Genomic DNA, 136113 nt, shown 5'->3' with positions numbered 1-136113 from the left:
AAGTCCCTCGTTTTTGTCAAGTGGAGTTCTCCCATCCAGACATTTTAAGGGCTGGAAGTCCAAGGTTTCTTTAGAGCCAAAATGTCTTGTTTATTATCCTGGAATGCGGTTCGTGTAAGTGCCATCAAAACGGGCTTTGTACCAGCAAATGTGATGGAAGGAAGCAAATCTGTAGGACACTCTAATACTGAATGCAAATTAAATACAAGATAGAGAGCCGAACCTAATGGAGAAATTGCAGTGACATGTGTTAGAGAAAGCAAACAATCAAATGAAACAGAGGGAGGCAGCGTCAGCATGTGTGGCGGTGTCAGTGTGGATTGAAGGCCCGTTGCAGGAGGAATCTGGTTTGGGCCCTGTAGGGCCAATTACTGAATGGGGTGGTGACACGAGAGGGGCAGTGCTGAGACAGGTCGGGCCTGAGCACGTTGGAAATCCAGTAATAACCAAAGATTTGACTGGTGGTGTCGTTGTAATGGAGTTTGCTGAAGAAATAGAAATTTTCTCTCTCGTACAGGACTGCTGCTTAGAGTCGTTAACCAGAGAGTCTTCACCACCAGAAGCAACTCTTGATTTAATCCTGCACAGGGGATGGGACACAGAACTTGGCTTAAGACGTGAAGGGGTCTGGTTGCTTTTTCGTTCTGAGGATTTCTCTTTAGTGGTGATTGTAATGTCATCTAACAGAGGAGAGGGAAGAGGTTACACGAGAAAATCTACATCAGTGTTTTATTAAGTGCCCTAAAATTGTGAAACGAGGAAAATAACGGAATCGTGTTTGTAGGTGTCCGGGAGGTAACTAAAGTTACTGTACTGTTGTACGATCATTGTACAGTGCCAACTGAGAAACACCTTGGAAAAAACTGGAGTCAAATATTGATTATTTTTTTCTTTAGAAAAAGACTTTAAAATAGAAGTGAAAGCTTATCCAAGTGAGGAAAATACAAAAGAAGATAAGCTCAGGGCAGTTAGGTGGAGACCACAAAACGAAATAGCACAATGAACTTTGGAAAAGAAACTCTTCCTGACCGTGAACTGCCGACGCAGATTAATGTGTCAGAGGCAAAAAGCCTCAACGCGCTGGCGGTGCCGGGCAGTAACGGGTGTACAGGAACAGCTCGGGGAGGCCGGGCCGCAGCACGACTGATGGGTTTTCATTGATACTCAGTTTTGGGAAGGGTAGGGAAGCTCTTCTGGTTCTTTCCCAAAGAACCTTCCATTGGGAAACCCCCGGTTTGTAAAATCTCCCCTTGGAAGGTTTTGCTCTGGGGAGCTCGCTCGGGGCAGAGCCGGGGTGAATCACTCGAGGGTGGCCGTGGAGTGCCGGTGCCGGGGCAGGTCTCTGCCCTGAGACTGCCCGGGGCTGCGCTCCTTCCCCGCGGGCGGGCCCCGCTCCCCCGCCTCGCTGTGCACGCTCTGTCCCATTTGCCGGGCGACTGTTCCAACCATCCAAACCTCTGTTTTCTGCCCTTTTGATTCGGTTAGGAGGAACCTTTGGATGAAAGTTCAGTGAAGAAGATGATTCTCACCTTTGAGAAGAGATCTTACAAAAACCAGGAGCTGCGGATCAAGTTTCCTGACAATCCAGAGAAGTAAGATTATGCTCAGTCCCTCTCTGTTATCTTTTTTATTTTTGGTTTTGGGTTTCAGCCCTAAATCAATTTCTTGAATATAGAGATGGTTTTGGTTACCTGAGGCTTGTGTAACAGCCAGTTATTGACATGTAGTTCTTCTAAATTGTATTTGAAACTAACTTTGTTAATTAAAACCAGCGTTACCGAGACTCTGGTGGTGGCCGGTATATGACTGGCAGCATGAAAAGAATAATTAGCAATGAAGGGCAAAGTCCTAGTTTATTAAATTCTCGCTGTTGTCGATATTCTAGATTGTGAAACTTCAGGCAATTGTGTTGTTTTATTTTGGGAACACACAAATTCAGTGAAGTTTCGTTAGTTTCGGTATCTGAGTAAGTGGCTCGGTTCTCAGAGAGAGAAAAACAGAGAAAATCGAGGGCAGAAGCTAAGGAGCTCTCCCAGCATCATCAGGGGTCGTCAGCCCCACCGCAGCTCGCTCGGTTTTGGGGGGCTCCTGCTCTGCGCCGGCCTCTTCACTGACCGGCAGGTGCGGGGGGTGTGTGGGGTGGCCTGAGAGATCGAGATCCTGGATTAGTGAGTTTTGCTTTCCAAATAATTAAAGATTTCCTGCCATCATTTTGTGGGAAGGCGTTGTGCTTGCGTGTGCAGTCAGCGGTCTGCGTGGGAAGAAAATAATTTCATATTGTGGAGGTTTGGATGCTGCGGGGAGCAGAAGGGCCGGGGGTGTCTGCAGGCAGACTGTGTGTGTGCTCCTCCACACCTGCGGCTCTGGGGGGCCTCTGCCGCCTTCCGTGGAGTTTTATTATTCACCGTAAATTAATTTCTTCCCCCACTTGAGTGCCATTATTTTTTGTCCAGTTTGCTGTTGCTTCCCTTACACAAATTCTTTTCTGGACTGCACTCCAGGCTGATACAACCCACGGCCTGTGTGGTAGCGAGGGAAGGTGCCTCGCTCTGGGGAACTGTTTATGTGCAGGGTTTTTCTGTGTAGCCACAACCTCTTGATTTTTTAAAATTATTTTTTTAACCGAGGTTCTGGAACTGATTTACAGAATAGGAACAAATCTGCTTGTTTATGTAAATCGTGCAGTAGGAAGCTTATCCTCCTCCGGGGTGGGGCCCAGGGTGCCGGGAGGAGGTGGGGGCCCGGCTCCGCCACCGGGGTGACGCGTCTTCCCTGGCGCCTCCCGCGAGGTGCTGGCCCCTGGTTTGAAAGGGCTCCGCTCCGAACACGACTGATGGACTTTTTGCCCTTTTGTTACCGCTTTTGTCTTGCGGCAGGTTCATGGAGTCGGAACTGGATCTGAATGACATCATTCAGGAGATGCACGTGATCGCCACCATGCCAGACCTGTACCACCTGCTGGTGGAGCTGAACGCGGTGCAGTCCCTCCTGGGGCTGCTGGGCCACGACAACACCGATATCCTTCGGCGGGGAAAGCAGCTCTCGGCGAGAGGCTCCCTGCAGACTTCCTGCTTTCACAGGCTCATATATGTGTTTTTCTCTTCTTTCCCACCTCACTGAATATGTCTTTGTCCAAGTGAAAACCTTCTTTGTTCACGTAATATTGATTCTGATTTTTTTCAGTGCTGTTATTCTCCTTTCTTGTTTTATGACCCTTTCATCTCACTTTGAGTGGCTGTGTTAGAGTGTGCACAGGTGAACAGCACGGGACAAGCCCTGTTGTGGGCTTAGCAGCACGTAGCCTTGAACTGTGTGCAAACTTTGGAACAGCCCCCAGTAAAAATGAAACCAATTTACCCCTTTTGGTTGAGAGCTGAGCTGTCGTGCTTTCAGCTACTTGCCATGGACTAGCTCACCACAGTGTGATAAATCCTTCACGTGTCCACACCTTTAACTGGGTGTGCTCAGAGCCTGCGGCTGCGGGTAGCCCCTCTGGTTCTGTAAATACCCAGAGACATTTCCATGCTCAGTTAGTTCTTGTGTCACTGAACCTGATCTCTGTGTGCATCTGTCTCTTGTTCTCTGAAGACATCTCAGAGAGAGTTTTCTGTCTATACTGTTAAAGCTTTTGGTAGTTTTGAACAAAAACAGTGTCATTTTTTTAATATCCTGGTGCTGTGATGCTTAGCCATCAGCTGATAAATAGAACTACGCCTGGCTTACCATTGTGTAGCCTTTAACAGCAGAGCTCAGCCTGCACTGCTTGTAAATATTCTACAGTAGATTAAGCTGAAAAATTGTGACATGATTTGAGAGATCGTGTATGTGTCCTGACAAACATCAGTGAATGGAGGGAAGGGCACTGGTCTTACTTGGGACCACAGCAGGCTTTTCTTTTTCTTTTTTACTGATTCATGACCTTACGAAAGTAATTTATTCTTTCCTTCTTTCCTTTATATGTAAAGAAGTAGATGATACTTACCAGCTCTTCTGAGGCGTTTTGAAATACGCAGTGTTAAAAGGACTGTTAGCGCTAAACGTTGTGGTCAGCTGCGCAGATCTTGGTTTTCTTTTTTAGCACTTTCCCTTATAGTACTGTGCGTTAAGAAATCATAATTCGCTCTTTCTAAGTGGGTGCAGTGATCAGCAGATAAAACCAAAACATGGGTGTTTGATTGCGTACCAGTTTATGTTGGAAAGCGCTGCTTACGTGTTTGGGTATTGTGACTCGTATCTGGCTGAACCTTGGCGTGGTGAATGCTGGGCCCTGCGCAGCAGTGAACACCACAGCTCTCCTTAGCTGGGACCTGAAATGGAAGTTGCTCTCAATAAGTGTTTGTTAACAATTTACTGTTGTCCGGTGGGAGCCACCTACCACGTATGAGCAGTGTCATGGCCACCATAGTTTCATGACTTTTTTTTTTGTTTTGCCAGACACCATCAGGCTTTTTGTGTGCTGTGTGCATGGCATTAAAGGCTTCTGCTGAATTTCTCATTCACAGGGAAAATACAAGCTATGGGGATTCTGCCCGGGATAGCAGAGCTGATTTGTAGCTGGAGCGTGCAGGAATAGAGTTTGCTTTGTCCTTTCAGCCGTGAAAGCTGTGTCCTGGGGTCACTGCTGCTGTCAGAGACTTGTCAGCATTTCCACTGTGAACTCTTTTTAATTGGTTTGCAACTTGCCTGCCAGTTAGTCTGCGGGTAGAAATTTGGCCTGTGAATTGCAATTTTGGGAAAAGTATATTTCTTGTTATAAAACTGCTGAAGTGTTTTCAGACCCGTTAGAAGAGGACACGGGCTGTAGTAATGCCTCTTCGCTGGGCTGCTGCTGCTGCTGATGTCAGGCATGTAGGCGTAAAACTCAATTGGTATAGCTCAAGTTTGCTAATGACTTTTTGTTAAAACAAGAGAAAAAAGATTTTTAAAATTAGCTCTTCAAGGAGAGAACTAAACAAATGGCTCTTCAGATGTGATTTAAATGTAGTGTCTTGAGGGAGCAATGCAAGGAGACAAAAGCAATGTCCAGGGGGAGCAAATAATCTGCTGAAAGATTCAGGCAGTTTTACACAAAAAATGTGAATGAAAGATGATCACTGACAAGATTTTATTAATGAAAGATAGGAAAGCTTCAAGTGAGGTTTGTTTTTTCTATCTCCTGAATTTTATAGGACAGCTGATACTCTCACTGTCAGCCTCCACAGGAGCCCCTAGACAGGAGAGCCCTGCCAGATGAGCTCCTCTGGCTGCAGGCTCTCTGCTGTGTTCTCTCAGAAAAATCTGGCTCCCTTGTCTTCACCGCACCCCGTGGGTAGCAGCAGTCTCCAGCGCCCGGGCCTGTTCCCTCCCAGGTACTGGGCTTCCCGTTTGTTGAACTCCGGGAGGTTCCTGTGGGCCCGTTCCTCCAGCTTTTGTTAATCAATACTTGGTTCCTTGCAGAAGAAATGTAAGGCACGTTATTTTCTGTGAACTTGCTTATTGAGTTGTGCTCCAACGTGCTTTTAAAAATTGTACCCTGGCGCCTTTGACCGTGTTTTTGTATGAGCACGGTGAGGAGTAACCACCCCTCCGGTTCCTGAGGGTGTGCAGACAGCTTTGGCTTGGTGAGGGGGTGCTGGAGAGGATAAGGAATGGAAGGGTCTCGGTGACACACACCTGCGGCGCTGAGACGTGGCTTAACCCGGGGCGGGGACAGGCAGCTCCCTGACCGCCCTCCCTGAGACCGCATAGGTCAGGACTGAAACCTCCCTCAGATACGTGAAAATGCTGCTGCTGCTGCTTGTGTGTGAGAGCACATGCACTAACAGGGGAACTGGGAGGCTGGATCGTTAGCCTGTGCATTTTAAAGAGATTCATCACAAAGTTGTTATATAGGACATGCAGTTTTCTACCCCGGTGGGACCGGGGCAAGATTGATCAGCATGTCTGAGAGCATAGGAGAGTGGCTCTAATGAGCTGGAATACGTCTCGTTGTGCAGGAGAGCCGTGTAGCAGCCGGGCGAACCCTGTGTTATGCAGCCCGGAGTTAATGAGTGAAAATTGGGCTGGCAGAAGCTGCGCTGCTCCTGCGAGGCCCACGGTCAGAGGAGCATGCTGGCCTAATTGGGCCGGGCAGGAGCGGGTGGTGGCTCCCGTGTCCGGCAGCGCCTTGTTAGCTGCGCGCCGTGTCGGGTTAGCGGGGTGTCACGGAGAGCAGAGTGCCCAAATCACATTATTATAACTCATTTCTCTTTGCTGATACTCAATTTTGGCGATGCAAGATGGTGCCGAGTTATACCAGCTGTAGCAGTTTTGATTTGAAAAAAATCAAAACTAGGTAACATCAAGCAACAGTAAAATTGCCTGATGGAGTAAGCCCACAGTCCCGTTTGGTTTTATCGTGTGTAATTGTTAGGATTCCCTGACTTTGGTGCTTATGAGACTCTGCTGAAGCAGCCCCTGCTCTCGGCTCCGGGGGTCTGTGCCCCGCTGCTGCAGGGTGACCCGACGTGGGCCGTCTCCGTGTTGGTTGTCCTTAACGCCTGGCACATGTTTCCATAGCCGTGGTGGACTTGCTCCAAGAGCTGACCGATATAGATACTCTCCATGAGAGTGAAGAAGGAGCTGAAGTCCTCATAGACGCTCTAGTAAGTAGCCACCTCCCCGTGCTGTCCGTGCCCGGACGTCTGCCTGAGGCAGGGCGGCAGCGACGCCCCGAACCGCCCTGCCCGCCGCAGCGACCCGGGCAGGAGCCTCCCTCTGCCTGGGGTGGCGCTGGGGGCTGCCGGGGGTGTTTGCAGTGCCATGTCAGAGCTTGGGGAGTGGGATCTTCTCACACCGGGAGTCCAAGTTGCGCTTTTTGGAAGGAACGTGCTCGTATTGCAAAATTTGTGCAGGTTGGGAGATTTTTTCATGCAGTGAGGGAGAACGAAGCAACACTTGTGACTCGGACAGTGTCGAATTGAAAATAGGAGGTTGATTTGTATTTTTCTTCCTTCTTGTGGCGGAGGGTGACCTCTGTTCATCCATGAAAAATTGATGTTTGAGGCAGGGCTCAGACTGTTTTCTGAAGAAGAGTAGGGCTGTTGTGATCTTTCAGACTGACCTTTCACATGGGAGATGAGTAGTCTTCTACCCAGTAACTCTTGTTTCCAACCCCAAAATCTGTGTTTGATGAACTGGAAGATCTGTTGTTATAGTGAGGGTACGCATTTTTCTTAACCAGGAGTAAAAGCTTGAAAGTTTCCATGTACCAGAGCTAATGCATTTTAAGGGCAGAGGAGCGTTTAGAGGTGATGATCCTTCTTGGCGCGGAGATTGAACAACCCCACAAAAATACCTACGTGCAGGAGAAGATGCATTGCTCAGTCTCAGGTGCCCCCTGCCTGGTTAACTCCCTCGGGTGCCTCTTGACCTCCGTGGTGCTGGACTTGCCCCTTCCCTGGCACTTGTGCTGGGTGCCCGCCGCTCCTCGGCCGTGGGAGGAGGATGCTGAGCCGAGCAGAAGCCCCCGGAGAAGTGATGCCCAGAACTTGAGATGTCCACGTCTCTCTACCTTTGGCAGCTTCTGCCGGTGAATTGCTGTGTTTGTGAAATGATGTGGCTGTGTCTTGTTCTGTAACTATTATGTTGAGATTGAAAGACGTGGAATTACGGGTTTTCTTTTGTTTGCTTTGTTTGGCTGCTCTGTTTTCTCCTACGATCCTTCTTGTCCAGTCACTATAATGTTGCCTTCCAAAGGTTAATGACAGTTGCCCGGAGCTGATTTCCTCCAGCTGGCCTCTGGGCTGTTCTTAATTACTCTGCCTTTGTGGAAAGATTGCTGGATGGCCAAAATGGTAGAGAGGAACTGCTAGCGAAGATGTTTTCTATAAAATGTGCAGAGAGGTAGTAAATCAAGTGAAGGTTTTTTTCTCTGTTTTCCTTGTCACCAGCCCATTGATAATAGCCAAGTTTTAGAGGTTTTATTGTCCTCTTTGAAAGAAACAGGTCAGGCATATCTTCAGAGATATGTTTAGATGTCTGCTTTTTTAGATTACTTTTTTTTTTTCCCCAAGCAAGTAGGTATAATGTAGGTATGTGTGAAGTTGTACTCCCTTCCTCAGCAGCTGGTACTTGTATTTTTTCCTGTGTTCCCTCAGCCCAAAGCTAGTTAGCGGTGTTTGAATTGGAAATGTTATTTTGTTTAACTTTTCCAAGCTCATGTCCTCAATGGAAAGTTAGCCAAAGTCAAGCTGGACTCTGTCCCACGGCAGCTTTGGAAGTGCTCCTTGCGTTAGCTTTTTGGTTGGGAGGCTCCGCCTGCAGGTGTGGGACCTGCTCCTGCCCTCGATTTGTCTGGTTTCCTTAGCGTGCTGAGCTCAGCTCCGTGCACTCGTCTTGCTGGGGGCTGAGTGCGAGGCGCCGGCGTTTGGGTTAGTGTCTGTGTGTGTGAGCTCCTCCAGCCCCGAGGGGGCAGGTGTGACAGGAGCGGGGCGGACGGGCAGGGAGCAGCTGCGCGTGGAGCTGCTGGCAGAGCTGGGCGCTGGCCCATCCGTGGGGGTTTGTGGTGCCTCGCACTTCAGAATTCCGAGGGATTATAAATCAATCAGGCTCGTTCAGGAAATAAGACTGTGACAAGGTGCATGTTTTCCTCCAGATGTTTTTCTGTTTAATCTGAACCACAAAAGTTGTTTAATTAATTAGGACAATAGTGACAGATTTACTTGGTGATTCCTTTGCTTCCTCTGAGATTTCAGAGCAAGATTGTTAACGTCTTCTGATCGTGTCTGGCAGGATGTTTCAGTAGGGCTTATTGATTTTTATTTATTAACCTGCCCGTTCTTTCTCCACCTTCCCTTTTTCAGTCCTCTTTCTTACCTTTTTATCTTTCGCATGACCCCGGTGATTTAGGTAGAGGGCCAGGTCGTGGCCTTGTTGGTCCAGAATTTAGAGCGCCTGGATGAAAGTGTGAAGGAGGAAGCTGATGGTGTCCACAACACGCTGGGTAAGTGGCTGTGCACAGCCTCCCGCTTCTTCCTGTGTTTTGTGGAGGCGGGTGGGTTGTCCCTCCCCTTCCCTTGGGCCCTCCTCTCCCCGCGAGCTGCCAGCGCTGCGGTGGGGGACCCGGGGCACCGGCAGCTCCACTGCCCCCGAGTTCCCTGCGCGCTTGCCTGACAGCTCTGCTTACCCCACCGAGGGCTCTTTGTGGCTTACGGTGTATTTAACTTGCAGGTGGTAGAACATCTGCGTTTCAGGTAGCCCCTCGTTACCTCTCTGTTCCCCAGTCTTTGCACAGCACCTTTGCAGCCTGTCGCCGTCATTAGCATCTAAACCATCCTCTGCCCCTTTCAGTCCTTCGGGACTGTGATCTCCCGAGGACTGAAAGAATGAGACACTGGAAACATGAGTTTTGGAATGTTTACTGCTGCTGGTGTTAGTTTAGTTTTGTGCAGTGAGTAAAGGGAAGGATCTCGGGCTTCTTCCAGCAGGAGCTGGCGTCACCGAGGATGGGCTGTGTGGGCAGTGTAAAAACTGAGAGGGCATCGTTCACCTGAGCTTGTCTCACTCAAAGGTAGTTTTGTGAGTAAGATGTAGCTTTGAGGAGTGCAGCCCTAGGGAGGACCTGGCAGAGCAGTGCTGATACAGGCCTGAGCTGAAGCGCAGGTGGGAAGAACCTCTGTTTTCTGTGTCTCCTCAGCAATCGTCGAGAACATGGCAGAGTTCCGCCCGGAGATGTGCACGGAAGCCGCGCAGCAGGGCCTGATGCAGTGGTTGCTCAAGAGGCTGAAGGTGAGCTTGTCCTCTGCTGTCCTCTGGGAGGTGTCGCAGGGAGAACTGTCAGGGCGCCGCTCTGGGACCCGTGGCGGGTGAGGCCGCGTTTGGCACGGCATGAAAGGCCCGAGGCTACTTACCATTGGCCCTTTCCGTTTGTATAGGTTATCCTTGTGCTGAATCCTAACATTTGTCAAAACAGTGAATTCAAAACGCGCCTCAAACTGGGAGGAATGTCCCTCTGACTTACTATAAGCTAGCAAAGCTGAAGGAGTTGGCGCTATGTGTAAGGAGCTCTACACAATGTGATGGAAGTCTGTGAGTAGAAGGGCTCTCCATTTCTGTACAGTTTGCCTGGAAAAGCATCTGTAATGTCGAGTCTTCATGAATGTCTTTGGGTTTACAGTTTAACTCTTGTGTGAACAGATGCTTGAACATGCCCTGGAAAACACTGTAGGAAAGGAATGGATAGTTCAGCACTCTTACAGAGCTGGTGGAGGAAATTTAGCAAACAGATTCTGGCTTTTTCCTAACCCTGTTAGTAAGGCACGAACACTTCCATACTTAAATGTCTTCATGGTTGGAAGGCCTCTGAATCACCAAAACACTCTGTCAGCTTTGTAAGTGTGCAGATACCCCCCTGTGCATCTCATATACTTGTTAGCAGAAGTGACCTATAATTTCTCACTACAGGTAGTAACATAATTATATTCCTTTTGCTTAAAAACAAAAAGTGAAGTTAATTTTATTCCAGGCAGGTATGTCCTGCTGCCTGCCTTGTAATTACTCTGGCAGCTGAGAGACCTAGAAACTGGGGAAAGCAAAATAATCACAACTTGCTTGGTGCCGCAGAAGATGGATGTTGAAGGTCTCAAACCTTGGTGCTGACTGTGTCCTTCCTTTGCCCTGGCGTGTGTTCGCTCTGGGTCTGGGGACGTGTGGTCGGGCAGCGCCGCCTCTCGCGCAGCCGCCGCCCGAGGAAACCCTCGGCTGGCGCTTTGCTGTGGCAGCGCTCGGCCGCGAGTCTCTCGCCCTGACAGATGTGGTTGGGATTAAACCAGGATCCCAGCACCTGGGCAGAGCGTCGCGCTGCCGGAGCGCGTCTGCGGGATGAGTTTAAAATCCGAGCTCTGCCTGGGCGTCGGCGGGGACGTCTGGCGCGCAGCACAGCGTGGATTCCTGTTCGCTGGCTGCGTCTCGGCTCGGGTCATCGTGTTCTGATGGTCAGAACGGCCTCGCCAAGCGGAGCCGCTCGCTGCTCCACACGCAGGCGGGGTCGATGGTGCTGTGCGCAGCCCCGAGGGGACGGAGCATCGCTCCTGGCACAGGCCGTGGGACAGGGCCCCGCCGGCCCCTGCGGGAGCTGCTGCCACCGCCCTCGTCTGCAGCGCGGCCGGGGAGCGCTGGCAGCAGAAAGCTTGGTGTAAATTCGGTAGTTGGTGGCGTTTGGGATCTCCCTGCTCCTCGTGTCTCTGTTGGGTGCTGCCCGTGCGGTGTGGCCTCCCCCGGGGTGACTGGCCCACGGCAGCCGGGCCGGGCGCTGGCTCAGCCCAGCCGCAGGAGCCGGGCCTGGCGGGGAGGAGGGCGCCTCACAGACGCCCTGTTTAACCCTAGTACTTGCTGCTTGCTTTTTTTTTCCCACTCTCGAATAGTGGAATACAAATAGCTGGTAACTGATGATTTTTAACATTTATTTTATTTTATTAATTCCTTCAGTAAACCAGTTTGCATTATTATCTGATCAGTTGACGTTTAGTCTGTGTAGATGAAGCTACTTTGGCAGCAGGATCCAGTTCAGAGTCCCACTTCGGAGATTTTATTTTTTTTTCTTCAAATTCAGCATTTTGGTTTCATTAAGTTTTTTGATTTTTAACGTATTTGAGTATGGAGAAAATGTACAAAATGAAAGTTATGTGACTGTGCAGGCTAAACCCATCTCACGTTCTTCTGCTTGTGATGTTGTGATCCTCACACAAAACTCTGGCAGTTACTGTTTGATGTTATTGTGATGTATTTTCTGAAATTCTGGTTTTGGTGACAGGTGCAGACTTCCAGAATAGGGATAAGCCTCATGCACTCGTATAACAACAGGGAAAATATATCACAGGAAAGAGATTTGGTGTTGCAGACAGCTGGAAACTCCTCAGGGGTTTTGAGCCAACTTGGTCAAACCTACTTACATAGGCCGGCGTGGAGGATCAGAGCTGAGTTTCTAACATGTGTGCATGAGCACACCCCCCTCCCCGAGACCCCTGAATCGGAGAGAATCGCCCCTGTTCTGTCCCTGCAGCGTACTGCGAAGTTACTGCTCTTGTATTTTGGTTTCAGTGTTGCTCATACGTTTGGTGATTTGATTAATGTGTTCCTTAAATCAGTGAATCCCGGGGCCGTGCCCTGATGGGTCTCTTGTTCCTTCCTCACCGACAGGCTAAGATGCCTTTTGACGCCAACAAGCTGTACTGCAGCGAGGTGCTGGCTATTCTGCTCCAGAACAACGACGGTGAGCCATGCCTCTGTTGTCGATGCTGTGTTAGGGTGGGATCCAGACCTCCTTCAGACCAGCAGCGCTCTTCTGCCTTCGGCTCCCCTTCGCCTCCGCTCTCCCCGCCGTGCGTGCTCTCTCGCGTGCGCATGCACCCTCTCTCTCTGCAGCCTTTGTATTCTGTCAAGCCGTATTGATTTTGTTCACTGATGTATCAGCGTTAGATGGCTGTAAAATCTGACAGTTAGCTTCATTTTTCTCTCTCTTTTCCCCCGTCCCCCCACCTCCGTCTAGACAACAGAGAATTGCTTGGGGAGCTGGATGGGATCGATGTGCTGCTTCAGCAGTTATCCGTGAGTAATTCACATCCGCCTGCTCTGCCGTCGGGAGGCTCGCGGGCGGGTGGAGGAGCTGGAGCAGTCTGGCTGTGGCGCTGGCCTGGCCGACTGCAGCTGCTGAAGGACAGCAGTGCCCCGTGTTTAGTGGCAGCATAGTCCCTGAACAGCTCCCACACGAGTGTGTCATCCATGGTAAACGAGGTTAATCCCCGTTTTAAAGATGTTAATGTGGAGGTACGCAGAAGTCAAATTATTTTGTTCTAGTTGCATGGCATGTAGGAGGCAGGCAGGGTTGGAATTTGGCCGTCTTCAGCCTCCTCCACTGCATGTGCCTGCCTCTGAGCTCCCCAAAGGTCGGGTGTGCGTAGCTCCCTTCTGTCCCTCGAGGTAGCACTGGCTGCAGCACCCTCAGGTGAGCGCCGTGCTGAGGACACTGGTGACAAGCTTATCCACGTGCTGTTGTGAATTGGGCAGTCGGGGAATTTGCCTTGCCCTTTGGGGCCCCGATTAAATCCCGCATTAGGCTGCGGCACGTTTGTTGGTAAATGGTCAGGGCAGTGGAGAGGGCACCAGAGTTGAGAGAGATGTGTGTGACTGTTGGCTTGTGCCTATCGGATGCTGAAGGCTTGTGATGTAAAATGTTTGTGTCTGCTCTACAGCAGCGTGGACTAAATTGGGCTCTTCATTTTGGGGTAATTTTGCTTTCTTTGTCCTGCAGGTGTTTAAACGACACAACCCTAGTACAGCAGAAGAGCAGGAAATGATGGAGAACCTCTTTGACTCCCTTTGCTCCTGCCTGATGCTCAGTTCCAATCGCGATCGCTTCCTGAAGGGCGAGGGGCTGCAGCTGATGAATCTGATGCTGAGGTACCCAGATAACTCTGATTTTTCTTGTCTGCTTTTGACGTACCAACACACCTTCTGGCTACGTGTTTGTGGTTTTCCATTATACTTGTCTGTCTGCTCTTTCTTTTGTTTCCCGGCATGTAAGTTGGACCTTCTCAGACACAGAAGCTCCACTCTTTGTCTTTAGCTTTGTTTCCCGAGAACTGGGGTTACTCCAGTAGCTGCTGGCCAGTAACAGCCACTGGTAACAGTAAACTGCTGCTGGTTTTTGCTGGTGCCTGGCTGGTTGGCAGACCCCAGGAGATGATGTATTCCTGCAGCGACGGCTGGGCGATGCGCAGCAGCAGGGAGCTGAATAAATAACCAAACGTGGATTATTCAGATAGGAACTCTGGGTTTTCTTGAGGCTAATTAAAGAAAAGCTCCAAAACTAAGAACGAGAGGGGAGCCTCCCTCTGCCTCGAGTACTAAGCTGCTGAGCTAGCCTTGCAGAACTAATTACTTGCACTTCTTGTGCCATGTGGGTGGGACTCAGTGTTTGGATTTTTAACAGCTTTTTCCCCATTTTTGGACTCTACTGTTTACTACTCTGTACCAGGATCCCAGCTGGAGAATGATGACAAGAGGAAAATTTCTCCCTGAATGTATTTCCTCCCCACCCTGTAGTTGTGAAGGGGTTAGGAGGGACAAAGCCTGACTTAGACACAGCTGCTGCTGATGGTTAATGGAAGGAGTTTCCAAGGCCTCAGTCTTCTGATGCTTAGGAACCAGCTTACTGTGCAGCCAGAATGGGATTGGTAAAGTGACAATGGGAAAAAACTAACAATTCATGGAATGTTTTCTAGATGCTTATAGCACTGCTCTCCATACACATGGACTATACTGACAGTTGATTTTTTTTTTTTTTTTAAACTCTCCTAATCTAGTTCAGGTGTGTAGAAAAGTTGTTCTTTCCTGGCTGTTGGAACAAATAATGTGAGTCGATAGTTGACTGAGTCTTTTCCCCAGACCAGCTCCCTTCTGGCCCCAACTTGTCCTACGCTGCACTACCTGGACAGAGAGAGTAAACTTCTTGCTTCTAATGGTGTCCTCAGACTAGAGTTGAAAGCGTTAAGCTGGTACTTTTGCTGCAGATTCATGTTTTTCCTCTTTTGAAGAGCTGCCAACAGCTTTCCTTTAGTATTTGACACTGTGTTGTTGACATGTTAGTTCATTCCTATACACAATATTCTGGTTTTGTCTCAACACCCCTAAGGAGTGACACTGCAGGGTTCTGACCCCGATGATCACGCAGGTGACCTAGAGCGTGTGGGATTGGTGACACTCAGCCCATGCTTCAGGCTGTGTGCACGTGTCAGGGTGGCTGCTGGGAGCCGCAGCGCTGCCCCGGAGCGGCTCCTGCTGGCCGCCTGCTGTTCCCTTCCCACGTGGGGAGCTTCCTTCCCAGGCCTGGCGAGACGTGGCCGTATATGTGTTATTTAAATGGTTAACACGGATCTTGGGAGCTGCTGGACCGCGGGGCTGCGCTCTGCGATCTCCGGGCACCTCGTGAAAACCAGCCTCCTGGGTTCTGAGTTCTGGCGCTTGGTCAGCAGTAAGGGAGCGAACGCTGCGGTCAGGTGCTCTGTGGAGATGGTCTGATCGAGCGAAAAGCCCTGGTTGTGGAGGTGAAAATCAGGGAGGGGGTGCTGGGAGGAGGCAGCTGCGTTGGGAGCAAAGCTCTGGGCGTGCTCAGCTGCTGCCGCGGGGGCTCCTTGCTTTGGTTGCAGTAGAACTCTCTGCTGGACTTGGCGCCTCGGTGAGGAAGATGGGGCACGTTTCTGTAGCTTGCAAACCACCAACGCAAAGCGTCCAAGAACTGATGCTGCAGGGTTTTGGTGTTTGTTTGCTTGTGGGGTTTTCACGTATTTTAATATGCAGAAGATATGAAATGGCTGTTAATTCTGTCAGCCTCTGTTATAATTGGCAGTTCTCTTGGTGTGTGCTTAAAAGCTCTTTCAGGTGCTCGGTTTTTCCGGGACAGAACTGCTTTGGTACCTGCAGGCTGGCACTGGAAATGGGGAGTGAGCCTTGGTAGCTGTGACCTGGAGCGCTGCAGAGTGTTGCCCTTCTTTGTGGTTTATCATGAAGGTATCAAGAAGACATAGAACAGAAATGCCATGCAGTCGTGATTGACCACCTCGCCCACAAACAAGGCAGAATATTTTTCTCTCCTGTCGGTGTTCTCTGAAGACTGGGGGGAGAGATCTGTTATTTTTTGTTTTCACTTTGAAGGTGGTTAATCATTGTACCATAGTCTGTGCGGATGAAAGGACAAATAAGCAAAGTTGAAAGTTTATTGACATGATGTGAGATAGATAAGCTGTGTGAGAATAAAGATATCAGGCTTGAATCTCCATTACTGTCTTGGAGAACGTAGCATTCTGTATCTAGTGCTGAGGTTGTTCTGGTAATAATGGTCGTGCACAGACCTGGAGGGGAGTACAGCAGCTTTCAGCTGAGCGTTTCACGTGCTGGAGAGGTCCTACAGTGATGGAAACGGGGCTCCTTTCGCTTATGCTGAGCCTTAAAGTGCCTGGCCAGCAGTGAGGGATGATGTGGTATTGGGGGAGCTGCTGCTGGTTCGTGGGGAGCTGGTGGTGGCACCTGGAAATGAGCACAGTGTGGCTGGTGGGCCGCATGTGCGTGTCCACGGCCAGTCCTGGGCTTGGGGCTCAGGTCTCGGGTTTGCAGTCGGCCACTCCACCGAGCCGAGGGGTCTGGGAGAGACCAGACAGGGAAGGAGGGAGCCTGTGACAGCAGAAGTGAGGTAGGAAGTTTTGAAGTAGGATGCAAGCACGGGCATATATAATTATTTGATTTGCATCTCTGCAGCAGTGGAGGCTCGTTTATTTTATGGCGCGTCTCTATCAAAATAAGATGGTTTATCAAGGTGGTAACCACTGGTGGAAAGTTTATGAATATCACACAGATTTACATTCAATTTTTTTTCTAGGTCAGGAAGCGCTTTTTAGTACCCAGTCCCTCAGCCTTGCCGTGGTAACCTAAATGCAGTTTACCTTAGAGCCAAAAAAGAGAAGAACAGGCTTGTAATGTCAGTTCCCTTGCGCACGCTGACAGGAAGCTTATTGCTTTTGCTGTAAAATTGTGTTAAGGTTTGGAGGAGATGCAGCCACTTGGTTCCCAGGGGATGTGTCAAGAAGATTCTCCGTTGCATAGGGAAAATGACGTGTGGCTTTCGCAGTTATTAACCGGAGGCGCGTGTGTGCACAGGGAGATGCAGCAGAGGGGCCTCACGGAAACGGGCATCGCTCGGGCAACGTGATTTTCTATTCTGCAGCTATGCCGTGGCTTTTCCTGACCCTCAGAAAAGCGCTTACTCCTGTACAGCGAAACCAACCCCCTACGGCTCCCCAAAGCTTGACTTACAGCTATTGCAGCGTGTATTTTTTACTATTATTAAAATCCTTGTGTTTTCTTGTCCTGCTGTTCCTAATGACCCTGTGGAAACTTAGACTGTCTCTTTGCTAAATCTTCTAGTTAATTAAACAGAGCCACTTTATGCAGCACTTTCCAGGAAATCTAGAATTGGGGTTTTGCTAGTATTTTGGGAAGTGAGATTGTGTTATGCTAATATGGAAAAGTCCAAATAATGTTAGCACTTCTTCTTTCTGAAATGATAAACGTGCCAAAAGAGTTTTCTCATGTGTAAGAGTACTAAAAGGAGGAAAGCGATGGTTAGCAAATAAATTTGTAACTCGGGGCTCCGTATGAAGGCTGAGGTCACTCCCTCTTTGGCGATACTCACGTATGCTTGTCTTTGAATTAGTGTTCAGCTAAAAGTTACCTCAATAAGCACAGATGAGACTAAGATAAACTGCTTGCCCTCTGGCAGAATAAATATTTCAAATAAAATCAACTCTAGACAGTCCAGTCAAGCAGCTATTGATCTCTAAAAGCCTGAACTTAAACCCAATGAATATTCCAGAGATCAGCTCTGTGCAACCTTCCTAAATGCTGATCAATATGCAATTACTTCCCCTGAAAACATTTCTTATATTGTCTGGCCTAAGAGGTACTTTATTTTTAGCTCCCCGCAGTGGGGGTGGGCGCTGAGCCCCCCTGCTCGGCTCTGCCCGCGGGTGCAGCTGGTGCTCGCCAGCTCCCAGCCCCCGCGGGGCTCTCGCCAGCCGCCTCGTGCCCGTCGGAAGCGCCCGCGCGGGGCCGGGGAACTTCCCGCTGGGCCGGGGGTTAATAGCCGGGTTTTTAGCTTCCATCTTCTCGGGGGTTCACAAAGTTTGCTCTCTGCAGGGAGGGCGTTTTCCGCGGCTCTCTGGAGCTTGGGCGGACAGAGGCAAGCCCCAGTGGCTACCTGCTGGGTGGCTCGGCGTGCCCTGTGCCACTGGGACGGCAGCTCCTGCGCCGCGGGGACAAGCGGGGGACTGACCCCCCCCCCAGCAAAGCTTTGCCCTCCGTACGTCCTTGTTCCAGGCCCACGGTACCGTTGGGGCACCCGTGGCAGCGCGGAGCAGGTAGCGGGTGTCCGAGGAGGATGGTCCTCCCCCCAGGCAGAGAGCACCGCGTGGGCCTGTTACACGTGCCTGTGGGTGTGTGTTAGAGAATCAATAGCACAGAATCATGGAATGGTTTGGGCGGGAAGGGACCTCAGAGCCCACCCAGTGCCACCCCCTGCCCCGGGCAGGGCCACCTTCCCCCAGCCCAGGTTGCCCAAAGCCCCGTCCAACCCGGCCTTGAGCCCTTCCAGGGAGGGGGCAGCCACAGCTGCTCTGGGCAGCCTGTGCCAGGGCCTCGCCCCCTCACAGGGGAGAATTTCTGCCTTAGATCTCGTCTAAATCTGCCCTCTTTCAGCTAAAAAACTATTATCTTAGGGAAGGGCAGATTGCCGTGCGCTTGGAGCGGGAGGTGGCGGGGCCTGTGACGCGCTGCCCTGGGCAATGTCCTCCTGGGCTGGCCGGGCCTTTGGGCACGTGGGGGCCCTTGTTCAGCCCGTGGCAGCTCCCGCCGACGTTACCTGGTCCGTTGGGTTTATGGGCTGTACCAGCGACCGCTTTTTCAGTTCGTGTTTCACAAGGTGTTTTAAGTTTTCCCCTGGATGAATTACAAGCTCCTCTGTCTCTGGTTTGAGAGGTACAGGGCTTCTGGAGGTTGTTTTCAGACCATCTCTGTGTTACTGGTGTGGTTACCAGCACCGGCATTCTGAGCTCTCATGAGAACAGAATAGCCCAGAGTCTGTCTGCATCCTTCCAGACATGCTTTCTGGGGATGGGTTTTCCTTCGTTATAGCTGACCACCAAACTTACTCCTTTACTAAACGGAATTATTGCTAGATCTAAATCCTGATCTTTTTGGTGTGACAGTATTTGCCTTGTGTACCCAGCCCAGTCTCCCTGCAGTTCTGTGCTAGTGTTTGTAAGGGGGTGAAGAAATAACTTCTTCAATAGCTGAGAAATAAAAAATGATAAAACCATAGCAATAAAATACATAAAATGAAATAAAAAGAAAATAGAAAATGAAAAAGAAATAAAAGACATTAAAAAGGAAATAACCAAGAGAATGTTCTCAGCCACAGTTTTGGAAAGAGTATTTGTCAATATAATGTTTTGTCTTCTTGAGGAGAATCTTGCTTAGAGCTTCTGCTCAGACTCTCATACTTTCCTTGTCACGCTCATTTCCCTTGTTCATGCTGTCTCTGCCAGGGAACATGGTCCAAAGTTCCTCATGTCCCTCAGAAGTTTGACTTGCCTCTTTCTTTTCACAGAGAGAAGAAGATTTCCCGCAGCAGTGCCCTGAAGGTGCTGGACCACGCCATGATTGGACCCGAGGGCACAGACAACTGTCACAAGTTCGTTGACATTCTTGGTCTGAGGACCATCTTTCCTCTCTTCATGAAATCGCCCAAGAAGATAAAGAAAGTTGGCACAACTGAAAAGGAACACGAAGGTAGGCGTGCTTCCAGCGCCTGCTGTGGCGGGCGGTCACTGGGAGGAAGGTGTCCGAGAGGCGCCTGCAGCCGGGGGGGTGGCACCTCGGCACTGCCCGGGGCTCCTGGGGCAGCTGTGGGGCCCGCCCCGCTGCCCGCCCCGCTGCTGCCTCGCCTTGCCCCCCTTGTTTCGGTATCAGCGCTGCCTGGCGATTCCATTTCATGTGCTGTTAATAAGTTATTTTACTCCTGTAGGGTCTCTTGTTTGAAGTTCTGACTCTTTGATGCAAAACTCTTTTGAAAAGAGTAATGAGGCAGCTACAAATGTCACCTCAAAAGCAGTGTTTTCATGGCTCTGAGCACTGGAGTGTGACTCGATGAACATCAGGCATTGCAGAAATAAACTGCATGCTTTTGAGGGTGCCTTTTTTTTTTTTTGTTTTTCCTATTTTTTTCCTCTTGGAAAACTGCTTTAACAGAAATCTACTGTGGAGTATTACTGCAGGATCTTCTGCTGGCCTGAACCTAGGGTCAGTCCCTCCTGCTTCTGACAGCATTACCTTTTCCATTTTGTTGATAATTGACTATGTCTTGGAAGAAACTTTAAATACTGCCAGTGATGCTTGAGGCTTTGTGCCAGTCCGTTACTCACCTCAGTTCTGTAGAGGGGGAATATTGTCGAAAGCTGAGGCGGTGTGAGCGGGTCCCAGGCTGGCCTAGTACCTGTCCTTAACTCGTCTGGCAAACCGAGGGAAAATGGAAGGAAACGCAGCAAAACGGGAGCTCTGAACCCAGATACCTGGCCTTGGTCCTGTCCTGGCAGCTGGGTGCAACGGGGCGGCCCCTCCCTCTGCCCGTTCCCGGGTCGGGGCGGTGAGGAAGAGGAGGGGCAGATTCAGCAAGCGGCTGTTTTCTCCTTGAAAACTCTGCTGGTGGTGAGCGGGTAAGGAGGCTTGTGTGGAGCTCCAGCGCTCCAAGGTGCCTTACGGAGGCAGTGGCCGGGCCGTGCTGGGCCGGGCCGTGCTGCTCCCACCCGAGCCCAGCGTGGGGTGACACACCCCGGCTGCCGTGTCCGTCTCGTATAGGTAACAGTGAGGAAGAAACGCTGCCGTGTGTTCTGGGGTTTGCACAACGAAATTGGAGAGTTGTGCTCAAACAGTGGATTTAGGGGGTGTTTTGAAATCTTCATTTGCAGTATGAAAATAAGGTTGTTTAATTCTTCCTACTGAGAGAAAGCTTGAGCTGGAATATGAGCTGCTGCGTAGAGATCTGGGTCTGCGGCTCATGTCATTGACTTAATTTTTCAGTTTGGAAAAGTGAGTTAATCTCTGTCTGATCTGCTTGGTTTTGAGACTGCAGATGACATCTGTGTGCAACCCTGGCTACTGTGAGGATTAGGTACCAGTCTGGGAAGCCCTGACGGGGTCACTTCCTAACTACCTGCGTGATAGGAAGAAAAGCAAATCTGCCCTCAGGAGAATGGAGTGATCTGTGCAAACAGTCTTGTATCGTACCGCCATCTCATTAGTATTCAGGAGAAACGGAGAACATTAAGATGAGTCCAGAAATCAGTTTTATTAAAATAAACTCTCCCTAAAACACTGTGGTACTAAGTCCAATTTTCTTTGTCTTGCATCACTGGGCAGGTGAGTTACTGAATTTCTAAGGATGGGAGTTAATTGAGATGTTTAACAGTGTTCCCCTGGAGCCTGTCACAGCCATTGTCCTGACACGTGTATAAGCAGCACGGTATATGTTTTTACTTTGCCAAATGTTGCGTGAGCGATGCAGCGATTGCTGTGTGCCCGGGGCACTGCTGGCTGAGGGGCAGCTCCTGCGGGGCGAGCGGGAGCGCTGCAGGGACTCCCTGGGGCGGCTGCTCGGGCAGGGAGCGCCGCAGGCCCGGCCCGACCCTCTGTGCTGAGCTGGCAACTCGCTCGGTCTGCACATCTCCTTGCTTGTTTATCAGAAGGGATGCGAGGATTCAGCCTTCCGTTGTCATCTTTTCTTGTAAAAACTTTATCCTGAGTTCAAACTGTTAAAAAAAAAAAAAAATAAAATAAATTAGAATGGTTCTCTTCTGCTGGGAGAGCTGCTGTGTGTGTCGGGGGAGGGACCCGTTCCTGTAAAGGGTTACCGGGTGGCTTTGCAGCAGAGGCGTCAGTATTTCAGTATTTATTAAAAAGCAGTGCTGAGGGGCTGCGCTGTGTAATGCCGCTGAGACCGCGTGCTGCAACACGGGAAATTCTCAATGGGCTGTTAACCCTGGAGCCTAATTGCAGGCTTAAAGGGCAGCCCTGTTAAAATGCTTCCGCACCAGGTGAGGTACCAAAGGGCTCTGCCAGAAGCGTTTGTGCGCCGGGGCTCTGCCCGCTCCGCCAGCGCCCCGCGGCCAGTCCCGGGCGTCCCTTCGCCCGCGGGGATGTCACAGCCGGTGCCGAGACGCTTCTCGGGACGCATCGGGGCTCCATCTTCAGAGCACAGAGTCTCGTGTGTGTCTGATGGTCGTAGGAGAATACGCCCTTGTCTTTAGTTTATAGCAGTGTTGCTCCCTGCAGAAGAGGTAGTCTATAAAATAATGTTTATTTTATTGTCCTGAAGGCGGGTTCTGAACGTGACAATATAATAAACACCCTGGCGAAAAAAACACCTCAGTGTGACTTAGCAAGCTTTTATTTATTACAGAAATTTATAATCCAAATTAAATTTGATAAAAATAACTTTTCTGTAATGTATTTCTCTCTGTTTTTAAAAGCTAGCATAAAGGTGGCAGTGCTGGTTAGCTACATTTTAAATACTGTCAGTGTTTGAAAATTATTTTACGCTAGGGAGCCTGTGAACAATTTAAATCCAAACTGCACATATTTATGCTTTATGTACACTATGTAATTAGGAAAAAAGAAAGGGAAAATTTCTTAACCATCCTCACGGGTGATCTGAGCCTGAAGATTGGGCTGGTGGTGTCTGACCGACTGCACATCATCTACACTTGTATTTTGATTTTGCCTGACTTTGTACAGATCGTGATATACTTCTGCGGGTATTAGGTTTGGGGGAAAAATTGAAGCAATTTCCGTTTTTCTGAGGCAGCGAAGCAACTCAAGCCAGATATATTTTGCAGCTGAAGACAGGAGCGGCTTAGAGTTCTCCTGTGTCTGTGGGGTCAGAGTACCGGTGAGTGCCCAGCCGGGCTGGGCAGCTGTAGGGAGCAGCAGCCCCGGGTGACGCAGCGCGGCCCGGCCCTGGCTTCTGTGGGCAGGTGACACCCGGCGGCGCGGCACAGCCTGCCTGCGGCGAGCCCTGGTGAAGGGCGAGGGCCCAGTCCTGCAGAAATGTGCTGTGGGCCCGGCCGGGGGCTGCGCGGCGCCCGTCAGCCGGCGAGATCTGCCGCGTCGGTGCGTCCTGGCGGGGGTGCCGGGGGGCTGGGGGGCAGAGGCAAGTGCCCGTGCGTGTGTGGCTGCGCGGAACCAACGGGAATTTGGCTCTGGGGGGTTCTTGGCACGGACCTAGGGTGAGGTTTGAAATAATGCTGCTGTATGGTGAATTTGGGAGCGCGGGGGGCGCTGTGCGAGTGGCTGGTGCCCAAATCTCTTCCGTCCCGAGCCGAGGGTCAGCGTGCCTGCGCTGCCGTGAGGGTGCAGCAGCTCTTGGTGCTGGACTTCCCCCAGCAGCACTCAGGCTGACGTGCTGGTGCTGACTGGAGATTCTTGAACAGTGTCGGGGAGCTAAAAATGGAGAAAACACAAATTCCTTCTGCAGCGAAGCGATCCTAACGGCCTTGGCAGGCTGCGGATTCTCCTGCTCTTTCTCAGGACGTCTGTTTGCAGTCTAGTTTTGCTCACTTGGAGAGTCTAATGAACTATAAAAGGATGTTTGTCCAATTCATCTTCATTTAAATGCCTTCCCTTGACTTAGATGTCAGTTTTACTTAGGAATCCTTAATTTGATAACCTGAGAATTAGTTCAGCCAATTTCCAAAAGAGAATTCCCATCACTGTGGCTTTTTGCCCTCGAACAGCAAGGAAGCCTCTTCTGGAGACACTCAGCTAAACACTTCCCTTAACAAACAGCGAGCAAAGCCCATTCCTTAGTAAATATGCTCTTACTCCTTTGTACCACACCCTGAAAGGCAGGAAAGCCCTTGGCATGAAAACCTCCTGCAGAGCTAAGTTCCCTGGGCATGGGAGAGCGAAAAGGCAGCAACAGAAAAATGGTCTGATAAAGAGTTATCTTTATCCACCGAACACCCTCTGCCAGCCAGCAGAAAATATTTTTCATTCGGTGGTCTTCTGAAGTGAATACCTAGGGAAGGCATCAGTCTGTTTAAACAGAACTTTATTATGCCAATTTGTTATTTTACCATCAACCCTCCAGAATGCGACAGGAATCTGTTATTTGAATGAGCCATGATGCTGAGTACCGAGTTAAATTTATCTCAATTAAAGTTAGCATTCTCTGTTACAAGAACGTCACAGAAATAAACTTGCCCTGTCGATAGAAAGACTTTGGGTTTACGTTCAGCATGACGGTTGGATTCCAGCTCACCAGGGGCTTTACGTGTGGAGCTTTTTCAACCTTTCCAGGCCCCGCTTTACCCATCAGTAAAATCAGTATTTCTTACTGTTGTCAGTATTTTAAGATTAGCTTTTTCTGGGCAAACTACTGGGATACTTGAGCTGGTTTCTCTTTTAAAATGCAGATTATCTGTGCGTGTGAAAGCGGGTGAGCTCCTCGGGCGCTGCCCCGTGGGAGTGGTGTGTCCCTCGTTCCGTCACGGACCCAAGCACCAGTGCAGCGCGGGAGCCGTGGGTCCGGGACGTCACAAGCTGCGTTGTAAAACCCCCAAAGGGCTTCAAGACATGTCGGGAAGCCGGGGGGGAGAAGGGCCCCTCGCAGCCCTCCCCGGCGGCGGGTCCCGGCCTGTCCTGGTGCAGTGGCCTCGCTGGGGGCGTCCTCCCTCCCGGGGCCGGGAAGCTGCTGCCCCGTAGGATCTGCCAGGGGCTTTCTCCAAGTTTCCCACCCAACAGGCGTGAACCTGCAGAGTTTTGTGCATGGGAAGGGGGGAAGTTTCTGAAAGAGGTGACTCTTTTTTTTTTTTTTTTTCCCCTAGTACTTTCCTGCTCCTAATTAGAAACCACAATTTACCTTAGGAGTTCTTTACAAGACAGAAGGATCTTAAACACGTGCTGCGGGGTTCCCCACAACACCCTGCTCGTGCCCCTGATGGCTGCTGTCCCCCTGCACCCAGAAGCACCCACCTTCCCCTTCCCCCCGAGGATGCTGCCTCCTCTGCATCAGCGTTGCAGGGGAGCGTGCTGGAGCCTCCTCCCTGCTAGGCAGATGTCCGTTATAATGAAATGTAAAAAAAAAAGGGGGGGGAGAATAATAAAGGCAGGGGAGTGTAATGTTACGGCTTGATTTGACAGGACCTCCTGCTGCTGCAGCTGCCAGTGCCAGCCATGGAATAGATTAATCTGTATTCCAACACGCCGCAGCTGAAGTCAAGATCGATCTAATTAGGGTGTTTTAAACACTGCTCGCATTCTGAAGTCTTCGTGCCTGTCTGGAGAGGGAAGGGCTCCCCAGAGCCCGGGGTGATGCTGGTCTGAGTGGGACACGGGCGCTGTGACCCGCCCGGAGCCGGGGGGGGCTGGCGGGGGGCAAACCAGCTGCTGGGGCGGGGAGCAGTGTTTTCTGCTAACGAAAGAAGCTGCTCTCTTCCCATATCCTTGAATTTGTGAGATTTTGGGATGTTCGTATGAAAAAAGTTGTTCTTGATGCATTCCAGCCGCACCTGAGAACCGTTGCCCTTCTGAAGGGATCTTTGGCGGTGCTGAGCGCGGCTCGTTCTGGTGTTCGCTTTTCAAAGGAATCACATTTAGTTGTTCTTAGAAACGGGGCCCAGGCAGCAACTTCTGCCTCTGGCCTTGTCTGTTGCCCTCCCTGAAAACGATGCTTTTTGTGCAGGCGCTGTGGGCGCTGGCTGAGCGCGGGCGGGTTATTGAGCAGATCCCCAGTACCCCGAGGCAGGCAGGCTGCCCGCGGCGGCGCCCCGGGGCGATGTGCAGCTCTGGCCTCTGCTGCCAGCCCACATCAAAGCTGGGCGGCTGCAGGTTTTGCTTTCTGAGGACTCTGAACAGCACCGGCTGCTCATCGCTTTCCAAAGATCCAACCTAAAGCAAATGCCGTGGTTGTGGACTTCAAAACCAGTGCGTGTGAGGGATGTGTTGGTGCGGTCTGTGCAGAAACCTCCCCCCAGGGCAGCAGGTCCCACGGCCGAGCCCCTGGAAATGCCCCCGGAGAAAGGCTTCGCCCCCTTCCCCGAGGTTCGCCCTCCCTTTGGTGTCCTTGCACACGATTGTTGGTGGTTTCGGGTCAGGAGTTGCATCACGGCATAACTGTGATTTCGGGGGGGGGGAGCATGAAACACACTAGTGTGTTTTTTCAGGAAGCTGATCAAAAAAAAAGGTTTAGGTAGTTCGAATATTTCTGTAAAATAATTTGTTTGAACAGTTTGACCTGTCAACTAAGTATTTCCTGGATTTTCTGGAGTGATATGTTGAAAGAATAACCTCATTCTTAAAAAACCTGTGTCAGCTCCTTTAGACTTCTCAGTAGTTTTAAAGATTTTATTGATAAAATGGATAAATATCTGTGTATGAGCACCAAAGCAGAACTGATGGCTAAAATGCGTTTCCTAGTAAAGAAATACTGAAAAAAAGCAATGAAGATCTATCACTGGTGAGAATATTACTACTAAAACACTGTGTCAACACTTCTAAACACTTCTAAAAAAAGAAGGTTGGGGAAAAAATAGTGTGAAATACAGAATGCTGTCTTCTTTCTAAATCAGCAGAGCATCTGCTGGGGTATATTTAAAAAAACAAGTCTTCATTTCTTTTGCACCTTAAGAAGATAGGATCTTGCAAGAACTTTGGAGGCTTTTACAATATTTTTTTACCGTGGACATTCAGTTTGGTGTGGGTTTGTGTGGAGGAGCTGCCTCTCTGCAGCGAGCGTGCGCTGATGTACCGGAGCCATCCTTCACCCCCGCGTTATCCTGTCGGAATGACAGAGCAGCCACACAGCCCGGCCACCGATAAACCTGTTATCTCCCCTGCTCCTCCTGCCAGCAGCTCTCCCAATCTCTTTGGTACATGAAAAATTGACACCACCTCGGGCAGAAATCTGTTTCTAAGGAAGCTACATTTATACGTAGCTAATGAAAGGGGGGTGCGTGCGTGCAGCCTCTCTCCGCTGCCCTGGCTGGGCGCGGGGGGGCTGAGCCCGGAGCAGCCCCTCTGTGGGTGAGCCGAGCTGCCCTCGTTCAGGCTCCCTGCAGACACGTCCTGCCGCTGGTTCTTCGTGTGCTGGTGCCACCCATCCCAGCTTCTCGTGCCTCCAGGCTCGGCAGCGCCGTGGAGGTGCCCGTTAAAAGCTCTGACGGCAGTGAGATGGTGATGATCCCTTTCCTCTGCGCGTTGCATTTTCCTCTCTGTACATAACAAATCTTGATGCCCCTTCTCCTCTCCTCCTGGGTGAGGAAATGTTTATGGCCGTTATTTTTCATCAGTCTTAACCAGCAAGGCTGCAGTGAGGACATCTTGGAGACGTTACAGTGTTGGATAGGTTGAGGTATCTGAGACAGAAGGTCTGTGTTAGTGCAGACCTGTGGGCAGGAAGCGATGCTGAGTGATTTGGCAAGGGAGAGAAACTCGTGCCTCTCTCATTTGCTTTGCGCCTTTGTGCTTGGTTTTATTTCCCCATATTAAAACCATATACTCTTTGATACTGCCAGCATCATTTCTGGTATTGGCATACATTCTGCAAATGATTTGCATCTCTGCCTCCCCTGTGGCACCGGGGGTGCAGAGTGTGGCCTGTGGCCACTCCGCTTCCCTCTCGCGAGCCGAGGAAGGCGGTGCCTGCCCCCAGGCTCCCTCCCCGCCTTGCGCTGGCTCCAGGGCTGCTTCCTCCCCGCTGGGAACTCTTCATGGGCAAAATGAGAAAGAGCCAGAGCATCAGGGTGGCAACTTGAGAGCTTGACTTGAAATGTTTCGAGCCCAGCATAATTTTATATTTGTATATATATAGTGAGAGTATGTAAATTACATATAAAACTGATGAAAAGATTGGTTTGGGTTGGGAGAGACCTTACAGCCCATCCAGTGCCACCCCCTGCCCCGGGCAGGGCCACCTTCCACCAGCCCAGGTTGCCCAAAGCCCCGTCCAACCCGGCCTTGAGCCCTTCCAGGGAGGGGGCAGCCACAGCTTCTCTGGGCAGCCTGTGCCAGGGCCTCACCCCCCTCACAGGGAACAATTTCTGCCTTAGATCTCATCTAAATCTGCCCTCTGTCAGTTCAAACCTGTAGGCCTCCTTTAAGTCCTGGGAGGCTGCTCTAAGGTCTGTGTCCTTCTGCTGTCCTGCAGGGGGGTCTCCCAGAGCGGAGCAGAGGGGGAGAATCCCCCCCTGGCCCTGCTGCCCACACTACTCCGGGTGCAGCCCAGCACACGGGGCCTTTCTGGGCTGCGAGCGCACATGGCTGGCTCACAGGCAGTTTTCCATCCGCCACCACCCCCAGGTCCTTCTCCTGGGGGCTGCTCTCCATCCCCCCCTGGCCCAGCCTGGGTTTGTGCCGGGGATTGCCCCGACCCGTGGGCAGGACCGTGCCCTTGGCCTTGTTGAACTCCGTGGGTTTGCCCGTCCCCCTCCCCAGCCTGCCCAGGCCCCTCTGGCTGGATCCTTCCCTCAGCGTGTCCCCGCGCCACAGAGCTCGGTGTCGGTGGGGAACGTGCTGAGGGTGCCTCCATCCCACTGTCACGCCCCCAACAGAGAATCCTTCTGAAGAAGCAAGGACACAGAGACACACTTGCTTTTGTTCTTTGCTGCAGTCTGGTACAGCCAAATATTAGTGGTTAAAGACGCGTGAGACCCCCTGTGTGCTTCTGGAGACGATCGTGGTGCTTTCTGCCCCTCGAGGCCCGTGTCCCACACGCCCTGGTTTCGGACCCCCCTTGCAGCTGGTTTGTGCGCGGGGACGGCGCGTGGCGGCGCTGGGGCCCTGCGGGAGGGTGCACAGGGCCAGCAGCAGCCGTGCCCCGCGCCCGGCCGGTACCTCCGGCCGCCCCCCGCCCAGGGCTGGCCCTGCTCCCGCGGGAGAGGTCCCGGGAGCCCGGTCCTGCTCCCCGGGGGAGGGCGGCGTGGCTGCGGGCTGGGGCACCGGCCGTGCTTGGGCCTGGGCACAGATGTCCTGTGTGTGCTCGCAGCGGTGACTCCGTACTTGGCTCCGAGGTTTGTGCTGTAGAATACGACCCCCAAGTGCAGTTGAGGAGACTGTAGAACGTGTTTATTTGGTTCTTTCTGGTTTGTTGTGGCACATTCATATTCATTCCACGGGATCTTCTGTAAATAGAAGCGGTTTGTTTGACGTTTTTTTTCCTGTAGCTAATACCAGTTAAGTCTCTGCAGGAGCTGCATGCTGGCACAGTTCTTCCTCTCTCCAGCGCTCCTGTTTCAGTAGCCCTCCTCTCTCTGGGAGCCGAGGGGTCACTTCAGCAGCAGTTGCTGCCTTCAGCCAGGGTTCACCTGAGCGCCGCGGGAGGCGGCGGCGTGGGATGGAGGGTGCCAAAAAGAGCGTGCGCTGCTCTGCAGGCTGGCCCGGGCAGGGAAACCAGAGCAGGATTTGTGCTTTTTCCAGGTCAGCGGGGACAGGCAGGATTGGTAGCAGGAGCAGCGAGCGGAGCCCGAGGCCCGGCGCCTGCGATGGGCGCAGAGGCGCCTGCGCCCCGGGTCAGCGCCGCCGCTGGCTGCTGCCTCTGCCCGCCGCTGGGAGGGAGCCGGGGTTCTGCTTATCGACAGCTACATGCGGGGGTGCTGGTAGTAAATTTAATGGTGTGTTACAGAGGAAGTAAGCTCCTTTTCCTAATCTCAGCATGCGGTTTTCATTTTGTATCTCTAGAACATGTCTGTTCCATCCTGGCCTCCCTTCTGCGAAACCTGAGAGGGCAGCAGAGGACGCGGTTGCTGAATAAATTCACAGAGAACGACAGTGAGAAGGTGGGTGCTGAATAGGTGTCTGTGGCCTCTGGGCTCGGATCCTCGCTCACGGCAGGTGTCTGCGCACCCGCGAGTTCCTGGGCAGGCGTGGCCGTACCCGGGGCTCCCCCGCCGCTGCTCTCATCCGTGTTGGCATCTACAAACCCGAGAGCTGGAAACGCCTTCAGAGCTCCCACATCACACGGGCTCTTTGTTTCCTGGTGCTTTTGCACATGGTAGGAGCGATTCCCAGCCCTGGGCTGTGTCTCCCTGCCGAAGCCTGGTCACGCAGCTCCGTCTGTGGTGTCACGTCGTGCTGGCGCCGAGGGACCGGCGGGGGCAGAGGTGCCGCTTGTTCTAGGGAAGCTCTTACAGAGAGTTTAGGAATTGCTGTAGTCGACATTTAACATTCCCCATTCCTCTGCTAGAATGTGTCACTTTAGTGGTGTTTACTCTGGATAATTCTTTCCAAAATATTTACATGGCGGCGGAGAGATCAAACAGCTGCAAAACAGAAACAGCAGCTTTTGCAAAACAGTAATTCCCAAGAGATTTGTAAATTTTGCCACTGGGGAAATACCAGTTCCTTAGCATTCCTCATTAGTGTGTTTTAAAGGTGTTTTTTGTAACCTGCTCTACCAATTGCAGAGAATTTCCTGTTACTAGACAGGCTTTCCGCTGCCCAGCAGAGCTCAGAGCAGGAGAGCCGTAAGGTGTCTGACACGGTTAACGTGGGCTTGGCTGCCTGCGGCGTGGCCGGGAGCATCCGCTGCAGGCCCGGGGGAGCCACAGCGGGGGGGCGAGGGGGGGCGGAGGAGACGGTGCTGGGGGTGTTACAGCCAGATGCCTGTGGCCTCAGCGGGCCTGTCCCACCAGCCTCCTGCCTAACGTATTCCTTCCTGCGAGTGGGAATTGCCTGTTGCTTCGTGAAGACTGCAGCTGGGAGGAAAACAAAAGTCGCACGAAGGATTAAAGATGATTGCGTTGTCCTTTTTCCTTGCTTAGGTCTCTCTCTTCTGCCCTTGCAGGTTGATAGGCTGATGGAACTGTATTTTAAGTACCTGGATGCAATGCAGGCAGCTGATAAGAAGATTGATGGAGAGAAACACGTATGTATTGCTTAAGTTTGGCCAGCTCGTGCCTGTAAAATACCTCTGCACAGGCTTGTCCTCTGCACAGGGCTTCTGGCTCGGCCAGGTCACTCTCCTGAGCCATGCCCTCACACCGGTGCTCTTACCTCTTCATTCGTGTTGCCCCGCTCCCCAGCTTCCAGTTAACCTCAGAGGAAACGGGCTGAGAACTTCTCTACAGCGAGTGCTCCTGGCTGGTTTTTAGAGTGAATTTTACTGGGAGGGTCTAAGTCTGTGCTTCAGTTTGCCTTCACTTTTACTTGGCTGCAATCTTGCTTGGTTTGGCAGATGGAGAGTAAGTGAAATGCAGAGAGACAATTACATGGTAATGTGTGAGGCCTCCTACCCTGGTCTTTAGAGTTCTGATCAGCTGCGAGAAAGCGTCTATTTTGATTAGTTAGATGAGGCTGCAGCCAAGGTCTGGTGTGCTCTCTGCACACCAACAGTGAATCGTTTTGAATGACATGAGCCTTGGTACCACACAGTACTTTCTTGGAACTGAAGCTGGAACAGACTTTTTGAAAGAGAGCGAGCTGTTGGAGTCAGGAAGCAGCTTGCAGAGCTGTTAGTGAGCTTGGCCAGCTTCCCACAAGATTATCTGTATCAGCACTGAAGAGGGTGTGAGATTGATTAGCACTGACGGAGAGCAACGGCTGCAGGGGCTGGCCCTGCACGCGGGCGAGCTCGGCGTGCCCCGGGCTGCAGCCCCCAGCCGCGCTCCGACAAGCAGCCGCCTGCCCTCAGCCAAGGCCGCTTCTCCGGGCGCTCCAGGCGCTGGGGGGGCACGGGGGTGGCCGAGGGATGGAGCTGCGTCTGCTGCCAGCGCTCAGGCTCCCCATGGACAGCCACAGCTTCACAAAGGAACGGTGGCTCGAAGGAAAACAGCCTTTACCCTTTCCTGCTAGCCCTCCGCCCCCCGTTCGTCCTCAGAACAGAGCAAGAAATTATTTCTTTACATTTGAGTGTTGGTGTGTGGGTTTGAGAACGCAGAAACAGAATGGATTTCTTTGGCTGAAGTCTTGCGGTGTGTTGGCAGCTGCTCTACAGAGCCCTGAAACGCACCAGCCAGTGCAGGTGCCCTTTATCCAAAAGGATCCTGAAGCAGCCTGCAAATGTTAACGCCTGTAGCAGTCAGCCAGCACAAAGCAGGGGCAAAGGGAATTTACGTGCAAAGAAGCTTGTGTAGAAACTCTTTAATTAATTATATTAACCCATTCCTGTCCAGTGATGCACAAGAGATGAGAAACCAAAGAACCCGAGGTTTCCCTTCTGTCTCCAGAAGGCCACTGTGCGTTCGCCCCACTGCAGGGCTCTGTGGGCTGGAGTGGCTGAATAAATGGATCTCGGTTCTTCACTCCCATTAGAGCTGATGGTAGGATTTGGTAGAAACATCTCCTATGTGCAATATGTTGGGCACAACGTGCATGAAACTACCTGACGACACAAGACTGTGTAGGACTGAGCTTTCAGACCAGGCTCGTGGTTTTTATACAGACATAGCACTGGGCTACTTGTGTTAGCTTGTAATATCCGAGCTGGGGCAGGGGAAGGTCAGGCTGGGCGTCAGGAGAAGGTTCCTCGCTGGGAGGCTGCTGGAACAGGCTCCCCAGGGAGGCGGTCACGGCACCCAGCCCGTCACACCTCAGCTCTGTTGTATGATTTAGTGTCAGGCAGTCCTGTGAGCAGCAGGGAGTTGGACTCAATGGTCCTGAGGGGTCCCTTCCAACTCGAGATATTCCATGATCCTATGAAATGGGATGTTGAGGTTCATTCCTACCTTTAATTCTTTCTGTAGGAAATAGTGCAAAATCCTGTGGCTTTTAGCTCCCCCTAAAATGGCGTATAATTACAGGTGGCAGCAATAGCCCTAGTGATCTTTGAAGATGGGAGGAAAAGACAGGAGACGGTTTAATATTTTTATAGTTCCACAGAAAATTGTGCTCAGCAGGTTTATTCGATAAAATATTCTCACCAGACACTTTGTGCTATAATGACTTACAAATTACATGCTAATTGTGCTACAGTTAAGTCATTCCATCCTTGAAAGGGAGAGGTGGAACTCCTGGCATGAGCAATACCCACAGACTGGGGTACCTGAAATAGGAGTTTCTGTCAGCCCAGCGTCTCAGTTCGGTTTGGGGAGACCGAGCTGCCCGGCGTCGTCCCGAGGGCGGGACCGTGTCGGTGCGGGCGAGGACGCGGCGTTCCCGGGGGGCCGGTGCCCCTGTGCCTGCGGCTGTGCCAGCAGACGGCCGGAGCCGAGGGGAGCTCTTGGCTTCCTCCCTAGGGCTGGTGGGTCCTTCTAGCTGACGGCCCTGACGTGGTTCCTGTTTCTTGCTGCTGAGGTTGAGCTCACACTCTTGCGGGAGCTGCTGCTCCGTCTCTCCTGGTTCAGAAGCGACCGTGTGCTGGGTCGCAGTGAGCTTGTCAGCTCAGTTTACAGAAATTGAAGCGTGTTTCTGCTTGTAAGGCAGAAATGAAGAAAGTCCTTCCCGCGGCAGAGGGCTCTGATGGCTTCTCCTGGGGACCTGAGAGGTTCTTGGCCACCCTGGTGCGACCTGGGTGCCTGGCGGCTGTGCGGCTGCTGCAGAGCCCGTGGCCGTGCTCAGTCCTAACCACTGCCTGAGGGCAGGCGAGGGTCCCCCTGCCCCGGGGCCCGTGTGCTCTGCAGCCGCTCAGAGCCCCTGGGAAACCGTCGTCCCAGCTGAGCCGAGGCAGATGGTCCTGGGCAGCCCTTGGTACGATGGTCTGATTTCACCCGGGGCTTCTGCTTCCTCCTGCGTCAGACGTCGGTCCCTGTCTCCTGACCATCCCTTTGGCCCACGGGCGTAGCCGTGGCCTTGGCTTTGGCTGCCAGCCCGTGGGGAAGGCCCCTCCCGAGCACGGCGTGCATCACCTGCCCCTCCCCAGTAACACAGACAGAAAGTGGGGAGGGGAGGGGCTCTGTCCTTGGGGCGGGGGACGAGCCGTGGCGGCTGTTGTCCTGCACGGCCTTCGGAGCCTTCTCGTCTCGGAGGACCCGGCGCGGCCGCGCTGTCCCGCCCGCTGAGGAGGCACACCCAGGGTCCTGGAGGGGTTTTGCTCTCGGTCAGTGCCCATCCCTTCTGCTCTGCCCAGCCTCGCCTGTGCGCTGGGGAAGGGCAGTGGTAGGTGAGGAAGCAGGGGGATGCGGAGAATCTTCTGGGCCCTGCGTGGAGCAGACGTGATCTTTTGTGTAGCATTGGCAGATCCATTGTGTCTTTAGGTTTTGAGTCTCTACTTGACACCTCGAGGCCTGTCAGTCCTGCCTCATTAGTGTGAGAGAAGCTCATTTTAGCTTCACAGAAGCCCATCTTATTGCTGTCTTCTCCCATCAGCAAGGGGCATCTCAGTACATATTGTTGGCAGATTAGAAATGGCATCTGAGTGCTCATTTGGAGGCTAGCGACTTGACAGCTTTGAAAGAGAGACAAAGTGGAAAGGTGGCTATTTGGTACTGTACTGGGAGGCAGATTAGCATTTAAAGGGTGGCTGTGGTTTAAAAAAAAAGACTGCAAAAAGGCACCTTAAAACTGTACTCGTCTTCTAATTCATATCTGCTTAATTTACTCGCACAAAATAATCTTGCTTCTCTGTCGAGAGGGGCTGTTATAACTGCTGCCTTCTCTGTGTAATCAAGGCAGCAGTTGCCTGGATTCGGCTCCTGTGATCGCCGTGCTTGGATCAGAATACAGAACAGACACGCTCGCTCTTTCCTGCTCTGGAGATTCAAAATCCTGGCCTGTTGATGTTTTTCTGTTCAGGAATTTAGCACCGTTGAGAAGAGCAGCCAGGAAGCCCGTGTGCAGGGAGGAGGTTCGGCAGCAGTTCGGGAACTGTCACCGTTCTGGAATGGGGTTTTCTGGTATTTCCGTCAATGGCTTCCCGTCTCTTGCTAGCCAGACTCAGCATTGTTTAGCTTTAGGGACCACGATTGATCAGATTCAAGCAATTTGGCATGGATGTAGGGTGAGGAAAGTCACTCCTTGCACAAAATCAGATTTTTCTTTTCACTGGCAAGAGCTTGTGTGCGAGTTTTGCCCAGTCATGCCTGTGCCCGTGATTCTGGAGAAAATGCTAAAGCATCCTGGAGCGTAGCCAAAACAGTTGACTTCATGGCACTGGCAACTAGGCATTGTTTTTTAAACTTAACTTGTTCTTTCGCTGGCAGGCTGGATATCCAGGAGGAGAGGAGTTTCCTTACCGGTGCTCTCCTCTCGCTCCCGGGGGGCTGTGCTGAGCAGCTGCGCTGAGTCACTTCATCGGGTTTTGGTGTGGCGAGCATCACTGCGCTCTCTGCGAGAAGTGCACAGCGTTAATTTTCCTTCTTGTGCTTAAAAGACTCTACCTACGATTACATGCGAGGCCTCGGCTTGATGGAACAGGGAGATTTGGTAGCCTAGGTCAGCTTTGGTGCCGGTGACCTTGCGTGTGTTTGCCTGGAGCTCGTGTGCCCCGAGGAAGCGGCTCGTGCCGAGGCTCGCAGGTACGGAGCTCTGGCTGGTGACGGCTCTAATGAGAAAATATTGCTCCGCTGGCGGGTGCCCACCTGCCAGGCGGCTGCATAATAAATCACACGAGCTGCAGCGAGCTAGCGGGGCCTGACAAGCTGCTTCCTTTATTTAAGAACTAAACCAAAAACCAACCCCCAAAATGCAAAAGGTCACACGTGACATCGGTTACTTTGGGCTGTCGGTCCCTGGGAAGGGGCGGCAGGGCCGCGGGGGCCCGGCCGCGCCGGGGGCTGCTCAGGCCGCGCTGCCCTCGCCCGTGTTCGCAGCAGCGGCCAGGGCCCGCGGTCTGTAACGGAGCCCGCCCGGGGCTCCCCCCGCAGGAGCCCGGCCCTTGGGCAGAATTTTCGGACCTGTTCTCTCCTTCATCAGTCGATAATGAAGGTGCAAGCCTGGTAGGTCTTTGAGTCTGCTGGAGTCGTGTTCTGCACTGCTTAACAGCACCCTCAAATGGCCAGTAAAAGCAGGTTTTTTTGTTCCATTTTGACAAAGAACTTATAAATAATAGATACACTGGTTTGTTCCATATTCACAGTCCCTAATCGCTCAATTTAGAAATGTAATTTGTATGTTTAAATTAAAATTTTAATTTGCAGATGGACACACTTCGCAACCAGCAAAAACAAAACCTTGTTCAAAACTGAATGAAATGTTTTTTGAATTTAAATGAATTATTAAAAGTACTTCTTCTTTGGCGAGGAATATATGGACGTTACTGTTTGGGGAACAACGCCTGTCTTAAGAAACCACAAATATCCCCAACATTTTGCCACTGCTAATGGGAAGTACTTTGAGAGACAGTCCTCACACCTTTTCTTTGTGTTGCTTTACAGGACATGGTGCGTCGGGGCGAGATAATAGACGATGACATGGAAGACGAATTCTATCTGCGTCGCCTGGATGCTGGTCTCTTTGTTCTACAGCTCATTTGTTACATCATGGCAGAGATCTGCAATGCCAATGTTCCCCAGGTAAAGCTATGTGCAAGGTTGGCAGATCATCTGTGTTTCCATCCGTGATACAAACAAGACTCTAAATCCTTGCAGATGCTTCCTCGTTGAATAATCTCTTTGATTCCTTTTTCTGGGAGGAAACCCTCCTGCTGAATTTGTGCCGGTACAGCCTCATGCCTTACAGCAGTTGGGGGGGCGTTAGTGACTGTTGTCACTGAATTCACAGTCTGCCACGACCGGGGTCACGGTGTGAAGTGGAACGGCCCGATTTACGCCGCTGCTGAGAGCGGTGGAAGGGAACCTCCTCTTGCAGGTCTCACAGAGGCACGGGCTGCAGCAGGTGACATCTCCTGAGCCGTGCAGAGCGCTGCCTCGCCGCGCTGTGGCTACCCCGGGGTCTGTGACCGTGGTCTGCGGCCACGTGCGCCCGAGCCACGTGCCCTCTGGGGGGCTGTGGGCTGGCGACGCTCACCTGGGGTTTGTGGTGTGCAGGGCTTCAGCTCTTCCCTCGGAGTGGGAAAACGGGGGCTTGTGCGTGGTTTTGTGGTGTACTGAAGATTATTTTCTTCCCTTTCACATCTCCCATCAGATTCGTCAGAGAGTCCATCAGATTCTGAACATGAGAGGCAGCTCCATTAAAATTGTTCGACACATCCTGAAGGGTGAGTTGAGATATTCTCGTGCCTCTGTCTCGTCTCTGCCGGGGACAGCTTGGTTGTTGCTTTGTGGGATGGGCCTTCCCGTGAGCTTCTCCTCAGCCTCTCGAGCACCCTCCCGCGGGCGCCGAGCGGGGCTCTGGGCACGGGCAGGGCTGGACCCCGCCGGGAGGAGACCCTTGGCCTCGGCCTCAGCCACGGGCTGTCGGCTGCTGCCGTGCAGTGACATCGCTTCGTGCTGCCACCAGCTACAGACTGGCTGGAACTCGCTGCCGACATTAACACTAGAGTAAATATTTAAGAGAAGTGTAGATGCATGCTAGAGGGAAGAATAGTGGAGTCTCATCTTTCATTAACATGGCCCTGCACTTTACCATCTGCACCATATTAGTATCCGTGGTGTATTTGTCTTGTTCTTAGTGTCAGATTAATATGGATTATTGCATTAAAGTATCCTCCGTAGCTTTAAAATGTAGCTGTTGTGATTTGCAATCCCAGTTTTAAAGTACTGCTTGTTATTTTTAATGCTTATGTTGAATTAGAGCAGTGCTGTTTGAGCTGTGCCTCTCGTCCATAGCCTGCTGTCCTTCAGCAGAAGCAGCTTGAACTGGGGAGGAGGAGGAGAGGCCTCGGGCTCCCTCCTTGCTTAGCAGAGGGTTGGGCGGCACGTGTCTGCTCCCGGGGGGGCTGCATTGCTTTCGGTGAGGGCTGAGGAGTCTTTTTCTCTTCTGAAGAGAAAGGAGGGTTGGCAGCATCTCCGGGGGGGACAGGGCTGTGGGCTGTTTCTGCTTGCTTTGGGAATAACAGTGACGTGCTCGTGGCCCGCCCTTCCCTTCCTCAGCACTGGCAGGTACAGGCAGCTTTTTTCTTGCAGATCCTGTTGGTTTTCTCCCTTCCCACATGCAGGAAAGGGGGATCGGGGGGCTTGCTGGTACGATGAAGCTGAGTGATTTTCTGACAGTGCGATTACCCGCAGCTGTGGGCTCTCTTTGGCCCCTGTCCGTTGCCAGCCAGAGCAATCAGTGCCCGCTGGTGAGCAGAGGGGGCTGGACAGGATGTCTTTTCCTCTTTTAATTATGATACTTGAAAATTCCTGCCTCCAATCTGTCCATTTCCAACTTAGCACGTGGCACACGTCCGCTTCCAGGTTCCCAGGCTTGACCCGGGCCGCAGGGATTTCTCTGCACACCTCGCTGGATTTACACCCTCACCTTCCTGCCTTCCGCTTGTTCATTTACCTACTGAGCTGAGTTGGAGGGCAGCTGCATAAAAATTCCATCCGATTCTTTCTTTCACAGACAGTGACTTGCACCATGAAACTTTTTTCCGTGGTTTTATCTCGTCCCCAGGCTGTGATTGTCCGGCAGGTTGGGTCCTCGGCGGTGACACGTTGTGCCTGGCGAGGCCCCGCGGGGTGTGGACACAGGACCTGGGGCGCTCTCTTCAGCTCTCCCTGGCTCTCACACTTGCCGGTTTTAGGGACTTTTGCCATCCCAAGTGTCGATGACCTTAGAAATGAATTTGTTGGTGGGCCCTTGTGAAATTCTGCAGCGGGGCCCGGCGGGTTCCTGCGGGGCAGGAGCAGCACTGAGCTTCTCTGCGGCCTGTGCTGGCGCCATTTTAAAGTTTCTCGGTAGTTACACACCCAAGCCGGGTGTGCTGTCAGTGTGGATTCAGCAGCTTTTACCAGCGGCAGCAGGGACAGGCGCCTGCCCTCGGGGGGCCGGTGGGTTGAACTCGCCTGTGGGGTGCGTCGGCTGTGCCGCGGGGCGCTGGGCCAGGGGACGTTTCCAGAGGTAACCGGGGCCTGAGCCGAGGGGCTCTCCCGGGTCCGGGGCGGCCGGGAGCCTCGAGCCTTGCCTCAGACGTCTCCAGGCCGCTTTCCAACTTGCGCTCAGGACAGATGAGGGCTGGTTTATTTTTACTTTTTGTTCAGTGTTTTGCTCTTGTTCAGTTTTTATTTTCTATTTTTGCATACTAATTAGGTGCTTAGTTTTTAGTTTGGTTTTTATGGCCTACATATTCTCCATGTTTCTCTGGCAACCTGACAGCTGATGGATCCCTTGGGGTTGCTCAGAATTACTTGTGATGCAGGCGAGGAAGCCAGGCTCTCTCCCTATGGTAGGGCTTTCAGGGGGGCCGGGACCAGCTGGCGGCTCACGAAGCGCGCCGGGGGCCGAGCCCCCCCGCAGGACCCCGCGGACCAGGCGCCGGGACAGGGAGCCCACCCTTCGGAAGGAAGCGGCGGGCCGTGCGCCCGGCCGCGGGGACGTGTGGGGATGGGGACGGGTCCCTGCGCCAGGCAGCGGGGGCCGTGAGCGGCAGCTCCTGGGCTCCATCCCCCCGGCGGGGACGGGCGGGCAGAGGCCCCCGGGCAGCGCTGCTGGGCCCGGCCCTGCGCCGCCACGGGACCAGCCCCGGGCACCGGCTGCTCTGGGCACCCAGGGCCCTCCCGGACGCACCCAGATGTGGCGCCTGGTTAAACATCTGGGCTGGGGGAAGGTGGTTGCGGAACCGGGAGGGTGACCTGCCCGTAGACAGTCACAAACCAAACCTGTGAGCAGGGGGAATCAAAGGCAGAGGCGGGGACGTTGTGAGGGGCCAGATCAGGGCTGTGGTCCCTCAGCATGCGCAGGCTTTATGGCTTCCAATATCCATTACAAGCTTCAATATTCCCCTATTGATTTTTACTGTTCCGTAACCATTGTATTTTGTCTAATGAAGCAGAAACCAATCTTAGGTCCTTTCTCTTTGTGTAGCTACAGCAATGTGTAAGCTCTGTTTAACTGTTGGCAGGGGGAGCTTACATTTGATTTTTTTGCTGTCTCACTGAAGTGGTGGAATTTTAAATAAAATAGTAAATACATAAAACCTCAGTGGGAGATATTCTATTTTTTTAAGCCTGGTTCTGGGAGTTTCCTCTGGTCTCTTCAAATTAGCATTAGCAACTGTTGGTAGCCCAGTGAAGAGTCTGCCTTGGGAGTTACTGGGATTTTAGTTTTATGAAGCCTAAATATTTAGAAGGGAAGAATGCTGAGCTTTTGGCCAAGATTAGAGGAATTTGCGGCTTGTTTTTGTCTGAGAGATCTCACTGGGACAATAGAAGGGCTGTGTCACGAGCGGCACTCAGCAGGTCCCTGCTTGAGCTGGGTGTTGGAGCGCTCTGGCGGTCCTCGGAGCCACGGCCGGGGAGGCCGGGACCCCGCTGCCTGCGGAGCTCTGCCCGCGGCTGGCACCGCCCGGGGCCCCGCTGCCCTCGCGCCAGCCCCGGAGCTGTGGTGGCGGCGGTGCCCTTGGGCCGCGGTAAACACGGGCAGTTGTGGTGGTGGCAGCTCTGTCAGAGGCACTTGGACGAAGCTCGGGGAGGGCTCGCTGGGGACGGAGTCCGCTGGGGACAGAGCCCGCTCCTCCGCCAGCAACCTGTGGGGCCGTGGCTGCTGGCAGGTGGCTCTGGTGCTGCGCGAAGGGGACGGGGCACCCGGGCTAAGCTCTGGCCTCAGCTCGGGCCGCAGCGGGCGCTTCCTCCAGGGAGGGTGATGCCGGCTGGGCCGCGCGGGGTTTGGCTCCTGCCAGGGCCGGTGGTGAGCCCCTTGCTGAGGAGCAAACGGCTGCCGGGGCCTTGCCCCGGGGCAGCTAGCCAGCGGTAGGGAGCGACAGCACATCCCTTACCCGGGAGGGCGGTGGAGAGCAGCTTCATCCGAGGGAAGAGTGCCCTGTGCTGGTCCCCCTCTCCAGGACAGCGAGGAGGTCGGGTTCACTTGCAGCAAACCTCAGCATTACCCGCCTGCTCTCGTTACAGGTACTGTAGCAGTTTATAAATATTAAAAGGATTTCTCCCGGAGGCCCTGGCAAAGAATGCTGCTTCTTGTATGTGGAGAGAGAGTGCATGCAGGAGGGAAGACTCCCACATCAGCTAACTTCTCCCTGTCCTCACTCTTTTCAGTGCTCTTATAATAAAGGCTTTGATGGAGCTCAGAAGCATGTAGCAGTGCTGAACGTATAAATATTAAAGCAAACTTTCTACAGCAACTTGCCATTCAGATGCTGAATACAAGCTGTTCTGTTTGTTTAGGAAGAAGGGGAAGAATGCGAGAAGGCGGAGGCTGGAAAACACTGTCTAACCAGGCAGTCTGCTCCTGATTTACTAAGATTTGTTCAGCTCCTTGCTTTCGCAGCTCAAATCCTGCTTTTCATTTTTTCTTTTTAAACCATCTTTGAATATGCAGGTTCTGGTGGCAGGAAGGAGGGAGCTGGGACGGGAAGGAGAGCTGCCAGCTGTCGGGGAGTGTCAGGAGGGAGAGCCGCAGAGGGAATTTCTGGTTCCACGGTGTCTGGCCATGTGCGTGGATGGGCCAGACCTTGCTCAGGGTCTGGTATCCTCTGCCTGAAGACAAGGAGTTGCTTTTGTAGTTAAATCTGGTGTGTTTTCTTCTGCATGGGTCAGAAGCACTTGTGGACTGAGGAATTGGTCTCTACTTGACAAAAATCCAACAGGCAGCTTAAAGCCAGGGCTGGGCATGTTAACCCGTTGTGTAACAGCCCCTGCCTGACTTCCCTGACGACACTCAGCGTTAACGGCCACCCCAGAAGCCCGCGTTGCCCAGGACTGCTCTGTGTCGTGGCTGCCCCGCCGGGCTAAGGGAGGAGCGTGGTGCCGGTGGTACCGGGGCTGTGAGGAGCCGGGTGTTCCTGCTCCGGGCTGTTTGCTACGGCAGCTGCTAATGAGGGGGCAGTAGATGTTTATTATGCAAAGCTTTAACCCTGGGGGTGGGGAGAAAAACCATCACTGCTCCTTGCATAAATTCCCCTTGAGTTGTTTGCAGTGGACACGGATTAGATTCTGCTGCAGTAGCTGCAAGAGGAGTTGCCCTTCGTTCATTAGTGTCTCGCTCAAAGCCTGTTGTCTGTCTGCTTCCCCCCCGCAGAGTACGCAGAGAACATCGGGGATGGGAAGAACCAGGAGTTTCGGGAGAGCGAGCAGAAGCGGATCCTGGATCTGCTGGAGAATTTCTGAGGACCCGGGGGCCAAATTCCGTGTCTGCCCACGAGGACGCGGCGCCCGGTTCTCCCTCCTCCTGCTGCCCTCCGGCCTCGATCGCACGATGAAAGTGATGTTTCTGTGAAACTGCTTCTAAACGGGGTTTTGGAGATATTAAAGATAGTTTGCTTTTTTTTTAATTCCTTGTTTCTTATTGAAGTAGTCTGCTGTGAATGGGATTGCAGCCACGTACCAAGCAGTAGGGCGGCTCAAGATTTTTCCTTTTTTCTTTTTCTTCTTTTTCTACCCCCCCAGTCAAGCTGCAGTGATGGGTGTGAAACAAGACACCAGTCTGTGCGTTAGAGGGAGGGTAAAGAGGAGCCCTGGTAGCTCAAGAGATTGTTTTTCAAGTTATTCCAGCCTGATACATTAATGAAAACATAAATCCACTGTACTGACGTAAACTGGGGAGGCTGAGGCGTCGCTGTGTGTCCAGCGCAGCCGTTCCTCCGTGGCAGAGGGTGAGCGTGATCAGCCACGTCAGCTGGTCCTGCTGAACCTTCCCAAAGGTGGGTCGGAGTGAGGGGCAGGTTCTGGCCGGGGCCAGTCAGCCCCCAGCCCTCCCGGCTGTGCTCCAAACTGGGAGGGAAGGTGAGGAAGCAGGCAAATGCCCAAATCCCCCTGACTTCCTCTCGAGCGAGGCCTCGGCTGTGCTCGTTCTGCGGGACATCGGGGTCCCGATTCCCGAGCGGGGGGTCTGGCTTCGTGTCACAGCAGTGACTGGGCCGCAGCGTGGGACAGCCCCGCCCGCGGGGACCTGGGGGGGCTGCGGGGGGCCCAGGGTTTGCCTCCGCCCGGCCAGGCAGTGGAACAGCCCCGCAGCTCCTGCTTCTGTTCCGCTCCCGCGCTCGCAGTTAATTCCCGATGTCAGCGGGCCAGGCCCGCGCTGCGCCGGGCGGCGACTCCCAACTGGGACAAGAAGTAGCTGAGAATATTTCCTCGCATCCTCTTTTCTTCTGCTAAAGTTAATGACTGCCATCGCCAAACATCACAGCTCCAGCAAGCTGGGCCTTGCCTAATTTAGAGAGATTTGCATGCTGGCAGCATTCATTTTTTATCTCCAAGAAAAATGCATTGTCAGGGAAGCTTAAAGGCTTCCTTCAGTCATGACTGTGTAGGCACTGCTGGCCTGGGTGCCATCAAACGCTGTTGTTCAGGGGATCAACATGGACGTCGTGGTTTCAGCAGCCACAAAAAGCTGCAAAACCACATTTTTGGTGCAGAACTCGTTTGAATTCCTAATTTATTTCTTCTGTTTTCAACCCGCTTCCTTAAAGGTGTTCTGCATCTTTCAGAAGCGTTTAGCTTTTTACTTCACTTGAGTCTGGGAATCGTTCCCTTTCCGCCCCACAGGCGAGGCCGGTCTCTGGTGTTGCCCCTGGAAGATGAGCTGCTGTTTAGGAGGGGGTTTGGGGCAGAACCCCCCCTCCCTTGGGGAGAGACTTAATGGGCGAGAAACGGCTTCGACTGGGAAGTCGGGGCCACACATCGGGAGGGAAAAAAGAGCAGGGAAGGTCTTGAAAATGGTGCTAGAAACCGCGTGAGTGCAAGGTAAGTTTTGACATGGCACCGCACCTTCTCTAACCTTCCGCTGTTGGCCCCGTGCGCGCGGGCGGCGCGGGATCGCTGCTCCCTCAGAGGGGCAGGAACCTCCTGGGCGACGGGCGGGAGCGGGACCCCCTCGCCCGTGTTGCTGCTTCAGCTGGAGTTTTGCTTTCGGGAGGTCACTGTCTCTCCTTTTACCGCTTCCATCCTCTGCTCGGTGACCGAACGCAGACACTGGGCTGGGAATCGTTTGGCTCGAGCGACCGGCCGCGGCGCTGCTGGAGGGAGCTCAGCCTGCTCCTAATGAACATTCCTCTTGTATAAGGCAGCTTTTCTTTGATTTTTTTTTTTTCCCTTTTGTAATTTGTTGGCTCTTCAAAGCACTTCACCAAATCCTTTAAGTCTCTGGGTAGTTGGCTGAAAGAATCGGTGCTGAAGCGGCGGTGATTTAACGTGGTGTGTGCCCTGCGACTTCGTGGGGAGCTGCAGCTCTGCCGGCTGAGAGCTGCTCGCAGAGCCCGTCCGCGGGGCCGCGACCGAGCCCGAGCTCCAGCGACTCTCCCCGGGTTCTTCCAGGGTTGCTCTCTTCTGGGGTTTTGCATTTGCTCAGTCGCTGCCACCGTGGGTTGTGCCAGTGAACGTGTGCTGGGAGTATTCGTGCTGACGGACAGGGTGAAGGAACCGAAAGTGGGGTGCCTGGGGGTGCCCTGGGGGTTCGCTGGACTCCCAGCACAGCAGAGAGGGGTCCCAGTGTCGCTCCGGGTGCCAGTGCTTGGTGCTGTCCCAGCTCAGGAGAAGGGTCACAACTTTCCCAGCTGGAATGGGGCGGCTGGTGCTGGGGACGGGCTCAGCATTGTCCTGGGGGCTGGTGCTGCCGGCGCCTGGCAGGGTAGGCTGCTCAGTGATGAACTGTTCTCTCCTCCTGAGTCCCAAACTCGCTCGGGAGGGAGGAACCCCCCTGCACACAAGTCAGGACCCCCTCCCGGGTCATCCCAGTGTACCGGAGGCCTGGAAACGGCCCCCGGCCCTGCCTGGCACAGGTGAAACCCGGGATCTTCCGCAAAACCCCGGCGAAGCACAAACCCCCCCGTTGGTGTCCCCAAGGCCTGATGATGGGTGTGGGTGACCCGCAGTGCTGCGCTGGGGTCCTGCTCTCCAGCACCCAGCACAGAGGGGTGGCCAGAGCCCCCCACCCCTGCCTACCCCAGGCTGGCCCCTGGGCCTGCGCGGCCGCTCCCGCCTGCATAAACCCCCGCTCCGTGAGCATTTGCAGCGGATAAATCATGAAATTTGGCGAGGGGAGGGAGGTGCGTTGGAAGAGGGTGATGACCAATAAATCAGGATCTCGGTCTGGGCCGGCGGGAGCTGAGCTGGGCTCTCCGAAGCAGATTTTGTCAGGGCGGTGCCCGGGGCAGGGAATCACTTCGTCCCTCTCCCGCGGCCGGGGGAGCCTCTGGCACCCGCTGGGCCCCGAGCACGAGCCCTGCTGCTGGGATGTGCCAGAGCCCTGCCTTGGTCTGTGGGATGGGCTGGATGCCCACCTGGGCCCGCTGTTATTAATTAAGATAATTATTCAGCTTAATGTGCTGCTGCAGGCCAGCTCATTTTTGCCGTAATGTTGAGCAGCACAGAAAAGCCTTGGAGGTACGAGGATGGGCACCACGAGCCTCAGCAGCTGTGGAGAATGTCGTTATTGTAATTGGGGGAGGATTAAAGGGTTGAGCTAATAACAGATTTTAACGAAGCATTTGGAGGTCGTGGTCGGTGGGGATTGCTCCCTGGTTTAACCCCTTCTGATTTTGTTGACCCTGTTGGCTCTTGGGCTAAATGTGGGGTTTGGGAGTGGGGGAGGGAGCGGCACGGCCCCCGGGCAGCAGGGGGGGTGATGGTTTTGGGCAGGACACGGGGTGATGCACCCGCTGCTGCCCGTGCGCTGCCCGCGCCGCAGGGACAGGCAGGGCTGCGGCACGGAGGCAGCGGAGCGTGCAGGGAGAGAGACCAGTCTTCACCACACCTCTCGTTGGGTCGTGTTTTCTTGTCTCTGATTGTAAACAGATTTGACTAAAGAGGTAAATTAGAAGTTAATTAGAGAGAACATGATTGATGAGGCTCTCTGGTGACGGGGAGGTAGGAAACCTGCACTCTCAGAGACAGGAGAGGCGAGGGTGTTGTGCGGCAGGAGCGTTGTCCTGTGCCCCCGCCTGCCCAGCGCTTCCCCCTCCCTCGGCAGCGGGACCCCGGGACCCGGCGCTGGGGCTCTGCTCCCCCGGGGGAGCCCCGGGCTGAGGGCGGCTGCTCCGGGGTAGGGGGTTGGGGGGGGATATGAGCCCATCACCTGGGCGTCGGGGCTGGGCGGGGGCACTGATCCAGTTGGGTACCGGGGGCACGAGGCTGCCGAGCCCCAGCGCGGGGTTTGGAGAGCAGGAGAGCGGCCGGGGAGGTGCAGCTTTGCGGGGCCATCGGGCTCCTCTGTGCCCCGGGCGGGCGCTCGCCCCACGGGGGTTTGCCCAGGCCGGGTCTTCTCCAGGCCAGGCCCAGCGCGGGCTCTGCTGGGCCGAGTCCTGGGGAGGGCAGTGCGGGGAGGAGGGGGCCGGGGGTGGTTACACCGGCGCGGCGGCGGGTGCTGGCACGCCGCAGGAGACGGGCACCGGCCTCGCCGCGTGTCGGGACCCGTCGCCAGCTCCGCGCCCGGCTGAGCCCCTCGGAACGGGGAGAGCAAATCCCGACCGAGGAATATTGCTTGGCGTCCCGGTGGAGACACCCAGGCTGCACTGAACACAACGAGACGCTGTCAGAACTGGGAAACAAACCTTCAGCAGCACAAATAAGTCACTTAAACTATTGATTATTTTTTTTAATAGTTTTTTTCTTTTCAGACCTGGGTTTCAGCGAAGGCTTTTTTCATGTGGCAGGAAATAATCTGCAGAGGGAAGGGGCGGTTGCTTTGCGGTTTTGGGGGGGGTTTGCTGTGGGTTTTTTTTTTTTTTACATTTGATTTTTTGGTCCTTAAAAGTGGTTTGGAAAGAAAGAACTGTTGCTGAAATGATTGACACCTCTGACAGCGCTTCCCTCCATCAGGAACCTGATGGTGGGTTCTGCAGAGGAGGAAGGAGTTAATGGTCTGGAAATAGGCATGAATTGTTCTCTGAAGAAATAATTCTTTTCAAGTCATTTTCTTCTGAATTTTATGCTGTGGCTAACCTTCCCCGCGCGGGGGCTGCTCTGGGCAGGGACCCGTGACTCCCAAAGCCCCTGTTCCCACTGCCGGGACCCCCGGGGTCCCCCTGGGTTGGGGGGTCGGGGGCGCGGGGCTGTGCCCGTCCCCGAGCCGGGCGGGGGACGGAGCCGCTGCCTGTCTGTGCCCCAGGACCCCCGGGCGCGGGGCCGGTGCCCTCCCGGCCGGGTCGTGCCTCTGGGAAGGGCCGAGCCGGCAGCAGCGTGAGGAGCCGGGGGTGGTGCTGGAGTGACTGGGGCAGGGTTCCCTCTCCCGGGCTTGTCTCCCTGCTTCATTTATTATTTTTCAAATAATTTTTTGTTTTAACGGCGTGGCTGGGTTGTGTTCGCTCACCCGAGCTCCCGCCCTGGCTGCTCCTCTACGTCGGGGGTTTTCAGATGGGCGCTGTCTTCGCGGCTTATTGCGCCCGGGATGATTTGTGGAGGAGCAGGTTGTAATGTTGGATGTCGGCAGCGTTGTTTTCCTGCAGCGCACGCAGACCTTTGCAAATAATCTAATAATGCAGGAATGTCAAACTTCAGCTGTGGAAGGAAATCCTTTTATACAGGGATTGTCAAGTCTCTAAACAAGTATCAGAAATGAGCTCGGTATCAATGTGGAGGGTGTTTATTCCGCCCGTCAGAGAGATGAACAACCCAATCCACCCTCCCAGGCAGCCGCGGCTTCGAGCGTTGGCTCATGGGCCCCAGGAGAGCTCCGGGCCCGGCCCCGCAGCTCGTGGGGATGCGGGACCGGCCACCCTGGGGCCGAGAGCGGCCGCAGGCACCAGGGACCCGGGAGCAAACCTGTGCTGTGCCGCAGAGCTGGGGGTGCTGAGCCTCGGGGTGCCCCCGGCAAACCCTTGGAAAGGGGAATTTCAAAATAACGGATGAGGCGACCCTCAGCGCTTCAGTGGCGGCGGGTTTTGGGTTTGGTTCTCTTCCTTGGGTGCCTTGAGCAGAAGGAGCTGTTGCTGGGCAGCTCTGCCAGCCAGAGAAAACTCGGGGTGTTGGTTGCGTCGGGGCGCAGGCGAGCGGCGCTCGGGTGCCAGCCGGAGGACTGACCCCTCTCGGTTTGGTTCTGGTGTCCTTGGGCGGTGCCGGGCCGGGGCCGTGTCCCCAGGGATGGTCCCTGTGCTCCGGCCGTGGCGAGCGGATCCTCTCGGCTGCCCCACAGGGTTTGGGTCCTCCTGGGGCCCCGGTCAGGGCAACCCCCAGGAGGTGCCACTGCTGTGGCCGGGCCCCCCCGACCCTTCCGACCTCTCATCCAGCTCTTCGGAGCTTCACTGTGACCTCCAGCTCCGCGGGCTCGTCTCTGCCGCCCGGCAGATCGGCATCCAGGGACAACCACGCACATGCCGAGCTCCGATCGCGGTGGCCACGGTGCCACCGGGGTCTCTGTGGTGTCACCGCCTGGAAACAGCCGCTGGATTCCCCCATCTTGCAGCTGCTCACCCTGAGCAGAACCAACGGCACACACAAAATTAAATGGTAGGTGGAAAACCTGGTGCTAACGGAGATAAGGAACGTTTCATCCTTGAGAGCGAGTCCCCGGGCACGTGCGGCTGGAACAGGAGCCCTGTGAGGGGGGAGCAGCCAGTCCAGGAGCAGATCGGGGACCTCGCTGCCAGCGGGCGCCGGCGTCTCTGCGATCCGGGAGCCGCTGGCTCGGCTCTCGCTCGTGTCTGCGAGCGACCTTCCCTCTCTCCCCGTCAGACACACGGGGGTTCATCGGGGCTGCGCGGCTGCAGCAGCCGACAGCATCTGCTCTGGGCCTTTTCGCCGATGAATTAAAATCGAGGAGGAAAATGAAACCATCCCCGTGCGCACGAGACGCGCGGACGCCTGGCGCTTCCCTGTCTGCTGGGCCCGTGCACAGACGCGCTGTCCGTTTGTCATCCTGCTGCGGTGGCAGAAAATCAGCTGGAAATGGGGCTTAATTCAGGCTCTGCATCTGGAGGTGTTCCCAGCTCCGAGAGGAATTTATGCTCTCTGCTTCCTCGGGGCGTGACTTAAATACCTCGGCTGATCCTGGCGGGTTTCAGCCGTTGAGGTGAAGTTGTGCAGCCCCAGCACCCCCGTCCCAGCCGGCTGGGGGGGGGTGTTACCCCTCATGTCGGGGTGCGGGAGCTGGGGGTCCTGCCTGTGGCCAGGACGCGCGGTCCCCGCTGGGCGATGTCCCCCCCTCCCACCCCGGCTGCACCCGGGTCTGAGGGTGCTTCATGAAGTGGGGGTGTCGGGTCTGAGGGGGCACCGTCTGCAGGTGCCGTTCCGGCGTGGGCTCACGCAGGGCCCCTCGCTGGCGGGGGGCAGAGGAGGGACCCCGGGGCTCGCAGCAGCCGCGGGACGGGGCTGCCCCCACCACGGGCTCGCTCGAGCTTGGCCTTTGCGGCTTTTTCCTGGGGCGCTGGACCCTGTGCCTGAACCCCGTGTTTGGGTCCGTGGGTGTTTTTCCTCCACGCGTGGCTCTGGGCGGTCTGAGGCGTTTGCTGTGCTCGGGATCCAGCCCAGCGCTGCTCCCCCGAGGGAGGGTATTTGCTCAGCAGCTCCCGGCCAGGGGGGCCGCGCTCCCCATCCCAGGGGGGCGGCTGGAGCCCGGCGCTGGCCCTGGGGAAGGGTCTCTCTGCTCCGAGCACGGAGCCGGTCCCCGGGACCCCGCCGTGACGGTTGGCACCGGGGCCGTTTCCCTCTGAGCGCAGCGGGTGGTGACTCCTCCAGCGCCCTCCCCCCGTGCCACCAGCTCCCGGGAGATTTCCCTGGGGACGGCTGAGCCCTTCGCCGTCCCGAAGCGGGACCCTCTGAGCCCACCCAGCTCACCCCTGAGCTCCCTCCTCCCCCCGGCGTTTAGCCCTGGAGGGGTCGTGAACTTGGGCAGAGGCCGATGCTCTCGGCTCTGCTCTGGGCTTTATTCTGAGATGCAGAAAACGCTGCAGCAGGTAGAACTTTTTTTAAGATTGTTGATCTGTAACGCAGGTGCGAGGCAGCACAGCTCCTGCCCTCGCACACAGGGCTCTCCCGGCCTTGCAGGGCGGTGATGGAAAAAATACTCCTGCTCTTTCTTGCTGGAGGAACCCTGCTGAGGGCAGGGCGAAGAAATACAGTTTGTATTTTCAAGTCCAATTTAAAGAATCTCTTTGTAGCAAGCATCTGTCATCTCATGGCAGAAAACACCTGAAATAATCTGATTTTTACTGTTTATCTAGAGAGCAAATATCCCTCAGATTGCTGCGCAGAGCACAGATCGTATCGCGTGAGTGAAGTCTGCGTCTGCCGGCCCTCCAGCACCCGAGCTCGTGTTCAGGGGGCGATAACGCTGCCCTCGGGCTCCTCTTCCATCTCCGGCTTTTCGGAGCGGGTGTATAAACCGCAGAGGCCGGGGTGCCGTGGCTCCGCTCGGCTGCTAGGCCAGGCCTGGGGAAAGGCTGGCGCTGGGGGCTTTGGCCTCCGGCTTTGTGCAGGATCGTACCCGTTGGTGGCCCTTTGGGGCAGGAGCAGGTTGCCCGGTGGCCACCGGCAGCCGGAGCAGCTCCTGCCCCGAAGGGGGGTCGGTTCCAGGAGCTCCCCCCTAGCTCGGCTGCCACCGGCCCCACTCCGGCCAGGCCCAGAGCCCGAGTCTGAGCCCAGGCTGAGCTCTGAGCCCGGCTTTGAGCCCACACCAACCCCCGGGCCCCGAGCCTGGCTTTGAGCCGACCCCAGCTCCAGGTTTGGCATTTTGAGACGAATCCTGTGCGGTCGGAGGCAGCGATCCCCGGTATCCCGGGGGGTTGTGTCTTTACTCTTCCTGTACAGCGTTAAAAAAAAGCATCGACCCCCCCCGCCCCAACACACCCCGGGCCTTGTCGGCACCGGGGGGAGCCCTGGGGGGAGCCCTGGGGGGAGCCGGGGAAGGGGCCGCGGGTGCAGGAGCCCCGTTGCTGCGCCCCGGCTGCCCGATCGCTTTATTTCTCGGTAAATTATTGATTTTCCCCGCGGGAGGGGCGAGGGGCCGCCACCGGCCGAGCTGCCCGGGGCGTGAAACCGGGGCGGGGGGGCACGGCACCCCCGGCAGCGCTTCCCTCAGGCGCCCGAGCCGGGCTGTCCGGGCTGTGCTGGGCTGTCCCGGGCTGTACTGGTCCGTACTGGGCTGCGCTGGTCTGTGCTGGGCCGCGCCGGGCGGAGCCGCGGGCGCTGTCCCGGGTGCTGGAGCCGCCCCGGCCGGTACCGGGGGGGGCAGCCCGGACGCCCCCTCCCCGCGCGGGCCCCGCGGCTGCGGGCGGTGCCGGGGTGCGGGGGGGTGCGGGGGGGTGGGGGGGTCTCTCGTGGGCGCGGCGGCCCCGGCCCCGCCCCTCGCAGTTTAAGAATGAACCGTGGGAAAAAACTTTGGGGGTGTGCGCGGGGCCGGGATCCCTCCGCCGGGCGGGGGGAGGCTCCGGGCGAGCCGCGGCACCGCCTCGGCGCCCTCCGCGCGAGGGAAGAGCTCCGCAGCGCGGCGGCGCCGGGACCGCGGCGCAGCCCCGGGGACAGGGCTCGGCCCGGCGGCGCCGCCGCCCCCGGGACGGACGCGCCCGCGGCAAAATGGGCGCCCTGGGCCTGGCCCTGGGGATTTTCCACTACCTGGGGCTCTACCTGCAGCTCGGCGCCGCCTCCCGGCACCCCCCGTGGGACGCCCCGGCGGCGGGCAGCGGTGAGCGCGGGCGGCGGGGCGGGGGGGGGAACCGGCCGCGCTCGGAGCGCTCCCGGGGCTCGGACCCCCGCGGTGCCGGTGCACGGCGCTGCCGGTCCCCGGCGGGTCGGGGCGGTCTCTCCGCGGGCGGCGGGACGGGTCGCCGGGAGGGGGGGAGGGGGGGTGGTCCCGGAACCCGCTGGGCTCCGCCGCTGCGGGCAGCACCGCGACGCGCTCGGTGGCGGCGGCGGCGGCTGCCGGGAGCGGGGGGGCGGCCCGGCCGAACGGGGGCTGGGCTCCGCCGCTCCCGTCGCTGCGGCCCCGGGGGGCGGCCTCTGCCTCCGCCGCCGGGCTGCCGAGCGCGGGGGGGGGGGGGGGGGCGGCTCTGCACGGTGCGTCCCCGGGCAAGCGGGCACCCCCGTGCCCACCGCCGCGCACCGCGAGCACGCCTGCACCCCCCTGCACATCACTAGATAAGCGCGCGCCCCCCCGCACCCCCCGGTAAGCGTGCACCCCCCCGCACCCCCCGCGCCGCTGGCAGCGGGAGCGAGTCCCCCCACGGGCGCAGCCAGGGTCCCCCCCCGGCCCCGTGAGGGGCTTCGGCGGCTCCGCGGGGCTGGGGGGGCCCGGCGGGGGCTGGGGCAGGGGAACCCCCTTCCGCGACCCCCCGGGAAACAGTCCGGCCTGGCGCGGGGGGGCAGTTCCCGGTGACGGGAGACAGACCCCCGCCCCTCGGAGGGGGGCGCCGAGACCCGCCCGGCTCTTTGCGGGGTCACCCGGGTGGGTTTAAGTCCCGGCCCCAGGAGTGGCCGCGGGGTGGGGGCTGGGACCCCCGCACGGCCTCGGAGCTGCTCTCTGCCCCGAGGAGCCTCCGGGCACGGGGCGGGGGGGCCCTGGGCCGGGGGGGCGCGCGGTGTCCCGCGGCGATGGGGTCCGTGGGCCGGGGGGTCCCCACCTGCGCGGGGAGGGGGTGACCCGCCTTCGCGCTGGGGGGGTGAAGGCGGGAGGGTCTCTGGGCCGCGGCGGCGGCGGGAGATGTGGGCGAGGAGCCTCCATTAGCCGCTGCTGCTCCCCTCGGAAATTTCAGCAATAGGCAAATAAATAGTGAAATGGTCGCTGTGAGGGAGCAGGGAGCGGAGGAGAAGAAATATTCTGGGAGGGCGAGCGCACTTCGGAGCCACATCACGGCTCGCTACTACGCGCAGTTCTGCAGCAACTCACTTAATCACAACAGAAACCTTTATTAACGGTACTGAAAAGCCGTGAGTAAGTGGGTCATGTATAATAAGCCATTTGCGTTCAGTAGGTGAATACCAATTTGATAAAAACTGTGTGTGCTGGAAACCCGTATAAATGACTCTTCAGCAGACGGGGGATGGATCCGTTCCTTCCGCCGTGGCTCAGCTTCCCCTGCGCACCGCGGGGCCGGGGCTGGGGGCCGGGGGGGCCGGGGGGGCCGGCAGGTGCTGCCCGACTCTGCGCGGCGCCATCTCCGCCCGGCGCCGGCGGCCTGGAGCATCCTCCGGCCCAGCCCGGGCGCCGCCGCCTTCAACTTCTCCACAGCGGGCGCACGGAGGGAAGGGAGCGGGGGCAGCGCGGGCTCGGCTGGCGGCGGGGGGGGCCGGGACCCCTCCCGGGCTGCGGGCGGCCCCCCCCGCGCTGCCAGCCCGCGGGCACGGGCGATGCGGCCCCGCTCGCATGGCAGCCGGGGCTGCTCGGGGAGGGAAAAAGTCTCCGTCAAAGAAAGTCCTTTCCCTGCCCCACAGCGAAGGCTCTGCCGGGAGCGAGGGTGGATGGAGCATGGAGCGAGGGTGGGCTCTCTCTGCCCTGGAGAGCGCCCGAGCCGCAGGATCCCTCCCCACAGCGCTGCCTCCCCCCTCCTCTCTCCTCTGCTCAGGCTGGTGCCTTCAATTATTCATCCCCCGGTTGCGGGCAGCCGGTGCCCGCTGCGCCGGTGCCATCCGGGCGCCGAGCTCCGGCCGCCTTCCAGCCCGCGGCCGCCGGAGCAGGGCAGGGCGAGCCGTGAGGAGGAGGAGGAGGAGACGCCTGGCTCCTTCCTCGCCTCCTGGGCGAGCGTCGGTGTCTGAGCGCCGGTGAAGCGGCTGCTGAGGGCTGAAGGCTGGAGGGAGCGGTGCCCCGGCTCCCCAGGGCGCTGCCCTTCTCCGTTCTCGCACACCCCGGTGATTATTCTATCAATTACTTTCATAAACACTTTGCATTCTGCCGGATTTTTTTCGTGCTTCCTGATGGGAATTCTCCACCCGATGTGTTTTTCCTGCTGCTGTTCGTGCAGTCATTCAACGCAATTACTTCTGACACCTCTCCTCATCAAATGTCTGTGCTTTCTTTTCCCTTGAAGAAGCTGACAGATGATGGGCCAGACACTGGGAATTATTACGTTAGGACAGTGACAGCTAATTTTAATCATAACGTTCCCCGTGAGCGAAGCAGCAAATCAAACAAACAGCCGGTGCGGCTGCGCGCGGTCCGGGAGCCGTGGGCAGCACAGCGGTGCCGGGGCGGGGAGCGGGGACCCGGGCGGGGGCTCCCCCCCTTCGCAGCTCCTCGGGATGTTGGTTCCCCGCGCAAGAAGGACCCGTGTGCCTCGGGACCGACACCCCTTCCCCGGCCCTCCGGGCTCCTCGCCCTGGTGGCCGTGTCCCCCGGCCGCGGGTCCATCCATCGCGGGGCCGAGCCCGGTGGCCCCGGGAGGGCAGAGCGGGGCCGGAGGGGGCTGCGCCCGCGAGCACCGGGCGGCGGGGGCAGCTCGCCAGTGCCGGCGGCCCGTGGTTTGGGCGCTGGGCGTGAGACCCGGGGGGCTGATCCCCGGCGGAGCGGAGCCCCCGTCCGCCCCGTCCCGGTTCCTGCCCGCCGGGAACCGTCCCCTGGCAGAGACCAGCCCCCGGTGGCTGAGGGGCGGCTGCTCGGCGCTGCCGGGCCCCCCCGGGAGCTCTAACAGGCCGTTCTAGTTTTTTGCTACTTACGCAATGGAATAACCGCTCTTCCTCGTCCCCTCGGGAGGGAGCTGTCTGGGAGCCAGCAGAGCAGCCAGCCCCCTTGCCGGGGGAAAGCTCCCCGCAGCCAGGGCCGGGCTGGGGAGGACGCTGCCCGCTGGCATCTCCTCTGCCGCGGCGGCAAAACCCGGGCAGGGGGAGGCTGCTGGGGGGCCGGAGCTGGGAACGCCCGGCCCTAACGGTTCGCTGTCGGCAACACCCGCGGGTTTCAAGGTTAATTCCAGCTCCCTGGCAGGGTCAACTCTGGTCACCGAATTAGCTGGATTTTTTTGGTTTTTTTGCAAATTTGAGCTAATTCTGCTGCTAATGTGGCAGTGAATAGGGGCAGAGAGCGGGCACTCCCATCCCCAGCGTGCTGGCGGAGCCCTCCCGGCCCGGCCGGCAGTCGCGGGGCTCCAGCCGTGGAAGGGGAAATGTTGGGATGGCGGGAGGAGACCAGCGGTGCTGGGGCCCGCTGCTGCCCGGATCCTCACCGGGCCCTGCCCCAGGGGGCCGTGGATGGGTCCATCCCGGGCTCCAGCCCCGACCGCTCGCTGCCGGAGTCGGAGCTGCCCACCCCGCTCTCGCCAGAGCCACCGTGTTTCCGTCCTGGTCCGTGGCCGCGATGTGCCTGTGGTGACCCAGGGTCAGCAGCCCCGCTCGCCGCCTTGTCCGGAGCAGATTCATTCACAGTTCATGGGCAGATGGGAGCAGGGGGGAGGTTTGAGCCCAACCTGCAGAGCATTCGCCAACAACCCCCGTGTCCCCGCTGCGGTGACGGCAGCACCGACCGGCCGGTGCCCTTGGCAGATCTGGGTGCCGGTGGGGACCAGCTCGCCGGGACGTGGCCGGGGGGGGGCGAGTGGTTGGCAGGACACGGCTGCTGGCACGGTGTGGGGCCGGGGACTCGCCGTTGGCCGGGGCTGGGTGCCCACGTCCAGAGTCGGTCCCTTCCCGCCGCATCTCGTGGCACGTTCGCGCTGCCGGAGTGTGGGGAGGGGGCTGCCGAGGGAGCGGCTGACGGGAGCGCGAGGCTGAGCCGACAATTAGTCCTCTGAGTGTCTTGACTCACCGAACCATAATAAACCGTGAATTATGACTGGGAGCTCTGTGAAGGGAGGAACAAGCCACACTCGACCGCAGCCCACGGCGTAAGAGCAGCCGCCGGAGGGAGGGATGAGGGGCGGCAGAGGCTGCTCCGGCAGCACCGTCCTGCGCCCCCTGCCCGGGGGCTTCCAGCCTCCCCCAGCACCCATCCCTGCCCGGCGCAGGACGGAGCCAGCCCTGGCCACCGCTGCCCCCCCGGCACGTGCCATCCCCCGGGCCCGGCTGCGGCTCTGGCGAGGGGCTCCCGCTCGGTCCGGCGGAGAAAAGAGGGTCTGAGCGAGCAGGGCTGAGGTGGTTCCGCGGGGTCAGGAGCGAGCGCTGACGAGGGGCCGAAGGGGCGTTTGCAAATGTCTGATGCATGCCTGCCGCCCTCCAGTACCTGGGGACACGGACGGTAACCGGCGCGCAGGCCTGCGTCGCCGTTGAAGCCGCGGCCGTCCCGGTAGCCGGCGGTTGGTGCCGTGGGGGGGCAGGAGAGGCAGCCGGTTCCCTGCAGGGCTCCGGCAGAGCTGGGGGCGGCGGGCAGGGTCCTGCCCAGGCTCCCGGGGGCTTGTGGCCTCGTGTGCTGGGGGGGGGACAGGGCAGGGGGACAGGCAGGGGTCTGGCACCTCATTTCCAGGTTCTCTGGGTGATGCACGACCTGGCCTTGCCCCTGGCATGGGGGGGCCACCTCTCCCTCGCTGCCCGCGCGCTGCCTGCAGCCCTCCTGCCTGTGCTGGGGCCGTGAGATGAATCCCGCCGGCTGCGGGGGGAGCGCGGCAGCCGGTATATCTCCGGTTTATGAGAGCACCAAGCTGTCCCAGCAGGCGTTTTCAATTCCGTTTATCTGTGTTTCCCCATTGAGTTCATTTTATTTCCCCTGATTTTTGTTTCCTGGAAGATTTATTGATCCTGATTTCCTCAGTTTATGACAGGTAGCAGGCCATAAAGCATGCGGAGCAGCCAGCCCGTCGCCAGCCCCCTCCCTCCCGCTGTGAGGACGTGGCACCAGTGCCAGCGGCGGGGAGAAGGATGGTGCTGGGCGGGTGGGGGCCGGGTGCTGGGCGGCTCTGGCACCTCCGGCAGTGCCGGTGGGAGCCAAGGCCGGGAGAGACGGGGAGCCGAGGCCTGGGAGGCGGCAGGCTGGGGGTCGGGGGGGCTCTGCGGACACGTGCTGCCCTCCCGCCCCGCCACGCTGCCATGGCCCCGTCTGACGGGCCCCAAACCACCGTCGCCCCCCGGGGCCGCAGCCCCGCTCAGAGCGATTCCCCGCGGTGGCTCTGCCCGCGGCTGCGGGTCCAACGCTCGGGCCCCGCGCGGCTGCCGCTCGGGGTGGGGGGTCGGTCCGGCCGCCGCCCCGGTGCCCTGTCACGGACGGTGCCCGGCGGCCGTGGTCGTGCCAGGGCTGAGCCGGGGCCGAGCCGGCTGCGGGGCCACGTGCCAGCTGGGCGGCTCTTGGGGTGCCCTGCGAGAGCCCAGTGCAGCCCTCGAGCTCGGCAGCTCCGCAGACGCCTGCGCTGCCCCGTGCCCCCGGCGGGGCCGCACCCACGGCCCCCCAGTACCGACACCGCGAGGCAGAAGAGGGGACGAATGGCCGGGATGTGCAGGGAGGGACTGGCCTCACCTTCCCTCCTGCTCTCAGACCTTACTGTCCGTCTGTCCGTCCCTCTTCCACGGGCTCTCTGTGAGGAGCTTCCAGCTTCTCCAGCCGCTGCGCCGGGGCGTGGGGAGGGGCCGGGGCCCTGGGGACAGCGGGGGGGTCTGTGCTGCCCAGGGATGCTGTGGGGTGGGGGGTCCTGGGGTGGGGGCTGCCCTCAGCGGGACCTGCCCTCCTTTGGCTTCGAGGCGGCCGAGCCCTGGGGTTAATTAATAATACACTTCCCAATTAAAATCTGAAAGAAAGAAGGCGCTTGATTCAATCAAGCCTTTTCTCCGTCGTCTGCCAAATTCCCGTCTGCGGGAGCGGATTTTAATTGTGTTCAGAGTAATTTGGACACGGCTGGAGCCCTCGGGCCCTCACCCCCGCCTCTGCTCCACACGGGTCCGGGGGGGTGGCGCAGGCCCTGCCGGGACCCTCTGGCTTCGGCCGCCGGGAATCCTGCGGAGCAAAGCCCGGTCCCGGGACCGGCCGGGCAGAACGGCCCCGGCACTGCCGGACGCTCCCGCAGCCCTCGGCCGCCGCCGCCGTCCCCCCGCCCGCGGTTCCCGCTGCTCTCGGGCCTGGAGCCGGGGTCCCGGGCGACGGGGGGTGCGGGAGCCGTGCGGGGAGCCCCACCAGGAGACCCCGGCTTGTTAAACCCTTGTGCTGCGCATTTCCCTCAGCTCCCCCGCTAAGATGGATTAAAGGAAAGTGATAAGTGTATGGGATTTCCTGGCGTCCAGAGGGACGGGGAGATATTAGAGGTATTAACTATTCCGTCTGGGCTGATAATAATTCGTTTTCAGCGGGGATCAGGGCTTGGCGAGGAGTCCCGGGGAGCTGCGTGCCGCTCCCGACGGGGTGCGTGTCCCGGGGGGCTCCGGTGGCACCGCAGGGACCTGCCCGTGGCTGTGAGCCAGCGGCATGAGGTGGCCACTGAGGCTGGGAGGGCACAGGCCACCCAGCGCAGGTACAGTGGGACCTCTGTGACCTGCCTGGGCTGGGTTGGGACGGGCAGGGACGGGCAGGGACAGGCAGGGATGGCTGACCCCACGCTGGAGCAGATTCCAGCTGGACGAGGTGTGAGCCACCAGCCCTGAAGTGACGCCACTTGACTGCTGGGCACAGGGCAGGTGGCCCCCACGGCCCCTGTCCGCGGCCACTGCCCGCGGCCCCTGCCTGCCTCTGTAGCCGAGACGGTGGCCAGGGGAGGGGGGAGCCTGGCAGCCCCGGGCCCGGCCGTGCCGGCACTGGGGGCTCAGCCCCCGTCCCCGTGCCGGGGAAAAGCCGCCGCAGATTGTGACAGTAACATTTGCTGGTGACCTGCACGCCGGGACCATCTTTACAGAGGAACAATAATCTCTCCAGAGGAGATGAAAAGAATTCTAATTACATCTCCGAACAATATTTGTTTTGAGCGAGGAAAGCAAACCATATGGCATGTGGGAGACTGTTTGGGGGCCGCATTAAACAAGGATTTGTTTTTCATTTATGCTCTGATCTAAGCGGAGAGGCGATCATGCTTTATTTATTTATTACACCTCGGAGGCCTGCGGGGTCCTGCGCTCACTTGCAGGTCTCGGGGGGTGGCGTGGGAGCGGGGGGGCCCTGAGGCTCCTGCTCCCCCCCCGTTCCTTCCTGCTGCTCTTTGCAAAGTTGGGAGGGGCGGGTGGCTCTGCTGGGGCTGGGGAGGGGGCGCTGGAGTGGGCAAGGGGCGGCTGGGGAGCGGGTCCGTGTGCGCAGCAGGGACCTGTCCCCTCCCTGAGGGGTCTGCGTCTGTGGCCGGGGAAGGATCCAGGCCCGGGGGTGACCCCGCTGGCATGGCCGGTGGCATCGTCCCTCGCCGGGGCGGTGGCGTGTCCCCGCAGGCGCCCGCAGCCCTCGCCCTGTCGCCTGCAGCGCTCTTCACCGAGACCCCCCACGACATGACAGCCCGGGCGGGCGAGGACGTGGAGATGGCGTGTTCCTTCCGCGGCAGCGGCTCCCCCTCCTACTCCCTTGAGATACAGTGGTGGTACGTCCGCAACCACAAGGACTGGACGGACAAACAGACGTGGGCTTCCAACCAGGTAATGCCCCTCGCCCTCCGGCTACGAGAGGCCGAGCCCTTCCCCGCGCTCGCCCAGGGGCTTCGCTTGCGGCTGTTGGGGCGCAGGGGGGGCCCCGTCCCGCAGCAGCGTCCCCAGCCCTCCCCGACCGCCCTCCGCTGGGCAGGGAGGAGCCCGGGGGCCGCAGGACCACGCGTGGGGGGCATCGGCTGCACCGAGGATGCTCCGGGGCACCGGGCCGGCGAGGCTGGGCTGCCCTGGCCACCCTTGCCAGTTAGCCCAGGGGCCACGTGCCCCATCCCCTGGGACTGACCCCGGGCAGAGGCTTTGTCTTTGTGCTTGTGCCTTCTCCCATCTCGTCCCCTTGGTCCGTCCCCGCATCCTCCACCCCCCAGCCCTCCCCTGTTTTCCCCATTTCCGCGTGTATCGGTCTCGGCAAACAGCTGTCTCTTTATTTCTCTTTCTGTTCACAGAGAGATAAGGGCCAAATAATGGGAAGGCAGCTTTAGGTATTTTAATGAGCCTTTATTATTGTGTCTTTGGCAGAGCTGCTGCTGGTATTACCATAAATTGAGAGAAGCATCGGGGAAGTGCTGCCGCTCAGGAGCACTGCTGGGGGGCCGAGGGGGCTGCGGGCCGCAGGCTGGGGGTGCCCGGGGAGGGGAGGGGGCTGCGTGGCGGGGAGGGGAGCCGGGACACTGGGGCCCCGGGGCTGCCGGGGGGGGGCCCAGGCTGCTGCCCAGCTCGCTGACAGGCTCAGGAGTGTTTGTGGTCAGAGGCCAGGGGTCACCGCCGCAGCGAGGGGGGCTCCAGCCCCGGCTCACGGGGAGCACCCGCTGATGGAGCTGGGTGCCCGGGTTTGCTGCGGACGAGCAGCCCCTTTCTCCCTTCTCCCTCCTCCTCCTCGCGCGGGGCAGCCATCCCGGGGTAGGCAGGGGTCTGGTGGGCCCCTGCCTCCCCCCAGCCGAGCTGACAGTGTCTCTCCCCTCTCTGGTCTCCCCCCACCCTGCTCTCCCCAACAGCTGAAAGCGTCGCCGCAGGAGGAGCCTGGGAAGGACGCGACAAAAATCAGCGTGAGTTTGAGTAACGGTGCTGGGGGGGCTCCGGCCCGGGGCTCGGCTGGAGCGTTTCCCCGCGACGCCGGCGCTCAGCCCTGCGCAGAGCTGGGGAGGGGTGGGGGTCTCCGGGGGTCTGTGTCTGTGCGAGGCCGGGTGCCCCGGACGAGGGGTCCCGGGGGGCGGGGAGGGGGTGCTGGTCCCGCCGGAGCTGCCAGCGCGGGGGGGGCTGGGCTGGGTCTGCCCCAGCCCGGCGAGGGGCGGCTCTCCCACCCCCCCGGCACTGGGGGTCGCAGCCTGGACCACGAGCCCCGTCCGGCTCCTGTCGGCATCTGAGGGACACACTTATGCTAAGGGGAAAATAATCTAATTTACTCACCAGATCAGCATCCCAAAGCCGTTTAGGCTCACGTGAACAGAATGAGCAGACACTCATCACGCAAATAAAATAGATGCTCTCGGCCTCCCGCTGTCAGGCATGTGCCCCCCGCCCCGCCCCGGGGGACTCTGCCTTTGGGGGTGCCACGGAACGGAGCAATGTCGGAAGGCGCTTCCCCCCCCCAGCAGCCTCCTCTGGCTCTTCCCTTCTCCCTCGCTCGGGGAGCCCGGGGGGACGGGGCTCCACGCGCCCGCGGCTCCTCGGGGCCGGGTGCCCCCGTGCTCAGGATCAGTCCCTCTGCCCTGAGTCATTGCAAGGGGTAAAATGCCAAAACACTTCACAGTGGAGGGGCCCTGGGGATCAGGTGTGAGGATTCTCGGTAACGAATCCCCCTCGGGGACCACAGCCCCTCGGACCTGCTCACGCTGTGGCTCCCTGAGGTTTCAGCCCCATTTGTCACCGTTCTGGGGACGGCGCCGGGATGCGCCCACAATCCACACCCAGAGCCCAGCAGGGGCCTTTGGGACCCGTCCCTCCCGGGGGGGGGGACACACGAGGGACAGTTTGCAGGGCAGGGGAGCGCAGGGGGTCCCCCCAGCCCAGCCCAGCCCCGCTGTGCCCTTCGCTCCCACCCGTGAGGATGTCGGGGTCCCGGTGCCGGTCGGGGGCCGTGGGCAGTTTGTCGCCAGGGAGGCCAAATCCTGCGCTGGGCAGGGACGCGCAGCTGGGGCTGGTGCCGTCGGGGCTGGGGGGGGCAGGACCCGCAGCACAGCCACACGGAGCCCCGCCGGGGCGGCCCAGAGGCTGCGGGGGCTGCGGAGCCGTCCCAGGGCCAGCGCTCCCGTCTGCTCGGCCATTGCATTTTTCAGCATAATTAGGCAGTTAATTGCACACCGGAATGTAATCGATGCGTGTGCAGGTGTCACCGGGATTTATTTTGAAGTGCTCGGGGTGAGACTCTTCTGCCATCTCCTCCAGATCAAGCCGTCAGGGAGAGGCTTGAGATTTAAACCTTTTTTTTGTTGTTGTTATTTTAAATGTCCTTGATTATTGTTTACGGAATGGAGGAGATAAATGAACCCGGGCGAGACACCCCCACGAGCGGTTCTGATAAAATGTCTGTTACAGCCACGGAGGCAATTGAGTGAGAACGAACGGCGGCGGCGAGCAATGCCAGACGATGTAACTCCCAGGCAGCACCCGCCGCGTCGGGCACCCCGCGGCCATTCCTCACCCACCAAACAGAACCGGCGCCGGCGGTGCCGGGCCTGGAGCCGCCGGGTGTTGTGGGGCCGCGGGGAGGGAAACCGCCGCATGCGGGAGCAAACACGATGGCTCGGGGTTTGTTTTTCCCCCTTGAATTCTGTCGAGGCGGAGGTTAACGCCCCGGCGCGTCAGGGCTGAGCTGGGGCACTGCCCGTGCCGGGGTCTCTCCCCCCGTGAGGGGGAACGTTAGGACCGGTCGGTCCATGGTCTCTCCCGCTCGTAACCGAGCCGAGCCGCGGGCTGAGGCTCCGCGACCTGCTGGGCAGCGGCCCCACAGCCACCGGCAGCACCAGCAAATCAGGGTTTTCTTTTATTAGTTCTAAGTTTCCCAGCCATTTATTTTGGTAGGTGACTCCTTGCTCTGCCGACACAAAGGACTTTTTTTGAAGCTTCTTTCCCGTGTTGGTCTCGGCGCCCTGGCACGCTCACACCGGGGCCGGCAACTCACCTCCCGACACCCTGCAGCCCCCCCGCGCAGCCCCCGCCTGCCCCCTGCCCCGTCCCGGGGGCAGCTCGGAGCCTGCCCTGGGGGCACGGCCCAGCCGCTGGAGCAGCCCCCCCGGCCCCGGCGCTGCCCCATCAGAGCTCAGGGTGGCCCAGAGCCGCCCTCCGGGGTGGCCCCGGCAGCCCTCAGGGCACAGGGCGGCCAGACATGTGTTCGCGTGTGCTGGTATGTGCATGCGTGTGCATGTGTGTGCGGCACTGGCTGTCCCCGGGGGGGCCCTGGTCCCTGTGCTGCCGCCGCGTTTCGGGGCAGCCTCCTTTGCCGTTTGGGCCGGGAGTTTGTGTCTCTGGTTGCGCCTCCCAGCCCCGTTTCTAAACACCATAAAATCTTCAGCTAACAAATGCAGCGGCAAGTAGAAAAATGGCCTTTGCCATCCAGTGTGATTATAGGGAACAGAGCCAGGGGCCTCGGGGCGGGTTATAAATTTGATTTATTGACCCAGCCCAACAGCAGCCCTGGCTCTGGCTAGTGAGTAAGTCTTAAATTTCATTGGATGATAAATACTGAGAGCGAATCAATTTGGTAGAAAAGCTAATTAGCCGGCGTGGTTCCGCATCGATCCCCGAGCCCCGCGCAGCCAGGCATGCGCCAGGGACCCCGTCACCCCGAGGGCCAGGGCCGGAGTCCCCCCGTGCCCACAGCCCGGCTTCACCCGCCTTCGCCACATTCCCCCAGCACGCGGCTGGGGCGCGGTGCGGTGACACGCAACTGGGGCCGGCACTGCTGCGGGTGCCTGGGGCCGTGGGGGTCCCGGGGGCCGCCTGACCCCCTGTCTGCCCCGCTGCAGGTGGTGAAGGTGGTCGGCAGCAACATCTCCCACAAGCTGCGGCTGTCGCGGGTGAAGCCGGAGGACGAGGGGACGTACGAGTGCCGGGTGATCGACTCCAGCGACGGCAAGGCGCGGCACCACAAGGTGAAGGCGTACCTGCGGGTGGAGGCGGCGGGGGGCGCGGGGCACCCCCAGGACACCCAGCTGCGGGGCGCCCCGCTGCCGGACCCCGCCGCGCCGGGCTCGGCCCATGCGCACCACCACCACCACCACCACAAAGCCGGGAAGGAGCTGAAGAAGCGCTCGGCAGATGCCTCCTGCGTGCTGTAGGCGGGCAGTGCTGGGGGGACGCCGCAGCCCCCCACCGCCCCGGACTCAGCGGAGCCGTCAAGGGTCCCGCAGCCCCTGCCAGAGACTGGCCCCACCGCCCCGTCCTGCCCACCGACCCCACCACCTCCTCCTCCCGCCGGCCACCGCCAGCTCAGTTTCTGCCTCGGCCACGTGGCGAGGCGGTGCCGGGTCTCGGTGTGGGGGCAGGACCGTGACTGCGCCGGGGGGGGGCGTCGCTGGGATGGTGCTGGGGGCCGGGCCGTGCGCCCGCACACGGTGGTCCCCATCCCCGCAGCCCTGTGCGGGCAGGTGCCCCACTGCTTGCTCTGCGTGCCCGGCGGAGGACCCCCTGCCCGCAGGACCCTCCCTGCCCTCCCTCGTGCTTTGCAGAACCAACCGCCGGTTCCCGTAGGCCCAGTTTAGTTGCTCTGTTCCAGCCCCGCAGTGCGTATATAAGTTCCAGCGTCCATCTCACAGACCGTGTGTATCGCCTCTCCCTGCCCCTGCCTGCCCCGAAGCACCTCAAGGCCTGAGCTCAGCAGAGGGAGGACGGCACGGCACAGCACGCTCCCACACGCTCCGGCACGCTCCCACACGCTCCGGCACAGCCACGGTGCTGCGGGCTGTGCCGCGGCATCGCCCAGCCAGGCAGTTGCCCGCGGCTGCGTGTGCCGGGGCAGCCGTGCCCGCAGAGCCGCCCGCTTCCACCCGCTGCTCCTCCTGGCCCTCGCAGAGGAAGGGGGGGCTCGGCCACGCGCCCCGTCTGCCCTCGCTGCATCCCCCTGCCCGTGCCGGCGTGACTCCCAGCCCCCCGCTGCCAGCCGAACCCCCCTCCCTCCCTCCCGCGCCGCAGCACCGCACCGCCCTGGGCAGGGTCCCGCTCCCGGGCGTCACCGTGCAGACGGCAGAGCCCGACCCGGTGCCCCCGCGGGTGAACGCCGCTGCCGGGGACAGAGCCACGGGGAGGGAGAGGGGGGTCCCCAGTCTCCCCACCCGGGCGCTGCTCCCCCCCACCGCTCCCCCGCGCCGCCCAGCCTGCCACCGCCAGACCCGCTGCAGCTAATAAAGCTCTTTAAACGAAGCCTCTGCGGGTCTGGGGTCTCTGTCCCTGGCACGGCGAGGGGACGCGGCTTTGGCCTTGTCTTGGCTAGAAAGGGGCACAGCTGGGGCTGATGGGGATGGGATGGGGCTGGGCATCGTCACCTGCAGCTGCGGGCTCGGAGTGTTTAAAAGCTGCAGCCGGGAGCTGGGAGGCTCTGCCCTGCCTGGGCGCTGCCCCTGGGTGCAGGATGCGGCTGGGTCCAGGTGAGCCGTGGCCGCTCCGTGCCGTGGGCTGGGTGGGCTGCTGGGGTCTGGCCCCTCTCCCTGCTGTTGAGTGCCTGGACAAAGGCCTCATCTCCAGCCAGGTGGGGGTCTGGGTCTGCAGGGGTGGGGTGGGGGGTTAGCTCTGCCCCCCCCCACCCTGTGGGAGAGGAGCGCCCTGCATTGGCAGCGCCCAGCTTGGCCCCAGCTGCCAGGAGCCCCCCGGCTGCTTTGCAGTTTATTAATCCCGGGGGCTCTGTAGCGCTCACCTCTCACTTTGCTGATACGGAGCGATTTGTCATGTATTAGAGTAACAAAAGCAAAAGCCGCTGGCCCGGTGTCAGCCAGCAGCAGGGCAAAGGCACAGCGCGGCCAGTGACCGCGGGAGGCCGTGAGAGCCGTGTCCCCTTGGCCACCCGCCGGGGGTGTCACCTGCTGAGCGCGGTCTCGGGGCAGCAAACGGCCCAGGAGCCTGTGAGCACCCGGGGTACGTCGTCAGGAGAAAAATATTAAGCAGCGGCAGGGCAAGGGGGCTGCTGCTGGAAATTCTGCTCTGCCACAAGCGCCGGGAGCCGCCGCGCCGGAGGCCCCGGCAGAGCCGGGGGGGTTTGTGCACTTGGATGCTCCATGTCGGGAACCGTATCGCTGGGGGAGGAGAGGGAGCGGGAGGCATCGGCCACCTGCAGTGAAAAACAGTCCACAAAGGAGGAAAAGGAAGAGCCGGAGCCGCTCTGGGGAGGGTGAGAGGCTGCAAATCACCTCAAATGGAGAGTAAACAAATTGCCGTGTGCTGTAGTAATTTGCAAAACCTAGAGGCGAGCTTTAGAAATAACGGGTTTTATTAGGAGAGATTAATTTTGCCGAGTTTCGGTGAAATCCTGGGCGCGGGAGGCGGAGGGGAGGGCCCTGGTGTCTGTGTGCGGGACCCGGCGGCAGAACCGCCCCGGGGGTGCGTGAGGGCCGCGTCCCCCCCCGGGGTGCGGGTCCCGCCGGGGTTTGCGCCGGAGGCAGCGGCTGGACGCGGGATCCCGGGGGGCGGCTGGAGCTGGCGGGTCCCCTCGGGAGGGCGAAGGTGCTCGGCGGGGGGACCTGGGACCCCCGCACCCCGGGGTGCTGCTCTCGGGTGCTGAGACCCCCGCCCGGGGAGGAGGGTGCGGGCAGGGCCGCGGAGGAGCCCCTGGGCTCGTTTGCAAACGGGCTGAGCTTAATATGCAAGTCACTGCTGGGGAGGAACCAGCCTCATGAAAATGCCATTTCCACACCGTCACTCCTCCGGCCATTATCCTGCTCCAGACAAAAGCAATTTACTCTGCCTGTAATAAAGCCGGGGTGATAACGAAGCTGAGAAGAGCCGTGACAGGCGGCGTGAGGCTGCGGCGGGGCGGCCGGGGGGCGAATCCCGGGTGGGCGCCGGCGCTGGGGCTCTGCGGGCGCCCCTCGGGGCAGTCGGTTGTGCCGGGCCCGGCCGGGGGATGCGGCCGGTTCCCGGGCCCAGCCCGTGACCGACGCCCCGACCCGCTCACGGGGCCGGGCGGGAGCGTGGCCTGGGGGAGCCCGCGGCAGCCCCCCGGCCCGGCCCAGTAACGCCCAGCAGAAGGGCGCGGCGTGGGGAGGGGGACACAGCACCTCTGTGCCGGGAAGGGGCGTCACGGCGGGGACAGAGCGGTGCCTCCCGCCCTCCTCCCGAGGGACGTGGCGGCCCCGTGCCCTCGCTGTCGGGGGGACCCGAGCACCCCAGTCCCTGCTCTGACCTGCTGTCCCAGTGCCACTGTGTGACGTGTGGCAGCACCCCCCGCACCCCGTCAGCATCCCTCAACCCCGAAACTGGGCGGCTGCACTGGGGGGCACTGGGAAGCCCATGCCGGAGCCCCCTTCCCAATGATGCAGCCAATTCCAGCCGCCCCCCCGCACCAGCTCCATTACCTGCGGACGATGATAATTAAGAGAACTAATCCCCTCGTCTGCCTGCCCCTGCTCGCCCGGCCTGCGGCCCGCTGTGGTGCCACAAGACCCCCGGCCACGGGCACATCCCGGCAGCTCGTGCCTGAGCCCGCGCTGGGGGCTGCAGCCCCCCGGTGCTGTAACCGCTTCCAGCCGCAGCTGCGGACACCCCGGGAGCGGGACACGGGGGGGCCGTGATGGGGTGGGAGCAAGGACTCGCATGGGAGTGAGTGAGGCCCCGGAGCCTCCCGCCCGCGGTGCTGTGCCGGGCCGTGGGCACGGGCGGGCTCAAAGGCATCGTGGGGTGTTTCGCTGCGGCTGCCGGTTGGTTTTATGCTTTTCCTTTCAGAAACGTCTCCAACTTTATTCTAAAGCAAGCTAGACCAAAGGTTACGGGTTTTTCTTTTAATCTTGCTTTGTCTCGGCAGAGGTGGATCCGGCAAGGCCGGGCTCCTCCAGCAGCAGGAGGAGCACGTGTGGTAAATCCCTTCACCGCGCCGCAGCCCGTGACCGGCCGGGGAAGGCGGTGGCCGAGCTGAGCTGCTGGCCAGGCTGGCCCGGGGGCTGGGAGGGGACCGGGGAGCAGCGAGTGCCAGCGCAGTGCCGCCGCTCGGTCACGGGTGAGCCCCAGCACCTGACGGATGAGGTTTATCAAGTGCTACAACAGTCCAGAAAATTCTGCACGTCCCCCGCCCCCCTTGATGGTGCTTTGGGGACCAAAGGTAATATTTCACCTTTCTGCCTCTCCTGTCCTCCCGTCAGAGCAGCTCCAAAGGGCTCCTCTGTGCAAAATCCAACCCGGCGTTACGCACTGAATATACATTAAAAAGGCATAAAAGGGTAAAAGCTGAACTGCAGCCCTGTCCTACCTGGTAGAAAGCCACTGACTTGTGCTTTTCCTGGAGAAGCAACCAGGAGTAAAGCCTGAGCCAAACCAGGGAGACAAGGTGGGGTAACCCCAGATGAGGGGGTGGGCGGCAGCAGCGGCCTCAGCGGGTGGTGGACGCTCGGCCGGGATCCCCCGTGGCGATGCACAGAGCCCGTTCCACGTAACAATGTCTTTATTGCTTTGGGTTTTGCATTTCTGAGCTTGCTTCCAACTTTAGTCAAGCTCTGTCCTGTTGCTTTACCAGCAGAGAGCTTTCCCGAGCGCCTGGAGGCTGCCGGAGACCCGGAAGGTGACGAGTCCCAGCGACGTGACAGCAGCCCCCAGGCGAGCGCCGAGCTGTGCTGTGCTCTGGAGGGGAGCCCCCCCCGCCCCCAGCAGACCCCAAAGACCCATCGCCCTCCCCCCTCACTGTGGCACCCGCTCCACAAACCCTGGTCCCGCCGCGGTGCCACCGCGCTCACCCCCGACGTCACCGTCCGAGCGCGTGTGGCCCCACCCGGGGCGGGTGCTTCCTCCAGTTCTCCTCGGGGTGGGCGCTCAACCTCTGAGAGGTCTGAGAACGGCGGCAGTCGGGGAGCCCGCAGGGCTCTTGCTCCACTTGTGACCCGTGGGCCGGGGGGGTGATTCTTCTGAGGAATGTCTCGCCCTCGGTGGGCAGTCGGGCAGCGCCGTGCGCCCGGCGGCCAGGCTTAGCGAACGGCCAGAACAGCCTCGGTGCTTGAGAGAATGCCAGTGATACTGGTGAGGAATTGATTGGAAATGCACTTTAACTTTTTCTGATATTAACCGGTTTTAAAGAGAAAAGGTTTTTAATGATCCCTAAGCTGGAATCTCTCCCTGGGAAGGGTTAAGGCCAGAAGAGCTTTTGTTTTGAGTTGGGGATCATTGTCCAGCTGAGAACAGGAGGGGATCTCTCTGCTGTGGGGAGGTCAGAGGGGCGGGGGGCGCTGAAGGGGCACCACCCGAGGACCGAGTGTTGGGAAATCATTTCTGGAAGATGACTCTCCCCGTACTGAAGAACTTGCAATAGATGTGCCACGACCCTTGGCCTTCTCTCCAGCACCACGAGCAGAGAAGTCTGGAGGAACCGGGGCAGTGTACCCCCCTCATCCTCTAACACTGTAAAAAAATAAAACCCCAAACTTCTGCCGATGGGGAGGGTGTCTCAGCCAGTGCCCCAGACCGGGCAGTCCCTCCCTTGCCCCCGGGCTGATCTGGGGCCCAAAGGGCAGCATTTACCCAGGTGAGCTCTACCTGGGTGGTTCCCCTTCGCCCTCCTGGCACTGTGCGGGTCTCTCAGGGAGGGGACGGTTCCCCTTCGCCCTCCCGGCGCTGTGCGGGTCTCTCAGGGAGGGGACGGTTCCCCTTCGCCCTCCCGGCGCTGTGCGGGTCTCTCAGGGAGGGGACGGTTCCCCTTCGCCCTCCCGGCGCTGTGCGGGTCTCTCAGGGAGGGGACGGTTCCCCTTCGCCCTCCCGGCGCTGCAGCCTCTCCAGCAGCAGCAGCACGTTGTCGGTGAACTCGTTGCGCTGCGTCCCCATCCCACGGAGCTTCACGGGCCGCAGGCTGGCGTGGGGGGGCTCGTACTGGTGAGGGCAGCAGACCTCGGTCAGGAGGAGCCAGGTGCTGTCAGGGTCCATGTGCATCAAGTGGAGGAAAACGCTTTGGAAAACAGCGGGAAGAAAGGAAAGAGTAAGGCAAAAGCCTTTCCACTGGCCCCCGGCAGGGGGAAAGCGCCGATGTCCGCAGCCTTGGCAGTGAACGGACCTGAGCTCATCAGAGAGCACCATTAAAATGGCTCCCGCGCCCAAGAGAGGAGTTCGGTGGTTTTACATCTACTGGAAGCGGGAGAAAAACAGTTGTTCTGCTACACGGGAAGTTGGTGACACCGAACAGGCAGCTGGTGAGTAACTGACCCGGGCTTTGGTCTGGCGTCGCGGGCGGCTGCTGGCAAACGCCTGCCTGCATCGGCCTGCCCGGCGCCGGAGGCGGCTGCAGTCCTGCCCCCCTGCACAGCTCCTAAGGGAGCTGGAGATGTTGCTCACACCCTCCCTGTGTTTGAGGGAGTGAAGGGGTCAACCCAGCCCCCCTGCTCCCCCTTTCCAGAGGTGGTAAACCCAGGGTGGTTCAGGAGAGCGGCCCAGGCTCACCACAGGTGAAGGGGAATGTTGCACTGAGGTACCTTAGTACCTGCCTCCAAATCCTCTTCCCTCTGCGCAGCACCTTGTGGTTCTTTTTTTTTAAACAAAACCCCCCAACCCACCAACCTTCATTAACAACAGAATGGAGGAAGGGAGGAATGACAGCTTCCTCCAGCAGCAGTAAAGCATTCGATGGTTCCCACTCTGAATCTCAATACCCCGGGTAAAGCCGGGGATTTGGCTTTGGCCGGTTTGTGTGACCCACACTTACTGTCCCCGCTGTAACCTTTGGGTTTAGCTGGGTCTGTGTCAGGGTTTGATGCACAGAAGGTGTATTTGGTTTAGCTGGTATTAAGTTCTCTGGCTGTGTCACATACAAAATTGAACCAGAATTTGCAGGCTGCCCTGACTGCACGGTGCCGAGTGTTCTGCTCCCGCAGCACCCCCCAGGCTTAGGGGTCAGCTTTGCAAGGCCTGGCCACGCTTCTCCAGATCTTGTTTTCCACTGAAATCGTGAGGCCATGGGTGAGGTAACGGGAGGAGAAACCAGAGGGCAGGTCCGTCCCCATCCCACCCCAGAAGCACAGGCCACAACTCCCCTCTCCAAAATCAGAGATCACCTGCAAAAAAGCCTCACAAAATCCAGACCTGATCGCTGCCCAAAGTTCTCCCTAAAGGACTTTTATCCCTGAAGCGAGCTTGCTTCCTACGGAAAGCGGCAGAAATCCCTTTTAGCGGCATTCTGGAAGGGCGCGCGGTGCCACGGGCCACCTGAAACCCCACAGAAATGGGAGGGAGGCACTAGAAAGCTCCTTCACCTCTTCACTACACTCCGGCTGCCGCTGCCGCTCGCCCGTCCCTCGGCACAGGGTCCCAGCGGGGTGACGGAAGGTGCCGCCACGTCCCCTCCTCGGCCGGGGCCGCCCGGGGAGATTCCCCTACTCCCACTGGAGCTCGCCCGGGGCTCGCCGGGCCGGCGATGGGCTACTGCTGGGGCGGCTGCTCCCGGTGGCCACGGGGGAGTGGAGCTGGCCCCCGGGAGCGCCGCTCGGCGCTGCCCCCCGGCTCCCCCCGCGGACTCTCGGGCCGGTCCCGAGCGCTCCGCTGCCTCCTGTGCCCGCAACGGCCCGAGGCTGCGATTATCTCCCGATAACCTGGCGTGCTCTGCAGCTTAAGGAACTTGACTTTTACATTTTCAAACTAACGCTGGGGTAGTTTCTAAGCAACCTGTTTCCATGGCAAAGAATCCTGGGGTTAATCCAGGTTTGTTTTCTGTTGTTGCCTTTTTTTTGACTTAAATATCATTTTATTGGATTTTGTCTTGGGCAGGTGGCTGCTTGTGTCCCTCAGCCCAGGCTGTGAATGACAGCTGTCAATGAGTACCCAATAAAGGACACAATCAAACCAGAAGTGGTACGCTGCTGCATAATCATCTCTGCTATCTAAAAAGGCACAAAAATAGCTCATATTTGTTCCAGTTGTGCTAAACGACTTATCCTACCAGCACAGAGCAGAGTTGGGCTATTCTGCTGCCTTATCTCTTCCCAGGCTCTAAGCAAAGCCACGGCACAGCAAACAGGCTGGCAAAAGGGCAAGTCTTTGTGGCTTCTGCATCTCTGCTGAATGTCTAACTAGGTCCAGTTCACTACAGGCTTCAGTAACAGCTGGGGAAATTATTTCTGCATCGTGGAAAAAAAAACCCCACATTCCTATCCAGACTGTTGACTGAAAGGTCGAATGGTAAACTTCACGGGCTGTAAACATTTATTAGGAATCAAGTGTAAATTTCAGAACAGTCACTTCAAACTGAAAAAAGGCAGAACTAGCTGTGAAGCCTTGGCAGGGGCCAGTGACAATTTCTTAATCTCTTTGCCTCCAAAGATTTTTTCCCCTGGAGTGAAAAGCTTCTCAGGGACGATGCAGTTTAACAAATTGAAGAGAAGCTCCGATTTACATACGGGACTTCCCTCTCCCCATGCCTGGGCCCCGCACCCCCCCAGCTGCTCCAGGGTTTCCACTTTACCTGCAGCTGCACTGGTTTATTTTCAATGAAAGGCAAGACACATCTGGTGTTCCCTGGCTTTCCCAAACTCTGCTTCAGTAGGTTTAGGTTTTTTGGTGATTTTTTTTTTTTTTTTTAAAGCTTTGGATATTCCTCTCCTGGAACACTCCCTGCAGTCATCTTATAATAAAAGCCTATTGTCCCATTTTCTCTTCCTCAGACACACTGGAGTTCTTTTCTCAGTGTCTATTTTTGCCTGTTGAGTATTGCATGAAGCCGCAGTTACAAAATTCACTTACTCCCACTGGTTCATCTCATAAAACTACAGGGTCCCATAAAAGGGATTACACAGCCTCCTTGGGGCAGGATGACATCCCTGGGTGACAGCCAAAACTTCCCTTTTTTTTTTTTTTTGTGGCTCTAGCACCTTGGCCAAAAATTCCTGCTTAGCCTATGGCATGCCTACAGAACCCTCACTTGGTTCAGGGAGTTACTGGAGCTCCAACTGACTTTGTAAGACCTGACCTTGTTCTTGGCAGGTCACAACTCATGCGTTGAGTAAGAATCCAAGAGGCTGAGGAAAGGCCAGTTAGCGTAAATCAATATGGCAAGCTGATTCCAAACATCTTGTTACCTTGTGTGATTTCTGCAGTGATAAAGCTGAGTTATGTGACGTATGTTGGCACTCGGGCTGTGGCTCAGATTAGTTCTGCTCTGTCTGGTTATAGAAGCATTTAAAATGCAGAATTTCTCGTGCGTTGGGCTGATGACACTGCCCTTGCCTAGATGGAAAGGGCCTTTCATGTGACAACCCGTGTCAGTTTGCAGGATTACTTTTGGGCACGTGGAGAGCAAGGAAGAGGACCGGAGCCGAGAGGAACGTGGTGGTGAAGCAGCTGAAGGAACCTGAGGCACGGCTGAGAGGTGTGATCCTTACCCTGGCGCCGGGCCCGACCGCTACAGGCCAAACTAATTCTGACTTTGCCAAGCCAAAGCCTCCTCTCGTGTGCACTACGGTTAAGAGTGACTGGGCTACGTTTCACTGATCCACCCAGGCTCCGAGATCAGGGATGAGACAGGACTAAACTGAAACCCCCACCAGACCCAAGAAAACAAGAAGCCGCGGGCCAGGCGAGGCGCGTGCCTCTGCAGAGATGTGTCCGGCCAACGGGGCTACGTGAGAGCTGGGCACAGGGACCTGCCTTTGCTCAGTGGAACGGGTCGTGTATGGTGCATCAAAGGCACCAGGGGAGCACTGCAACATGTAGCATTTTCCTCTTAAAATAGAATAAAAGTAATATACAGGAGAAAAATATTACTTGCCCTGAACTTTGCTGCTCTTTTCCTCCAACAGCAGTGAGCTCACTTCACAGTACAGCTGCTAATGACCCTATCACATCAGAGGGCTAATTCAGTATTTCCCCCCACCCCTGCTGTGGGGGGAAATTGCACAGCTTTTCAGACTGCTTTGTTAATGATTTAAAAGCTTAAGATTCCAAATACCTAGCTAAATCCTGGTGTTCTGCTTTCCATTCCAGCCTTGCTTACCCAGACCAAGGCTTTATTGTCTCGGGGTCTGTGAGCCTACAGGGAAGAACCCCTCCGCAGAACAAACGCTGCCGGAGCCTGCTGCGAGGCAATAAAAGCCACGAAGGTAAAAATAAACCTCCTCTCCCCAGTGCAGGAACGCAAACAAAGGTACGGCTCCGGCTTCCGAGCGCGGCCTCCCTCTCGCTGCTGCACGGCCACACAAAGCCCTGCTCAGCCCCTGCCCGGGAGGGGAGGGATCCGCAGCCCCGCTGACCCCGCCGCAGCCCCGGGGGCTCGAAGCCGTCCTTGGGCAGAGGCTCACAGCCCGTGGGAAGGGAGAGGCGGGCTCCTCCCGCCCGCTGACATCTCCGGCCTTGTTTCCAGGTGACACCGTGTGACAACAGCGATTTCTTATCCTGACAGCAGGAACATGCTGAGCAGGATTTCGAACACCGAGCAGCAAAGTGTGTCTGTCAACACTTCACAGAGCTGATGCGTGTTCACCTAAACTGTTTGTGCTCTTTTAACCTCCCCCAGGCTTCTCAGAGCAAGACTGGTGCCAAGACTGACAGCTTCCCAAACAAAGCCCGGTCGGCCCGGCAGGGCCTGGCTTGGCGTGATCGCAGGCGCCCAGGGAAAAGGGAAGGAGGGCAGAAGTAAATCCCCCAGCCCGCGGGAGGTACGCAGTGATAAAATACATGGGAATGTCTGGCATATCCTCTTGCACAGCTGTCAGCCCCTCTGCACTTTTATGCCACCAGCAGGCCAAGAGCCCCAAGTATTTTAGCACAGGCAGTGGTTGGAAAAAAGCACGGAGCACATCGTCCCCCTCTGCCTCCAAAGGCAGCACGAGGCAATCTGAAAGTCAACTGTGACTGTGGGCCAGGACCCTCTCTAGCTCGTTTTGGGTAGCAAATGATGCTTCACCAGAGAAAGGGGTTAACTTCCACGAGAGACCCTGCTCTGCGGGACTCAAACTTGCCAGAGGGAGGAATGGGAAAGGTGCTGAAGGAACGGGGTTGCCATGCTCCCTCCATCCCACGTTAGTTGTACACCTGACACATCTGCATTTAAGAGAAGTTACCTCTGGGCAGCTTCCTGCAATTTCACGGGTTGCTTGGCACTGAGGTAGATCAGGCAGGCATCTGCCACCTTATTCAGGTCACTCTCACCTGCAGAAATGGAACAGAAAAGGAGGGTAGGAGGTAACTTACTCAGCGGCTGCTGCCTAACAGAATCAGCTCTAAATTGGCAGCCAGAGGCTTCTGAGCCTTTGAACTGTCTGACCCAGAGCTCTTCTGACCTCACCTCGCCGCAAAGCTAGGAAAGCAATCAAGGGCATTGGGAGAGGAAAAGAGCAACTAGCCAGCAAACCCTCTCCCTCATCAAAGTCAGCTCCAGAAGCTTAACCCAGTAGAATTTCTGAGAGCTTCATTCAGTAGAAGAATGTGACGTGCTGCATTTAAAGGGTGACCCAGAGAGACACCCCAAAATGGAACCAGTGAAGTTAACCAGAAGTCTCATCTGGGCTCCAGTTCTTCAGTTAATTAAGAACCAAGCATGGCCCAACAGGCCTAGCTGCACCCACTGTGTACCCACTTCTCACGCACAGGGCAGACGAGCTGCCAGGTTCGGGAAGGGCTGGGCATCTTCTCTCCCATTTGTCTCCCGGGGAGTAAAGAGCGACCAGCCCCTCTTTAGAGCTCTCGGAGAGAAGAGACTAAGGCCCAGCAGGACCCGAGTGGGACGAGGCTGGAGAGGATCAGGAAATCAATCCCAAGGGGCAGCAGAAGGGTAAGGAGCAAGCGCAGGCCTGGTCAGTTGAAACGAAAGGAGAAGAGGGAAATCTGCCCGAGGCCTCACGCAGCCTGGGCCGGTACTCACCCATGTCCAGCTCCTCGCAGAGAGAACCCAGCCCCTGCAGCACAGCCAGCTGCAGCTTGAAGGCGAGCGTGTGGCTGTAGACGGGCCCGGCCCTGGCGCTGGCGGGGGCCTGGCTGAGCAGGGAGCGCGTCAGCTGCGGCAGCACGTCCCTGCAGAACCTCTGCCGCAGGAAGTCCCCGCACCTCCGGGCCAGCGTACACAGCACCTAGGGCACACGCGGCACTTACTGCAGGGTGAGCGCACCACGGGGCTGCGAGGGGCTCGGCGGCCCCGCCAGCCTGGGGGATAAGGCTCTGTCCTCCCTTGATGGGTTTTTTACGCAGTTGGGAGCGAGTGACCGCGCCTGCCGCAGCTTCCCCTACCGAGCGGCCGAGGGCCCCGCGCCCTGCGTGCCGGTTTCACCTCTCCTGCCAGCACCGGAAAGGTAAGAGGAGCTTCTGAGCTCGTACTCAGAAGAGCTGGAGGAGCCTCTGATGGAAAACGCCATTAAAATGTAAATCACCTTTGTGGGGGACTCTGTCCGTCTCTACAAGCACGCCAGCAAACAGAAAGGCCCGTCAGCTACAGCACAGGGCACCCAGCACTACCGGTGTGTGCCCGGGAGAAAAACCACAACGGCCTTAAATACACCTAAAACCAAAGGGGGGTCCCTGGGGCCGAAGCCCTGTTCTCTCTGCGACCTTCCCTCAGGGCGCGGGCTCGCTGTGCAGGGCAGAGACGCCCGTTATGTTGGTGTACGCTGACACCGCAGCTCCCGTCCCCAGATTCAGGAAAGCAGGACCAGGAGATTGCTCCTACCAATCCCCAAACTCAGCGCTAATTGCAACGATCCCTTGAACTTTTCAGGAGTTAATTAGTTTTGTGTAGCAATCTCTCCCTTCTTTCAGGGCAGGCAGGTGTGAGGCGTGGCTACTCTGAAACTCTAGCGTGTGGCTTCTTCAGTTTGGGGAATCAAAACTCCTTTTATTCACACTGCAGGATTCCAAAATGAATCTTGTTCCGCACAGCAGTGGAAGCCCCGTGAAACCCTGGGGCTGGCAACCTCTGGAAACACGCTTTGTTGCCCAACCTGTGAGTCGGGAAGAGGCCGCAGCTGACGTGGTCGGGAGCTCTTTAATAACGTTATTACGAGACTTAAGTCTTCGCTTTACCTCTCCCCTCCCTGCTGACGCCGCGGTGGTGAAACAATCCCTCCCCTCTTCAGTCTCAGGCTTCCAAAGGGGAGTGCTGAGACTGTGGCCCCAGCAAGGGCAAGCTGCACTCTACAGTGCTTCTGACAGCTGCTCAGGCTGTGACAGAACTGTTTCCTCCTTCCCTGCACCAACCACTCACACCCCTGCTCCCCAGGAAGGGCGACAAGGTTTTATCTCTGGACAAGCTGCAGTGGGAGTGGTCCAAGCCCACTGCCTGCAGGGTGGTGACCCCGTGTTCCGAACCATGCTTACAAATCCCCCCCGAGCTGAGTGCCTCTCCCCCGGGCCACAGCAATGCCCCCACTTGCCTTCTAAGCGCCAGCTTGAAGGCTGCTGGCAGAGACTCGCTGCTGTACCTTGAAGGCCCTGAGCACTGCCAGAGGGTCATCGCTCGTCAGGCGGGGGACGAGAGCTGGCCAGGCGCGGTGGGCCAGGGGAAGCAGGTGGTTTCCGTGGGGATGCAGCACAGTCACGCAGAGCTCCAGCACGTCCAGGACCTGGGCAGGAAGGGCAGGAACAGACCTTCAGAGCGGTGCAGCGCCGGGCGGTCAGGTGGGTCCCCAGGGTCACGCCGGGGAGCCAGGAGAAAGGAGGATTTAGTGCAGAAGGGATTGGTTTTACCTCAGCGTGACCTGGGAGAACCGGACAGGGCACAGGCCTGCTCGCAAAGGGACAAGTAGCACAGTGACAAAACTTGTGCTGGGCTGGAACCAGGGCATGGCTCCTGCCTGACCCCGCAGCTGGGCTGCACACTAGGACCCCACCAGTCCTGTGGCAGCAGGATCACCTGGGAGGGCTGGGGCCTCTGTGCTAAGAATCTGGGTTATGCCTCACTGCTGCATTTTCTGTCTTGCTTTGCAGTTTAAAAGGAGGCCACCTTCAAAGGATTTTCATAATTAAAGAAAACCCAGGCTTCTAGCCCTGCTTATCATCACCCCAGCAACTTCAAAAATGTTCATCAGCCTGTGTGCTACCATCTGGGGAAGGGGGATGGGAGACCTAGATGGCAGAAAGATGCTTCTGCTTCCTCCACCAAAGGCCGAGGCACAAGACTTGACTGTCACAAGCATCCATCTTAAGCCCCCCTTAAGATTCAGCTCAGCCCGGCTGCCGGTGCTAAACCCGATTACTCCAGAAGCGCATCCCCCCTCCCCTGCCACACCCAGGGGGTCTGTCCCGGTGAGCAGAGGCAGCGCCCAGCTCCTCAAGGCAGGAAGGCCAGTGCCCATCGTGCCGTGCTGCCGGGCTACCAGCCCCCTCCGCGGGGGCCACCTCTCCCCAGGGCCCGCAGTTACTGACCTTCAGGCGCACGCGGAGGCGCCCGTCGGACAGCAGGTGGATGCATCTCTCCATCACCTCCTTGGCCAGCTGAGCGTGGCTGGGCAGCGGGGCTTCTCCCCCCGTTTCAGAGTGGGTTTGCTCCGGTTTAGCAGGAGGGGGAACCTCATCTGGAAGACAAAACCGTTACTGAAGCCATGAACATGAGCTGAAGTTCTGGGAGATCACAATACCCACCCACAGCTGCTCTGCTAATTCCTGAGCGAGGCCTTTGGCGTTTTTTAACGTATTTAGATAGAATCGAGTCTATGCTTGAGTTATGTGAGTTAAGTGTCAGCTTCAGTTAAGAGTGTGGGACTAGGGAAGGTTTGCTTTCATTACTGGACAATGCAGTTGGTCTGACATTTGCAGTTTCTCCTCACCATGGACTTATTTCCCATTGATTTTTATTAAAAATGAAAAGCCTGGGTATTTAAAGATGAACTATTTAAAGGTCAGGATTGCAGCATAGCCCAGTAAAGACTAAAAAGTTTCCTACATGAATGTCTGCGGGGCCTGCCAGGGCCAAGTGAGACAGGAGTGGTGGCATCATTAGCCAGGAGAAAATGGTACAGGGAGGGTGAGAGAAAGGCAGTAGGATCCTGGAAAGAGGAAACTTTGGGTCCTGAACCCAAATAACCTGTTATGAAGTAAGGGAAAACATAAGTGTGCTTGTGTCTCGGAGCCAGACAAGCCTCAGCCTGTGAACGCCACTCCCCGCCTCAGCACAGAACTAAGCCAGAAGCCCCAGCAGCACCTTCCATGAGATAAGCTCAGCTCAAAGCCGGCCTGGGACGGTCTGGAGCAAGCGTGACTCCGGCCTGGTCCCACGTCCCTCGTCTAGCAAGAGGAAACCTCAGAGGTCACCGTCCTTCTCAAAGCTGAACACGCTCTCCCCCGTCCGCGCGCGGTACCGACCTGCCTCCTCAGCCCCTGCGTCAGGCAGATTGCCCTCTGCGATCTGCTTCTGCCTGACGTAGTCACGGAAGAATTGTTCCACCTCCTGCCGTGTCACCACCTGCTGCCCCTGGGACGAGGCCCCGCGCGGCCGCTCGCCTGTCTGCTCCTCTCCACCGCGGGAGGATCCGAACCACTGCGCTGCAAGAGAGGCACAGACACGTCACCGCGCGGGCACGAGCCCCCAGCAAGGCACCACGGATTCCCTGGGACAAACGTGACAACCAAGTCTCACGGGAGGGAACTACAGTGCCAGGCACCTGCAGTCACATCACTGCGACCTCCCCGAGGCCACGAGAATGTTAAAGCCCCGATATAAGAGGGAATACACTCCGTGTGCTTCTACAGAACATTTATGGGAGCAGCAAATCCACCCCTTCCCAACCATGAAGGGCCACGTTCCTGCAAGTCTGCAGGCCAAATGGAAACCAGTTGTGGAGACGGGAAGCTACGGGTGATCTTTGCTTCAGAGCTGGCCCACCACGCAGGGCGGAGCTGCCGTCACGCTGCAGTACCTCGGGTACTTGCAGTCTGCCCCGGCCAGTCAGAAGGTCAAGGACAAGTACCCTGTTACAGCAGGGCTGACCGACGCAAAGTAAAATCATGGAGATACCTAAAGCTGCCATAACGGAGTGGAGGACCCGGAGGAAAGTGGAGGCCTGGGTACTGTGAGACTGATCTAGCGCAGACAGGACGTCCTGGATCACATCTTCGACCAGTGGCAGCAAGCTGGCGTCGGAATGTCTCAGCATAGTGTCCAGGACCTGGGCAGCGCGGGGCTGATGTGCCAGCTGGCGCAAGTTCAGGGAAATCCCATTCACCAGATAGTCAGAATTCTCATTAATCAAACACTGCAAGGAGTCATAACTGCAGGCCTCGCATATGTCTCCCAGTGTCCCCAGTGCCGTCTCGCTGATGAGCAGAGTCTTGTCACCAGCCTTTTCCAACACTGGGTAGAGAGCTGACAGCAGCAGCAGCCGGAACTCCTTCCCGAGGACAGCGGCGAAGCAGCCGACGCCTTCCAGCTGGATGCAGATCTGCCAGATGTTGCTGTTCAGGGCGCGGGTCGTTACGTGGGGCTCCGGGGACGGAAGGAGAACGCTCCCGCACGCACCTCCCGGACGGGCAGCGAGCCCTGGACACAGCACAGGCTGCTCCTGGGGGATGTCTTCTGTATCGATGCTGGTGATCAAGTACCAGTTGGCCTGGTCTGTGTACTCGTCGAGAATGGACACTATAGACCCTCTGAGATCATCCACGGTCGGCGGAACTTCCCTTTCCTGAAGAACATCCACTCCCACCCCGGCAGCTCCGGCAACCAGCTCGTTGAGGACCATCGCCGCCTGCTTCCGGTACGCGCCGGACTCGCCGTACAGCCCCATGAAATGATCCACGAGCAGATAGAGGTTCCCGTAGTAGCCAAGAACACGACAGATTTGCTGAAGGAGCTGGAAAACTCTCTCCTCTGTGAAGAAGCGGAAGTATTTCTTCTGAGCTCGGCCTTTCTGCAGGCCACGCTGCAGGGAGCCCGAGGGCTGGCAGGCGCCCTGGCAGCCCCAGCGCCTGTCTTCCACCACCTTCACGTCTGCCACGTCCAGCTCCAGGACCTGCATCAGCGCCTTGGACAGACGCTGGAGGTGAGACACGGAGTTGAGGACGAGGTTAATCTTGGGGCCCAGCAGTTTCAGGTAGCCAAGCAACACGCTCAGCGTGGAAACCTTGCCCGCGTCGTCCTGAGAGTTCATCAGGCGAGGGAGAGCCGTGGCAAGGCAGTGGAGGTTCTCAGAGAGGACGTCGGCGAGAGCCCTGTTCTGTGCCACGATCCTCTGCTCCGCTATGCCCTGCAGGACCTCCTTACACCTGCTCTGGACTTCGCTGCTTTCATCGTTCACCAGCCCAACCGCGGCCTTTAAAAGGTGACTGAAGGAGGCCACCAGCGCCTGGCCGCAGCTCCTCAGTAAGTGGTGGACCAGTTCCACCACCTCCAGTCTCACCTTCCAGTGGGGGTGACCAGAAGAAAATTCAACTATTTTATGCAGGAGGAGAGAGAGTTTTTCAGCAGTACTCTTACTCCAGTCAGGCCCTCTATGGACCATTAGTTCTGATATTCTGCTTTGTTCCACTGGCAGCTTTTCTTTTTTCTTTGGGATTCTGGCTAGCTGTGCATCAGCCATTACGAAGCCAACAGTCAGATAAAAGAGTCTGATGGCAGAAACAGTGGTTTTATGACCTTGTTTGATGTCTCCAGTAATAACCCGAGACAGTGTAATAGAAATCCCAGGCAGAAAGGAAGCAAACAAATCCCCACACTGCTGTGCCTCGTCTTCACGTAGGTGTCGGTGCTCCTGGCAGTCACACTGCAGAACTAGGACCTGTAAGCACTTCAAAGCAGAGATCTTAATTTGCTTTGCTTTTTCTTGCTCCGCTAGGCCCAGAAGCAAAGATACAGCAAATCCTAAGAGAGGAAGGGTGGAAGGTTGATACAGAGACAAGATAACATCCCCGTAAGCTGAATGCATCAGGGTGTGGAGCGCCTGGATCACAGCCAGCTTCAGCTCCTCTGACAGCCAGGCGGGTTTGCCGGAGCTGGAAGGGGGGGACAGGCACGTGCAGAGCTCGGAGAACAGCTCCTGCAGGAGCTCCTGCTTCTTCACGCGCGTTGCTGCCAGGACGGAGGAGATGCACTGCACCACGCTCTGCACCAGCCGCTCCTGCTTGGGCCCCGGCACCTTCAGGGCGAAGCGCAGGGGGAAGAGGACGTACTCCTGCAGGTCCTGCAGGGCCGGGGCGCTGACGCCTGCCAGGCGGGCCCGCAGCCGCGCTACGTTCTCCAGGGTCTGCGCCCTCGTCAGCTGCACGCAGACGGGCCGCAGGGCCCCGAAGGCCTCCTGGGGGGTGTCGAAGACGGCCATGGCCGGCGGCGGGGGGCTGGCCCAGCGCGGGGCCGGGCGGCGGCGGCCCCTCAGGCCCCGGGGCGGCCCCTCAGGCCCCGGGACGGCCGCGCCTACCTGCGGGCGGAGCGGGCGGGCGGCACCGGGACTGCCCGGGAGCCGCGGGCGGAGCCTCGTGAGAAAAGTCGCGGGCGGGCGCAGTGCGCAGGCGCGAGGCGCGGCCCCGGCGGGCGCATGCGCCGTGCGTGTCCCGCGCGCGGCCCGTGCCGGGCGCAGCGGCGCGTCCCCCCCCCCCCCCTCCGGCGACCCGTCCGATGCCGCCCTTTGACCCGCCGGCGGGGTGAGAGGTCGGGCCGCCATCTTGTGGCGGAGGCTTGTTGTCGGTGAGGCTGCGTCGCGCCCTCCCCCGCGGGCGGAGCAGGCCCGGCGCGGGCCGGCCCGCCGCCATGTCCTCCTTCTCGGAGTCGGCGCTGGAGAAGAAGCTGTCGGAGCTGAGCAACTCCCAGCAGAGCGTGCAGACGCTCTCGCTGTGGCTCATCCACCACCGCAAGCACGCAGGGCCCATCGTCTCCGTCTGGCACCGGGAGCTCCGCAAAGGTACGCGGGGCGCGGGCCCGGCGGTCTCGCTCATCGGCCGCCGCCTTTCTGCTCCGCGGGCTCGGGCGCTGTCCCGGCCGGGGGCCGCCCCGGGCAGCTGCGCCCCGGCGGGGTGGGGGGGGAGCCCGCTCCGGCCGCCCCTTCTCCAGCGGGTAACGGCCGCTGAGGCAGAGCCTAGCGAGGGGCCGGTTCTTCCTCGCGGCGGCCTCCGGCCTCTCCGGGGCGGCACGGCGGAAACCTCGCAACCCGTGAAGGCGGGAGTCACCGTTTCGCGGGAGCCTGGCCGCCCTTTTCCTGCTGCTGGGATCATTTATCGAACTTCGCCGGGAATTCCGCGGGGGGCGTTCGCGGTGCTGCGAGGGGAGGCGACGAGGAGAGGGGGTGCCGGGCCCGGCAGCTCGGTTGTAAAACAAAGATGTTCTGAGCGCTCTCCCCAGGGAGTGCTCAAGTTAACTGCCAAGTGCTGTGCTGGCTGCTCAGCTTTTAGATCCTGCCTTTAAATTTTGTGTTTGGGTTCATGGTACTTATCTATTACAGAATGGCGCTGTGGGCTTAGGAGATAAGCAATGTAAAAGTGGTTGTAGCCCTAAGAACGGTTTGGTAGTATCATCCAGAAATATTCTGTGCTTTTTTTTTTCCTTGCAGATTAATGTAACTAAAGTTAACTTGTGGTAACTTCTCAAATTGCTTCGTAAGGAGTTCAGGGAGGCTGCCAGTGTCCGTGCTGGGGCCTGGTCCCCCGGGGCAGCGGCGGAACCGGCCCGTGGCACCTTCCCGCCCTGGGCAGCCTTGGCCCGGTGGGGCAGACAGTGCTGGCGAAGTCCTTGCTGGAGGAGCTTTCATGTGATCGCTGGAGTTGCCATTTATTGAGTATTAAGTATGAACTTTTGAAAGATCTGAGTTTGGCCTGCTGTGGAAACAAGTGATTTTGTTTTCTGCCTCGTGCGTGTTTGCAGCCAGCGCACTCAGGAGAACGGTGTCTCCCACCGATTCTGGCCGTGGGAGAGTAGAAACTGATGGTGTCAGGATGGGAAAAGTTACGGTATATTAAAGAAATTTAATGCTGCTTTGGCACAGCATTGTCTGGAAAATGTTTGATTCTCCGCAATAGCTTTCTCCTGCGGTTTCACTCTGTTCTGAATTAAGTGGTTCTATACCAAGTTTTTTTCCTGGTTAATTAATGAAAAAATGTCTGCTGTTATATTCATTTGCTGGTAGGATAGAACAGTGCGTTTTAATCTGTGCTTAAAATTTATTTCCTACACAGCTTTCTTCAGAGTTGAGGAGTCAGTGTGCACAAAAAGCATTAAGATCATGTTTGTTTCATAAATTAGAAAAAAGGCAGAAAGGATTGAGAACTGCTTGACTAGAAGGCCTCTGATTTGTCTTGGTAACATGGAAATATTTTGAACTTTGTTTTTAGACTGAAAAGCTGTAAGCACCTTTAAAAACATGTTAATGATTCCAGGTGAAAGAAGTGAGAAATAAATGCAAACTCTCTCTGTTTTGTTTTTTTCTTCCTCCTTTTTTTTTTTCTTTCCCAGCAAAATCGAGTAGGAAACTTACTTTCCTATATTTAGCAAACGATGTCATCCAGAACAGTAAGAGGAAAGGTCCTGAATTTACTAGGGAATTTGAATCTGTTCTTGTGGATGCTTTTTCTCATGTTGCCAGGTATGTTGCTGTATTATGTATGTATTCAACTTTTCTCTCTCGAGATTTGCATTCTTGTTATACAAGGTTGAATTCAATTGGATTTTGTTTTGCTTTTTGTTTTTGTAAGTCTCAGGGATGCTTGTACTCTCTCTGTAGTAGAGATTGGATTCTGGCTGCTCTGTGGCTAACAACTGTTGAGTGTTAATGTTTCTGTTTGGTCAAACTTGTCTCTCTGTGAATCGGCCCCTCGCAGCTTTACACATGTGTTCTGTGTGTGCAACTCCTGCAGACTTAATTGTTACCAAAAGATCTTGCAGATCTGTTTGTGGGCACTGAAACTGAGCAGTTGCATGTGCTCATCAGAGCCAGGTAACGAGTGGCTCTTCCCCATTGTCAGAAGGCTTTAAAAGAGCGGGTATTTTGGGTCACTGGGTTCTAGTCAGTCTCCTGGTCTGAGTGCAATTTCTTTTTGTATTGCTCGTTTTAGTGGTTATCTGATCGTTAGTCTCCTTGCTAAAGAAGGAGGAATTTTATATGTGAAAGGGAAGAAGTGATGCAGCTACCATCCTGTCAAAAATGGACTATCACTTAGTTAAGATTTTCTCTAAATAGCGCACTAATTCCAGTTACCTCAGCTAAGCAGCTCTAATGTTCTGTGTTAGTGGGATGCTGTTGGGGATGGCTGGCTGACTTTCAGTGCGCTATACGAGTACATTTAAGTGCCTAATGATCCAAACAACCTGCTTTTTAATTGGGATGTTATTGGCTGAAACAACTGTTTAAAGTTAATACTCTGAGTTGTAAACATGTCAACTTTAGGGTATTTTATAACCCTCCTCGCAAATTCTGAACTGATAGCAAGTTTCTTCCTTCAAAACTTTGCTGCCCTGACTTTGGAGTGGGAACATGGGGCCCTTTCAGACAATCTTTGGTTCCAGTAAAAGGGGAAAATTGGCCATAAATCTGTTTTGCATGGTCTGTCTCAGATTATATGAAAGAGATTCTCTCCAAACGTGCAAATATTGTGATGGATACAGCTGTTAGTTTGGAAGATGCTCTCTTAAAACATAAGGAATGTTTTTCAGCTGAACTATAACAATTTTCTAATCTTTGAACAGAGAAGCAGACGAGGGCTGCAAAAAGCCCTTGGAACGATTGCTTAACATCTGGCAAGAAAGGAGCGTGTATGGCAGTGAGTTCATACAGCAACTGAAACTCTCTATGGAAGACTCCAATAGCCCCCAAACTAAAGGTAAACACGTATTGCTTTAGTCATGTGCTTTATTTTGCTTTTTTTAAATTGGTACGTGTTTCACTGCAAGTACTGTGAGGAGTCGAGCTCTGGCTCCTGTAGTTGAGTGGCTGCCGGAGCTGGTCATGGAGATTCTTCAGGATTGTCTTGCAGAGTGATTTTTGTTTAACCCGCAGTTCTGGTTTGCCGGTGTGTTGCCTTGTGGCTAGCAGTAAGCTTAACTTAAGGTAATGTCGTCTTCTGCTCACGCAGACAGAACACTCCAGGGCTGCCTTTTGATGTGAAGACAGGTAGGGTGCAGGGAACTGCTGTGTCCACCCGGAGAGTTAAAATTGTCCCACTCCACAGCTCTGAGAGTGGTCAGCTGGGTTATTACGATGGTTTTTTTTCAAATGCTTTAATTCTCATACAAATTGTTTTATTTTGCATAGTTACTATATTTTATTATGATTCAGAGAGGACCTTTTAATTGAAGGCTGGAATATATGCCCAAAGTTTGTCTGGTCTCTCTTTTCTTATACCAGCTGACGGCGTTTGGGGAAAACAATAACTTTGCATCATTTTAACATAATTAGACCGTCACGGTTATAACCTTGTTACTGCATGAGACAGATGTGAGGAACTGAGTATTAAGCTTCTTGCGTTTACTGTGCTTTTCCACTGCTTTGGCAGATACTGCCTCTTCTGTAGCATCTGAAAGTATTTAACTGGTAGTGCAATAATGAAAAGTGGGGAGCAGTAGGGTGCCTAACCCGTGGAAGGTGAGGGTCGAAAATCAAGAGTGTTCTGGTCTGGGGAATATTTGTCCACTTCACAGCTAGAGGAAGTGTCAGTGTCTTCAAATTAGATAAAATCGCATGGATGCTTTGACCAGATTTTGCTCTGTTCCCCACAGACGTGCGATGCTTTGTGTGAGAGCTGGCTTAGTCATTAGTAAAGTGCTCTTTTGCTGTTCTTATGTGGTGAGAACAAGCAGGATGTGTTTACTGGAGTTGGTAATTATTACAGAATTAATGTGAAGACATGTTAATATCTACAGCAGGTCACAGGGAGGTCACAGAGATGCTCGGAGGGCTGGAGCACCTCCCTTATGGGGACAGGCTGGGAGAGTTGGGGGGTTCAGCTGGAGGAGAGAAGGCTCTGGGGAGACCTTAGAGCGGCCCCCCAGGGCTGAAAGGGGCTGCGGGAAAGGGGGGAGGGATAGGATGAGGGGTGACAGTTTTGAACTGACAGAGGGGAGATTTAGATGAGATCTAAGGCAGAAATTCTCCCTGTGAGGGGGTGAGGCCCTGGCACAGGCTGCCCAGAGAAGCTGTGGCTGCCCCCTCCCTGGAAGGGCTCAAGGCCGGGTTGGACGGGGTTTTGGGCAACCTGGGCTAGTGGAAGGTGGCCCTGCCCGGGGCAGGGGGTGGCACTGGATGGGCTTTAAGGTCCCTTCCACCCCAAACCGTTCCATGGCTCCGTGGTGAGCGTTAATACGAGGCATGACTCTGAAGACATATGTCTATGGCTGCAGTTTTGTGGTTTTTCACAGACTTCTTCAGCCAGAATGGCTGGGTGGTGCTTTAGCAGCTACAGCAGAGACCTTCCAACTTACTGTCATTGAAGTATGACATTCAGAAGGTCTTGGCATTTTTTCCCCAAGTGCTGGGAACCAGCTGACCTCAGCGAAGGGGTTGTCTCTTCTGTCTTGGCAGAGGGAGTCTCTGCTCTGGACGGGGGCAGAGGGGAAGGGTGCAGGGGTGCAGTCAGCACGGACTGCCCCGTGCAGTCCCGAATCTTCTGTTTGGGTGCGATGCTAAGACACCTGTTTGTCAGGAAAGGACAGAATTTACATGCCTGAATTCCTGTTGAACTGAGTATTTGAAACTGTTAATTTAAGGTACCTGAATACATGTTTCACAAGCGTTTAACTTTTAATCCTAACAAAATGATACCGAGTGTCCAAGAAAGAGCTGGGGTGTCCTGGTGAGTTGGGAACCAACTGCTGCTGAGTGTCGTCCTCCCTTTCGCTGGTGGTATCCATCAATCCTTGAGATTAACTTCTCAAACATGTTTATACAGAATGAAACCCATCCCAAATGTAACAGACCTTTGTCTGTGGGAAACAGAATGAAGAAATACAAACATTTTAAGAACTGCTGTGTGCACATCTTCGCTTGGCGAGCAACTTAGTTTTTGTCTGGGTGCTCGGAGATGTCATTGTAGTATCTTTTATTTGAGAGAACAGTTCAGCCCTTTTCGGGAGTGTGAGTACTTCTGCCTTATTGCCAATTTGTTGTAAAAAAGAAATGGAGATTTTTAAACTAAGAGAATAAATTTTAAACAGTCAGCAGAGTTCTCCTGAGATTTCCTCCTTGTTTTGACTGACTTATTTTCAAATGAGCTTCTTAATGGTAAGAGCTGGTTTCACATGGGGTTTTTATGGATTTCTAAGATAAACTGGCATTCGTCCAGTTTCTGGTGGGTGACTCTGTTGCAGGAGGCTTTGTTGTAGTTACTCTATTCTGTTTTCAGACAGGTGAACATAAGCAAGGTGGACAAGAATGTATCATGTTTACAGCTATAACGTTTATCATAAACATGGAAAGCCATAGCTCAGTGCTCCTCCAAACCCGTTCTGACTTGTGGCTTTGTGTACGCCCGAGGTAGACCCAGCTGAGAAATAGGTGGTGATAGTGTCTGTAGACTGGTGTGAGGCTGTGCCATTAAAACAAAATTTTGGAGCTCGTTAAGAGTATCCGGTGCCGCGGTAATGCGTGCTGGTTCCTTCAGCCTAAGGTATGGCAGCGGGCCTGTGCAGGTGGGTCTCTGCGGCTTTTCCATATCGCAGCGTCCTAAACCAGATGGGCTGGCAGGTGCCACTTGCTGAAGGGGGTGGCCCCGCTCGTGCTGCGGGGCACCACTTACAGGTGTGAAATGCCAAAATACCGCAGAGTCCTGCCTCAGCGGGGAGAGGCATGGTTAACGCTCCTCGGTCTGCGGTTCAGCTGCAGCTTGTTTCCTGTTCCATTAGCAGCAGGGCCCTGGGTGAGCCTGTGGCAGTTCGGCTGGCGGCACGTGCCGAGTTCCTGCCGTGGAGCAGAGCTGATTGCACAGAAAATGAAGCTTTGTCTTCAGAGCGGCGGAGGAGGCAGAGCACGGGCCCTTCCCAGGCATTGCGTTCCCTGGTGCCAACTTCCTCAGTGGTGCAGCTCACTACCACATCTCAGTCTTTGGGTTCCTTGAGCAGATACACGTCTACGTGGAAATGAGGTTTTGAGTATTGATATCGTATGTTCTTTTAACTCTAATTGTATTCATTAAGCTTGCATTTGCTTTCTCATTAACCTCATTTTTATTAGAATGTTTCTTTTGACACGCAATAGGGAAGAGAAGAACCACTCATTTATCTTAAAGCCTGAGAAAGCTGGGTCTGTAGAGGTTTGGTGTAAAATCCTTTAGGTAACGTAACCTATATAGCTGACATGTTTTCATTGTCTTTGTGCTAAGCAGCTGAAGGAAGCCCTTGGATGTGCTGTGATGTAGGAATGTCGCATAAGGCAGAACTGAACTGCTGCCCATCTGCTCTGGTTGTGTTTATATTGCAAATCCTGGCGCAGGAAGTCAGCCCCGTGTTAAAATGTGGAGAACAGCATCGGAGAGGAGAGCAGGCAGGGACACTTCCAGGAATTACGGAAATAAAGCACCTGGAGAAGGACTAGGAATCATTCCGGAGCAGATCAACTCCCGTTACGCTCGGCCTAGGAGGGGCTGCCAGGAAATCTGTGTGTAATGAGAACTTAATTGTGAATAGTCTACCTCAGAGAAACGAAGGGTCAGAGCAGTTGGGGGTACCTGGCGCCTTTGGGTTTCTCTTTATTTTGTTCTTCTCTGTCTTCTGGTGTTCCTTGATGGTCTTCTGTTTTCCTTTAGGAAGGCTGTCTATTTGTTGTTTTATTCAGTGTTTTGTCCTAAATCACTTTCCAAAAGTGTCTTTCATGTGAGTTTACTTGGATTCTGCACAAGTTGCTAAACCCCTGGTACTTGGAACCTAAAGCCCACATAAGTTGGTTTTTTTTAGTTACAGTTTTGGGAAGCTTATTTTTTTGTTATGCTGATTGAGGACGATAACCCTGCCAACACAAAACCCCACTTAAACTCAGCTGGTCTGCTTTTAAAGAAAGCTGCTACCTATAGAACTTCAGAGGTACAAACCCTGGTTCACAGGTTTGCTGTTGCTGTACGCTCTCAGTTAAACGGTGTTTCCTTGCAAGTCTCTGCTCATGCCACTTGTCATGTACCTGTATGCTTAACTCTCAGAAAAGGCACGTGATGTACCTGTGCCGAGACTAATAAATTCTCATGTGATTTAAGGACTATTTGGGGCTTTTTTTTCAAAAACACTGGAACCCTTTGCCTAGTTACGTCCAGTGAAAGTCATTGTCTGCCTGGGGGGTTCCTTGCCATGAGCTGTGGCTGCTTCTCGAACGAGGAGACGAACGTAACCAAGCCCTCATGAGAGAAGATAATTTTATATTGCCTTGAGATTAAAAAAACCCCCACACAAACCAACTGTTTTTAATGAACAGAGGGAAGATTTAAACTCCTAGTTACCTTTTTGGATGTGTGTGCACAGATTCCACAGTTGGTTTCTCTTTACTGTGTGTATGAGCCTCGAGTCAAATCAAAGAAGCCTGTTTCCCTCTGGAAAGAGTTGTCAAGAGGTGGGAACAAAAAGGTGAACAGCCTAGATGGGAAGATGTCCTGTGTTGCCAGGCTTTGTCACTGAGGTCTTTGACACACTAAGCTTCCTTGGGCCGCTGGAGATGGTTTGGAGACTGAAAAGTTGGTGGAGAAATCCCTTCTTGGGTCTCTCTGGACACTGCAACAACAAGATAACAACAGCCCTGAGTTTCACTGCAGAGCTGTTACGACAGCAATTGTCTGTCGTTTTGGAGAAACAAAGTGCTTTGCTCTTTGGAGGCTTTTAGGGAGTAGTTCACTTTCTGAGCTGTGAAACCGCTGAACGAAACGGGAAAGCTGGCTCCATCTCTAGTAGTGGCTTCTCTGTCTGTCTTCATGTCCGTGTCAAGAATGGGCTCTTGGTTTTCCTGGAAGCAGCTGTCCATGTTCTACAAGGATACCGTGATTGTTGCAGAGGATGTGTTATGTACCATTGCTGAGTTCTGGTCAGTTTTAGACACTCAGTGCTCGCTTTCCTCTTCTCTTGCTGGATTTGAGCTTTCTCACGGGTGTAGACTGCATGGTTAAATTACTTCTGGCTAGCAGATTTAGAGAGCTACCCAGGCAGGGGGTGTTAAAGTTTATGCCTTGCTTCCCGTTCTCTTTCAGGGGTCCTTTTCTACCATGTGCTCCTGAGTAAAAATAAGTGTGGGGTTGTTCATCTCTATTTCATCAAAATAGAAAAAGTGTTTCTAGGATTCTTCAGTGAGGTTGTCTGCTGCCCTTGTTTACCAGTGCAGAAGAAAAAAGTGCAGGAGTCCCCATTTATGTCATGCTACTCATGCCCAAAACGCTACTTCAGAGCTGGCTGCTCTGTGCTCCTTTGTCCGCTGGCCACCTTGTCCCTTCAGTGGCCGTTCGTGTGCTCGGGGAGTGGCCTCTCTCCAGACAGGCCAGCTGGTGCCTGGCGCTCAGGGCCGCGGGTGTCCGTGCGCCTGCCGCCTCCTGGCTGTTCCCAGTCAAACTCCCTGGTCTCGCTCAGACAGAAGATTCTCTGAATTCTGAATCCTCTGTTAGTCGTAAGCAGAGCGTGGTAGTGTGTCCCGTGGCGGGCCAGTTGGCCTCACAGCAGGAAGAGCTCTTCAGCAGTTGGAATCCCAGTTCTCGCTGTCGCTTGTGTGCGCGCTCTGGTCGCGCGTTCCTCTGTGGATTACCTTGTTTATGCTTTGTTGGTTAATTACTTTTAAGTGCACACAAGTGGTAAATGCCGATGGCACGTTGTATTGGGCTGGAGATGCTCTCCTTGGCTGTTTGTCACCCGCACGTCTCCTGTTCAGCTCGGCTCCTCTCTTGCGGGAGCAGCTGTTTGTCGTGTTGACCCTGCCTGTCACTCAGATTGTCAAGCGCTCTCTGACATCAGCTGTATACTTGCAATACTTAGACTGTACCTTTTTCTAGCCCGGGTAGCTTTGCTCTAACATACATCAAAAGTCCGTTTGGTTTAGGGTGACTTTTCTGTGCTCTTTCCTTTCCATTGAGTAAGACTCTTCCCTAACAGCAACATGTTTGTGTCTACCTGATAAAGATCCTTCGGCTTTTCTCTCACACGAGTGGGATGGACAGCACCTCTGACTTTCTCTCCACTGAAAGAAAATGTTTTCACTGGACAAGGAGGCAAAATTCTTCATTTAAAGACAGAGCTTTCTGTTTGCTTCCTCATTAGCATTGGGCAGACTGATTTAATTTTAAATCAAGAGTGATCTTGGATTTCCCTGTGAGTCAAAGGATATACAGACTCCCTTGAACTCCTTCATTATCTCGGCAAAACTCGATTCCATTGAAGATATGTTCTCAGGACTCTGTCCAAAGCTTTATTACAAATTATCCAGGCTCTTACTAATTTTGGTGGCAAGTCTGAAGAATGATCTGTCATCTTCTGAAGGTTCTGTAAGTGGCTCAAAGGCTGCATTAAGATTTCTGACTCATTAAATCAACTGTCTCTTCCCTTTCAAGCTAAGGAATGCTACGCTAAGGCTCATTTAACCAACGCTGTCTTGCTTTATGAAATCCTTATTTCTGAAGAATTCCAGGTTACCTGCTTGGAGATCGGTTCGTGCTCTGCCCGTCGCTGTTGTTGCTGTTGCATCTTAAAGAGTTTTGGTTTGACAGAGCTGTGCTGGAGTCTTTATTTTGGTGGAAGAATGGAAGGTTGTCCAGCCAGCAGTTGCCGAGTTGATTGTGGGACCGCAGTGAACATATGCTTGGTGCAGAGAGATAGCTTGAAATTCTTCTGCCCATAGGTATGGCAGCATCAGTGCTTCATTTCTGCTGGTAGAGATCCTCACCCGCATATGTGGTGTAAACCAGAGGATCTGAGCCGGGCTCAAGACCTGCCTTTTATTGACAAATCAGGCGTTAGCTCACCTTTCTTCCTTTCGGTGTAGGAGGCATAAATACGGATGGAGCGCACGCTGCGATGTGAGGCTCTACCCTTGTACTGGTGTGTGGGCAAAGTCAACCTTCTATTGCTGTTTGAGTGTTTGGAATATGATGCCAACGTTGGGGTTCCAACCATGGTCATCCTTCTCTTTAGAGAGCTTGAAGTAGAGATAGTTAAGGTGGGCAGATCTGGCATCCAAACGAGCTGCTTATGTGTGTCTTTAGTTGCAGAGGAGAAGAAGTCTTTAAAGCGGACTTTTCAGCAAATACAAGAGGAGGAGGATGATGACTACCCCGGGAGCTACTCGCCCCAAGACCCCAGCGCTGGGCCGCTGCTGGTAGGTGGGCTGGGCTGCGGGGGGGTGTTGCCGAGGCACCTCCCGCCTGGGTGCCACAAGGTGGAGCTGCCAACAAGAGAAAGGATGGAGTGGGGGAGAGGCAGCTGGGGTGCAGTGGAACAGCCTTTCCCTGATGAAGTAGGGTGCCAGTGCTGGGGGACTTCGGGTGGGCTCAGCCATGGTCTGAGTCGTGCTGCCAGCAACCAGCCTCAAAGGGCTGCTGGAAGAACAGACCATATTTTAGATTTTTGTACAACCAGCGTGTAATCTCCCAAAGCCAAACACAGTTAAGATTTTTTTTTTTTTTTGTAGGACATCTCCTTCCATGAGCTATTAAAAAGCTCAGCCTTTGATAGATTTGTATGGAGTTGGTTAGAAAAAACATCTCTGAAGACTTTGTTTTGAGCTGACACGTTAGTGGTGTGGAAATAGTGGGAATGAAATAGAGGATCATTCTGACCATTTGAGGCTACAAAATGAACATATGTTAAGCCATTGTCTATTTGAAAAGGATAAAAAAGCCCACCACCCATCTGGTAGACTGTAAACATTGAAAAATAAAAATAAATAACAGTTGTCAAGGAAGTAAGTGAGGTTTTTTTGTTGTTGTTTTCACCTCCAGATGCCTTGCAGCTTATGGTTTCTCTTGATGATAAGCATTGTCTTTGTTACTGTTGGAAGTAATTAGCAGTTTGTAAAGAAGTAGTAAATATTAGGTAATGGACTTCTTTTTCACATTAAACAAATATTTATTTAAATTTTCTCAGTGTTTTTATTAGTTTTCAAACTTTTTCAAACTAGTTTAAACATTCGTGGTTGTATACTGGGTGAGTGTTCCAGTTTCAAAATCCTCCCACTAAAACTTCAGTATTTTTTAAAACAAAAGAAACAACACTTTTTTTTCTTCATGGGCTGGGAGTCTCTGTTTCTCCTTTTTTTAGATTTATTTTTTTTTTTTTTTTTTTTTTTGAGCAGGGAAGAAATATGGTGTGTCAGGGGAGGTCCACTTAAGGCTGTCTTCATCCACATCCTTCTTAAGCTAGGATATGTCTTGAGTGTATTCATTTAAACTGACACATTTTTCCTCAGTGCACAAAAACCAGCTGTGAGATGAAGCTGAGGAGATACAGTGGAGTCTGGTTTAATTGCAATTGCAAATTAAACTGCAGAGAGCCAGCTGAGCGAAGTGGGGATAGCAATGGCAAAATCAGGACAATAGAAAGTTTGCTTTAACAGAGATAGCTCTCAGTCATCAAAGCTTATGGTAGGTAACCCGTTACAAAATCCTAAATCTCATAATGATGGAAATCCGATACAAGTTTGGTTTGGGGTTTTTTTTGCTGTGTCAGAATGCACCTTTGGAAGAGAACACAAAGGTGCAGGTACGCTCCTGCTGGGCGGGAGGAAGTGCCAGGGGTGCTCAGCTCGGAGCTCTCGTCCCAGCTTGGTGCGGCGCAGAGGGCTGATGGCTGTTTCTCAGACTGGTGTGGTCGTGTACTTTTCAGCTTTCTCTTAAATTCTCTTCATTGGAATAAGAAGTTTTCTGCTGCGGAGTCTTGAAAAAGATGATCCTACTGTAATTATGCGCAAGTTCCTGAACACTGGGATCTTGTAAACTTAGTGAATACTCCCTGTGTTGGGAAGCAACAGTTTAAAAATTACTTGAAGAAAATACTCCAAAAATGGTTGCTTTCAAAGGTGGGTGACCTCAGATGCAGTGGCCACATCCACGGGAAATGGGATTAGAGTTACCCAGTTGTAACGTTGGCTGACTTGTCTTGTAGACTGAGGATTTGATCAAAGCCCTACAAGACCTGGAAAATGCAGCATCAGGAGATGCAACAGTGCGGCAAAAAATTGCCTCCCTGCCTCAGGAAGTTCAAGATGTTTCATTACTGGAGAAAATTACAGGTATGAAACAGGAAGATGTATGAACATGGGCCCAAAGAATAACTTAGAAATCAAAGTGTTTTCTTCTTTAAATAATCACAACGTATGGCGGAGTGAACTCCTGCTTTTGTGTCCCTGCCTTGTAGCTCTCGGGTAATTGATAGGTACCAATCCTGTGATGTAAAATTGAAGGTGAAACTCGGGTAGCTGGTTCTACCTCTCTGGCTTTGTGCTTTGAGAATATCAACAGCATTTTGCAAGAATGTAAAGGAAATAGGGCCAGAGTTCTCAGATGGATGTGTTTGATTTTGACCACCTTGACTGTTAGATATTTTATCAGACTCTGCTGAGTACACACGCATTCCTTGATTGCTACGGAAAAGGAAACTCGCTACACCCATTAGTCTGCCAGCCTTTGTTTAAATGGGCTTTTGCAATTGTGTTTGAAAAATAATCTTAATAGAAGCATTTACAGGTTGAGCTGATTTGGCTCTTGTTCCTGGAAGTGGTTTTATTTTGGAAGTCATTAGGAAGTGTCACTTACTGAGTCCTTTATAATATGCTCTTACAGTGTCCAGCTGTGAAGACTGGTGTGCAGTTCGTATGTTTGCTTGTATTGATCCCTGAGGAGTTATTCGGAGAAAAGAGGAATTGAAAAGTGCACACCATGTTTAAATGGGGAAACCTACCTGATTCATTTAGCTGAAAGTACAGCCTGATGTTTTAGTTTAACCTGTTGATAGAGACTAACTTCACAGATTTATATATCCACCCCCCTGCCATTATTGATACTCTGTGAGAATAAAATGCCGTCAGTCACGTCAGTGCCCAGAACCCACCGTTCTGGGGTTGTTAGTCCTGCCTCTTTCCTCTCTATCCCCTGGGATAAGAACTCCTGTTTTCCGGGTGAGCCAGAAGTGTATTTCTGAATGAAATGTGTGTGTGCCTGGTGAATTGTAGCCCCTCTGTCAGGATGCAGAAGGTTGTAAACTTTGTCCTCTGACGTACCCAACGCCTTTGCCTGTAGACAAAGAGGCAGCAGAGCGTCTCTCGAAGACGGTGGACGAAGCCTGCCTGTTGCTGGCGGAGTACAATGGCCGGCTGGCGGCGGAGCTGGAGGACCGGCGGCAGCTGGCACGCATGCTGATCGAGTACACCCAGAACCAGAAGGATGTCCTGACGGAGAAGGAGAAGAAGCTGGAGGTGAGTACTGATTGCCACGGGGCCGGCAGCCCGTTGGCTCAGCCAGTGTGCCCGCGCGACCCTGATCTGTGTGCTCCTCTCGGGCGAGGTGACTCGGGGTGTTATCTTTACATTTGGAGTAAAACAGGGGTAAGAAAGTGGTGGAAAAGGTCTGGAGAAGGCAAATCTGTCCTGATGTTCAGTCTTGTATGTTTTAATACACCTGGACCTGGATGGCCCAGAACTCTGAGCTTCTTACAGCAAAATAGGCTCACCTAGCAGAGTGCCTTCAGATTTACCCTGTTGTTTTATGAAATCCCCCTTTCCAAAGTACCAGCCTCGCTTTGCCCTAAGTAGCTGGGGTGTTTGTTTATTGGTGGGGTTTCTTTATGGTTCTTTTCCTTATGGTCGGATGCCCTCATCTGCCTTCCCAGCCCCTGCTTGACAAGGGGATGCGGGTGAAACAAGATCTTGCGGTGCAGCCCCTCTAACCCGCAGCTTCGGTGATGGAGCGTAAACGGGGCTGAGGCGAGAGACCACGACTTGGGTTTCCTGCCACAGCTCCCTCAGACAAGGAGGGCAGGACACTGTGAAATGAGACTCAGCTGCCTGGACCTGAGCACCAGCTGCACGTCCTGGAGCGAGTGCAGAGGCTGCGGCAGCCAGCCATTTCTCTGAAATGTTCTTTCTCGAAGGAAGTTCTTCCACGCTAGTCCCAAGATGCGGTGCTGAAAGTTTAATTAATGATTGTGGTTGTATGTCACTCTGCCATCTGTTAAACTGGCCCTTGGCGGCACATTAAGGGCTTCCTCGGCGCTGTCGGCTGCCGGTTATTACGAGCAGCTGTTGCTGGGTGGGACGTGAGTTGCTGTAGAGGACAAAATCTTCTGGAAGGAGACACTGCTGGTGCAATGTGGGCTGTTTGCTGCCATGACAAACCTAATCCTCTGACAGCTAGGCAACATTGTTCTGAGGTACATTTTGAGTGTTTTCTTTGCCATGTGTGTTTATATTAGAGTTTCTCAACGTCTTGTGACTCTGAACATGTTGCTTTTCCAGAGCAACATGTTTTCCAAATCAGCCAGACAAGTGCTGATTCCGCGTTCAGAATTAGAGTGGGTAGTTAATAATTCTGCTAGATTGTTTAGCTTGAATTTCTTCAAGCATAGCGTCTGTCTTATGACTGAGTCATTAAAAGGCACTTTCAGACATGGATATGAAAGATGCCATAAAATGAATCCTGTTTGGCACCTGATCTATTTGCTGAATACTAGTGGAAGTCGTGTGTCAGGTGGGTTTTTTCCTTGCTGAAAGGACACCTGTCATTGTGTGTATACATAAAAATATATAAATGATAGACAAACTGCTCTTTACTTTTTTTTTAAAAAAGGCAAAAAATAGGTAGTAAAATGATACAAAGTAATGTTTTAAAAAGCCCAGAACAATCCATAAATTTGAGTTAGGAAATTAAGAAATTCATAGTGACAACATTAATTTAAAGTTTCAAATGCACTAGCTGAAATGCGACAATTGTGCTGGTTTTGATTTTGGAAAATATCATAGAATCATGGAATGGTTTGGGTTGAAAGGATGTTAAAGCCCGGGCAGGGCCACCTTCCCCCAGCCCAGGTTGCCCAAAGCCCCGTCCAACCCGGCCTTGAGCCCTTCCAGGGAGGGGGCAGCCACAGCTTCTCTGGGCAGCCTGTGCCAGGGCCTCACCCCCTCACAGGGAGGAATTTCTGCCTTAGATCTCGTCTAAATCTCCCCTCTGTCAGTTTAACCCCGTTCCCCCTCGTCCTATCCCACCCCTGATGATGAGTCCCCCCCCTTTCCCGCAGCCCCTTTCAGCCCTGGGGGGCCGCTCTAAGGTCTCCCCGGAGCCTTCTCTTCTCCAGCTGAACCCCCCAACTCTCCCAGCCTGTCCTCACAGGGGGGCTCCAGCCCCCCCAGCATCTCTGTGGCCTCCTCTGGGCTCTCTCCCAGCATGTCCAGTATCCTTTGGGTAAGGAATGTTACTTAAAAATTGTAACTCTGGCAGAGGCAGAAATGTAATCCTGAAAGAGAAGCGGTTCACTGGCTGAGCTGCTTCGTTAGTGGGAATAATCCTGCTGATGGCAACAGGACCGGGTGCTTGCCCGTGTTAAGTGTAAACACGTTCTTTAATACGTTGGAAACTAAAGAATGATGTTATAAAATATCTGTTCAGGTTAGCATCTTTGTCATTCTGCCAAAACAAGGTGGCCTGAGCACATTAGAAGCCTAGAACGAGCTGTGGGAAATGCCACTCTTTAATACTTGCTTAACATGAAGGCACAATTCATACTCGTGTCAAATCTCAAATCTTAGCTGAGGGATATTGCCTGATTAAAGCCTTCCATTGTTCTTGACTTGTAGGGGGTTAATAAATAGTGGGAGATGTTGGTTACAGATAGGGCAGGTCATATCTGCTCATCAGTTTTGTTTGAGTCTTTGATGTTCTCACAGCAACGTTGTTGAGAAGCCTGGATTTTTCTTTGTAGTGCTAATAAGCATTTTAATAGAAGGATCTGAAATTCTTGTAGCAATTAAGAATGTATTAAAAAACAAAACAGTTACTCAAGCAAAGACTGCAATAAGAAAATAACTTAAAACAATCTAATTTTACATGTCTTCTCATTGTATGCTTTGGTCTCTCAGGGTACCCTTTCCAGAATCTTTGGTGCTATTGACTGTGAGTTTTTTCTCCTGACTCTGGGATGAGATGGTGGTTTTAGATAGAGGACAGATTGTTTACTTTGCTCTTCTAATCTACCCAAGGCTGCTGGTTGGGGAAAGTTTCTGATTGCAACATGACTCAAGGCTTTATTTTAAAATATGGAAATGTCTAATTTGGAAATCACTCTCGATATTTTTTGTATTTTATTTACGCACAAAGCAAAGTCACTGAGATGGCAATGGAAGTAGCTAATCCACATCTTTTGAAAAGCAGCTTTTGTGGTCTAAAGAGCTACAGCTGTTTACTAATCCTATTAATACTATCCCTCATGAAACACAGCAAATTCTCAAAACATTTACATAAACTCAGCGTAGTTATGTCTAGTGGGCTAATGCTCAAAATACTTTGCAGTGTCAGAGCCCTGTGCCATAGAGCTCTTGTCATCGGTTGCAGAAGAGGTGTTCAGCGGAGGGCCGATACGCTGAGAACGGCGGCTGTGGGCGCTGCTCACCCCGGGGCTCACCCAGGGCTGGGTGAGCTGGGGCTGGAACAGCGGCCTGGGAGGAGGCGCTGGCAGTCGGAAGGGAGAAAGCTGGCCCAGAGCCTGGGGACTGTAACACGGACAAACTGCTTTTAGGGTACCGACTGCAAAAACTGGGAGTGTAATAATTAGGATTACTTTATCTGGAGGGGGGCAGATTGCGATCATTTGATTGTAGTCTCAAAGCACTTGGGAGGAGGAGGTGGAATTCCTTTAGTCCTGGTAATAGGCTGCAGAGCAAAATCAGCTGGACTAAAGCTGATGCTGAACAGCCTGTAACAAGGCACATGTTCCTGGGGGTAAATACTCCTCAGATTAACTTACTGAAAGGTATGGTGGATCCTGTCGTTCAACATCTGAACACTGAATTTCTTTTCAAATGGCGCTTCATCTCAGTCAGAAGTTGTGGGCTTGATACTGCAGCTGCTCTATGATCTTCCATGGCCTGGACTTTCATAATAGCTGTCAGGAAATAAAATCCATTTTCAGACAGGCATAGAAACAAGAACTGGTGTTCCTCTAAGAATGAGATAAGGTGTCTTCATATCTCACACGAGTATTTAACTTCCAGTGAAAGTTCTCTGATTTGTGTTATTTTTGGCCATTGCTGTACCGAGTACAATTGGCTGGGGAGGGTTTTTGTCCTTCAGCACCTGAGTCTGCAGAACTTCAAGGGGAAGGAGTGTCTTTGAAGTCGGTGTGCTCTTCCTGAGGGCACAGCAGGCAAGGGCAAAAAATCCAGGGAGTCAGTTTGTGTGAAACTGAAACACAGGGGAGATGCCCCGGAGAACGTTTCCGTTTTGGTCTGGCAGGTGACTGTAAAATGACGTCTCCTGAAGGGGTGGGACGAGAAGAACCTGGTGGAGATAGTGCTAGAAAATGGCAAATGGTGTGGAAGCTTTATGGGCGTCTGAAATAGCTGCTGACAGAGCAGATTAGGAGTAAGTGGAGGAGGGTTGTTTTAGTCTGATGGGGAAAGGGGGGGAAGAGAGGAGAGTGTGTGTTCAGATTTTTGTGTTGATTTGCAGCGATGCCGAGTTCTTCCCAGTGCCCTCCAGGTATCTTCTGCACCTGCGTTTGCAAAAGGTGACATGAGGAGCAGGCTCAGTACATGCAGTGTGTACAGGGGGTGCACACAGAAATACGTGTGTGTGTCTGTGTATAAAGAACAGACTGTATTTAAGGTCCAGTTTAGGGGAAATTTTCTGATTGTTGACTGCACCTGAAAATTTATAACTCAGAACCCTGCTGAGAGCTGTGGGGGTTTTCAGATGTTGGTGGGTTTTAATATTCATGGCTTCAAGGCACCTTTAATAAGGTGTTAAAGCTGTGTCCATATGAATTTGCAAACCCTCTTTGATAGTGCCTGTGAAGGATGAAGTACAGTCTCCGCTGAGGTTTCCTGGACTGCCCAGCACTACACATTTTCTTGAAATACGGTTTAGTTCAGTGGGTTAATGCGCAATTTATTGCTGTGTTGCTGCCACAGCTTAGGCTTTGTTGCATGTCACTGTTGGCACGCCCTTGTGGCTGCTCTTTTCCTCTCAGACGAGAATTCCCGGGCTGTGGTATATTCATTCAGTGGTTTAGGCAGGGAACAAGAGGTGAGGTTTCAGTTTTTCTGCCAGGAAAAATGTCAGTATTTTACATGCATGCAAGCAGCAGGAGACAACCCTGGGAACTGGGCAGTGGAGGGGTCTGCTCTGCACCCTGGGCAGAGCCCCCAGGCTGAGAGTCGTGCTCGGGGCTGTCGGACTCGGGTGGTGGTCGGCAGGGCAGAGGGCGCTGCCCGTTCCCAGCCCCGAGCCGCGCGCGGAGCCACGGCTCTGCCATGGCCGGAGGCTGCGGCCGGCCTGGCTCTGGGTGTGGAGTGTGGCTCCAGGCAGCACCTGGGTCTCTTCACACAACGCAGCGGTGTAATTTCTTCACTTTGTAGGCACTTTAGGCATTCACAATTGAAGTAGTACTGCAAATGCAATCATACTAAAAAATAAAAGCGAATAAAAATCATCCAATATTAACATACAACTTTTTTATGCATTTTACTGAAGTGAATCGGTGTATAGCTGCTCTTTTGCTTAAGATGCTTGAAGAGGTGAGTGTGGAGCTGTTTGCTTGTGCCCTGAGTGTTGATTTTTGTCATGAAGATCGTCTTTCCCCCAGTGTTTTTTGTGGAAGGATACGTTGCAGCAGAAGCCGGGTGGTGTTGCCATTGTACAGTGGCAGCCTGGGCCGGTTCTGAGAGCTGCTCACGGTGGCAGAGGCCAGCGGAGGAGGAGGAGGAGGCAGAGGAGGCATCTCCAGCAGCTGGAGAAACGTTCTGCAGAGGACTCTTCAGTTGGACAACTTCAAGTTGTCTGAAGCAGAGAGGAGAGGAAGGAGACAGGTAATGGTTTCAGAGCATGTAATTGTGCCAAGAGCAGAAATACCATCTCTGGTGAAGCGTGATGAACGATGCTGTGGAAGAAAGAAGCCTTGTCAGATTTAAAAGGGCAAGACTGTGAACAAGTTTAAGGTATGAAAATGAACTGAAGCTCTGTAAGGAGATACATCATTCAAGCTCTGATTCCTGGGCTGCATCTTTCAGAAGTGTTGTATAAAAATCTCAGGTTGGTCGGTTTAGTGCTGCTGCAAAATGAGAACTGGATTCAACATGAGCATTTGTTTTTCATGTGGCTTTTGAGGTGAGTTCTGCTGCGCTGAACTTACAAAACAGGAGACGTTTCCCTCGTATCTGACTTCTCGCAGGGGCAAACGGGCTGTGTGGCTGCTAAAACCCCTCCAGGGATTTGCCACGTTGCCGCGGTCGGGAGGCGAGGCCGCGCTGGGCAGCTGCGGGCCTTGTCGAGGCGGCATCCCTGTCCCGGTCCTATCTCCGAGGACTCTGGCTTCTGGATCAGGCCTGATGTGTCTGATCTCTCACTTGGGTTCTGTTGCATTTGCTTGGAAATAAGCAAGTTTATAGATCATTCTTTTGACCGACTACTTTTATTTCTAGGACACCGGGGTTTATTTACAAAGCAAATTCGTGTCTGTGTTGCAGACAGACTCTTTAAAATTTGCTTTCTGTGAGGTTTGGGTGGTTCTGACTGCTGTGAGAAAGCTGTTCCCCTGCCAGCTGAGCTGCTGGCAGTTCTGCCTGGCACACAGAGCAGCGCCTGCCCCGCCGGGTGGGGAGGGTGCTTTATAAAATCCAGGGTAGGGTACGGTTCTAAACCCGGGCTTATTCAGATGTGACACTTGAGAATGTGGAAGGAGGTGGGTTTGAAGGCAGGAGAAAAGTGCTGGGGTGTGTGGCACACTTCTGTTGGAGAAGGGGAATTTTGAGCTGGTTTTGAAGAGGCCGAAGGAGCGGCGGGGTGGGAGGTGGAGTGAGCTGAGCCGGCAGCTGCTGTGCGGCTCCTTCTGGAGCACGAAACCCAGAGCCAGCGGTAGGCCGTCTCGAGTGTTATCTAGCACATTATATCTGCTAAAAAACAACGACTTGGGTTGTCCTCTAGGTGTATGTACACTGAAAGTATTGATTAGTAATAATTCATGCTTTCTTAGATAATAAAGAACAACCTTGGGCTGGGGAAACCCCGAAAGCAGCAAACCAACCCCTTGCTGTTGTGACGTGTGATGGGTTTTGTCAGGGCTCGCATGTGCTGTTCACTTACTCGCCAAGCAGGAACTTCATTCTCCTTGCTTCAAAAAGCTGTTATTTTCGTTAATTTTCTCCCAGTGCCCCTCGTGTTGGTCATTTCTTACAGATACGCTGTCAAGCGTATAAACGTGCTTATTCTGACATGTTTTAATGAGCAAGTTGTAGAGTGCTCCGCGTAGGTTAAGTGGCAAGTGGCAAAAGCAAAGGAAAACCCGATCAACCTGCTGTACTAGTGTTGTATATTGAACGTTTTTAAATAGAGATTTTACACAACCATATAAACATATTGCTGTCAAACTCTCGCTTCACTGTGTACTGTTTGCAGATTTCTGCTGAGCCTTGGTGCATCTTCCCCTGACTCCTGTGGCGTTTTGCTGTCGTAGCTCTGGCTGATGCTCTTGCATACCAGAACCAGGGCTGACTGCCTGCTCTTCCTATTCACTTCCCAAATTCTCATTAATGCCTAACTAGATGTTTTTCAGTAGATGCAACTGCTGTGATGACTTACAGCATGTTACTGCTTGACCCAGCACAGGAATGGAAGTGTCCAGGGCAAATTCTGAGCTGGAATAAAACAAAGTCCGTGCTGCAGAGCTCGACAAGGTGAAGCAAGCTGTGCACAGTCCTCAGAATGAATGTCCTGTCACGCCGATCACAGTCGGGTTTATAATGTTCAAGCAAGGCTGCTTTTGAACGAAACACTTCTGTCAGGTTCGTTCAGTGGTGGTTAATTCTGATTTTGCATTTCTTTCCGGGCTGAGTATCCAATTCACTTGGCCGCCGTGGATGTAGAATGCCGCATACTGAAGGGAATGGTGATTAGCAAAAGCATTCCTGTGGCACAGCGCCAGTTTTTTCTGTATCATCCTGAAACTCCTGCTTACAGCAAAGATCTCATTATTTTGCCTAAAAAAAGCAAATAGCATCCAAATACTATTAATCTTAATGAAAGCCCACTATGCAGCGAGGCAATTAGCTAGACACATGAAGTACAAACTAAGACCTCAGACGGCAGCGGTTTCTTTCAAGTGCACTTCATATTTTTTTGGTTTTATAGCATGGAGGGACCTTATGCAAAAATGTGCAAGATGTGGTTTCAAAGCATGTCAGGGGCTACACGAAAAACATGGTTTCCCATGAAACCTGCTCCCAGAGTCCTGCGTTGCAGAATACGGCCACAACTCTGTGGAAAAAGAAAAGCCCCTGAGCCTGGAGGCTGTCAGTGGTTTTGGGGCTATTGCTTGCTGTCTTTTCCTTGTGAGTACTTTTTTCCTCTTTTTTTTTTTTTTTTTTCCCCCTAACAGATAGGACTTTGGCCTCACTGCTTTAACAAAAACTTTTGTGTGGACTAGTTGATGCCTGCATTAACCTACTAGTAAGTTGGAATTACTTAGAATTCTCCATGAGGCTCTCAGTGTGGAGTACCCCTGAAACTGGGGCTGTGTTAAGAGCAATATTTTCCTAAAAGTTTGAAGCTCTTAACTGGGGATCTGGGAACAGGTTGCTGCTGTTAATGTGTGGAGGAATTCCTCCTGTCTGTATATTTGCCACAGCATAAAAACCAGGACAGAAATACTGTTTGCATACATCTTAGCGGTTTTTCGTTTGTTGTTCTCAGAGCTGGGCTATCAAGAAAGGCTCTGCAAAGATTCTCAGTCCCCTAAATATCAGGAAACAGATATTGTTTGGATCTAATACAGTTGTGATAGTCAGGCAAATAGTCTTCAGCTGAAAAACCATTGTGTCCTCATCCCAAGTGCCCCCTAGAAGTAGCGTGTCCTGGTCCTCGTGTCAGCTTTGCCCTGGTGGTGGCAGGTCCTCGGTCTTCCCGTAAGGCAGACGTTGTGCTGTACCCGTTTTCACAGAATTCTTGTGTGTGGATCTTGGCAATTCAGGTAGTATTTGAGGTATTTTCTTGGCTTATGCTTGGAATTTGCACCTTCTACCCATTGATCAGACTTGGAGGACTTGCCAACTGCCTTGCCCTTCTTGATTTCTTTCCTATCTTTAGTAAAATTTATTAGAGAACAAAAAAGCCGATATTCACTCTTGACAGAGTTTGGCATTCTGGAGAAAGCACTGCCCTTTCTTTCCTGACTTGATATCTGTCACTCCCGGGCACTGTCCTGAATGATGATTTTTTCAAATTTTTTTTTTTAAGACAGTCTTCTGGGGGCATCAGAAATCAGTCTGAGTCCAGCCTCTTCCACCTTCTATCCGTGAGCGTTTGGAATACAATAATACAATAAATATTTTTGCTTCCTGTATCTGTGGGCAGGAGCTGGTGTTCTGCTGTCTCCCTGCCTCACGTTACCCGTGACGTGTCAGCCTTGAGCAGAGCTCCCCGTGTGCCACCTCCCCAGTCAGGATGTGGCACTGCCATGGCTTTCTTCTTTATCTGCTTTTGTTCTGTATCCCTGCTTAAAGCTCGGGGGGGTTTTCCTGGTTTTGTTCTCTGTCTTCATAACGTGACTTTCTTGACTTGCTTCCCTATTTATGTATCTCCCGACGTGGGATGACGAGGGATGATCCTGACTCTTTGTCTTCCATTAAAACAAAACAAATCCTCACAATGCTAAATTAATGGGGGCACCTTCTCCTGAGGTTTGTTGTTGTTGTTCTCCTCTAGGCTTGAGAACAGTACGCTTTGGTTTATGAAGCTGGTCGAGCTTTGTTTGAACTTGATCATTTCCGTTTATATCCTGTGTACGTTAACAGGAGTGTTTGGTTACGGTGGCACGTTAACTCACCGAGCCTCATAAAAGGATTTAAGTTTGAAATAGGCTGTTAGAGGACATTCTTATTTGGTGCTGGCAGGAAATTTATGGAATATATTTACATAGCCGTTCTGGCGTAGGGGTGCTCTGAGTTGTTGCAGCTGACTGCTGCCCTCGCCATTCTAATTCAGAGTAATGAAACACAGAGTGTAAACTCATTGCTTGTAAACCCGCAGGAGCTGCTGCGCTTTAGTATTTGGAGAAGGTGAAGAGAATTTTCGTTGTGGAGAAGGTTAGAAAGACTGGATTAAAGTTGTAAACTCTTCAGAAAGATGTTTAGATTAAACGTGTGTCTAGTTTTATTTGATCTTCAAAGATAAATTTCTGTTCTCGGGTAAACTGTTCTGTTGGCCCAGTAAGTTAATATTACAACTGAGTGTAGAAGACTCTTCTGTGTATGGCTCTTCTTACTTTTCTTTCTTTCTTGTTTCCTCCATTCTGGAGATTCCATGAAAAATATGCCATGCGTAGCTGGATAAAGACTGGTGCATTCCAAAAGAAATGATGTAATACTGGGGTTTATTACTTAAATAGCTGTCTTCTGTGACTGTTACATAACCATTTAGAATCACAAAGCTTTGAAAATTACACAAACGTCAATCTTCAATTGAGTTTCTATATTGGATAACTTGGATATGTGTTGTCTGCTCTCAAGTGGCCTCTAAACATAATTTAATAAGGTGCGATTCTTCCTTTCATTTCCAGGGTCCAGACTCTCCCTCTGTCCGCTCGTTATGAAACACTAATCACTGTTATCTGCTGTCTCTTAGACTGTGGAGGTTTCTGAAGGTGGATAGATGTTTCTTACTGGGCTTTTAATGCTCAATCTGGACCTCATTTGTGGAAAAACTACTTGCAAGTTTCCTCTTCATGGGTGTTTAACTTACTGTTTTTTTCCCTTTGTAATAAAATTCTGGAAATGTGTCTGTACTTGGCTTGGTTTCTCTCCAGCGGGGAAGTGTCTTTCTCCAGTTGCCACCTCGTGCTCCCACACGTTTCTGTGGTGGTTGTGAACGCGGCGGGCTCGTGGCACAGCTGGGGCTGCTGACGTGAGCTGTCCCACGGCTCCCGGGGGAGGGCCCATCTCACAACCAAAACTTGGGTTTGATTTAGCGACTTGAAAGGGAAAATTGGATTATCTGAATATTCAAAACTGATCAAGTTCGGAAAAAAACAAAAAAAAACACCCTCAAATGAGAACCCAAAGAGCGTTTTAGCAGCCTGGGGGTAGCAGCAGCCCTGGAGTGGCTCTGCCGGGGGGGCAGCACCCTGCCCGCGCTGCCTGGGGACACTTCTCAAAGACTCTGCCAGGCCCCGGGGGGCAGCTCCGGGGGCACTTTGCCCAGCGTCTGTGGAAGTGACCCCGGGCAGGGTCAGTGGTTTGGGGATGCCAAGGCCTGGGGACGGGCTGGGAATTGGGGTGCGGGTGAGTGGGGGTGTCCTCACCGGAGAGCCAGCGCCTCAGAACCCTCGCCTGGGAAACGCTCCGGGCTTCGCTGAGAGCACTGCTGGTTAGCGAGCACTGCTGGTTAACTCTGCTTAGTCTCCGTTCTCCTCTTCTCCCCTAGGAGTACAAACAGAAGCTCGCTCGGGTAACCCAGGTCCGCAAGGAGCTGAAGTCCCACATCCAGAGCCTGCCGGACCTGTCCCTGCTGCCCAACGTCACGGGAGGGCTGGCGCCGCTGCCGTCTGCTGGTGACCTCTTCTCAACAGACTAGAACCAGTGGTGTCCCCCCGTTTCCGTGATTACCAGCAGAAGGGAGAAGACTCTGGTGTTGACTGGAAAGCCAGTCTTCCACGATCTGCGGTAGGAAGGAACTCGCAGACCCTGCTTTCAACCTCTTGGCTGCTCGTGCTCACCCTCTCTCTGCGTACACTGGCTCACGGTGAGGGGAGGAAGAGGAGCGAGTTTTTGTGAGCTCTGAAGGGAGTGGGGGTAGTCCATATAGGCAAACTTTTCTCATATTTTTTCCATACTCTTTAGTTGCTGTTTGCTCTTAGCACTTGTTACCCCCACAAAAGTCATGAGAATCATGTACATACACACCTGGAATGTTTTCAAAGGAAGTTTGACCACACAACGTTTTTCCTCTGTAAAAGTATTGTATTATTTCTGAATGAGTCTGGTCCGTTGTAGCTGGGTTTCTGGACCTCATCTCTGAGAGCAGTAGGGGCTGGTGGGCGTCGCAGGGACCTGTGAGTGCAGGTGCTGCGCCACGGCAGCGTGAGGAGTGGCATCTACTGAGCAATGGTACAGAGAAATGCCTTTCTTCCAGCCGCGGTTCCTCGTGCTGCTGGGGACTGACACGGAGAGAGTTCCCATTTGGCATGTCCATAAATTGAAACTCACCACAGGCAATAAAAATAAGCAGCTTTTCTTTGTGAATTAGAGCGCGCTTCATAATTTACACTCTGCTGAGCAATGCAGAACTGGATATTACCTAAATGAGAGTGGAAGTAAATTTTGTTCTAGCTACCTTAGATTTATACCACATTTTTCCTCTTCATTATACAAATTGGGATGGCCACAGAGGCTGAGGCTTGGAGTGGTGCATTGCAACTGCTGAGATCCCTGTGACGGGCACTGTCAGATCTACGCTCAGGATGGTTACACTGAAAATACTGTTCTATAAATTCTCTCCATAGCTTTAGTGAAGTTATTTGATGCACAGAAGTTAAATGTGGTATAAATATTTATTTATATAGAAAATAGACCCATATATATGCACATATCCTGTATGCATATGTACCATGTCCATGCATGTAGATCGTAGAAGGATGTACTTAATTTTGTGTCACAGACTATTGTGAGTTGATTTTTATAATTGGAAGAAGTTTAAAAAAAAAAAAAAAAGGCCAATTTACAGTACTCTTAATTCCATTAGGTTGCTAGCTAACGTCTCGGCTGCCGTGGATGTAGTTACATTGCAGTTTTGTGTAGGCTCTGACAAGCTGGACTCTGATCACTGAAAACCATTCCAATTTGGGTAACAATTCTGTTTAAATTTAGCACCTCTCACTATAAAACGTTTCTGGAAACACTTGATCTGATAATGCAGGTTTTGTAACGCAGAGGCTGCAGTTAGTCGATGTGCTGTGTTTGTGCCTCCCTATAGTCTTAAGCTGCTGTTGTCAAAGACATGAGAGGAAACCTACAGAAATGCAACGCTTGGTCTGCGTCCTCGGTAATTTATTTTACAGGGTATTCAGTAGGCTATTCAGCATTCAGTTAAAACAAATAATACAGCTTTTTTTTTTTTTTTGGTCATTAGGTTGTCAAGAAGCTCACGTCCTTTTCTTACTGGCACTTCATTTTGTCCTTTTTTTAAAACACCCTTACTGCCCAGCCAAGAAATGTGTATTTTCTCTTTAGTTTACAGGAAGTTTTCCAGTGGCAGAACGCTGCTTTCCGTGAATTGGTTTGATTGTACAGCCTTTTATGGTCCAAACATTATTTAGAGAAAACACTGTATATTCTCTCTGCTTTTGCCAAAAATGAAAAACAAAAACCCCACCAAACCTCGCAAACCCAAACCAAAAGACTCATTTCTATCCTGTCCCAGCTCATGGAATTACCCAGAGGCTGTTTCAACCAATAATTGTTTTGACCATTGACTGAATGTGTATCCATTAGAGAACAAAAAAGCTGTCATAGAAAAAATTATGTAGACAAATGTGTTGACATCTTGTGCTGTTGTTTTGGGCAAATCTTCTGTGAGAGAGTGGTATGTTTTGTTTTGTTGGTTTTTTTTTTTAAATTGAAATGTTTTGATTTTTTTTTTTTTCAAATATATGTGTGTGGTTTATTTTGCTTAATTTAAATGAAGTCTTGTGGTTTTTAATTTTATTTGTTTTACTCTTTTGGGCAAAGGGCATCTGGTGAACTGGGTGACATTCTCTCAAGGTTAAACAGATTTCCCCAAGGTGTGTCTTTTTTTAACAAAAGCTTAAATCTGTATATGAATTGATTTAGGAATTAATTTAGACATATAGGCTGCCATTTGTGACAGCAGTATATTCTGAAATGTCTCATAGATATCTATTTTTGAATAAAGAGGGTGTCGTTGAATAGTGGTGGCTTTACTTTTCTTCCACAGTGCAGGCGTTGCTCTGGCACATCTGGGTTTTCCTTGGGGATTTTTGCCCTCGCAGTCGGGGGCCGCGGCTGCTCGTCGGCCGGGTCGGCGTCACCTTCCTGCTGCACGAGCAGAAATAAAATCTCTCCCCTGCAGCACCCTCTGGCTTGAGGGGCGCGGGGTTCAGGGGATGCTGCTTAGTCCCCAAGTTAATTTTGGCCGTGTGGGGGACACGTAAGTAATTACTCCTACAAAAATGGGAAGAAACAAACAGAAGCCAGACCTGGGAGCCGGGGGGGAAGTGGCTTTGCTGTGGGAGCCGCGGTGGCAGCGGGGTCTGTGCCCTCCCGCAGCCGCTGCCTGGGGCCGGGGGGGCTCGGGGGCTCTTCTCACCGGTTACTGCTCTGCAGGGGCCTCTCTGGGCCAGCTGAGTGATTGTTTCCTACCCCTTGGCGAGTATCTGTAAAGCTGCTTACATTTTTATACCAATTTACAAATCTTCCATTGGAGACTCTATTTAGCCCTGCTCTGCCCAGCTGGGGGGGTGCTGGGTGCCAGCGCGGAGCCGCCTCTGCCCGCGGGAGCCGGAGCGAGGGCTTCAGAGGCCTGAAACGTGGCTGGCACTGGATGTCCTTTCTTGCCTTCGGGAATCAGTTGGGCTTTTTCGGTTTTGTTGTTTTTTAAGAACTGAAACAAATTCCTCCAAGAGTATTTAACTGTGACGCAGCTTTCCGTACGGTTACGGGCTTCAGCGTGTGCCCCTCGCTCCCACGCTCACCTGGGGTTGGCTTATGCCCCTGGAGGGCTCCATCCCGCCGGTGGTGGTGGTGATGATGATGGTGATGAGGAGGGCCGGGCTGGCCCAGGCTCCCTGCGGGGGAGGGGGCGGCTGTGCTGCCTGGCGCCGGCCTCTCCCCGGGCCGAGGTTGCTGCCGGCTTAGCCCAGGTATCTATTTACTCGAGCCAAGCGCTGATACGTTCCCTGGTCAGTCCTCAACTTCGTGTACATTTATCTTTAGGATTAGACAGAAAAAGTATGGAATGCACTTCATGCTATCTGAAAAAAGAAATGACCTTGTAAAACATTTGAATGAAATGTCACCGCAGAGGCTGTGACGGGCCGCTGGAGCGCGGCCGGGGCGCGCGCTTGCCAGGGATCGATTTCAGGGAAGTGCCGCAGGCATCTGCTGCCTTTTTCTCTGTGAACTTGGCTGTGGTTTGTAAGGTTGGGGCCCACCAGGTTTCCTCGGGCTAGTTGTGTTGTGGAGTTTTTTGGATAAACAAGCAACGCAAGCGAGCCAGGAGAAGTGGGAAGCTTTGGAAGCCGTGGGGGTTCGGTATTCCTGCAGGAGTGTTTTTGTATCAGCGCTAAAAGTATTATTTTTGCACTGTCTTAAAAAGTAAATTCTTGCCTCCATCAGCCAGTAAAAGAAAGTGGAGTTTGAATCGGTGGTTTATGAAGCAGAGCAATAAAAATGCTTCTGTTAAATACGGCAAGTAAAGAGTCTCAGGTTGACAGCGCCGGCGCAGGAAATACCAGGGGTGGTTTCACAGCGTTTGGTGGACGATGGGCAGGGTTGGGGGTGGAGGAAGCTGCCTCGGTTGAGCAGCACCTGATTTGGAAAGGAAAAACCAAAGGGTGAGGTTTTACATACCTGCAGGCTCGGATTTCGCAGCTTTACGCTTGCCGAGAGCGGATCTAGGGCGGGCGGGGGGTCCCTGTGCCAGGCAGCGCCGAGCCCGCGGGGAGGCGCCCGGCTCGGAGCTGCTCTAGCACGTCCAAGAAGCAAATAAGCTTCTTTACGGGATTATATTGTGAAAAGTGAGGTCTTGTGGAATGAGGATTGAAGAGAAAGGGGTGGGAATTACAACGTAAATGCCTTTATGTCTTCTAGGGAGCTGCCGCAGCCTTCCCCTTCCCCTTCCTCCCCCTCTTTTACACTTGCAGAAATCGTGTGAAAACTCTGCTGGAAGGCAACAGGAGGTAGAAAATTGTTTCTTTATTTGTGTTTTCAGCAGGGGCTTCACGCAGCACCATTTAGCAAAAGTTCAATAATGGCTGGTGCCCTGCCAAGCCTCCGCATATGCTGGAGCAGATGAAGCTTCGCGGTTACGCTGGTCCAGAACGCGGGAGGCTGCTGGTGCCCGGCCCGGGGGGGGCCGAGCTCCCGGCTGTGCGCGGGGCCGAGGGGCCGGCAGCTCTGGGAACGGGCCCTGAACCCCCAGCTCGCTCCCCCTTGGCCCTGGAGTGCCCGGCCTCTGCCGCGTGCGTCAGGGCAGCGCCCGCCCCAGCGCGGTGTCGGGGCGTCTGCCGTGATGGCCCCGGCAGGTGACGGTCGCCCGCTGCTGCAGTTCTCAGCTGCGCTCTGAGACGTTGGGTGCTCCCAGGGAGGGGAGCTGAAGCGTGTATTAATGTGGGACACCCATTTGAGTTCTCCCTACATCTGCCTCGTGGATCTTCTGGCACAGAGTTAACGCAAACCCAGGACAACTAGGAAACATTTTTCTTCACCTAAAACCGTGTGTCTTCACAGCCCTCCGCATGCTCTGGGGCGAGGAATGCTTAATGTTTGTCTTGGGAGATGGAGTAGCTTCAGCCGGGCTTCTGTTCTCTTCTTAGCAGCAGTGGGGAAAATCCCAAATCTGCTCTCGGCTTCTCTTTGGCTGCTCCAGGGTTCTCGGAGGGACCTGGGGGTGAAGCGCTGGGGGTGCTGCTGCCCGCCCGTGGCACCGTGGGGGCAGCGAGGGGCCGGGGCCGCGTCCCTCCCGTCCCTGAGCAGGCAGGAACCGGCCGGGGAGGGGCCGGGCAGCGCCGGTGCCAGCAGAGCCGCCCCGGGCCGGGGAGGTTTGAGGTAAACGGGCACCTTGGGCACAGAAATACCCCCCAGCGGCCTGGGGCGGGCGTCCCGCGGCCCCACCGACCCCGCAGCCGGGCGGCAGATATGCACGTGCTGGCGCTTCCCTCGGGGGTTCGACGCGGTCGGACGCCGTGCTGCTGCTGAAATGAATCCGTGTGAGAACTAATAATAAATCATAAGCGCACTTAGGGTCTTGTCTTTCCAGGAAGATCCAAGCAGCTGATGGAAAGCAGACCCATCCACTGCAAGCACCTGGCTGCCTCTCCCCAGTCTCCTTACTGGTTTGTCTGGGAGTGCAGCCTGGGCAGGACGGGGGGCAGCCGGCAGAGCAGAGCCGGGACAGCAGCGGGGGGTGGGCTGGGGGCTGTTCCCCCCCCGGGGGCTGCCTGAAGGGCTCGGGCAGGCACGGGAGGGCTGTTGGAGTTGCAGCTCTTCGACGGCCACGCGGAGAGGAGCGCCTCGGTGTCCTGCACCTCCCGGGGCCCTGCAAAAGCGCGATGGCTCCCCGCGGCAGCTCCCGCCATCGGGGGGGGGGTTTAATGTGTTTTCTTCTCACTGCTTGCTGGTGCCTCGGGTGTCCCCTCGGTTCAGTGAGTGTAAAAACGTGTCTGTGTTGGCAGAGAAGGAGGGGGAGCTTCGGAGGGGTGGTGGGGTTTGAAAATCCGGCAGGATTGTGCTTGTGCACGCTGATTTATGGGGGTTTGTTCTAGTCTAGATCCATCAGTGAAGGTAAGTTAAAGGTCCTCAAGTCTAAAATGAGTTTACAGTCACTTCTTGGCAAGTCAGCATCTCTGGCGAGCTGAGATGTATTAATAACCTCTCCTCTGCGCGTAAACAGTCTCGCAGTGCTTTGGCACTCGGGCTAATGCTGAATTACAAACCCTCCTGTGCAATGGATGCCGTAAATATTTAACTTCTAACTTATCTCTTCCTTGGCAAGAGGGCCAAGGAGTCTGGTGGCTGTAGCACAGTCCAGCACTGGGGGACCCGGGGGTGGGCGCGGGGAAGCTGTCCCAGGCCGCGGGGGCCCCCTCTGCCCGGGGGGGCGGCAGTCAGGCGAGTCCCGTGGGCCTTAAAGGGCGACTGAGAGGGAGCGTGGGGCAAACACCCCTGGGCTTGGTGGAGGTGCCTTAAGTAACTCGATAGGCTTCTGCAAACACTCTGGAAGGGGGGGTGGCTGGATAATGGGGAGAAACCAGCCCGAGCGCCAGCCAAACCCTAAATGCACCATTTGGAGTCTCTTACGAGCTCGTTTCTCGTCCGAGCAGCCTTGCTCTGCCGAGCCTCAGATGGATGGGAGTGACCTTCAGAAATAGCTGCGCTAATGTTTATTTTATCAGGACCCAGCTTCGAACCAGAGGAGCTGCCGGTTATTTTTAAACCAGGCATTGAGCAGCTTGCAGCCTGGCTCAGCAGAGCTGTGTGTAACAAATGCTCTTTAAAGTAGGGCTGTGCATCATCGCTGGCTCTGAGGAATGTTCCTGACAAGGGAAGGCAGCGCTGGGTTCCTGCTGTTAACTCCTTCGGGCCCCGCTGCTCCTTTGGGGCTCCCTGCTCCTGTCTGGGGGGTTGACGCTGCCCGAGCCTGGGGCTGGCGTGGGCCCGGCTGCAGGAGCGGGAGCGGGTCCCTGTCCCCGTCCCCCCCGCGCTCCGCGGGGTGGACGCTCTGTTTCTGCCCCTCGCAGAGCTGCTCCCGGCGCCTCCTCAGCCATCGCGGCCCCTTCCTCCCCGCCAGCGTCCCCCCTGCAGCCCCGCCGCCTGCTCTGGTTGCGTTCGCCAAAAGCAGGGGGGGGATGTGGTGGTTAAACCCCCCGAGGTGGGGGCGAAGGGTCTCGTGGCCGCGCTGGAGCGTTGTGAAAGATGTTGTCGGCCAAGGAGCCCCCTGCCCCGCGCCAGCGCCCCCCCAGCCCCTGGCCCCAGCCCCGGCAGCTCCTGCCCGTCCTCCCGGGGGGAGCGGGGCTGGGACACGGGGCCGTGGGGCCCCCCCAGGCTGGGGCGGGGTGAGCAGCTGCACCTCAAGCACTGCACGTGGAGATGGGATCTCGTCCGAGAGAAACAGAAAGGGCAGCGGGAGGACGGGTTGTCCTGGGCGGGGGAGGCTCCCAGCCGCTCGCCAGCCCCGACCCTCAGGGGCCTGGGACCGACCCGGGGAGGGCGCAGCCAGCGGGGTCCCCCCCTGCCACGGACGGTCCCCTAGTTCGGGCGGGTGATCCCCTCTGCCCGGGGCTGCCGTGGATGTGGGAACCCTGGGCCGCAGCAGGAGACAGCGGTTCCGGAATGGTCCTTCTGGTGTGTCACAGGGGCAGGAAGGCTCCGTCTGTGTGGGGGGAGAGCAGGGGGTTGTGTTCGGGCGTGGGAATTGCTTTGCGGCGCCTTGACCCCTCTTCAGGCTTGAGACAAGCCCCTGCCCTCCCCCCCATCCCTGCCACCCCTTTTCCCTCGCTCCCGGGTGCGTTTCTCCTGCCTCGGCCTTGCCCGTTCTCTGCCTGCGCTGGCACCTGCCCGCGGGCAGCCCCGATGAAGCCTGGGCCTGCAAAATCTCTGCGTTTAATTTTCTGTGCGGGTTGTCCCTGTTCTTCGTGTGCAGTTACGCTCGGTGCCATTCCTGCTCCAGGGCCCCGGGGACGTGTGGCATCTGCGTCACCCTCCGGGGCTGCGGGGGTCACCGTGGGGGTCACCGCTCCTCCTGGCTACGGCAGAACTTTTCATCTCGGGATAAGACGCTCAGCCCCGAGGAGGCCGGGCTGTGCCGGCTCTGCGGCTCGGGCACAGGGAGGTGGCAGCGTGGCTTTAGCGTGGTAACCTCCGGCCACAGCAGCAAACCCACAGCTTGGGCTGGGGGTGAACTCACGCCCCACCCGCTCAGGCGCTGGGCGAGGAGCTGCCGGGGGCCCCTCTTTGGAGAGGGAGCTCAAGAAGGGCCAGGTCTGGCTTTAAAAGTGAAAAAGAGTTTTTATTCAGTGCTCGCATGGTTAATTCATGTCAAGGTACCATCCCATCCCTCACTGCACAGTGTTTGGAGTGACAGAAACAGTTATTAAAGCTTTACCTACGCAGTAGGGTTATATGCAATATATATTTATATAGCTATAAATAATTTGTTATATATGTATATAGCGTATAAACAGCTCTGAGCTCACAGTACACAATCTTTTCTCTGCCGAGTTGCGTTCAGGGAATGGCAGGGGCACGCGGGAGCCTGGCCCAGCGCAGCCGGGGCCGGAGCAGGTCGCTCTCTGAAATCTGCTCCGTGGGCCGGGGCTGTCGGCGCTGCGGGGAGAGGGGGGCAGCTGCTGCCCAGCTGTGCGGGGCTGGGGGGTCGGGGGGTCCCTGCTGCGCCCAACCTGGGACGGGCAGACGGGGACACTTCCACCCCGCGGGGCGAAGCGAGCGGCTGCTGCAGGGAGCCCCGAAATGCCCCCGGCCCCTCTCTCCTGTCCCCACTCCCGTCGATTCTCTCCCCCCAGCACCGAGCGCTCCGGGGGGGGAATGCGGTGTCAGGGCCAGGCTGGGCTTTGGTGGTTTCCTTCCCCAGGCCGCTGGGACCGCTGGGCTAAAGCGAGGGGGGCTGGCGAGCCCCGCCGCGGGAGGGGAGGCAGGGTCTCTGCGGCGGGGGGCACCGCGGCCGCTCACTGGGGCTGGGGCGCGATGATGACGTTGCGGTAGCCCTTCACCCCCGTCAGCTTGTCGCTCTCGAAGTCCACCATCAGCTTGCGCAGCCCCGCCTGGCGCGGCACGAAATCCAGCCTGACCTTGACCTCCGCCTGCGGCTCCACGGGCTCCTCGCTGGGGGAGGGCAGGGGGTCAGCGGGGTGGCCCCTCTCCCTCCCGGCAACTCAGCCCCCCCCGCAGGACGGTGCTGGGGAGGGGGAGACCCCCACGGCGCGGCCGATCCCCCCCCCCAGCGAGCTGTGGGGCAGCGACGCTCTGACCAGCACAGCCCCGGCACCCGCTGTGCCCACAGTGGAGCCCTGGGGGGGTTCCAGGCACAAAAATCCACCCCCACCCCCTTCCCAAGGGCCCGGCCGGGCGAAGGGAGGAAAAGCTCTTACAGCTCCTTGATCTGCTGCCCGTCGGTGAGGCCGGCGCCCTCCACCACGAACAGGCCGTTGCTCAGGGGGTCTGCGAGGGGGTTCACCAGGCTGATCTCTGCCACCAGCTTCCGATTCTGCATCGGCTCCCCTAAAATCTGCAACCGGGGGGGTTGGAGCCGCAGTGCTCCCGCTGCCCATCCCCACCATGGTGGGCTTGCCCAAGCCCCGGGGCACGGGTCACTGGGACCAACCCCCGGGGTGACTGCAGTGGGAAATGTCCCCCCCAGCCCCCTCGGGATGGGGCACTGGGTCCTTACCCTAATCTTGATCTCGGGGTTCTGGATGTAGACATCCCTGACGGCCACAATGACGTCGCCGGTCTGGTACTCGGTCAGGAGAGCCACCACCTTGATGAGGTTGTCCTGGGTCAGGCTCTCCCGGTACTTCTCGTACAGGACGTGCAGTGGCACCCGCTTTTCTGGAAGGGGAAGCAGAGGGGGGTCAGGGCTCGCCCCCCTCCCCAACCCAGCACCCCCAGCCCTGCTGCCGGGCTGGCTGGGGCTCCCCAGGAGTTCTCCAGGCACCTTGTGAGGACGGGAAGGTCTTGGGAGGGATGGGGTTCCCCCAGAACTGCGGGAGCCCCCGAACAAGCCTGTGCTGGGAGTGTCAGTCCTAATCACTTCCCAAAGAAAACGTTATATTTAGCTGTCATCCCCCCCCCCCGGGTCACTGGCGTTTCCCAAAGGAGCCGCCGGCACCCGCAGCCGCTCACCCCGTGCCCAGCCGGGGCCTCGGGGCGCTGCGGGGGTCCGGTGGCGGGAGGCAGCCCAGCCCCCCGCAGCTGCCCTGGCTCAGCTCCGAGCCGCGTTCGTCCCAGAGCCCGTGGGGACTGGGCGGTGCGGGGAGGGGGAGGCAGCAGCTGCAGAGCTGCCCCGGGGAAGGAGCCCCGCGAGGCCCTGACCGCTGGCAGCGGGGGACGCGGAGGGCTGGAGCATGGGCCGAGGCTGCGGGGAGAGGGACGGGTCCGGCCCCGCTCCATCTGGGCCCCCGTGTCGGGGGTCCCTAAGGGCGGCAACGGGGGGAGCCCCGGAGTCCGTATTCCCAGGCAGGAGCTGGGGGGAAGAAGCTTCAGGAGCTCGTAATTAAAGTCTCAGAGGAAGCGCGGGTGGATTGGCTTGTGGAGGGGAACGTTAAAGACCCTGAAGGCAGCGGGGCTCCGACCCCCCGTTCCGTCCGACCCCGTAGCAGAGGGTTCCAGAGCAGCCCCGCGGGCACCGGGACCTGCCGCGGCGGCGAGGGGGGGCACATTCCTTATTCCCTTAATGCAGCTCCGCAGAGCCCAGCGCTGCGCTTGCTACGGGCCCGTTAGCAGAGCAGATCTTGGCGTAGATTAAAAATTAGTCAGTTCCAGATGCATTATGTTTTCAGGCTCTGAAGGGCCTGTGGAAAACTGACATAAATCAAAACTCTTGTTTAATTACCAGGCGGTAACGCTAATTTGTAACAAAGCAAACGAAGGTTCAGCCATCCCGCGCCGGGAGAGCTCTGCGGGAAGCGCTGCGAGACGCCGTGGCCGCCCAGGGAGACGCCGAGAGCCGCAGCGCTGCCGTGCCCAGTCCGGCCAGAGCCCGGTGCCCTCTGCTCCCCCCGGCTGCGGCCGGGGCCGGCCCCGCTCCCCCTGCCCGGGGAAATCCCGCCGGAGCCGCCAGCCCAGCCCAGCTCGGCCCCGCGCAGCGGAGGGGATGGCGGAGCCCTGCGCCGCTCGCTCCCTCGGCACCAACTTCTGTCCGGCTCTGAACACCCTCCCAGCCCCTGCCCCAGCCCCGCTCCTTGCCCCGTCATCCCAGGCTGAACTTCCGCAGGGGTCGGGAACTAAGGACGAAGCCCCCAGCACCGAGCAGCCTCGTGACGGAGCAGCCGCTCGCATGAGCCCCCACCAGCCCGGGGCTTCGCCCCTGCGGCCGTCGCTGGGGAAGGGGGTGACACGGGGCTGGCGGGTGGGTAAACGCCCGGTACCAGCTCTGGGAGTGGGCTCAGCTTTAAGGCCGTGCTTAATGCTGCCATTATTCCACAGGATTAGCCAGAAACCTCCAGCTGCTGCCCCTCGCCGGGCTGGAGCGTTCTGACCCGACGAGCTGGCGGCAGGGGTACAACTGGTGGGGGTGCAACAGCCCCTGGGGTGCTGGGATGGGGAAGGCCGAGAGCGAGGCCTTGGCTCACACCGTGTTTGCAGGGAGGTTGGTGCTGACCCCAGGTCCTGAGCGAGACGTGGTGCTCTGCCAGGGGGACTCATCCCTGGCCCCAGCACCGGCCCCGTGTCCTCACCACAGACGCCGGGGATGCAGCCGAATGCGGGAAAACGGCTGACCCACCCCTGGCCCTCAGCCAAGCACCCTGTCCTCGCTGCCAGCCCGGCTCTTACCTTCGCGGGGCTCGAGGGTGACGTTCAGCAGGTCCTTCATGCCGCACTGGGGCCCGACGGCGCCGTTGTAGCCGGCAGTTCGAGCGCAGAGCATGAGCCTGCAGACCCGCTCCACGTCCGTGTTGTTGCTGATGACCGCGAGGACATCGAAGTCGCAGCCGTTGTTTGCACCCTCCGTCAGCTTGATCTTGAGGTGCAGCCCCTCGTCCTCCTCCCTGAGGGAGCGCGTCTCGAGCTCTGCCTTCGCAAACACCTCCCTCTCCTTTTCAGACCCTGCGGTGCGTGGAAAAATCTCGTGGTTCCCCAGGGGGTACCGGGAGGGCAGGGTCCGGGCTGCTTTGCCCCGATCCCTAGCTGCTGCATCAATTCATCATTTCCCCACTCTGCCAACAGTCACCCCCCCCTCCCAGGGCACCTCTGCCCCCGCTGCCGCCCCGTACCCTCCGGGTACTTGTAGGTGTGGGTGATGTCCTCCCTGCTGTCCTTGCCCACGCTCTTGGTGCTGATGTTCTTCCCCACGACCGAGGAGTGGATGCTCTTCTTCTGCGACCCGTCGCGCTGCACCACCCAGTACACCACGTCGGCGTTCACCTCCGCGAAGACGAAGGGGATGTCGTACTTCAGCTGCAGGTCACCCTCCCTGATTGCTCTGACGGGGGCCGGCCCGCAGCAGAAAACCCCTGCGGGGAGCGGGGCCACCGTCACCACCCGGGGCTCGGCCACCGCGGGGGCAAGACGCCGGGGGGGGACCGAGCAGCCGCGCTGGGCTCGCCGTACCTTCGCTCTTCTCCTGGGGCGTCGGGTCCAGCGCCTGCCACCCATCGTAGCTGCCTGCCAGGTCTGGACGGGCCATCCAGGACTCCACCCAGCAGTGGAAGTTCCTGCAAGGCAAGGCGGGACGTAGGGGCCTTGGGCTCCCCGGGGAGGGGGGGGCAGGCTGGGGACCCGCGTGCCACTCACCAGATCATGTCCCTGGAGCGCCGGTCCTCCACCCCCAGCTCGCTGAGGTAGCGGTCGATGACCAGGTTACCGTTGGTGTCGTGGGCCGAGTTGTAGTTGGTCACCACCCGGCTGGGGACCCCCAGGCACCGCATGACTGCGGGGAGACAGGGCAGGCTGGGACGGGGGCCCGGCCCCGGGGCTCGGGGTTACGGGGCTCCTGCCCCCCCGCCCCCCTCACAGGGCTGCCCCGGGACTCAGCCCCGGGACGAGCCGGTTCCCGCAGTCGCCGCGGGCGAGATGGGTGGCACGAGGCACCGACAGCCCGCCGGGTCTGATGTGGCAGCGGAAAAAAGGCACAAAAGCGGCTGCGAGTGCTTTTGAGGGAGTCCACGGGCAGCAGCGTGCTGCAACCTCTTATTTAATCTCACAGCTGCCTTGTACTGCGAGCGGAGCTCCCCGGGGAACGGGGAGGTAGTTACAGCGCTTCAAAGGGAGGCTATAAACTTCTGTGAGTGCGGAAAATCCACTTTAGTTTGCTGCTATTTCTCTCCTCTAAAAAGGGTCTCGTGTATCTGTGATAGATAAATGCACACGCACACAAGGGCAGCGTTTTTCTCAGGGTGAAACTGTGCGAGTGTGTGTGTGTGTCTGTGTGTGTGTCCGTGTGTCTGTGTGTGTGTCCGTGTGTCTGTGTGTGTGTCCGTGTGTGCACTTCTCGACAGAAGCGACCCTGGAATTTTTCCCCCTTTTTGCCCCAGCCCGACTGCCCCGGTGACAGGGAAATTGTTTTGATCTCAGTGGCTCCGTGACTTCACTGCAAACCGACCCTACAGCCCCCTTCCCTCTCCTGCGCTGGGCATCCAGCCCCGCCGCGAGGAATCGCCAGGTGAGATCCCAGAGCCCTGTTCTGTCGGGTTTTCCCTCCATTTCCTGGCAGATTAGAGGAACAGAGACTTTAATTGCCAAGCAATCACTGCGGGCTGACTGTAATCAAACTGCTCCCTCCTGCTGCAGCCCAGGGAGGGGTGGGGGGCAGGGGGCCGGGGTGGGCGATGGGGGCCGCGGGTGTCCCCGTCCTGCGGGAGGGGCACAGGGCAGACGCCCGCTCTCACCGGTGCACGCCACGGCAGCAAAGACCCAGCACTGGCCGTACTTGACTGGCTGACACCCAAACTTCTTCCACCGCTTGAGAATATCCACGCTCCCGATCCAGGCCATGGGGCTCATCCCGTCTTCGTAACGGTCGTCCCACCGCCCCGCCAGCACCCCCCGGTCCTCGTCGTTACAATTCACCTGCGGGGACAAGAGGGATGGACGGCGGGTGGGGAGGGGCAGGAGCAGCCTGGAGGGGGGGGAAGGACCTTCCCCCAGCTCCCACGTCCTGTCACCCCCATCAGCCACCCTGGAGCTGTGCAAGAGCTCGCGGGAGGTGGGTGGGCAGAGAGGCTGTCATTAGGATGTGCTAACTGGGGAGGCCCGGGAGCTGGGGTTGGGGTTGGATCGCCTGCAGCGAGGAGCAAAGGCTGCCCTGCCCCCGGGGCGGCGCGCGCCCGCTCTCTCCTCAGAAAAGGATCAGTTATGTGATACAAAAGCAACAGCAGGGAAGGTTGTAAAGGGGATGTGAAACACCCCAGGGAAGGAAACTGGGGGGAACGGCAAATGCCACCTTGGTGTCACAGCTGTCGCTGGGGGGACACAGGGTCCTGGGGAGCCCCGCAGGACTCACCATGGCGCTCACCACCCTGCCGATGTACACGGGGTCGTTGCGGCGGGAGCAATCCCGGTCCTGGTCCCTCAGGAATTTGGGGTTTGTGTCCAGCAGCTTGAGGCAGATGGACAAGATGTCCTCCTCGAACTGGTGCGGAGCAGGGAGGGGTGTGAGGTCCCCACGGTGCACGGGGGCTCCCCCGTTCCCAGCTCACCCCACATCGGAGCTGCCGGGCACGGGGGGCTCACGCAGCCCCGGGGTCCCCTCCCCAAGCCAGCACCCGCCAAGCAACGTCCCCGCTCTGTGCCACCGCGACGAGGGGCCGGCAGAGGCTCGGGGGCCGGATCCTGCTGCCACAGCCGCCACCGCATCGGGGTCAGGCGCGGACCCGACCTCCGGGAAAACCACCGAGTTCCCGTCGCCGGCTGAGTCGCAGCCCTCGCCCGCATGGAGGCCCGGATCTGGCGGGGACCAGGGGCACCCCCGCTCCCGCAGCCCCTCCGGGAGAGCCCGGAGCCCGCGGGGGGGCAGCCGGAGGCGGGGGGCTGCAGCGCGGGCGCTGCCTTATCGGCGCAGCCGGCGCAGGGCCGGGAGCGTGTTATCGGGTCCCGGCTCCCACCGCAGTGTGGGGCCACCCCGATTAGGGGCGTCCAGCCCCGGGGCCCCCGGAGCCGCGCAGGAACGCTCCCCTCGCTCCCCCCGCTTCAAAATCAGCACGTTCCCCTGGTGGAAATGCCCTTTTTTGTCTCATGGTCCTCATCCTCCCTGCGATGGCTGCTGGTGTTGGGGTGCACGTTCAGGGGGGCACACGGGGTGCCAGCCCCCACGCCCTGCATTGCCAGGGCTGCACGGGCTGGGCTCAGCCGGGGGTCCCGGAGGGTTTGGGGGTCCTGGGGGGCTGTGCCCTGCTCACCTGGCCGAAGTTCCAGGGGGTGGAGGTGATGTAGTCGCGGGTGCCCTGGTAGATGAGCCCTTGCTGGCACAACACGTACTCACAGCGCTCGTCCTCGTCTCGGAGGAAAACCGAGTCCTCTGCGGGGAGAGCGAGAGGTGGGGACGGGGCTCTGCCCTGTGGCCCCCATCCCTCTCGGGGCTCCCCAGTCCCTGGGATGTGCTGGGCAGGGACTGGGGACGGATCCGGTGGGAAATGAGGCAACGGGGGCTGGAACTGCTCCCATCTGAAACAGCTGCTGGAGAATTTTGACCCAAGTTGATTTGCGCTGATGAGAAATTTTCAGTGGGCTTGTGGTTTTCTTTTCTATCCTAGTCTCTCTTTCTTTCCTCCCTTTTGTTTTATGGAGTCGGGTCTTTTCCCAGGAGGGGGAACCTTCCTGGTGGGAAAAGCCAGCAGTGGGAACTGGGAGCACTGGCTGAGATCGCAGCTGGAGCCATTTTGCTCACACAGCAGTTACTGATGGAAAAATCACCATTTACTGGAAATGTTTTCAGAAAAAAAAAGGACACAGAGCTGGGCCAGCGAAGCTTCCTAAAGGTCCTTATCTCAGCAGAGCCAGCCTGGAGCGTTTGGGATTCAGGAAACGGGCTGTTTCAGCCCAGGCCTGGCCCGAGCAGCGGGACGGGACGGCCCGGGGGTGTCAGGGCAGAGGAAGGACGTGGACAGACGAACATCCCGGCTGTTGTTTGCCTGGGGTTGTTACACCCTGCGCGGAGCAGGCAGCCCCGATCCCAGCGGGATGGTCACGGCCCGGGAGCACCCCGAGCCCCGCAGGGGTGGGAGGGTGGGCAAGGCCAGGTGGGGGCAATAATTAGGGGTAATTAGGGGTTATAAGGGGCTTTTCCTTTGCCTGTCACCTAGTTGGGAGCTGCTGCTGGGGGTTGCTCAGGACTTCACACCAGCACCACAGAGGGGAGCACCCGTGGGCAGCCTGGACTGGGAAAGGGGCTGCACGGTCCTGGGGTGGGGTATGGGGCTTGTGGCCCCAACCTGCTGTGGGGACGGTGTGGGAGTCAAAGCAAAGTGGGGATTTCTGCTTAGGCCTGAGCTCGGGGCAGGGCTTGGGGCACCTGGAGTCTGCAGTGGTGTGAGACTCTTGGCCCCTCACCCCAAAAAGGCCATTGAATGACTCGAGCGTGGCCAGAGAAGGGCAACGGAGCTGGGGCAGGGTCTGGAGCACAGGTCTGCTGGGGAGCGGCTGGGGGAACTGGGGGGGTTCAGTCTGGAGCAGAGGAGGCTGAGGGGAGACCTCCTGGCCCTCTGCAACTCCCTGCCAGGAGGGGGCAGAGAGGGGGGGTGAGTCTCTGGAGCCAAGGCCCCAGCGCCAGGCCCCGAGGGAATGGCCTCAAGCTGCCCAGGGCAGGGTCAGGCTGGCTCTGAGGAAGGATTTCTGTGCAGAAGGGGCTGTTGGGCGTTGGAATGGGCTGCCCAGGGCAGGGGGGAGTCCCCGGGATCCCTGGAGGGGTTGAAGAGTCGGGCTGAGCCAGCGCTGAGGGATCTGGGGGAGTTGGGAAGGGTCAGGGGGAGGGTCATGGTTGGGCTGGAGGAGCTTCAGGGGCTTTTCCAATCGAGGTGATTCTGGGATTGTGTGAGACCCTCAGGGATGTGCTGGCAGAGCTGGGGGGTGGCTCGTGCTCACCTTACCTGGGAAGCTGCAGTCTCGGGAAGGTGAAAGCCTCACCTGGGTGCCAGGCGTTAAAGAGCAGAACGAAGTCCCCGATGTGGCAGCTGCTGCCCTGGTAGCCCGTGGACATCTCCAGTGTCAGGCTGTAGCGGCCGATGCGGGCGCTGGGGGGGGAGCAGAGCGACACGGAGAGGGAGTCCCCGTCCTGCTGCTGGACCACGGCGCTCCAGCCCGACTCCTCCGGGAAGTCGGTCACGGCGAAGTGGGACCTGGTTCCTGATGTCTCGACGGGGCAGGGCCCTGCCGAGGAGGAGCACATCAGCTCTCCCGGGGGCTCTGGGAGCCCCCGCCGCAGGGACCTTCCCCCCGTGCACCCCACAGGGTTCCAGTGCTCCCCACCCTGTGGCAGCCGCCTGGCCCTTGGCTCGTGTTCGCTGCCTGGTTTATGGGGTCCTGGGGGCGCGGGGCGGCTCAGGCACGTCCCTTGCTGTTTGGGAAGGGGCAGGAGGGTGCTCACCCCAGGGCCCTGCGCCCCCTCCTCTTTCCGCTTGCAGCAGCACCACCGTGTCCCTGTGCCCGCGGCGGGGGGGCCCCGGCACGGCCCAGGTACGGGCCCCGGGGTGTGTGTGTGCGGGCTCAGGCGTTGCTGCAAACATCCCACAGTCGGTGATTACATCAGCGGCCCCAGCCCGGGACGGCGCGATCCCCGCGGCTGTGGCCAGGCCACCTGCGCCGAGCTGCTCCCAGCGCCGCTGCACCGGGCAGAGCGAGCCAAGCGTGGCTCCGGGGCCTGCGTGGGGCTGGCGGGCAGCTGGGGCTGTGGTGCCGCCACGTTCCGCTGGTCCCCCGCCAGCCCTCGCCCGCAGCGTGGGCAGGGCGCCAGGCGAGTCACCAAAAATACTCATAAACTCATGAGAGTGACACGGTTTCTCCTCTCTGGCCTTTCGGGGAGGATGGGTTGAGCTAACCCTGTCCTTTTGGCAGAGGATGGGCAGCCATGGGAGCCTGCTGCTTCCTCCTCCTCCTCCTCCTCCCCCCTGCCTGCAGAGCCGGCAGCATCCCCGCAGGGCCCCGTGCGCCTGAGCAGGACGCTTCAAATGCAGCTGCTTTAAAAATACAGCCGGTATTTTTGCACGGAGCCGTTTCCCCCCTTTCCCACGGGAAGTGACACGCAGCCTCGGTGGTTTCACTGTCATGGGGGGCAGGTGTGGCAGCCCCCACCCCGACGGGGCTGTGGGTCCAGCCCCCGTGAGGGGTCGTGGCTGTGGGCCTTGGCGAGAGCTGCAGCACCTTTGCTCCTTTCCCGCAAGCACCGGGGCCGCGCTCCAGCCCGATGGCAGCCACCACCAGCCTGTGCCTTCGGTGCCGTGGGGTTTCTCCTCGCTGGCAAAACCAGCCAGGGATGGCCCAGGATGCGGCACCCCCCCCCAAAAACCCGGGGGGTGGGTGAGCCCCTGCCTTGGGGCGGGAGGGCAGCGCGGGAGCCGCCAGCTTAGGGTGAAGCTGGGGGGTGCTGGGTTCATGTCTGTCACCCCACGGTGGGATCGGAGCTTTTGGAGGCTAAGAAAGAGTGTTTTACACTGTGAGGAAACCCGGGTGCAGTTTCAATTTGAATTGTAGCCTGGCTGACTCAGCAGGACACTGCAGCCCCAGAATAACTCTTGCCCAAGAAAGTTTCCTCTCCCTTTGCTCCGAGCTGGCGGGGCTGAGCCCCTGCCCGGTGCCTGTGCCCAGCTCTGGCTACAGGAGCGACATCCCCGTCCCTGCCCCTCCCTGTGGGCTCTGGCAGCAGCGGGAGAAGCCCCCGGAACCCCCCAGATGCTGCGCCCGGGCATTGCTGGGGGGGCTCAACGGGAGCGAACGTTTCCTGTCTGCAGGGTCTGGGCAAACCCGGCTCTGGGGATGTTTGCGTGATGGGGGTCAGGGGTGGCTGGGTGAAAAGACCATCAGCAAGAGCCCTGTGAAAGCCCCCGGCTGAGAAGATTCGCTTTTGCCGGTGTTTCTCGGAAGGGCAGGAGACTCGGGTGGGTTCCCCTGCGCAGCCGAGGCGCTTCCCACTGCACTGGCAGCTCCGGGGTGGCCCTGAGCCTGGCTCGGCCCCAGGAGGAGGAGGAGGAGGCAGCACTGGCTTTTTGGTTTAGTTCTTTTATCGCTTCCCTTCAGCTTCTGTTATGGAGCTGAGTTTCTACCTTTTCTCTCCATCTTGCTATAAAAGCTGCCCAGCACCAACCTCTGCCGGGAGGGGACGGGGATGGGGACGGGGTCTGTGTGCGATGGGGCGAGCGTGGGGCAGGGGCTCGGCCGCACTCACCCGTCTCGACGTTGAAGGCGAGTTTGTCCACCCCGTCCTCGTAGGCCCTGCCCGAGAAGCTCAGGGTGATGGTGAAGGGCTGCCCCCGCCGCACCACCAGCTGCCCGCAGCCCATCTCCGCCGTCCGGTGCTCCCGCCCGTTGCGCTCGCACTGCAGGTCCCACGTCTCCAGCACCAGCTCTGCGAAGGCAGCGGCTGCACAGCCTCTCCCCTCTGCGTGCGCTCCCCCACCCTCAGCCCGGGGCGTGCGGCTCTGGGCATCGCCGGGGCAGAGGCCGGCAGCCGAGCGCTGCCCTCCCCACCCCGCTCCGGGCCCTGTTCCGCACCGGGCCGGCCGGGGTTCCTGTCCGTGTGCCCCCACCCCGAACGAGCGCAGCTGAGCCCGGGGGACACCAGGGATGCTTTTGTGCCTGAGTCATGCCGAGGGCAGCTCCCCGGCCGCTTTACTGCTCCACGACTGCTGACAAATCGGCGAGGCTGACCGTAAACTCAGTGACAAAGGGCTGTCTGATCCCTGGTCTCCCTCCCAGCCCAGGCCGGGCTGTGCCCGTGTCCCCTCCCCGGCGCTGGGGCGATGCGATATCATTCATCACCCCTCAAGGCCAGTGACCCTTGAATGCTCTCGCCGTGTGCTCTGGCGGTTGCCAGAATAAACAAAAGTGCTCAGTGCAGGGGAGCTCAGCGCCAGCCAGGGACCGGGGCGGCTCGGAGGGGGGGTGCTTGGCTCTTTGTCCCCCTGCCACAGCTCTCTGCGGCTGTGCCTGCCCGGTGCCAGCAGTGCTGGTCACTGAGCCCTCCCCGGGCCAGTGCTGGATGGAAACCGCCGGCCCCGAGGTAAATGGGAACGCGGTTCCCAGCTCCCCGGGGGGGGCCCACGGGGCACAGCCCGGGGAGGCGGTTGGGCTCATCGCCGCTGGACGGCCGCAGCTGAGGGCAAGGTCCGCGGGGCCCGGGAGCGGGGCCGGGGCACAGAAAGGCCCTTTCCCTCCTCACCCCCCCGGGAGCAGGAACAGGGCTCCGTGTGAACGCGCGTTCGCCCAGCCAGGCTTAGTGCGAGTGGGTTCAGAGAGCGGGGCGGGGGCTCTGCATCCCCGTCACCCAGGGTCATCGGCCGCAGGGGATTTAACAGCAAGCGGATTGTTCCCCAAAGCACAGGTGCTGCCCGAAGTGGTCAGTGCCAAGGCACAAGCGGGGAGGGGGCAGCGGGGTCCCGGTGCCACCGCCCAGGGGTGAGAGCCGGGGGCAGCCCGGGCCACCCAGCGGGGCGATGCCGCCCCCCCCGCGGTTCTGCCCCCCCCGCTCCGCACAGACCCCTTTCCTGGGCGTTGGAAGGCAGCGCTGGGGCAGGCGGGGGGTGTCTCTGTCCCGTGTGGAGGGTCCCTAAGGCCGGAGCGTCACTTCTGACAGAAATCCTCCCCGCGCCAGGGTGGGCCCTGGGCACACGTTCCCCGTCCGGGTGCCAACGCTCTTCTCCGACACCAGCAAAGGCTTTAAATAGCCCCAAACTTCATCCTGCCACTCGCTCCGGCCAGCCGAGAGCTTTGCAGCTGCGGGGGGAGCAGCAGGAGGGGGCCCGGGAGAACTCGGTGCTCTCCTCATCGCCGTCCCGTTTCACCCTTTTCCCATTCCCTGTCGCCCAGTTTGACTCTGGCACCGGCTCCCAGTAGCTGGAGCTGCCGCAGGTGCTGGGAGGGTTGGGGGGGGGGGGTCCGGAACGGCGCGGGGGGGGGATCCGGGGGGTGCCAGAAACCCCGAGCACCTGCTGGGGGGGGATCGTCCTGCGGTCTTACCCTCGGCCATGGTGTCGGTGTCGGTGTCCCGGTCCCGGTGCCCCTCAGCACCCGCCGCCCGGCCCCGCCGCTCGCTCCATTTATACCGCGCCCGCCGCCGCGCACACCCCCGCCGGGGATGGCGGAGGGGAAGAAAGGGAAAACAATTTTTCCAGGAAACGGCGTGGTTTTGGTCCCACCTATTTAAAACAACCGCCCAAAAAAAAAAAAAAAAAAAAAAAGAAAAGCCGATGGGGGTTCAGCTCCCGCTCGGGAGCGCCGGCCCCGGCTGTCCCTCGCCGCCGGCCCCCGGACCCCCCCCCCCCCCGCCCCGGGCAGGGCTGGAAGCGGCGCCGGTTAAGAGGAGGGGAGAGAAAAAAAAAAGTGGGGGGAGGAGAGGGGCTGTGCCATCCACACCGAGGTGCCAGAAGCTTGGGGAATGTTTTCTCCTTATAAAGTTCTCTTCCCCCCGCGCTGCGAGCCCGGGCGCCCTGGCCAACCCCCCCCGTCCCCCCCCGCCGCCTTCCCGTAACCGCATCCCTGAGGGACGCGGCGGCCGGAGGGAAAATGTGCTGGAAACCGGGGGGGGGGGGAGCGGCGCAGGGGCCGGTAGCCCCCACCGGCCGCCCCCAACCGCCCGGGGGTCTCTGGCCCCACGGGGCTGCGGCGACGCTGCCAGCCCCGGCCCGGGCCCCGCACCCCGGGGGGACCCCAGGGGCCGGGACACGGGGCGGGGGGCAGAGAGCCCGCACCCCCTCGGGGTCCCGCGGTTTGGGGGGGGGCCTCGGGGCCCGAGCAGCAGCATGGCTTGTGATGAGCGAGGTCCCGGGCAGTTTCACCCCTGGAGCAGCCTGTGGTTAGTTGCCGGTTATTCTCCAGGTGATTTAAACTGACCAGGACCAAGGGGGGGGTTGTTCCTGGGGCAGCCCCTCTTTTGCCCTCGTCGGGGTGCGGCAGCCCCCACGCTGGAAACCCTCCTCAGCCCCACGGGTCCCCCCACAGGTCCCCTCCCGCTCCCCAGGACCCCTCACCCCGTTCTGCTCCCAGCCGGGGGGGTTGGTGGCTGGGGTGTCACCCCAGGGCTGCAGCTGGTGCCGAGGACCTTGGGGACGGCAACATCCTGAAAGCAATTGGGGTCTGTCACTTGGTGTACGGGGGGGGTCACCCCACAGGCCCCACGCACGGGCTGTCCCGGTGTGCCCCGGCCCAGTGGCACAGCTGGATCCGCTCCCCCGGCGCTCGGGGGGGTCCTGGCGAGGGGATGGTTTGCAGAGAGGGGCAGCTCCTCCCGCAACGCCGAGGGCTTTTTGGTACAGACGGTGTCACGGCGAGGCCTGAGCGTGCCAAGAGTCTGGTACGGAGGGTGTCGCGGCGAGGCCTGCACCCACCACGAGCAGATACCCAGGAGAAGCCCCGAGGGCGGGCGCCCCTGGTGATGCTGGGCCCCATTTTGCAGCAGCGCAGCCCCGTGTCACCCGGCGTGGCGGCGGGCAGAGGGGCCCCGGGAAGGAGTGGAGCTGGTGCCGGCGCTGCGGCCATGGCGGGGGAGCCCCCTCCTCCATCACCACCTGCGAGGGAGGGGGGTTCGAGTGAGCGCAGCAAATCCTCGAGGAGGGAGAGTTCGGGGCAGCTGGATTTAAGGAAGCCAACCTCGCACCGCCCCGCTGACGCGTGCAGGGGCTGGGGGTGCGCAGGCCGGGGGGTGGCACGGCCCCTCTCACCACCCGGACCAGTGCCCGCCTCATTGCGGCACGAACCGGGGCACTCCAGGGACCCCCCACGGGGACCCGCTCCCCTCGCTCGGACTTGGGGGCAGCCTCGGAAAGCGTCAACCTCTTCCTCCTCCCGGACCCGCAGTGCCAGGGGTCCAGGGGGCTGCCCGGCTCTCCAGCTACCGGGGCACAGGGATCCCTCTCCCTTGCCAAGCTGCTGCGGGGCCGGGGCTGGGGCCAAGGGAGGGCTGGCGGCAGTGGGAGCCCCCCGCCCTGCTGGCAGCCCCCCCCTGCTCTCCACGTGCTCCCCGGGTGCCGCAGCCATCGGCGGTGCCACGTGCTGGCGTGTTTGGGCTCACGCTGGCGCGCGCAGGGCCCAGCTCTGCCCACACAAGCCCCCTCTTCCTCCCTGACCCTGCGAGAGCTTTGCATGCGCTCGGCAGCCCGAGGTCCCGCGCTCAGGATGTGTTTAATTTGCTCCGGGTGATGTGGGACAAACAGCCGCAGGCCCGGCGGAATCAGACGTTTCTCGCTCGGCTCACAGAGCGGTTCTCGCCCAGAGGGGTGTCGGGTGTTTGGGGTGCGCAGGGCCAGGCAGGCCGGGGTGCCGGGTGCTGGCCAGGCTGCAGGGACTCGTTCCTGTCTGGTTTTCTGGCCAAGCAGATGGGGAACGACTGACAGTGTCTGTCCCTGCTCTGGCACCTCTGCCAGAAGTGGCCGGAGCCGAGCGCCGGGCTGGCCCTGGGGCCGTGCAGGGAGCCCCGGGCTCGGTCCCAGCACCTCAGCGCGAGGAAACCTCCCTCATTTCTGGCTTTGGTGCCCACTTCTCTCACCACCACGTATCGCAGAGGCATCTGCCTGCCCACACACTGGAAAATGCTGCACATGGAAGGCCAGCCACGCCGATGGCGTTATTTTTACTCTCCGTAGTAAGACAAGGTTGCATTAAGAGGGTGTTTACACTGCTGGGCGCCCAAAATAACTCATTTGCTCAAGGTGTTCAGCAGAGGACTGCGACTTCCCTCGCACCCACCCCGCTCCTGGAGCTGCTTCAAAGCTGCTGGTTTCTTGCCTTCGCCGGTCCCGCGCAGGCAGAGGCTCTGTTTGCTCTCCTGGGTGTGTGCCGGGGAGGGGGGAGCCCCCGGCTGCGCCCGCACATCCTGACTCAGTCTCTTGTGCCGGCAGATAAACAAGCCGTGAAAAGGGACAGTGTCTCCCTCTGAGTCGCCCCGTTAAGCTGTCAACCGACTTTTAGCAGACCTGCCCGTTTGTCCGCGTCCCCTCCCGCCCCAGGGTGTTCCCCAAAGCGTGGCCCTCGGCAGAACTGCCCTCCGAGCCCGGGGAGACCCCCCTGCCCCGCGCACCGACCCCGGCAGCCGCAGCCCCTCGGCGGGGAGCCCGGCACCGTCCGTCCCTGCGCCAGGCTCCGGTGGGGCCGGAAGGGGGGCGGCGGGGCTGGGATGTGACTTCGGGAAGAGGTTAAAGGGTGAGAAAACGTTTCATGCTCGTGATGACGGGGCCGGCGGGGAGTGTTTGTGGCTCACGGTGGGATCCTGGCGTGTAGGATGCGTCAGTTGTCCCTCGCATGCTGAGGAGGAGCTCTGATCTCAGAGCATGGAAAAATACTTCAAAATTGGGGGAAAAAACGTGGAGCTGCTCCATACCTGGTAGGGACCGGGCCGAGCAGCGCTGGCAGATGCAGTCCATAAGGGCACTGTGAGCCGGGGCCAGGGCGGACGGGCCGGCAGACGGGGAAGCCCGGGTGGGTGCAGATGCTCCCGTCCAGGGCAGGGGCAGCAGCTGGCTCGGTGCGAGCGTTGTGCCAGTTTAGGGGACTTTGGTTGCTGTGGGCTGCTCCAGCGCTGGGCCAGTGGGGCAGCAGGAGGGGCTCGGCACTGTGCGGGGGGACCCGCGGCTGCAGGGCCCCAGGAGGTGGCAGGAGGGGGCAGCTGCCCGCCAGGCCAGGCAGCGCAGCGCAGGCACCGGGCAGCCTTCCCTTTGGCTTTTCCAAGGGAAACAGATTGGTTTTGCCCCTGGCCCCGGTGCCAGGTCCGGGGAGGCCGGTGTGTTCTGGTGTCGTAGTCACGGTGGACGTGGCCTCGTGGGGTCAAAGCATCCTCTGCTCGTGGGGCGGGCACTGGGGTGTGCCGGTGGCCTCAGCGCGGTCCCAGGCTCCGGCTCACGGCTCTGGGCACACGCTGAGCCAAAGGCTGTTGCCGAGAAGCGCCGAGCACCAAACCAGCGTCGGCTGCGGAGGGGCGAGCCAGCCAGCTGATAAGCAGCTCCTCTGGAAAGCCCTGGGACGAGGCACTCCGACCTAACGGGGGGGCTGAGGAGGAGCTTGTTATGTCACCGTCTTTGTTCTTAGGCCCAGTCCGTGTTTTCAGTTAAAAGAGGAACACAAACCTCTGCGTGTCTCTTGACTGATTCGGTCTCTGGGCTCGGTGGGGGGGCAGGAGGGTTGGGGCAGGGTTTCCTTGTCGCTGCTGTGCTGGGGAGGGGGTTTCCCTGGCAGGGCTCCCTGGGGATGGGGCAGCCCCATCCCACTGCCCCGGGACGATGGGGCCCACGGGTGGGCAGGGAGATGGATTCTCCTGCCGTGTCAAGCCTTCCTGTGCCGGTGGCCCCGGGACGGCCACGAGGCTGGTCCCGCGGCGCAGGGTCCCGCGGCACAGGGGGGTGGGCTACGGTGCGGCCACGTCCCCGCAGCCGAGGATCCGGCAGCGCGAACACGGTGTTTTGCAACCTGAACTGGTTGAACCTGGTGCGAGCTGAATTCCAGTCTCCCAGCGTCACTTCCCAGCAGTTTGCTGGAAATGCCCCAACCCTCTTCCCCGGGCGCCTGCTCCTCCGAGGCGCCTCTTCCCTGTAACCCCCCACTGCCCCCACTGCGGGCAGGCTCCGGCGGGGTCTGCGGGGGGAAAGCAAGAGGGGTCTGTGCTCCCCGCCACGGCTGCGGTGCGTCGCGAGCTCCTGCCATCCTGGGAGCGCACGTGTCCGCATTTAAGCGCCTGAAGCCGCGCGATTCCCCCAGGATTCGCACACGAGCGACGCGCTGCCCCGTGCGGGGGTCGCCTGCTCCTCTCTGTCCCCTCAGCCCCTTCCTGGGGATGCTCCTGGTTCCCAGCCCTCCCCCGGGATGGGGCACAGCTGGGATTTTGGAAAGCAGCTGGGCTGGTCTTGTCCTGGAGTTACATTCGGCTCTTGGAGTTCAACCCTGTGGCGTTATGTTTTGCCCTTCCGGTTTTCCTTTGGTATCACCCGTTTCTTTGGTTTTTCTCTCCTTTATGGCCACCCAGCAGCTCCCCAGGACCACCAGCCACCGCCACAGGTGAGACCCAAATTTGCTCTGTCAGAGCAGGAGCTTGGAGATAACGAAGCTGCGTTGGGACATGCCGGCTCGCTGCCCCCTCCGAAACCCCGGTGCTGCACGGCGGCGTCTTGCTCTTCATCTTCCTCGTGCATTAAGGGCTCCCTCGGTGCTCACCTCCTGAAGCCAGACCCAGCACCTCAGTCGCCCCCCAGGACAAATCCAGGCACGATGGTGTTTCCACCATGGCGAGGGCCCCATCCTGCACTTCCAAACCCCCGCGGCTGCTCACGGCCAAGCCCGAACGCCGGGAGCTGCCGTAACGGGGCTGGGCCTGTGGCAGCTCCGCTGGCACCAGGACTGCTGGGGGTCCCATGGGGGGGACGCGCTGTCCCACTCGCAGTTGTCCCGGCGCCGTTGCCTCGTCACCCATTGTCCGTGCTCTCCTCCACCTCACCCGGGACGAGGGCACGGCCGCGGCTCTGCCCGGGAGCGTTGTGGCCCCGATGCTTCTTGATGGGGTCAAGGCAGCGAGGAGGAGGAGGAGGAAGAGGAAGAGAAAGAGAAGACCTCAGCCAGAGGTCAGTGCCGAGCCAGGTCCCGGCTGCTTCGCCAGAGCTAGGAGCCGCGGGGGGATGGCCCTGGGGAAGCGGGGGGCTGTCCCCCCCCGGGGCTGGCAGCCTTGCCTGACCCACGGCCCAGGCTGATTTTGTCATCATCTGTATCTAGCATTTATTGCTTTTTTTCCTTTGGAAAAAAGTATTTCTCTGGGCCTTGTGGGATCTGCCCTCCACGGGCCGGGCTGGTCGCGGCGCCCCATGGCCCAGCACTGCTGGGACCCCCCCGCCAGCCCGTGACAAATGATTTTGCCATTTCAAGGGTGGGAAAGAGACATTGATTAACTCCTGCACTTGCCTTCCTGGAAAGGTTATGGCTTAATTGGTCAGACTTGAAGTCATAAATCACACGCTGAAGGATCAGCAGAGATAAGAAAATTTTTGCAGAATGTTGCAAAAACACTTTTTGGTAGGAGGCATCCAGCTGTGGGGGCTGAGGGCAGCCGAGAGCACAGGGCTCCTCCAAGGAAACAATTCACCCTCCAGCGAGGGGCCGGAAATTCTCCCTTCTGTTATCAGTTAATCTCAGGATTTGCAAAATATCCTTCTTTTTTTTTTTTCTTTTGGTAAAAGAAAAACAACAGGAAAGCCATTGTTTGCTTTATTCAGAAGAATCTGAATTCCATCTGTTTTGGGAGATGATTCTGTTTCTCCATGGGAAGTGCTATTCTCCCTAATCTTAAAACTAAAAGTTAAGCCCCAACTTCTTCCCAGCCAAGGCAGGCGGCGGAGGAGGGAGAAGGAGGCTCTTCCCACCAGGGCAGAGGAGAGCAGACGGATGGCAGCGCCCTCCCTCCCCGGGGCCACCAGCTGGGCCGGGCATCCCACCGCCTCGGGTGCCCCCACCCCGTGCGGATGGAGCGAGGGCAAACGCTGGCCAGCACCGGCCCAGCTGAGGTCCCAGCTGGCCCAGGGACCCCCCAGCCCCAGGGACCCCCCCGGCGCTCCTGGCCGAGCGCCCAGGGAATGGTGTCGCAGAGAGGAAGCATTTCTTATTCATGTCAGTAATTATTTCTTCCCCGATTCTCCCCAGCATTTTGTTGAGGAATTAGGATATGAGGAATCTCAAACCCGCGCTGCAGACATCCCTGTTCCTGCTGCCGCGCTGCTGCTGCTGCTCAAAAATGGCAATTTAGAAAATGCCCTCAACTGGCTGGGTTTGCCCCGGCCTGACCCCCGCTCACCGTACAGGGGGGGCTCGCTGCGGCCCCCGGCCCCCACCCTGCTGCGGGATCGGAGCCTCGTGGTCTCGGTCTTGGCTCCTCTGTCTCTCCCAGCCTCCGGGCGTTTGCTTTGCCCAGGTTTATTTCTTAAACCCCACACTCAGCTCCTGGGTTCACCTCCGGCTCCTCGCAGGCTTTGGGGCAGCCTGTCCTGGAGCTGAGACCCGGCTCCGGTGGGCAGGGCAGGGTCTGAACCTTCAGAGCCCGGAACCTGCCGGGATGGGGGCGAGGGGGGTCCCCGGCACAACCCGGGTCCTGGTGCCGAAACCTCTCCCGGTCAGGTCAGGGGATGTCGAGAGGCAGAAAGTGGCTTTGCTCCGCCTGTGATGATGACAAAGCACAGCAGCATGGATTCGAGGGCCTGTTCAAAGGGCTCCTGGGAGACTGGCTATTTAAACAAGTAAAATAAATGAAAAACGCGGCACACCGCTTTCATTTCAACGTGGAATCTGAAATGGATGTTGTTGCTTGTGCCAGGTAAGCAAAGAGGCAGCTCCCTGAGGTAGGGCAGTGGAGCCCAGGGCTGGGTCCCTGCCACCCTTCACGGATCTGGGTCATTTCAGCCTCTGACCTCGCATCGCCGCCGGAGACGGCGCGGGAGAACAGCAAAGCACAGACCATCTTCTGGGGCACCGGGGGTTATTCCTATAAACAAGCAAAGCACTTCAGAATCAATACGAAGTTTTACTCGTGGCTGCTGGAGAGATCTCATCTTCTGAATTATATGATGGGATAAACGAGATCCCAGTCCGGCTGCCACCCCGTGTACCAGCAGTTATCTGTCCACAGCCGGGCTGAACGGCTCCCAGGATTAATTAGAATAATCAGTCCCAACAATGACAAAAGTATTGATTAGCACTTCTGTCTCTTCACAGCCTGGCAGTGCTGTGACTCTGGGAGCGTTGCAGAGGGATAAAAAGCCTCAGCTATGGATGGGAGACGCTTATCCAGTGACATCGTGTGACAGCGTCGCAGCAAGGGGTTTGTATGTGATAATGGCATCACCCAAACGCTTCCACACAATATTATTTCAGTAATAATATTCTCATCCCTCTTCCTTGCTCAGTTTACACAGTGGTTCATTTTTAATACCTGTCTCTTTGCTGCTTTCCTGGACATGGTAAGGAAGCAGGAGCAGCGGGGAGGGGACCCTGCGCACCCGCCGATGCAGGCAGCTGCCTGCGTTTTGGGTCTGTCCCTGCCAGCCCCCGCCGGGCCGGGAGCTGTCCCCGCAGAGGGGTCCCTGCCCGGGTGCCTGCGGCAGTGATGGTGACACCGCGCCCGGCACCGGCCCCCGCCTGCCTTTCCCGAGGGAGATGGACAACACCGACGGCGTCTGTTGTGTTTGTTCCAGGCAGCCCGGCACGGCACCGGCACAAGCCCGGGGTGGGACGTGAGTGGGACGCGGGAGGCCGAGCTCGGCCACACGCGGATAGCGAGGAGCTTCGACGCCTTCGTGGAATCCTGTGGAATGACAGAGAATGGGCCTCCAAGAGGAATTTGGGAGGCGTGCAGCTTCTTCAGCGCAGCGCGGAGGCGAGCGTGTAACGGGGTGATACCGCAAATCAGCTGTGGGTAGAGCAGAAAATTGAGCGAGGGAGCCATCAGGCCGGGCTTTTAACGGCTTTTGGAGGCAGAAGAGATCTCTGGCTCTTGCCGTGAGCTGGGCTCGGCTTCTGCC

The 136113-nt window shown here is 56.7% G+C and overlaps 5 protein-coding genes across 7 annotated transcripts in view; 3 read left to right on the top strand and 2 right to left on the bottom strand.

The window, feature by feature from the left end:
• The window catches only part of CTNNBL1 (catenin beta like 1), a 50807-nt gene extending 8989 nt beyond the window's left edge, over positions 1–41818 (top strand). Inside the window, exons 3-16 of the mRNA XM_074920118.1 lie at positions 1486–1592; positions 2877–3016; positions 6526–6623; positions 8869–8962; positions 9656–9747; positions 12157–12229; positions 12506–12564; positions 13268–13416; positions 19175–19356; positions 29296–29393; positions 30401–30481; positions 35865–36002; positions 36574–36646; positions 41566–41818. Of these exons, the coding sequence (XP_074776219.1) occupies positions 1486–1592; positions 2877–3016; positions 6526–6623; positions 8869–8962; positions 9656–9747; positions 12157–12229; positions 12506–12564; positions 13268–13416; positions 19175–19356; positions 29296–29393; positions 30401–30481; positions 35865–36002; positions 36574–36646; positions 41566–41654 (1473 nt within the window). The 3' untranslated portion in view covers positions 41655–41818. The remainder of the gene's footprint in view (positions 1–1485; positions 1593–2876; positions 3017–6525; positions 6624–8868; positions 8963–9655; positions 9748–12156; positions 12230–12505; positions 12565–13267; positions 13417–19174; positions 19357–29295; positions 29394–30400; positions 30482–35864; positions 36003–36573; positions 36647–41565) is intronic.
• A 9062-nt stretch (positions 41819–50880) lies between these two features.
• VSTM2L (V-set and transmembrane domain containing 2 like) lies at positions 50881–64220 on the top strand. The gene is made up of 4 exons (XM_074920494.1): positions 50881–51099; positions 58696–58865; positions 59867–59917; positions 62837–64220. The coding sequence occupies exons 1-4, from the start codon at positions 50991–50993 to the stop codon at positions 63146–63148; spliced, it is 642 nt and encodes a 213-aa protein (XP_074776595.1). The 5' UTR covers positions 50881–50990; the 3' UTR covers positions 63149–64220.
• A 3222-nt stretch (positions 64221–67442) lies between these two features.
• Positions 67443–81328, bottom strand: TTI1 (TELO2 interacting protein 1). Its single transcript, XM_074920216.1, has 7 exons — positions 78916–81328; positions 78264–78443; positions 77328–77476; positions 76385–76525; positions 74836–75040; positions 74036–74123; positions 67443–68940 (listed from the first exon to the last, which is right to left on the bottom strand). The coding sequence occupies exons 1-7, from the start codon at positions 81212–81214 to the stop codon at positions 68724–68726; spliced, it is 3279 nt and encodes a 1092-aa protein (XP_074776317.1). The 5' UTR covers positions 81215–81328; the 3' UTR covers positions 67443–68723.
• Positions 81329–81528: 200 nt separating this feature from the next.
• Positions 81529–108940, top strand: RPRD1B (regulation of nuclear pre-mRNA domain containing 1B). 2 transcript variants are annotated; one of them, XM_074920228.1, is made up of 8 exons: positions 81529–81790; positions 83335–83464; positions 84565–84667; positions 89295–89306; positions 92039–92140; positions 93931–94051; positions 95058–95233; positions 106440–108940. In XM_074920228.1, exons 1-8 carry the CDS (start codon positions 81640–81642, stop codon positions 106587–106589), a joined length of 945 nt encoding a protein of 314 aa, XP_074776329.1. In that variant the 5' UTR covers positions 81529–81639; the 3' UTR covers positions 106590–108940. The 2 variants fall into 2 exon arrangements, with proteins under 2 accessions (XP_074776329.1, XP_074776328.1); XM_074920227.1 differs by lacking the exon at positions 89295–89306 and having other exon boundaries at positions 84565–84698; positions 92028–92140; positions 93925–94051.
• A 5797-nt stretch (positions 108941–114737) lies between these two features.
• Positions 114738–127753, bottom strand: TGM2 (transglutaminase 2). Of its 2 annotated transcripts, XM_074919883.1 has the most exons (13): positions 127592–127753; positions 125802–125981; positions 123548–123790; positions 121825–121943; positions 120930–121058; positions 120316–120496; positions 119222–119357; positions 119039–119142; positions 118702–118941; positions 118262–118534; positions 116157–116317; positions 115858–115994; positions 114738–115591 (listed from the first exon to the last, which is right to left on the bottom strand). In XM_074919883.1, the coding sequence occupies exons 1-13, from the start codon at positions 127599–127601 to the stop codon at positions 115435–115437; spliced, it is 2070 nt and encodes a 689-aa protein (XP_074775984.1). In that variant the 5' UTR covers positions 127602–127753; the 3' UTR covers positions 114738–115434. The 2 variants fall into 2 exon arrangements, with proteins under 2 accessions (XP_074775984.1, XP_074775985.1); XM_074919884.1 differs by lacking the exon at positions 123548–123790 and having other exon boundaries at positions 127592–127752.
• Between the last annotated feature and the right edge of the window lie 8360 nt (positions 127754–136113).

The sequence above is a fragment of the Athene noctua genome, chromosome 16, assembly GCF_965140245.1.
Source record: "Athene noctua chromosome 16, bAthNoc1.hap1.1, whole genome shotgun sequence".
Taxonomy (NCBI): Eukaryota; Metazoa; Chordata; class Aves; order Strigiformes; family Strigidae; genus Athene; species Athene noctua.
The sequence above is the reverse complement of the archived record's forward strand: the minus strand, read 5'-3'. Positions and strand labels throughout refer to the sequence as shown.

Excerpts from the sequence above, each read along its gene's own strand:
- TTI1 (XM_074920216.1), bottom strand. The coding sequence starts at position 81,214 with ATGGCCGTCTTCGACACCCCCCAGGAGGCCTTCGGGGCCCTGCGGCCC. Across the intron at positions 77,477-78,263 it reads CGCAGGGGCTGAGGAGGCAG|ATGAGGTTCCCCCTCCTGCT; the intron begins GTCGGTACCGCG and ends TTTGTCTTCCAG. Across the intron at positions 74,124-74,835 it reads CTGCGAGGAGCTGGACATGG|GTGAGAGTGACCTGAATAAG; the intron begins GTGAGTACCGGC and ends CCATTTCTGCAG.
- TGM2 (XM_074919883.1), bottom strand. Across the intron at positions 123,791-125,801 it reads CGCCTTCAACGTCGAGACGG|GGCCCTGCCCCGTCGAGACA; the intron begins GTGAGTGCGGCC and ends CCTCCTCGGCAG. Across the intron at positions 118,942-119,038 it reads GCCCCAGGAGAAGAGCGAAG|GGGTTTTCTGCTGCGGGCCG; the intron begins GTACGGCGAGCC and ends CGCTCCCCGCAG.
- VSTM2L (XM_074920494.1), top strand. The coding sequence starts at position 50,991 with ATGGGCGCCCTGGGCCTGGCCCTGGGGATTTTCCACTACCTGGGGCTC. Across the intron at positions 51,100-58,695 it reads CGCCCCGGCGGCGGGCAGCG|CGCTCTTCACCGAGACCCCC; the intron begins GTGAGCGCGGGC and ends TGTCGCCTGCAG. Across the intron at positions 58,866-59,866 it reads AGACGTGGGCTTCCAACCAG|CTGAAAGCGTCGCCGCAGGA; the intron begins GTAATGCCCCTC and ends TCTCCCCAACAG.
- RPRD1B (XM_074920227.1), top strand. The coding sequence starts at position 81,640 with ATGTCCTCCTTCTCGGAGTCGGCGCTGGAGAAGAAGCTGTCGGAGCTG. Across the intron at positions 81,791-83,334 it reads GCACCGGGAGCTCCGCAAAG|CAAAATCGAGTAGGAAACTT; the intron begins GTACGCGGGGCG and ends TTTCTTTCCCAG. Across the intron at positions 84,699-92,027 it reads CAATAGCCCCCAAACTAAAG|TTGCAGAGGAGAAGAAGTCT; the intron begins GTAAACACGTAT and ends GTGTGTCTTTAG.